This window comes from Pyxicephalus adspersus, chromosome 6 (assembly GCF_032062135.1).
Source record: "Pyxicephalus adspersus chromosome 6, UCB_Pads_2.0, whole genome shotgun sequence".
Lineage (NCBI taxonomy): Eukaryota > Metazoa > Chordata > Amphibia > Anura > Pyxicephalidae > Pyxicephalus > Pyxicephalus adspersus.
The window spans coordinates 97,247,702-97,374,471 of record NC_092863.1 but is presented as its reverse complement, the minus strand read 5'-3'; the positions used below and the strand labels follow the sequence as shown (position 1 = coordinate 97,374,471).

The following is a 126,770-nucleotide window of genomic DNA, read 5'->3' as shown; positions in this document are numbered from 1 at the left end:
ATTATTTTGGGTAATGATAATTGATAGGTTGTACTTACCTTTGGCTACTTTTGCTGCCTAATCTATCTCCAAGGCAGTGATTCTAGAAAAATAAGATATAAACTGATCGGATATACAGACAGTTAATCAACCAAGGGAAAGCAGGTTGATAATTTTTCAAATATACTTTTAAGTGAATTTCCACTAAAAATAGGATTGTACCATATGACTGGTACACCTCCACTTCTGATAATGAGAAGGTGGTTTCCTATGTTCCTTTCGATCTCCTTATACAAAATTGATTGATCATACCAATATATGGAGCTTGGGCCACTTCCGGCCAAAGGGTGGCAACATGGTGGTGTGACTATGGAAAGAAATGTCACCCCTCCTTCTTCATTGCCGATGTCAGACTACGGGAATGTATCATCACTTTTCCCCCATCACCACTTGTTCCCAGTGGGGTAGTCTCATTCCTATATTGGACGTTTCATGGTCAATCCCACCAGGTTTTTTTTTTGTATAGTTCTATTATAGGCTAGTAAGAAATGTCAGGAATTGTGGTCTATGGCACAGAAATTGACGCACCACCCCTGCTGAATGCCATCCTAGCTGCTGTATGGTGAAGAGTCATGATCACGTGACTGCCAAAAAAGGTAAATTTTGTCAACCATTTTTTTTAAATTGGCATAACAACATTATGTTTTGACTTTACTGTAAAGGCAGGTTCACACCTACCTCGGGATCAAGTGATCCTGTGCAATTTCCAATGGTAAGAACCTTGACAGCTTCTTGGTCACACGAAATGCAGATCTCCTTCTTAAAGAAAGAGTATTAGAAGTACAGTGCTAATCACTGTGGCCCCCATTCGTTCTCTAAAGGACTGACAACCCTTTTGTGTAAAGTAAAAATTCTGTTTGTTTGTTTTTTAAGTGCAACACCCTTTTTTTTATTGACAATCCCCTAGATGATCGAGAATGAATGGGAGTGCAAAGACTCCCGGTATACCTACGTCATGCATCCCAGGAGGCTCTTGGGTGCTTCTTCTGCGCATGCCCAAGCATCTCGGGCATGGGCAGAAGGAGCCTTTTCGTGCGAAGGGAAAAAATTGCCGATCTCACGCCTGCGCAATGAGATTGGTAAGTTTTTTTTCAACCTATGTCACCCAATCTCGCACCTGGGTTGGGTGACATAGGAAGACGAACCGGGAAGAAGAAGAGAAGATGGTGCCCAGCGCGCTGGTTCGGGGACGGATGCTGTGACGTCACGGGATGGAAGACACCTCCAGACTGCTGCTGCGGGATTGAAAGTAAGAGGATTTTTTTTGTTTTAGGCATTTTTGAGTTTAGTTCCTCTTTAAATGATACATTTTCATATTATAGGCTCATATATACTATAAATATTTACATCCTTCTTTCAATCCTTACAGAAAGGGAAACAGTTTTTCATTTTCCCTTATGATGTCCAAAATTTTTTTTTATTCTCTAACTATAAAATTAGCTTCCTGACATTGTTAAAATGTGTAGTGTACAATTCATGTATATATAATGTTCCGGGAGAATGTGTTTCCATTGTTAGTGACCACAGTTAAAGGGAAATTCTTGTGACAATAACAATGTTGTATTAATAGGGTGCCCACTGTGTTGCTGTTGGCAGTGGTCCTACAGAGATGACTCAGAAGTTTGGTGCTTTATCTATCAGTGACCCTGGCATACACTGAGGGCCTTTTGTCCTCCTCAAAACCTTCTAACTGGGGAAAAAGTTAACAAATGTGTAAATGTATTCTGTGATAGAAAAGAATGGCAAGACCAAATCCTAGAGATTTCAAAAACCACAAAAACAAAGAAACTTGGTTTGGTGCAAAAAAAAATGAGACCAAATTTACAAAATTTTATGGTTTGCATTAAACTATACAAATAACACTGTTGACTAAGAATTGCACAAACTTTACTCTGCCAGATCTAACTTTGCTTTAAATAATCTAAACCTAAATTGTGCACCAACCTTGGGAAATTGATGCATTTTGATAGTGGAATCCCAACCCACTTTAAAAGTGGGTTGGGATTCTTGTAAATTTGACAATCTTGACTAGGGATGAGGTTTAATCCCCTGATGGGATTTACTTGATATTCCACTGTTCCCAAGGAAATTAAGCTGGACTGTTAAGCTGGTTGTTATTGTAGAAATTGAGCAATGAAAAAGGTTTTACAATTTTAATGGGTTAGATTTCAGTGGGTTAGGCATATTTTTTGCCAAATTTGGAATGAACCCAAACCTCGGCACATTTGCCTTTCTTTAGTCTTCACAAAACCTTGATATTTTTTTTATGAAATCCTTATTTATCAGGTTATTCTTTTTACCCTGTGGAATAAAGCACCTAAGTAAGTGAATCTTTGAGTCACTTGGTCTTTGGGAATGTAATACATATGTTTGAAAGTTCCCAAAAAGTTTTCATTCTGGGAATATATTAAGAACTATTAAACATGTGAACAGTGGTTTAGTAATTTAAACTAATGAAATTAGAGAACTTAAATAAGCCAGATAATATTTTTAGTGAATCCTTTGACTTGAATGAAGCCATAACTTTAACAATATATATTGGGTATATTAACTTGTATGGTATATGGTATTCTCATACCCAATATTCTTAGGGAATAGAGACCTGCTTTCAAGTTTTGTTCACTACTCATTTACCTGAATACTGTTAAGGTTAAAGCATTATTGAGAATTTATATTTACTCTAGATCATGGAAATCAATGGTGACTCTACCAGTTTCCACTTGGGCTGCTACTTTAAATGACTTCATGCATATGGAAAAGCTAGTCATGGGTGACAATGATCACATGATTTCTTCCTTCTTACTCGGACAAGATGAATAATGTACTGTGTGTCTAATGCCTTAAAGTTCATACTTGGTTCTTAACTTCCAGAATCAATACTTGGTGCTCTTCTTGGGGGATCATTCATCTCTAGCTCTGACATCTGCAGTTAAGTCAATGCCTGCTGTCTTGATAAAATCTGGGGCATGCTTTGATTTAACTTCAGAACTTCTTTCATCATTGGTTTCTAGTGGAAAGAATACCCCCACTACCATACATCAGATGTGTCAAGGCAGGTAAAAGGTCTATGAAGACTGCCAGGCACCATTTTATGGGAGATCAGTCAGCCATGGCCCATGGAACCCCTGGCAACACCTGGAAGAACCCTAGGTTCCACAGAACCCTGTTTGAGAACGGCTGTCCTAGAATCAGCTGATACACCGTGGTTTGGCTGCTTTGTACTTTTTTTGCTATATTGTAGTGATGGATTTTGCTCTGATTTGTCTTAAGGTGAACCCCCTCCCCCCATCATTTGAAGCTATGTAAGCACTATAAATCATGTTTGCTATTCTTTGGTCTGTTGCATATATTATTTAAACTGGTGTACCTGTTTTATAAGTACATACGAATACTTGATAAATATGTCAGAAACTCAGAGCTGCTTTGTGTAACCTCCATGTTCTGTCTCAAAAAGCCCAAGTAGCCTTTCAAGTTGTTATCTTGGAAATACCGAATAATTAGTGCCTAAGGGAGGGTTTGTGTAGTTTAATAGGAGACTGATAAGTGCTGACACCACTCAGTCCCCATAAATGTTGTGTGTTGTCAGATCACAGCTGAAAGAGCTGAAGATATTTCTGGTAGATAAGTGGATATGCTTTTGGACTTAAAAGGTCTTAATGAGAAATGTATATTTTACATATATTACACACAACTATCCTACAAACGCTGCTGCTCAGAGTTATTTTAACCGTGATATACTTTATTGTGCAAAGCCCCATCTCCATACACACAACACATGAAATACTATCTAAGCAACAACATTTCTAACTATTTCATCTTACAAGAAAACTGATTATGTATTTCCTCATAATTATTAAAGGTGAATTCTTATTATATGTACAGTGAACACTCAGGTCAGTCTCCTTTACAACCAGCACAAACAATCCACAATGCACATGGAGGTTACTGTTACAAATGATCATTGTAACCACATAACACATTCTCACAGTGTGAGCTGGTAATTAAATATTAACAACTTTTATAGCTGACCAAATACACATAGCTGCATTTTAAAGATTGCCAGTCCAGCAAACAAAGATAACTGAAAGAATGGAGCTGTACTGGTTAGGGGATATATTTAAAGTGCATGTATGTATAATTAAGATTTTATATGATTGGGATAGACCAGAGGAGGATTAGAACCTATGGGAAGTATATATTGATATCTTACATCTCTGGTTGGTGGATTCTCCCTTCATTTGTTCCTGGTGACCACCTTGTTCAAGATGATTTAGCTTATACAAAAGCAGAGTGTACCACAAGATCTTACACAGGGTTTGCATAGCCGTGAAGCTTCATTAAACCTCCACATTGCATTGATTGTCCACTTTACTGTCTGATCAATGTGAGTTATTTATAAAAGATCCAATGGTACTTGACGTTACAAATGCCACATCCCAGACTGGCGCTTTCTAGCCATGGAAACAAACCCGAATTTGGTCAGCTGTTCCACAAATATCTTAGAGGCTGCTAAACTCTGTGCATAATTTTTTATTAACTTGGAAGGATGATATAATTCTAAATATACCATTTAGGTTCCTTGACATTGCCATTTCGAGGTGCATTAATCCATGACTGCAAAGGTACCCCAGACAGGACTCCACAGCCGGTATTCTTTTGTCTAGAACGGTGTTTTTCAACCAGGGTTTCCCCAGAGTTTGCTAGAGCCTATTCCATAAGCAATGAGCAATTTGGACCTCTCAGGTCAGTTTAGGTGGCTGCAATGATCTTTTTGTCTATCTGTAAAGACATCATTCTTCCCAATAGCCAGCAAAGTAATAGACATTCTTCCTACTGACCTCCAAGCTAATATACTGTGAGATGTGCATATAAAAATTATAGTTGAAATCCCTGGAAGACCTAAATGTTATTTCAAGGGGTTACATCTTGTTAAAAAGCTTGAAAAACGCTTGAAAAACACTGATAACTCTTGGATCCATGGATTCCGTTGTCTTGGGCTTTCTTTACGGTGCAATTATGGGGCAAGTGTAGAGGTTGGTTTATATGCTTTATTGTTGAAGTGTAATTTTATAGTTTATTTATCTATATATACTGTATATATATCCGTAAAATGAGTACAGCAGAGCTCCCTTGGATATGTATGTCACGAATCCCAGGAGGCTCCGGGCTGCTCCTTCTGAAAAGGAAGAAAATGGCGGTGCCCAGCGCTTCCTTCGTGCTGGGATAAAGTATGAAACCAGGACGACACAGGACCGTATGGCAGACAGCTCCAGGGAGATCGGTGGATCTATGCAAGTAAAGCTAAGTCTCAATTGTTTTAATTTCACTTTATTTCCACTTTAGGATCCAGAGAACAGTCTGCAGACCATGGTATTGGTGCTAAGGGACTGTGAGGTATGGTAGGGCATGGACACTTGATAAATCATCAACCCTCAAAATGGCAATGTCAAGCTACATGGACAGTGGATGTGGATGACTATATTATGCTTCACAAGTTAAAGAAAAAGCATGCAACATGGTTTAGAACTGACTTTAGCAGGCTGTAAGATATTTGTGAAGCAGCTGACCAAGTTTCATGTTAATTTTTAACTTGGATATCCTGGAGGAATTCCTATGTTGATGTATTTAAAAGATTTATTGACTACAGTTTCTATGCAACAATTTAGCAACGCCCCAGAAACTTTGAATTTTCCCCTTAAACAGTTCTGTCCATAATGCTGCAGAATTACAGCTCCCTAATTATTATTCTTCCATGAGAGCAGAAATGAAGTCACTTTGTCAGGCAGCAGACACTAGGTGCATTATATGTGTATTAATAGACCATCACAAAGACGGCATAGCTGTCTTATAATGTCACAAGAATTCACAGACAACTTCCTTTTCACTCAGCTCTCGATGACCGATGTCAATCTACATTGTTCAGTGTACAGGAAAATATGTCTTCATGTGTGTTTATTAAAGTACTTTTAAGTTAAAAATTGACAAGCAGTTTATCGTCACATTGACACAGAAGTCGAATAATAAGTGAACATCATTATTTATTTATTGTCATTATATATATATATATATTTTTTTTTTTTTGGCGCAAAATAATATATTTAATGTCTATATTTTTTTTGGTATTTGTAAAAATATTTTTGTAATATTCACTGATTGAAATCTACAAAATTGTAGGTCTCTTTACTCCTGAAGAAGCTGGCTAATATCCGCGAAACGTGTTGTTGGACATTTTTTGGAATAATGGTTTTAAAAAGTTGTTTTATATAAGATTGTATTTTAAGATGTATGTATTATGTTGTGTATTTGGCCATTTAAAATAAAGATATTTTTGATATTTTGAAATTATGTTAAGTAGAGCTATATCTGCCTGAAAAGTCTCAAAAATTGTATAGGGGTTGGTTTTTCGTGGTAAAATATTCCTAATTAGAGGGGGACGTGGCACATGTATAATGTTGGGAAACATACTAAATTGAGGTCTTTATAGTAGAGTCAGACGATGTTTCTTCAATAAGCATTCTTACCTGCCTGATCTCTCCGGAAACATGTCAGAAAAGCTGAGTTGGGCATGCGATTCTGGCTTCCCCTATACTTGCCAGGACGGAATGAACTCCAGTGCAGGCGCAGGAGTTATGTCATCCCAGCCCAGCCAATCAAGATTGCCAAAGATTGCAATGAAGAAGATGTTGGCACCCTATGTCTCTTTGTTTCTCTGATATCTTCACCCATTCCTTTTCTGAAGTTGGGGTCTGTCAGCCATCTCTATTGGTCAGCTAGAATGACATAACACCTGCACAAACACATTAAACTTCATTCATTCCTGACAGCTAACTATGCCAGGTTTGTACACCAAGCTAAGCATGCGCAATTCAGTGTACATTATAGAGAAGATTGCAAACAGGCAAGTAAATAGGTTTTATTGCAGAATACATTGGCTTCCATTTCATCGCCTGTCTACCAGTTGTAAAGTTAGGTTCCAGTAAAATATACATTGGCCATATATTGTCTTGTTCTCTTTCACTCCGTGTCATCTTTTGTGACCACTGTAGCCACTGACCAAGTCGATCTTCCGCCACACTTCCTTTCTCGCTTATTTAGAAGCTAAACTATACTGCAGTTCTCTTTCATGTGATGAAGATAATGAGGCTCCTGTCACCCTGTTAGCTAAACCATGCAAAAAGAAATACAGTTTATACAGTGTCATCATGTCCTTTTGCAGTAGACAAAATAACCGAATTAACAACAGCGGTTGTACAAAATGCAGCAATAAAAGAAAAATGGTTCTGTGCTTGTTAAAAGTGAGACTGCACGACTGCCATCTAGTGATGTGAAATGTACTTTGCTTTCTTATGTTATAATGAGTTATGCAGACTTTAGTTCTTTGTTGTTGTTATTATTAATAAACTGTATTTATATAGGACCAACATATTACGCAGCGCTGTATATTAAATAGGGGTTGCAAATGACAGACAGATACAGACAGTGACACAGGAGGAGAGGACCCTGCCCCGAAGTGCTAACAGTCCAGGAGGTGGGAGAATTAACACACGATAGGAGGGATGACATTCATCTCTTGTATGGTAATGCTCCGCACATTGAAGCTCAATTATAAAACTGGTGATACAGAACCATTACAAATACTATTGCCTCATTCATAAGAATGCCAATCAGCTGTAACGCTCCTCAATTTATTTTAATGATTTCCACATTACCATTATTTGTGTTGTTTTTTTAAATTGCATATACTTTTTAGAAAATTACAGATTTGAAAGAAAGGGTTATACACATAAATGGAAAATAATATAACAGGATACGGTCTATCAAATTTGAAGCTGAACTCTAGGCAGATAACTTTTGGAATAAAAACCAATATATTAGATGAAGATTAAAAAAGTTGTGAAAGCTGACTTTGTCATTCCATGTGCATGGGAAACAACAGAGGGAATGGCAGTTCTGTATGCAGTGTGTATCTAACACAACACAACTAATAGGATGGAGGAGCAAAATGAAGATATTATTAGTGGGCTGATGATCCTTTATTGTCCACACATTTTTGTGCAGGTCTTTGACTGAATCTGCAAAAAGGTCTAAACCAGGGCAAGGTGTCCAAAAAGAGCAAATAATTTGGATCCAGCTTATATAGAAGAAAAAGGCTTTATTCAGATTGGGGGCCAATGGACTCTATCCATGGATGGACTTATCCATCTTTCCACCGCTCCTTTTCTGCTGCTTCTCTTTGTAGTTCCCTTCATTGGCTTCCATTTCACCTTAGAATCAAATACAAGCTCCTGTGCTTTGCCTTCAAATCCTCCCACAGCTCCTGTCCCATTTACCTTTCTGACCTGGTAAAAAAATACTACTCCAGACGCTCTCTGATGATGTGTTTATTGAATCTAACATGGGATTTTGAGCAAGTGTTTACTGAATCAAATTGAATTTCAGCTGATTCAACCATCTCTAGGAGATCCACATCTTTTTGTTCTGTGTCTAGAGTTCATTTTGCAAGAAAAAAATACATTTAGAAAGACGGAGGTGACCCTGGATTATGCATTAAACATCTAATGCACATCGCGGCTTTTTGTATATCATTCTCAAGAGTTGGAGTTCCGCTTTTACTCTTCGAAATCTCATCATTTACATTTGTATTCAAACCTCAACCACTATAGACTGAGATGTTATGCATGTGTAAGTGTCTCATTAAACATTAACAATTTCTAGGAAATACATTGGAAGTGTTTCAGCAAATAATTCAATTAGTTATACAAATGCCTGCTCAGTCTTTTTCAGAAATTATTAGAAGTTTGCAAAAAGGTGTAAGATGAAACCAGATTGTTGTAAATGAAATCAGTACATCTTAAAAATTGTCTTATAATAAAGTGGAACTTTCAAAAAAAAAAGTAACACCTTTACTTATGAAGAGCCCTCAATCTCTCCACAATCTGGGTCCAGTCAGTCTCGCGCCAACATGGTTTCTTTCTTTTCGGCGCAATGAGAGGACATTGGGTGCAAACATATTCTTTCTTCTTCTGGCACATCGTCCGATCTTGTACTGTGCAGGCACGGTATCAGGTGAAGTCTTCTGCATGCAAGAGATCGGTACTTTTTTTTTTACATTCCAGGAAAGCCCCATGATGCCCCTTATGAGCACCCCACAGCCTACTGGGTTATGTGATGTAAGTATCCCGGGAGGGTGCAGGTTTCCCTTCAGTCTTTACTGACATGGTGGTAAGGATGGAATAGGATGGGTCCTCCCAAAAAATGTAAAAAAAAACACATTTATATTATATATTAGGCTTAGCCACTCTTTTATATGATGTTAAAAATGTGCTTATAGGTCCGCTTTGAATTGATCTGCTTATGCTTATTCCAAATTGTGGTTGGTGCATGTCAAGAACAACACATCATTATATGTATTGTAAACAAAAAATGAAGCCTCTGCACACCTGTAAATATTTTTGCACATTGTTCTGTATGTAGTTCTCCTCCAGCTGTTTGTATTTTACCCATACAGGCACTAGAGATCCATTAAGTATGATAAAATCAAGTATGAATTTTTGGCATTTTGCACAGTGGAGTAGAGACTGGTCGGAGAAGGATCACTTTGATGCAATGGGTCTGATTTATTAAAGCTCTCCAAGGCTGGAGAGGATACACTTTCACCAGTAAAGCTGGGTGATCTGGCAAACCTCAAATGGATCTGGTCCAGGATTGAAAACATTTATTAAGAAATAGCAAATCTATTCCAGGTTTGCCAGATCACTCAGCTTCACTGATGAAATTGAATCATCTCCAGACTTGGAGAGTTTTATTAAATCAGGCCTATTGGGTCAACATTACATATTGAACATATTCTGTCAATATCACTATACCATCTTTCTACAAGTGGATGTATTCTAAGAAATATTTACAAAGGTATGTGGACTAGGACAAAACCATGATGGCAAACTACAAACTATAAATATTGTTAATGATTCAAAAACACACACCTAATGTGATCATTTTAGACCATTAAGAAACCCTATTTTTTGTTTAAAGCCCCTTAAGGTGTAGATCTGTTGTAAAAGAGCCTCACAAAGATTGCCTTGTGATTGCCCCAGCCATTGGGGTCTTTTTAGTCCAATCACATAATGAGGATTAAAGCTCACAAAGAGCGAAGGATAGGCAATATCAATGCCCCCATTGTTGACCATCACAGTGGAAAATAGAACAAGGTTGGTTCACAGTTGGATCCTATTACAACATTTGCAGTAGCTAGTGGTTTGTTTTGCTTTTGTGATGGCGTGGTGGTACAGTGGCTCAGTGACCGCACTCTTGCTATTGCAGCACTGGGGTCTCAGGTTTGGATCCCAGGCAAGATGTTATCTGCATGGAGCTACCTTCTTCTCCCTGTGTATGCATGGATTTCCTATTATATCCCACAAACTTTAGTTATGTTATGTGGCTACCACCAAAATATTGGCTATAGACTGTGTTAATGACAAATGACTATAGTACAGACATTGGAGTCTGAGCCCCTCTGGGGGACAGTTAGTGAAATGACTATGGAATTTGCACAATGCTATATTGGCACTAAATAAATGCAAGATGATAATATGTTTATTATAATAATAAAATGTATTGGACAATAGTGTAGTTCATGCCTAATGCTGTTTTAAAGCTGCAAGAGTAATCTGACCCACCATGATCTATTGTTTGTCTCCTTCATTGCCATAGTTTAGCACCATTTGATATTGCTGGTCCTATATTACCTTTGTTTTCTATAGCCACATGTACACTGTTCCCTGAAATCTAAAAGAATCAGTTTATCACTTTTCTTAGCAATTCTCCTATTTTTGCATGCTAATAGTTATATTTTTAGAAAAAAATATGAGATGTATTTAAGTAGGTGTAGTAGGTACCATTCTCTTTGCTTTCCCAAGAAAAGTTACAAGTACATACACAGTGGGAAACGTTCAGGACAGATAATCATGCCATCACCTATGAGTGTAGCACATTTTACAGTGTACCAACTCAGTATTCTATTAAATACAATTATGTGTTTACTATAGTTCTTATATCATGTAAACCGTTTCATTATTCATTATTGTAGAAGCCAGTCCCTAGCTCAACTCTCTATCTGCCCTTAGCTGAACTCTTGCAATATGAAAGTGTTAAATGGTAAATGTTTGTGTAAAATAATTTGACAATACTCAAATTTGTAAAATTGTGTAATGCATTAAATACGACTCCACCTTGTTCCTGCAATATTTTGTCAAGTGATGTCATGAGTTCTCCATGACATCAGCTGAAGGGGGTCCCTTCCTGGATAGCTTGGCTTTCCAGTGATGTGGAACATCACGCTATCCAGAAATACTGTCCTTGATGACATATTGGGGTTGATTTATTAAAGGAATATAAGCTGTTCACCTAGCAAAGTGAGGGATTTTTCATTTAACTTTGTAAATGAGAAGAAGCTCTGATGACTTCATGACTTTGACCATTCAAACATTGAAACATTTCCTTGCACATGACGGGGTATTTACAAAATGAACATTTAAACATTCACAAGTTTACAAGTAAATTAAAACTTACCACATTTTAAACTCACCTGTCCCCAGTCCATTGCAAGGCACTATCGTCCTCTTTGTTCTCCTTATCTTTGGCAATTTTAATTGGCCAGGCCGGGATAAAGTAACTCCCTTGCAGGTTCCCCGGAGTTCATCCAGTCCTGGTAGCCATAGCTCAGAAAATGTGACAATTGAAGGTGATAATTCAGCTTGGTAAGTGAACCGCTTAAATTCCTTTAATAAATCAGCCCCAATTGCTTTATAATGGCACAGACGTACAAAAGTGGGTTGAGTATCATTCATCCCAGAAGAGTATTGCTATCTTAATCAATGGAAGGGGAGGTGTTGGTTTTGGAGAGGTGGTTATTGTAGAGGTGGTAAGCATTGCAGCCAGAGATTTTCTTTTTTGATTTCTATAGCAAAACTCATGTCTGCAGACTGAAAAGATCTAGGTTTGGCTCAGCATACTTTTGCAAGGAGAGTGTTATTTCCACATAGACAGCAAAGGCTCTTCTTTAGAGTATACTGGCAACGGACAGACATTGACAAGGTGTGGCCCCTTTTTAAGGAAAAACAACTGTAACCCTTTTTTATGCCCTTGGAATGTGTTTAGCTGTTTTAAACTTGAAATTTAAGTTGGACCTTCAATTGATCCTTTTCACCTCTCATGGTAACCCAATTTACTTACTTCATCACAAAATGTTTTTTTTCTTTTCTCTGCCCCTTCTTTTCTTTTGCTTCTGCAATTTTGAGTGATAAGAAGGATCCTGTAGCCTCCTGGGATATCAAGGCTGTCAAAGTTATTATCATTGCCATGCCTTGGATGTAAATGTCAAGGTTGCCGAAATGCTTGACCTCTCTTGTATGGAGCTCATCTCTCAAATGGCCCTTGTCATAGACGATCCCCTGACAACTACACATCTAGATAGATGTATAGAAAGGTTTAGTTTCCTTTTAGGGACAGCCCCCGCAGAACAATGATTGTTAAACAGTTTTGTAGACATTGGCATAACTTTCAAACAATCACTTTATTAGATTTAAGACATGATGCACACAGACTGGAATTATCACATTTCAACTATATATTTCTAAAACAACAAAAATGTGTCCAAAACTTTTTTTTTTAATTTTTTTGAAAAAAAACATTAGTTTACAAGAAGAACGAAAAGGGTTCTGTTTATCAAACAGGGAATCAGATATCCCCTGAAACATGAAGAATCTTCCAGGTTGATGTGTTACAATGACAGTAATTGATTTTCCACCAGGAAAGTTTGAGGGATTGTCAGATTCACTGCTTTATAAATAGAACCCTAAGAATATGTTAAACTAACCAATATCCAATTCAAAATAATTTAATATTTATTTTATCTAATTATCTTATTGGACTGTTGACCTGTTCATGAAGGCTCCATTAGAACGTGTACAATATTTATATCTGTTTGCATTAGTATATTTAACATATGATAAAAAAAACATTCTACATATAACAGTATAGTAGGTTAACAACATAAAGTGCTTGAAAGTGGCACAACAAATCTAATATATAATATATACAGCAAGAAAAGTCCCATGACAAGCGAGTGTTTGTACAGTGTATCAGACCAACAAATAATGCTAAATGAACAATATGCTTAAATGTTAAAGCCTAATGATGTGTATTAAGGAAGCGTTGTACCATTTATTGTGAGGACGTCATGCAATGCAATGCTTGATGTGTACGCCACAAGACAAAGCCCGTAACATTGTGCAAATACAACACTCTAAATATATTTTGTTGTTAAAGTTTCTTACAATATGTACATGGCTTGGTTTGTATTTTAAATTAGGTTTGGTAGAACAAAGTTCATTTAAGAAACAGTTCCTCTTTCTCTATATTTTTCATTAAGTTGATAGTGCAAGGCTGTAATCTATTCTTGATTGTAGCACTTGTTTCATTATGTCTGTACAAATTGTACCCAATTTTAAGGTTTTACAGGAAGCCATGTTGTATTGGCGATCTCCGGGGTCACAAATGGTCACAATTTGATTTTGTAATTTACTAAAAGCCCAATTCCAGGCTCTGCCCCAGGGTCGTCATGAGGCAGAGACAGCAAGATGCCCATTTGGACAACCTGACTGCTCCCCTTTACTTCTCTTTAACTCACATTTATTCAAAAACTTCAATATACACAGATTTTTGTATGGATGGTTATATGAAACTTGTATTTCTATAGCAGTGTCCTTTGTCATTAAATGTCCAATAGTCCTTTGTCATCTGAACAGTGTAGACTACTATAAGTAAACACCATGGGTACCAACAATATGCCTTAGCTGGGTACCATAGATACTGTTACAAGACAATAATTTATACAAATTATTTTGTCACCTTTCTTCCTTGGAATAACATATTTTTTAAGAAAGTGAAACAGATTTCCATTACAATTGCATTTAATAACAATTGGGAAAAATGAATGTTCTTTGGCCAGCCAGAGCAAATCAACAGTACTTCGGCCTATAGGAGTAAAATACCCAATACTAGTGTTGGGTAGGCTCTTCTGGGTCCAGCCCCTAACAAGCATCAACCAATAGAAAAGCTGCCTACTGTGTATGTAAGCAACCAGCAGCACTGCTACTAGCTGGGGTCTACCGATATCCCCCATTCAGAAAATAGGTTTGCAAGGTAAACAGCCAGCAGGAAGGAAGTATCATGGCAACCAGTTTGTAGTTTGCAGTTTGGTATATGAAGTTAGCTATCAGCAAATATTCAGCGGTCTATTTGTAAAGCAGTGAATCTGACATTAATGTAAACATTCTCTGGTGAAGAATCCTCCAGGTTCTTGTGTTGCAATAGCAGGAATTGATTTCCCACTAGGTAATGTTTAGGGAATTTCAGATTTATTGCTTTATTAATAGTCCCCTTGGAGTAGTGGAACGCTAGGGTGCCTCCAGAGGTTGTGAGGAGTTCCTTGAGCAATGACAAATTTAATCAATTTAATTGATGCCAATGATCTTATTGGTTATCTGAAAGGGTGACATACTTCCCATAAGCCAACAATGTAGGAGGTATTCTTTCCACTGACCATTACAGTAGCATAACAAGTTGTGGATATACTCAATATAGCAGGTTTCCTGCTATTTTTGGGTGAATTTTAACCAATATCTCCTCTTCCACCAATGTGACATATTTTAGGTGATTAAGCATACCGGGGTGCAGGGAGAATTAGTGGCTGATGTAGCCAGCAGTGGGCCCCTGTGCATAACTGACTTGGAGCCCCACCAGCCAAACTATCTTGGTGCCTCCGTGAAATCACTGCAACATTATCATGGTTTCTGCTCATGTAGATGCTTAGATGTTGGCTCAGTTCATAGACCTTGGGTTCATAGACTGGTGATCACCTTCACTCACAGCCCTTTGGATTGATAGCTCCTTGCTCAATCTTCAGAAGGTTATGAAAATGATGTAAAAGCACTACTCAGTCTTTCACAACCCCATCAACATGGACTAATAGGAAGTAGAGAAAATCCATGTTCCCATTTGCATTTACTCTTAAAAGAGGTAAGGTATAATTTTTGAAGACCTTTTTGACTAACATTATTTATTAAAAAAGACTATTTTTCACATGGACAATTGAAGAACACATTATTACCACCATCCAGTTGTGCTTCATGAGTCTTACTATAGGTTCTAAGGCCGCAGGACCATTCATGGTCAGAATCTGGTGAAGCCTTACAGAATAGCTTGTGCCATTTTCTACTTTTTGTCCCTAACAGTAAAATTGCAATTTAACTTTTCATGCAGATGATGACTAGGATCCCATGTGAAGATGCTGCATACGTTGCTGTTTTCAATAGTAAGGACAATAAGCAGGATACATTGAAGTTCCCATTCACAGCACGTTGAGCTTAAATCCCTTCTTAGGATCGTTGAGAGGAACTTTTGCACTTTTCATGTTTAGGTCTCCAAGAAAAATGTGCCGATAATGTACAAATAAATGAGTCCCGTAGTCAATAAAGCTATCTATAAATCTTTTCAATTCAATATTCCAATACAAATAAGCCTGAGTCAATTGTTTTTCAAGTATTCACAGAATGGTTAAAAGAAAGTTTCTCATTTTTCCATTTTCTCCTTCAACGGTCTTTTGAAAAAGCCACACTGTAATGAAAAATATAAGGACAGGTTACTTTGTCTCACTAAGATTATTTAAAGTAAGGTTAATTTCTCAATATTTTCAGTTCACTGGTTCCTTCTATCCCCCACCCCATTACAATGCTATTGATAATTAAAAAAAAAAAACATTCAAACTTCATTATTACTTTATTTCTGTGTCTCTCTTTGCAAGGCAAGAAGATAATATCTGATGGGAAGGCTGCACAAAGCTTCCTGAAATGTGACAGCACCATGCCTCATGTAGAATGCCTTAGGTCACATCTGCATGTAATTCTGAGCCTCAATGATTGAAAGAACTGATATCCAATAAATGAAAGAAATAAGCCCTATGCCCTATGCTTAGGGCTAGTTCACACAGATGGTAATGTTGCTGGTACGACTTCCTCACACCAATGAACTATACCCATGGGAAGCTGCATGAAGTTTCCCACCCCCTGTCGCTCATAAGGAATGAATTGGAGGTAGTAATGAGCTGTTCTATCCCTCCTGCTTTAAAATGTTCAAACATTGGTTCATTAAGAACCATGCCACCTGGGAATCAGCTGTTTCCACCGCTTGTCGGAAAAAAAACAACTATGGTCCTCATGGATCACTAACAGACCAAGGTTTTTATTACACAGTGTGACAGAGTGTCCCAAAAATGGCAAGGAAAGTGCATTAAAGGCTTTGGGGAAAGAGTATGTTCTATAGGTTTTTAGGAAGAAACCAGGTTCTATAGGGTCCTGGAGCCGACCAAGGGAGTAAAAGGGTGGGTTCCTTGGCCCAACCCAATCCTGACTGGGATAAATGCACCTGTACTCGGGTGCAATTTAAGGAGGGAATGGATCAGCAAGAGGCTGAGGGAATTGATCAACAAGAGAGAGAGGGGAATTCGATCAACAAGAGGCTGAAGGGAATTTTATCAGCAAGAGGCTGAGAGGGAGCCAGAGTGGATTCCAGGCTGAGAAAGAGCCAGAGGGTTCCAGGCTGAGAGAGAGCCAGAGTGTTCCAGGCTGAGAGAGAGCCAGAGTGTTCCAGGCTGAGAGAGAGCCAGAGTGTTTAAGGCTGAGAGAGAGCCAGAGTGTTCCAGGCTGAGAGAGAGCCAGAGTGTTCCAGGAAAGCCAGCGGCCAAACAGTATTAAAAAACTAAGTGCAACAGTACTGACATAGTGTATGTGTTAGTAAGAAAGGGCACCTAAATGAGGTAACCGGGCTACTGTTTATTGTTTTGTTGTGAAGTGCTAGAGAGTGTGCTGTAACACTTGCCTAAGCAAATAAAACTGCTTTTTTTGGAATTTTGGAGTCTGCTGCCTCTAATCTGCCCTGTAAGCATCCCGTTACCATGAGTGATCCCCCTGTGCTATGCCACTCCAGGTATTTTTTTGTAAGCTGTAATTTTAAAAATATATTCAGATCCTGGACCTTGAGGACTGGAATTGTATAGACCTGAGCTAGACCATAGGTATCTCTTAACTTTAGGGGACACCCAGTTGCTTAAATCTCATAAACCTCAGCATGGTCATGTCATGGTCGTTTCAATGGTCAATCATTCTCAAATATGTAATCTATTTAAAGTATTGCCTGGTGAACCTGCCATGAAGGTCCTTGTTCAGGCATTTCTGAAGTTAACAGTTGTCTATTCCTGACTCTCAGTTGTGTTCTCACATTGCCCATAAGCTTCCAATGGAGACAATTGACTTTTCTTCAACACGCGTTACGCAGACATGGCTCACTGATGTCAGCATTAAGAATTTTGTTATGACACCATATGTAAAGAGCATACATGTAGACAGAAGGTGGCTACAAAGAGGGTGAACATCATCAGCACTGAGATGCAACAAAAGATACAAAATGTAATAGTCAGGTAATAAGAGTAGCAAAATGTTTTAATATATATATAACTCCAGCATAATACATTGCTTTCTACCTTAAAATGTAACCAAAGAGGGAGAATACCGGCATACGTACCTTCCACATTGCAAAAATGATGAGCGCTAATAAAAGTAACCCTATAATGATGCCTAGTGGTATGACCCAGATGGGCACCTTGCCATGTTCCAACTCCTTGGACAGTTTAATCATCGTCTGTCAATGAAAAAAAGAAAACAGTGTAAACCTTTAGTTTCTGGATGCTATACATGAGATTTTGACTATAAGGAGAACAATCAGTAAGCATTTGTCTTTTAGGATAAAACACTTTACAGTGATTGATGACCAGGTTCTTCTTACTAGAAAAGACCACCATGAAACGTATGTTGGTCCAGAATGGCTTTTCCTCCAACATGTCTTCCCAATATGTACATTTTGCTTTTACTAAGCCCAGGGATATTTTTCTCATGATGACTTCTGAGAAAAATTGGACTCACCTCATAATTTTCACTTTCACTTCTTAAGATGAGAACTTCATTCTCACTCTTCAGTGCAGCATTTAAAACTAAATTCAGGCTGTGGATACTGGCCTGTAGAATAGACATAGACAGACCTATAGGTTAATCTGTATTAATTGTTTAAAACATATCCTTTCTAAAGATTCCACCTACATTCTCCCTGAAGAAGTAAACAGAAACTATGAAATGTGTTGGATTTACATCAGGTACATAAATAATGGCAACATTTATTTATTAAAAAAAGAGCTGGAGTACATTTTTTATAAGATTGCAGGGTACAGGTTGAATTCTAATATTCTCTTTGTACTGAATGCTATTAAGCATAATGTGCCTTTTCATATGAAATATGCATACTTAATATTAAACTTATTAAGATATGTTAACTCATTAATATAAACTTATTAAGATATGTTAAATTTTATTCATATATGTTTGCTAATAAATACAAGGTTTTCATCTGATACATATATTTGTAAATGCCTTTTATTCGGTTTGAGGCCAGTTTAAAGTTCACCTCTCTTCTTTTTGTGCTTTTGCAACCTCATTTATCTTCTTTTCAAGTCTTATAAATCTGGGATGTGACCTTTTAAGTTACATCAATTCACAGTTTTATCTTATCGCTGATGACAGGAAGAGTGTGATATATCATACAGCTTGGGGAGTCTGTATCTGCAAATGATTTTAATTAGGAAAGAGGTCAATTAGAAACTTCAGTATAAACATAAAGGGGGTAACCTCGGTCTAAAAAAGGATTTTTATTTTAAATTACATCTGTGATCATTGAGAGGACAACGTGCCAAAGTCTGCTTTTCAGAATCTTGGATCTCTGTCTGTCATACTGTTATGAATTTTGCTCCCTAGCAGGTGACATGGGGTTACGTCAGGCACAGAGCACTTCACAAGCGATGGGCCAATAACCCTAGTGGCCACCAGACTACTTTGCTGCAAGGATGTCACTAGGTCATAGTCCCCACACTCTCTCCACCAGGGGTGAGCAGGATTGGACAGCATGGAGGATGTAAGGACATTTAGGTGGGCAGGTACAAGGCAGGGTGGGGTCACAGTAGAATACAGAGTATTTGACAGACCAATACTAGGACAGACAGATAGCACTATACCATGCTGGGATCAGGGCAGAATCTAGCTAAGACAGGGTATGGTCAGGATAGGTGGCATGGGAGAATTGGGGCCAGGAGAGACAAAGACAAGAAGCATTAACAATGTTTAAAGGGAATGGAATGGCCCTAGAGTCCTCTGATAAGACTGAAAATGTCTGAATTGTACAGTAACCATGCTTAATTTATGGAAAGTTCCAATAGGCCAATCAATTATTATCCAGAAAAAGGCAATGGACAAGGACGGAATTACCTTTATGAAAGTTGCCTTCCATATTCTTAAAGACACATTGATGTGTGTGGTGTCAGATGGCTCAACAGTGCAATTAAATGAGGAGCACTTCATTCTCTTGCAGTCCTGTATTATATTGAAACATTGTTTATGTCACAAGAAAATATATAAAGCATATGAAATAATGGTCAATAAATGGGAGCTTAGCATTTAGGGCTAAGTGTATATATAGCCCAGATGAAAAAGTGCAGGACAAGCCATTGGACTGTTCCTAGGTGTCCTTGTCTTGACCATTGTTAACCACTACCAGTTCCAGTTGTTCCTGCCCCTCCTTACATTATATATGATAGTATAAAGCTTCCTCTTGCTGTCTAAGACACAGCAAGAAGTTTACAATAGACAGGGCAGAAAGTACTATCTTGGAATTCTTCTTCGCACCGGCGTGGAGGAAACCCCGAATGCCCCCATCTTTGGTCCACTTCTTTCCTTGTTCTGGGTACGTCACCCATACACCGCGCTGGTGTGAAATTGGGTGACGTAGCCCGCTGTAAAACGGGAAAGAATGAGAGCGGATCTCCTTGCACATGCATGTGATTGGCATCTCTTTCCCCTCAGTGAAGGAAAATGCCAGTGAAGGAGCAGCAAAGAGCCTCCCGGTGACGAGGGTATCCTGAGAGGCTCTGCACTCCCAATCAGAAAAGGAGAGGTGCTGTTACACTTGGCAAACAAAAAAAGAACAATATTTACGTAAAAAGTAAAAAGTTTGAGCTTAGGTCTGCTTTAAAGACTAAAGTTGTTTGTAAGGGATTTACAAGGCACCCAAGCCATCCTATAGCTCCAATGGAATTCTCCATAAGTGCATAAATAACCACCATTCTACTCCCACTTGTTCACAGACCCCCTCATTGTGTCACAAAAATCAAGTCTGCCAGTTAACAGGAATATGTCATCTTGACCACTGAGCCAATCAAACGCTGCAAGTTACATATTTTGGCTCAGTTTCAAGCCAGTGAAATCTGCATGACATTTGCATGTGATTAGCCAAAAGTAGAATTTTCTGCATCTCAAGGATCATCTCTACCGGTAACCCTAAAGATGAATATATTTTTTATTTTGGAACAGCATAAAGTTATATCAGATAGGGAACAAGCTTAGTAATTTTCCAACATATTTCCTAATTGTGGGAGGAATATGATGTATCCAGAGGAAACTCATTCAACCTTCTCGCAGTCAATGTTATCAGAAGCAATAAAACTCGGGATTTCAGTACTGCAAGACAAGGTTACAATCCTATTTAGCAGCCACACCCTATGTCTTTCCTAAAACAATGGTGAAACAAAACTAAATAAAGAAATAAAACTAAAATAATTTGGTGTTGTAACAACCTGAGAGGAGCAAACTGCTCATTGCTTAAGGGACCCCTAGCAATCTCTGGAGGAACCCTAGGGATGCATGAGACTCAGGTTAGGAAACACTGTGCTAGAGCATCAGCAATATACATTGCTCCCCGTCCACGTGCTCTTACTCACTGAGCATTTGCAAACCTACATGTAAGGTAGCAACACTTGATGAATAATATACTAGGTAAGTTGCTGCCATGGTTCATCTTTTTTGCCTAGGACAAGCATAGCGTACATTCATCAGAATTCCAGACAATTCACCATGAATACTTATATCTGCCCCAACAAAAGAAGTAGCAAAAATACAACCTTACCATTATTGTGTCTTTTGTGTTTTCTTCAAATTTCTGCAGCTCATAATTAGCTCCTGAATTTATATTTAATGGATCCAAAAGATGATCAGCATTGCAAACCACATTCTAGAAAAAGCAAATAGCGCTGGTTTAGGTCATTCCAAACAATTATTGTACAAGTCATGTATTCTTTGTGACACAGGTATGATCTCTCAATAGATTTGATAGAAAAAAATTTAACTAATCAAAAAAAAAAAAAAAAAAAAAAAAAAGTTGGTGCACTATACCAGCCTGTCAGGAAAACTGCAGATCCCTATGTCGCCTGTTGGTGGCACTGTGATTTAGCACTCCTTGCATGTGCTTCCAGCAGGTGACTCTGCAGAAAGACACCTGCTGGTTGCCTGTGGAAGCATATTCAAGGAGTGCTAAACCACAGCGCCACCAGCAGACGACATAGGGAGCTGCAGGTTTTCTGACACAGCCTGTAATACATACAGAAGATGAAACGTGTCCTCAAGGTGATACATTCTATGTTCCTGTTTTGGGTAATATATTTTATTGAATTATTATGTTTAAATAAACATGGATAAACACCTATCCAGTCCAAGACAACAGGTTGGCTTTACCATTCCCCAGCTCAGCAGCAGAAACCTTTCCTGAATCCTCCCCCTGATTTTTTTAGCCACCAGAAATAAAGAAGATACCTGGCCCCCCTGACCTATAACTCAGATCTGTTTCTACCAAATCACAACCCTGGTGTTTGTTTCAGCCAGCTGGATATCACGCAGGGCTTTTTTTCCATGCCTCTGGCTAAATGAAATAGCTGGGAAAAAAATAAACGGTGAACATGTGTTGCTGGGGAAAAGGGAATTAAAGCAAACCTGTTGCTTTGCTCTGCAAAGAATAAGATTCACTTTAAGCAAAAAAAACTTTCCATTAAATCAGGTATAATGAAATGCTGTAGTGAATATATATAATTTATCATTCATGCAGCAGGTGGCGCTCCATGCAAGGGCAAGTCATAGCAAAGAAAAATACTAAAGTATTAAAGTGTAAAAATCAAAACAAAAACATAATTCTTCATATTTGACCTTGTCAATATTATCCCTAAATACTAACTATATTATTATAATATATTCCAAATATAAATATATAATCCAAGACATGTTTTTCTTATATCTGATCACTAAGGGCAAAACAATATGCATGATAAAACTAAAGAAAATACAATTGATTTGACATTATTGCAATTTTCCCTTAATTAATTTACTAAATTAATACATTAATTAATACGCATTAATACAAATCAAGGCGGAATAAACAGTAATAAAAGTGAACGTACATCGGAGAATGACATATTGGTCAGATAGAGGAGAATGTTGCCATCTGGAGTTGTAAATGGGAATGAAAGATGAAACGAAACCCTTGGCATTGGAATGTAGTCGTCCTTCTTAATCTAAAAAAAAAAATACAATCACTTGACAATTAGACATAACTTTAAGAGCTTCATTTAAATATCTAGCAAAACAAATTCAAAAATAATAATCAGATGTCCAGCCAAGGCTTTTTTTTTTGGACAAATAAGTAAAAGATTACAAGACAGAGTTCTCCCTTGTATTGAACCGTATGTGCGGCCCATACGATACTTGACAATGATAGGTTTAGTATGGCTAAGTCAATCTTACCACTGGAATGCCACCAATAAAAGAGTCACCTACATGACCCCGATGATCTTCTGAGGTGTCTAAAAAGATTGTATTCTGACCACCGTTGTATGGGAGTATTATTCCAAGCCCCAAGCGTTATTGAACCCCAACAAAATATTTTATTCTGTGGTTCCCTGAGACCTAATGAATATTTAAAGGGTTCCTCTGGGGTAAAAAATTGGAGAAAGGCTGCTATAGTGAACCCATCCCAGATAGCCATTGACTGGCACTAATAAGAATTTATGTAATAAGGTGAGATCATCAACTTCATCTCAGCAGTTCTTGTGTTCCCAGATCAGTTGTTCAAATCTGCAAGTCTACCCATTATCCTCATATCAATTTTTCAATCATAATCAAAAATTCCTTTAAGTAAATCAGGCCTATTCTTCTGTATCTCTGTTTTTGTGCACCCCAAGCTATCAGACATGTCTGCTAAATGTATAAATGAGCATATCAAAGTCTTACCAAATAATTCAGATTGACTTCAGGCCCGATGGCATGCGTAGAATTGATCTGAGCAGGTATGGTGTCATTGGCAGCAACAATAATGTGGAATTCTTTTGAAGAACTTTGGAGATGAAAAGAGAAACCAATCAATGCAAATACAATACAATAAACATATAACTAATACAAATAATATAATATTGATATGAAGGGGGCTTCCCTGCTCATTTCTGTGCAGAATGGAAGCTTAAAGGGGCCGGTTTGCATGACTTGCAGAAGAAATCTTTTGCTAAACACAGCTTAGGTTGTTGGTGATGTTAAGGACTGAGCTCTTCTGTAACATCTTGTAACTCTTTAATGACCAAGATAAATTCTGCAGTTGTTTTTTTTACATATCAAAACATAGCTTGCTCCAGAAGTTAATGAATGTCTAGGCTCCAAAAAGATTTATTTATTTTTTGCTTTGTTTGTGATTAGCTCACAGTGAGGATATTATACAGTAACTGACACCACGCGGCCTAATAATATGTTAAAACAAACGTCTGTCCTAATTGCATTTAATAAAATAATGTACCTGATTCGACTTACATACAAATTCAATTTAAGAACACACCTACAGTCTCCTAGGTAACCTGAGGACTACCTGTATATAATAACAATATATAATATATATAATAATATTATTACAATGTATAATATATATAACTAATAACAATATACCAATATATAATATATATAAATAATAGCAATATAACAATACAAATAACTAATAACAATATAACAATGTATATTATGAATAACTAATAACAATATTACAAAATATATAATGTATATAACTAATAACAAAAACAATATACAATGCATAGAAAAATATATAATATATATAACTAATAACAATATAACAATAACAATAAATAATACATATACTGTAGGTAACACATAATACAATGGACACAGGTTATGGGTGAAAATATTTACCCTGTAAAAGTCAGTCCAGATTCATATCTCACTGAAAAGGTAAGGTCTCTTCTGTTGTCATGTAAGGTATTGATCTTCTCATCACTGTCACTGGAAATACAAAAAAATAAATAATTTGTTTCAAATTTTTTTTTTTTTTAAACTTTTTTGGCAATTATCAGGAAACACTACTATGCAACCTCCCTGGGCTCCAATCACATGGCCAGGGCAGGGCTAGTTGATATGTAATTATCAGTACAAGGAGATAAGGGCTGGGCATTTCTATTATTGGGATGCGGTGCATTTTTCCTAATAAACATATGTGTCGTAGACACATTGCAATGCATTCATTAAAATGAGTGGCTGAACCCAGGACGTGGCATGATAATGTAGTGCATGCTGCATTTTTAGTACAACATACAACCACGTACTGCTTTGTGTTGCTCTGCTTTGCATTACATTGTGGTTTTAAGGTCTATCTGAGATGACATTAACAATGAATAACAACCTAGCACACTAATGCATTCTTAGTATGGTGCATTAAAGCACACAAATCCGCATAGAAAAACACACATTAAACACACATTAAACGCATATTAAACTAACCAACTAGTGCAAAGTGGAGAAACATACTTAAAACGTAACAAATTCATTCACTTAGTCTCTGATAGAGGATGAATACTGATTGGCTGATGGGGTTCCCACACTTGCACTGGATTTATAAATGTGTAAATGATTCCCCTGTCATTTTGTTCTATATTTGCTCACAATTTTCCTTTATACAGATAGCATTTCCTATTGTGACAGTTTTATTTTCGAGATTAACCACTAGGTGGCAGGATGAGACATTGTTTTATTAACTGAAATGAGAAGTGTCCAATGAGAAGACCATTTGTCAGAAAATTTCAGAGGAATTGACAGGGTAGTAATTTATTCAATATTACAACTGACACATAAATCAATCATGTGTGTTCAACTACAAGTTTTAAATATACCATGAGATCAATAATTGATTGTAGTAAAAAAATTAATATTGGACAATTTTTAAGGAAATGTATATATCATTTGAAAATAACCAAAATGAGTTTTTGATCAATTTGACATTTTTATCTAATTGATTGAAACGCTGCATGGCTAATGTGATTTTTGCATTGGATCCTGCTGCTTCAGCCATAATATACCTTGTCATTAAACATACATCTTATTAAGATATTATCTCCAGGAATATATATTTTATTGTGAGCTTACACTTACAGGAATTAATTATGTTTAATCAGCTTTGTAAAAAAAAAAATCCTAGAGTCACACGTGATTTGAGAGCTCTTGTTCTAATTAATCAGGAAGTGTGCAGAGAGACCACTGCTTCCATGTAGAGTCTTTAAGTCTAACTCTCCTGCATCATGCAGGCTTTTCTACACATGCCATGGCTGAATAGCTATGAAGCTAAAAGTTAATTTGGGCTTTTATCTGTCAAATCAAAAATCAATCAACAATAATCAAAGATATGATGTACCTTGTTGCATTAATGAATATGGACGTTTTATCCAGAAGGTGTGAAACATTGAATTGGAAAGTTACTGTGAACATAATCTAAAACAAACAAATAAAAATGATATAAATGATAACAGTAATGTATAAAACTCAATTGGCGCATATATAATACTATAGAAATGACCAGGTCAAGAAAATAAAGCAGAACTCCAGGCAGAACAAAGTTACTTCATTTGAATTAGCTCCACCTCCCCCTCCCATTAAAAAAACATTGCCGACAAATGTATAATCACAAGTTCACAGAGACTGAGAGATTCAAGCTTTTTTCTTATTACTTTCCAATACACAAGAATCTTGGCAGGCTGGCAGCTTTCTCCTGCAACCAATCAGATGTTAAATACAAACTGAAATCTGACTTTAGATTTGTAGCTGTGTTTTTGAGAATGAATTACTTCATAGTACAGTTGGTTAGAGAGGTCACGAGAGGATTGTTTTAAAAATCTTTTATTGCTTAGTCAGCGTTACAAGAGCTTTATGATTGCTTGCCCCTGATTATTCCACGTTACAGATATCACCATCGGTCACACTTATGATTATGATCATTTTAGGTGTTAGTTCACAAAACGGCATACCTTCTCATTCTTCCTTAAAAAGGGGTATCCGACCTTACATACAAAGTCCTCACCAGCTTCATCACAGCTTACTCCTGGCTTATCCTGTGCAGTAAAAAATAAACTTTTTCAGCAACTTTCATCGCCAACTAAAACTGTCCAATAATGATAAACACAACACTGATTGTCTGCTTATGTAAACTGAACCAATCAGATAGAAGGGGTTATTAATATTAATATTATTATGTTTATTATTATTACCAGTATTTATATAGCACCAACATAATACATTTTAAATATTCCTAAATACTCTGTTTAGTATGGAGATGATGTCTGCTTGGATCCTACGCGTTTTGCCAGATACGTGGATACCCTGGAGGCTACCACAAGGGAGATAGTAACATCAGTGGGTGTATTAAAAAGTGCTTATCTTTGCAGAAATCAAATCAAACTGATCTTTGTGCTTTTTTTATATATTTGCATCAGTTTGCAGAGTCATGGCATCAATTTCTTCTGAGAAAGCCTATCTGGTGAAACGCGTATGAAAATACTTATGTTTATAATATATTTGGGACAGCCATTTTTCGTGATGAAAATGTTATTAGCCTTGCACTATAGTGCACAGCACTGTTTTATTTAGATTATGTTTTCATATATATATATTTATATATATCTATGTTTTGTATGCATTTTTTCTTGTACTCACCTCTGTTTTAGCCCGTATAATATTGGGGGTATATCTCATCACTATCCTGGAGTTATAAGCGCTGTCACCATTATTGCCCAGAGTGATAGTGACATTGAATCTGTCTTTTCCGTGCTGTACAATCATCTCATCAAAGCTGTGAAATATATAATGAAACTATAAATACATAAAGCACACAAGTTTACTGTTTTTTAAATTGAATTCCATTGCAAAAAATGTACCTAAATTATTTTGTGTTAATGATAAATTATTCTTTTTTAATATCTTTTTTGCTTTTCTCTATACATCTGTTACATTCAGTTAAGCGGAACTAAATTTGAGCGACTCCGGAGCGATTAGGCAAGGGACATCGCCTGTCTCCTTCTGCAGTAACCACCTGCCTGATCTTTTATTTGACAAAGTTGGACTTTAGTGTCACTTTAAAGGTTTACTAAACTTTTTGGTGTGGGCTTTTTTTTTCTTTATTATGGCACAATTTATTTTATGCCCTACCCATCTTCCCACCAACTCTTCCGGGTCCACCATGATTCTCTTCACCCATTGGACGGTCACTGATGATAATTCTTATTAGTATGCAGAAGTTACATTGTTTCAAGCATGAGAACAGACGCGGGCTCTACACTGCATAGCAATGAGCAAATTGCGACTGTCAGGTCAGTGACACCAATGATCTTTTTGGCTATCTGTAAGGGTGACATTCTTTTCACAGGCCAGCAATGTAAGAGACATTTTTCCTACTGACCCCCATACTAATACACTGCAAGCTGGGGATATAGTAAATATAGAAGGGGTTCCCTGAAGACTTAAAAGTAATTTCAAGGGTTCCCCCATGTTTAAAGAGGTTTGAGAAAGGCTGGATTTCAGTGAGTCATAGAAGGATAGGTTCCGTTACAGACCAGTAGTAGGTATGACCAGAGGTATCTCTACTGTAGCTCTGCCATTTCTCATGGTCATTGGTCTTCTTCTGTCTCCATTTCTCCTTTAATAATGGCATTATTAAAAAAATGCATTAAATCCAAATATTTCATACTTTGTATTCCTTAAAATAGAATTTTACCTTTTCTCATCCACACTTAATTGAGCTTTTAGAACAAGGTCACTGATGCATCTTTGATGAGTACCACAGTCCATGGTAAATGGGATCTGCAAAATTAAAAAGCAAGTGGCATTACCACTACATTGAAACAAACAATATTCTGCCAAAAATTATAAATTAAACACATAGTAGGGGTATAGTATTTTAGTAAAAAAATCCTTACTGTAGTTCATTAAGTCAGTCAATTCTGGTACTCTGTGCTGGTATATATTAGGGCATACAAGTTTTAGTTCACTAATGATCAGTAAGGGTGACATTCTTCCCACTGATCACCCACCTAATATACTATGGATACTACTATATATACTATGAGTTGTTGATTTAGTATTATTAGAAGGGGTTCCCAAAGACCTGAAAATTTTTCCAAGGGATCCCCGACGTTAAAAAAAAAAGAAAGAAACATTAATTGAATGAAAATACTGCATGGTGTACGGCCATCTTTATGCCTCCACTGTATTTTTGAGTGGAAGATTTTGTGACTTTAGTTCCACGTTCTTGTACTTACATAAGCATTTACAAGTCTTGGATGCTCATTGCTGAGAACTGGGCCTTCTTCCGGATCTTTAAAATTGAACTCAACAGAAATATTCACAGAATTCAAAAAATCTGGCTTTTCCTGTAAATGAGTAGAGAGAACACATACATGAGACAAAAAGAGGAACCGGACAGGCTTCTGAACAATAGGAAACATATGTTTCAATAAGGGGATTCCATCCTTTCATATGGCTGAATTGCTTTAATGGGTTGAGGTTAATGGGGTTTTAAAGGGAAACCACTCAGGCCTGCTCATTCCTACTCACATGTGTTACCATAACAAATGCATAGGAGCTGGTGGACCTTAACGTTGATGGACTTTCCAAAGATTACAATAGGGGTCCATTCATCAGCCGCAGATCATTCAGCACTTGAAATTCTGTGCTACATATTGTACATTTTGTTCCTGATTTAATAACACTTTCCAAGACTAGAGGATTGACTTTCATGGGTGGATCAGGTTGACCCTGGCTCTGGTTTGTCTTTACATTTGGATATCTCGCCTGGTGGACTGATTACATGTGTATGGCCTCTGTATTCTGGATTTGATTCTACTGGACATTCCTATACTATTTTATCTGTGGGCTCCTGGTGATCTATTAGTCTTTCCCTAGACCCCATCCTTTGCCAAAAGAAGTTCCTAGGACCATTGGGTGCTGGGAAGGCTCAAGTGTCCTCCCGGCTTGCTATAGGTGAAGTGTGTGGAGCTAGAATGGGGGCCTGGTGTCTGGTGAGCACTGGCATTGGACTTCCATCACATAGTTTTAAATAAAGTATTACTTACCACCATATAAAAATTGTGCTTTACACAATCGCCACTTTTACTGACTATCCCTAGTACATCCCTTGTGTTGGTGTTTTCGAAAAGGCTTCGGGATAGAAAACGATGTGAGTCAAGTGTGATTTTGTACTCCAGATCTACAATGGAATGAATTTAAAAAATATTTTAAAAATGGCTTACTCAATGGTTTACTCAAAAAGTATTTTTTTAATTACAGACATACCAAAGTTTTCCTGCTTGCTATTGCCAGATTTAAGGTTGATATTGAAGCAATACCATGCCTGGATGCACACCGTGTCTCTGTTGTTGATCACACAATTCTTTTGTTCCATGTTGATGGTGTGCGGGCTGAAACGCATTGTTACCGTCACTTCCACAACATCTCGAGACCTAGAATAAAAAATACTAAACTAATTTACTGTGTAAAGACATATTACTATATGTGGATTTAAATTTGACCTAATCAAAGTACAGTATGAACTTGGGTATAAACTGAGACCTTTAGTAAAAGAATATTCTCGGGTCAGGCCAGTAGATGGTGCTGTGTCTTCATGTAAAGTCTTACCATTAGAGACCCTTTGCAGTTGTTTTGTTACATATTGTACTTGAGGAGACAGCACCATCTACTGGTGGTAAACAACTATACACAAAGGATCATTTATGAGCAACTGACTTATTGATCATAACCAACTCAAAAGTACAAAATACTTTAATGTGTGAAAATTGGAAAACAGATAGAAAACAGACTGAACCTGTTTGATTTTTTTTTCCTTTTATAAATAAAAGTTACCCCTTTGACTTTGTATAAACCAGCTATTCTCATTCAGGATTCTGTGGAACTCTAAGGCTCCTCCAGAGTTTTCCAGGGTTTCTCAAATTAAGCCACATACAGTTTAATGAAACAGAAACAGCTCCATGATTGGAGGAGAGCCTGGTTACTTGACCTGTCAAAGTCACATGACTATTTCCCTTCCAAAAAATAGAACTCTTTGCTTTATCTATCATAAAAAGCTCTGTAGCACTAGGCTTAATAAACACCAAGGCAAGATTTTCACAAATGGGCACAAAGCAAACTGAAGAGTAATGGAGAATGGAATATAACATACACACTCCTCCACAAATAGGCCTCTTAGTTTCCCTTTGATACTGATGCCTGATTGTCCCTGACTTCATATCTAACCCTTACTAACTGGTATTCCACTGTCCAATGAGCCTACAGCTGGGAAAAAGATGGCACATTCATTGAAAAGAGGGTTTGTGATTAGAAGAGCTTGGTATTAAATTCATAAACTAAATCAGAGAGGAGCACAAAGTAGGCTTTCCTGGTTAGTAAAGTCTATGGACTATAGGTTTCCTTTACGTGAAAGGAACCAAAACAAGCAAATTAGTATATCCATGATAGCAGAACATTCTATTGAAAATACCAAATCCAATATCATATACAGTCATGTGAAGTATGGAAGTCATGAAAATTGCCTACTAAACATTTGAACAGGCAAACATTAGATCCTTATCAATACAGTGCTTGCAGATATTATTACACAGTATTTATATAGTGCTGACATATTATGCAGCGCTGTACAAAGTCCATAGTCATGTCACTAGCTGTACCTCACATTCTAATGTCCATACCATAGTCATATGTCTTTAATACAGGCTAAGGTCAATTTTAGGGGGAAGCCAATTAACCTAGCTGCATGTTTTTGGAATGTGGGAGGAAACTGGAGTATTTGGAGGAAAACCAATGCAAACAACGGGGAGAAGCAGTGTCCATGCAGTGTCCTGGCTGAGATTCGATCCTGGGACCCAGCGCTGCAAAGGCCAGAGTGCTAACCACTGAACCACCATGTTGCCTGTGGCATGCCTGAAATACTTTATGGGTTGTTCCTCATTTTTTATTTTAAAACTTCAAACTTTACTACATACTCAAACTTCATTCCTTACTACATTTCTTGCAGAACCAACAGGTAAAACAAAATGGTGTAACGGTTTCAATGGCATATTTTACAAACCAAAAGGAAGTGAATGTAAGAGTTTCATTTTCTGGGTTTTATTATACACTTTAGCTTCATCTATGTTTCTTCATACATACTTAAACAGAGAAGCTCCTCCAAGACCTCCAATTGTTACATCTGTCAGACCATCCCCATCCAAATCCATTTTACCGTCAATAGATTGACCAAAAAATTTAACTTTCTTCCCATCTCCGCCTGATGGAATGCGCTGTGATGAATCATAGAAAAGATGTTATGATGTTTAAATTTAAAAAGAGAACTTCAAAGCAGATTTTTCTTCTCCTGTCTCCATTATTAGAATCTACTTGCTAATTGTACAGTCAATGTATCTGCAAAACTCCACACTGGTTTCAATTCCACCTAAAATTCAAGCTTAAAGATCAATTCATAGTTCTCATCCCACCTGCATTTCCAACCTGATACACAAATACACCCCTAACCGCCCTTTCTGTTCCTCCAGTGACCCATCAGTGACTACCTTGCTCATAACCCCTTCCCATGCCCAGTTCCAAGACTTCCTTAGACCTGTCCCCCCCACTCTATTGAACTCAATTTCTCACCCTATTCAAACATTTAAAAATTGCCTAGCCATTTTATCTCTCTCTTAACCCAAAACTAATTACCAACATTCTATACATCCCTGGTTTTCTACACTACTCTCCTCTTCCCCTTAGATTGCAAGCTCTAGCAGACATGGTCCTCTCCTCCCGTGCCATTGTTTGTACTTGTTAAGTATGAAGGTTTGTAATTGGCAAACCTATTTATTGTACAGTGTTGTGTAGTATGTTGGCATTTTACAAATTAAGATTAATAAATATAATAGGATTATTAATAATTGTCTCCAGTAATAAGTATTGAGGGCCCATATGGAATTTAAGATTTGCTTTGAAAATTTGGCCATTTTATGGTATAAAGACTTCATTGTATCCTTTGTTGGTCCTTGAGTTGCCATTGAGAACATCTGACAGGCCTGTGTAGGCTAACCAAAGTTACGGTCCCTCACCACCACTACTTTCCCATTGGCAATGAAAATGACTTGCATTTTACAGTATATGGTTGTTGGTCATCAGGAGGTGGACCAGGCAATGAGAACACTCATTATACAAACAGCTAAATCTGAACATTTGCCTCTTGTTGGCTAATTGATACTTGAAAAGGACAAATGCGTGCTTGAGCAATACTTTGCCGTGTACCCATTGCTTGATTTCAAGGGATTCTATATCTCTTGGGACAAGAATGCCCTTGAGGTTTTACAGTGCCACTGTTATCCCGCCATTTGAGGATAACCCCTCCACGTGGTTCATTAAAAAATTGTAGTAAATAGATAACAAATATGTGAAATTATAGGGAAACCAAGTCAAGAAAATAAATATTCATAAATAACACCAAACTAAAACCAAATTAACCTTAAAACAACTGCCAAAATGGCTTTTATAGGGAATAGTTTTAACATGTACCTGAGCATAGTCCTTCTTTATTGTTTTTCCACTTCCATGATAAATATACACAGCTCCTCTGTGATCTCCTTCCAGAGGAGCACCTATGGCTATGTCATTGTAGCCATCCAGGTTAAGATCTGTCACTGCTGCAATAGCCGTTCCAAAACGAGCTCCACAGGGTTCATTCTCTGCTTCTTCATGTTTGCAGGTTTGGTTTATAGGCTCCAAACTCATCTCATGCTTAAATGTTTCCTGTAAAGACATGGTATGTGTGAGTATGACTTTTACTGGTGAAAACAACATGAATCTCAGGATATCTCAGCATTCTGTTTATACAGAAATAGTTGCAACAACCATTCTCATTATACTGTAATTAGTAATATTGTGTTAATATATATACTTATACTATATATTATATATATTATATACTTAGTATTTTATATAGTATATTATTTACTTATATGGTGCCCTGCTACTAGGTGATAATATATTTTTAATACTTGTATGTAATATTTTTTATCTGTGTTTATTTCCAATAAACAAGAAGAGCTCAGATATATACTCAGCAATATCATGACTGGTAAAAGTCACATCTGCTGCAGTTTTCCAGAAGCAACCCATCACTTTAATTTGTAGTTCCTAGTTTTCATAGGAGTGGATATCCTTTATTGCTGTCCATGAGAAAAAAGATCTCTACACAACCCTAGCACACCCATGACAGCTGTTGAACTAAACTTCCTGCTTCCCTTCTCAGCATGAAGTCTCTTTTATTTAAGAATTGGCTATAAGGCCATTGACACAGAATTGTAGAGGAATGCTAATATCCTTTTCATGTTTTCCACCCTGTAGTGCTTTATGCACAGAAATATAGAAGAGTCTTTGATCGGGACTGTGTAAGTCTGTAAAGCTTCTCATTTATCTAGGTCATTTGTATATCTAGTAGTAGTTAGTTACATTCGCCTGGACTTGTTCTTGTAATGTTAAAGATGTTTCATACCTTTCCAAACTCCTTTATCAGTTCATACTGCAGAGCGCACAGAGTGCAGGGGTCAGGCAATGTAAATTAAATTGGGTTTAATTTAAATAGGATTGATAGTGTAGCAGTGACTGTGTAACATACAACATGTTAACACTTTAGTATTTCAAGCAATATATGTATATGGTAGAGGTTGCCAACCGGTGGTCCGCGAGAAGAATTTGGTGGTCCGCGGCTCTGGTCAGTGCACCCCAAAGCGGGGTCAGCACTGGTCAGAGCCACGGACCACGTCCCCGGAGCAGTTCCCAGGCTCAGGAAGGTGGGCGGGCTGTGTCCTTGCACAGAACCCGCCTACTCTCCCATCACAGGCTCAGATCTGCGATGGAAGAGTGGGCGGGGTTATGGCATTATGACGTCACTATGGGGACAACCGGCTACCTGTCAGGCATGCACGGTCAGGAGCCAGTAATTTTAGTGGTCCGCAGGACTAAAAAGGTTGGCGACCGCTGGTATATGGGACTTTAAAGGCATATAAATTCACCAATTTTCAGTGTCCGCATTTATTTTTGTGTACATTATTTGATTCATTATAAACAACACCCCTACGCCAAGATGTCCCGAATTTCCAACTGCACACCTAGTTTTTTTTGTTTTGTAATGGAAAGTGGTTTTGGATACAATACAGTGAAAAAGGCTGTACAACTAAGGCGATTTTGGATGCGCATGATAATTTACATGGAAATAAGGTAGATCTGCAATTTAATTATGGTTTTATCCCTCACATTGTCTGTGTCTGCCCTTTCTGCCTGCTAGCTGTCCAATGAAGGAAACCCTGGTTTCATGGTTCAATTCTGTTCTATCCACCTGAAGAAGTGAACGCATTCCACGAAACGCGTCGAGGATAGTATGTTAGTGGCATGCTAAAGAGAGCATACATGTTTGTGTACATGCTGTTGTGTTTTTATTAAAAGATAAAAAGGTTTTGAGAACATTTGGGTCACATCAAATTATTTATATATATACCAAAATCAAAAAATGTACACAAAAATGAATATGGACAATGAGAATTGTTGAATTTATATGCCTTTAAAGTTCCATATATACATATATTGCTTGAAATACTAAAGTGTTAATTCACGTTGGGGTGTGGCATGATGGTGGTGTTGATAAATTGCATGTAGGGAATTTTTATAAATTAAATATTTAACATCCAACATGTTGTGAAGATTGCAGTGGTCAAACCCATGTATCATTGTGTCTCTACATTGTTGGTGGCAGAAAAAAATATCCCACATGATAAATGGTCATTGGCAATAAATAATCCCCTATCCTTCTATCATTGTTCGTCAGCGCCAGTAAATAATTTCCACCTCTCCCTTTAATCATTGGTGGTCAGTGCCAGTAAAAATACCCAGGATATATTTATATGTCATGTGCAATGGGGTTGATTGATGGTTGGAAGTTATGTCTACTCGAAAGTCTTTGTCTTATATTCCAGAAGCGTATGAAGAATGAGGTGCATTGGAGCCCACTGACTTTACTGATTGCACTTCCCTTGAATACACATCCAGCCAACATTGCATCTGCCATATAGACTGAGACATAAGACTGAGTAAAAGGACCATCCTACATCTTTCTCACATCACATAAATAGCTGAGAATGCTAACCTCCTCAATGCTATAGACGTATACTTTTCCTTGTTCCTGTTTCTCAGCTCCCATATACATTGGTGCCCCAACCAGAAGAATGTCACTGATTGCATCTCCATCTATATCTACTGTTGTGAGGACACTTCCAAAATAAGATCCAATCTAAAAGAAACGAAAAACAATAAAAAAGAAAGCAATACAAAAGTGGCATTAGTAAAACAAAGATTTATGTTATTTCATTACAAAGTATTTACACCAGATCATACAATATCCATAAAACTTTCATTATACATTCACATTGGAGTTAGTTTCAGTGGAAGCTGTTTGCTCTACTAGTTTTCACAATTTTATAGATCTGTTTCTGAATGCTTTTGTTATGTTTAGATAATCTACTGAATATGTCATGTAATAATAATTTGAAGACTTGGTCATGGAGCAATCACTAGAATATTTTACAGCCACTGAAAGTATTAGTGGTAAACCACTGCCTCATTGGGGAGAAGGGTTAACATTATTTCAATGATGCAAAATATATAAAAGTTCCAAAGCACTTTGCCTGACATCAAAGCAACCTTGTTGCCAAAAGGTGTGAAAAAAACTGTAACATAGTTAGAAGAAAGGTAATACTTTTCTCAACTGCCCATGTTACTGAAAGGGAATCGTCCCCTGAAGTCTGCTGGGAAAGCAAACCAGCTTTAAAAACATGAATTCCCACCCATATTTTCACTTTTATTTGTGGCATGACCAAATGTTTTAACCATCCAGTCATGTTAACATTTGGTGGTGGTAGACTTCACTGCATTCTGTTGAAATTTTCACATTGTCCAATTTTCATAAAAATATTCTGTTTTTCAGTTTCGCTCATTATCAGGTGGTATGTACAGGACAGGAGTGTGGATGGTAAAATGGGAAAGCAGAATGTGCAGCAGAATAATTGGGGGAGGAACAATAGGGGGTATAGGTGCAGGAAGGGAGTGCAGAGGGTATAACAGCAGCAGTACATGCACCAGAGAAATGCAAAGGACATGACAGTGGGCAATATGTATAGGAGAGATGAGGGGATTGTACGTAATGCGGTAAAATGTTCAGGGAAGGAATGTGAACGTTATGATGGTGGGCAGTATGGGGAGGAGGAAAGTGAAAAGGACATGACAGCAGGAAGTATGTGCAGCAGAATAGTGCAGAATGCATGACAGCTGTCATTATATATGGTGGAGCAGTGCGGAGGGTATGTAGATGGGCAGTATGTACAGGGGAGCAGTGTGAAGGGTATGTAGATGGGCAGTATGTACAGGGGAGCAGTGTGTGTGGAGGGTATGTAGATGGGCAGTATGTACAGGGGAGCAGTGTGGAGGGTATGTAGATGGGCAGTATGTACAGGGGAGCAGTGTGGAGGGTATGATATGCTGGCATTGTGTGCAGGGGAAGGGTGTTGAATATGTGACAATGGGCAGTGTGTGTAGAATAGTGTAGGCAGTTGGCAGATTATGCAGGAGAATAGTTCAGTGGACCTGACAGTGAGTAGTATGTGCGGGAGAGCAATGGAGAGGGAATTACAGTGGGCAGTATGTGTTGAGGAATAGTGCAGAAAACAAGACAGTGGGCAGTATGTGCAGGGAGCAGTTTGGAGGGTATGACTATGGGCAGTAAGTGCAAGGGAGGGGCATGACAGGACAGTGGGATGAATGTGCAACAGGATAGCTCAGAGAACATGACAGTGGGCAAGATGTACCGGAGAGGCGTTTAAAGGGTATTACAGTGAGCAATGAGTGCTGGAGAGGGGTTCAGGGGGTATAACAGTGGGCAATATGTATAAGAGAAAGGAATAGAGTACATGACAGCAGACATTATGTACAGGAGAGGAATGTAGAAGGTATGATGGTGTGCTATACTGTTTAGTATAGTACACCAATCAAACCAATATCCCAAGGGATCAGCTTATTATATAATCTTAGTAATGAAGACTCACCTGATCTCCTTTTAAAGTGTCAATGATATTGATGTCTCTTCCATTCATTTTATAGATGATAACCTGACCAGTGTGGTTGTATCGAGGCTGCCCAGCAATGTAGATTTCTCCTCCCTTCACAGAAGCAGAAATTACAGAGTATCCTAAAAATACAAGCATGTGAACATTATCAGCAAAGTGCTCATAAATGACAGCAGAATAAAACAGGTGCTTATTTGTTTTTCAGTGGGCACAGAATGTATTTTTATGATATTTTATAATCATAGGTTGTATCTGTGCTACGAACCAGCTGTTCTGGGTAAAGAGTTGGCCGCCAAGAATATTTACATGGCTCCAGCTACCATCCTAAAATGATTAATAATACTCAAATTTTTGGGAAGTGTTGCACAAATTAGTTTTTTTTTTAAGTTCAAGTGACATTTGGCCAAACAACTGCAAACCCGAAATAAACCAACGTTAGGCTGTGAGTCTTTGAACTGTTCACAGTGTTAGCTGATGTCCACTGTGCTGTACCAAGCTCACAGGGCACTGCCCAGGAATACAGCCCAAAACTTGCATTAGTTACAAGCTCAGAACTAATGAAATGTTAGGCATGTGAACCCAATTACAGGTAAGTAGGGATCATGCCCAAAAACAACCAGCCATTGGTGACGGTCATCATTATTATGCTTCTAAACCCGTTGTGTTAATTAGTTGGCCACTGTGTACATTGAATGCCTTGACTTTGGATAGGTTGATTCACAGGTTTAGTATATTAACTTCTATCAGAATGAAACTGAATATTGGATGAATAGATCAATTTTAGATCAATTCAGCTTTAATCTGAACCAAATTGGCACAATGGAATAAGACATGCAATGGAAAGAGTTCTGGTTTTGTATCTTTTTCTCTTACCATAACTGTCCAGGTTTTTTTAATCTCCCTGAAAGAGACTGTTAGTTTTTTCTACATAGTGGTGGCACTCCAAACCCTGTTTTCAAAGAATATGACCAATCGGAGAACTGTCTTGCCCTGCTTGTAGAGATGTCAACCCATTTAACTTGTTTCCTATGCTATAAATTAGAATTATTGGTCTACCCCAGTGTTTTTTTTTTAACCAGAGTTCCTCCAGAGGTTGATAGCAATTGAGTTCCTTGAGCAATTTTTGTCTCTTAGGTCAGTTTAATAGATACCAATAATGTTTTTGGCTATCTGTAAGGGTGACATTCTTCCCAATGGCCAGCAATGTAAGAGACATTCTTCCTTCTGACCACCACACTAATATATTTTAAGCTGTGGCTATAGTAATTATAGGAGGGGTTCTCTAAAGACCTGAATTTAAGGGTCCCCCAAGGGTCGAGGAGCTCCGGCCTACTCCTACCATTGTGGATTACAAGCCATATTGGTAGCCATAAATCAAGGAAATTACACTATTTTTAGGAAGGAAATCCAAGCAGTGTGAGTATCTATATTTGGCTTGGTATAAGCCTCTTGCAGTCTACTGTACGTCTCAGCTTGCAGAAAAAGAAGCAGCACAGTAGCAAAGTCTATTGCGTTGATGTGCCAAGGTAAGAATGAAAGGATGGCTCATCAATCTCTTGCACTTTCATGATTTGTTAAAGCTCTCCAAGGCTGGAGAGGATACAATTTTGATCAGTGAAGTTTGGTGATCCAGCAATCTTGGGATTGATTTCTTCAAAGGCATTTCCTATTTGCTATGAAAATGTTTTGAATCCTGGACTAGATCCATTTCAGGTTTACTGGATTACCCAGCTTCACTGATGAAAGCATATCCTCTCCAGCCTTGGAGACCTTTAATAAATCAGGCCCTTTGTCAAGTCACAAGCTGGTAGGCAGCATAAGGCTTGATTGGGTAATTTTACTGCGCCTAATAAACATTAGGTCTCCAGTCCTATAGGGGCATGGCTTTGCTGTAGTAGAGCTCAGAATCTCAGGACTTAATGGGCAAAAACAGCTCTGTTATTTGTATTTGATCTGAGTATTTAGTTGTTCAGCTTTGCCATACTACAACCCTGGTGTCTTGGTACTTTGTCTTATTCGAAAGCTAAATGTAGGATGGGACTTTTGTTTCAGTTTAGAAAATACATGGCCATCAATGTGTTTCAGACTTCAAACTTTAACTTCAAATCTGGGGTCTATTGGCAACTTCCCTTTGAGCTTAATGAACGAGCCAAAAATGTTCTAAATGTCCTTTTACTGGAAATGAGACCACCCAAAATATGTTTTCTTGAATTGTTTGGTCTTGACACTTATAGGAAATACCTCCTATTGACCTGTAATTCAGAGCGCATCCTGTCACTGTCTGAATGTATAAGTGGTCATGGCCATCAGGAAATGCAAAACACTATTTGTTAAGAGCATCCATTCAAATGTGAAGACAAAACATCAAAAAATCAGTTCAGACACACCGCTATTCATATTTCCGGCCAAGAAGCCGTATTTATGTTTCATTGATGTACACCAAGACATGGGCGTGCAGGGTGTTGCAGGGTGTTGCAGCCCTAGCTCAGTATTTCTCATTCAGGGTTCCTCCGGAGTTTGCTGGGTGTTCCTTGAGCAATCAACAGTTTGTGCTTCTCAGGTCAGTTTAGGTGACACCAATGATCTTTTTGGCTATCTGTAAGGGTGACATTCTTCCCAATGGCCAGCAATGTAAGAGGAATTCTTCCCAAACCACAATGCTAATATACTAGGAGCTGTGGAAACAGTAATTATAGCAAGGGGTCCCTGAAAATTATTTTAAGGCTTCCCCAATGTTAAAACGGTTGAGAAACACTGGTCTACAATGTCATGTTATTTATTAGTTTATTTTCCCTGTAAAGTTTTAAAGTTTAGATTAGTAGATTAGTGTAGAGAATGTCTCTGTATGCAGCAGTGCCACCCACATACATAACCAGCCATGGGGGACATTGTAACCCCTGTGCTTGGTTGGACAGAATCAATCGGGAGTCAATGCCAAGATGGCGGCTTCCTGGGAAGTGGAAGGATCCAGGACCGGTCATTACTGCAGGACACCTGTGAATGGGTAACAGGTGATAATCCTCTATTTCTGACTTCAAATTGCTGCTCTGTCACCCTATAACATGTTTTCCTGTGGCTGCCGCATAATTATTCTGCTGATGCTGGGGTAAATTCATTTATATAGTACACAGAGGCTGAAAGATGTCAGCAACACTGAGATGGGAAAATGGAAAATAGTGGGACAGAAATATGTGGGAAAAATGTTAATTGTGTATAATCCATACTAACACCATAAACAAAGTGTCATCAAGCTAGGGTTTACATTTGCTTTAATACCTTCCGGGTTCATTCTCCCTTTGGTTATCATCAGTATAAATTACATTAGATGTACATAGGGTATTATTGTGAAGCAACAGCTTGATAAGAGTTTACAACTGACCTAAGTAGGCTGCCAAAGGCTCATTTCTATCTTCTTTTCCTGTGTCAAATGAATTATTCCCTGGGGTGACAACCTCATCTGACTTCATCATGACAACTGTCCCATTCCAGTCGTAGGCTCCAACGGCACCAAGCATCACCCAATCCTAAATCATGGAAAAAGATGTATATGTTATAGCAAATGTGTATTTTCCTTAAAAAAAAACAAATACTACTCCTGAAACACACTGAGAGAAGATCTACTTTTAGGAAAAATTCCATATATGCCATAAATAAATCCCATAAAACTGATTGATTATTAATCGAAATTGAAATTACCTTTATATTCTATTCTACAGTTGGTTACATTTTGTAAAATTGTCAAATTAAAACTTAATATAGTAAAAAAGTCTACTAATCCATAAAAAAAGCCAACACATTTCAGAGGTATGTGGGACACTTCATCAGGGTTTCAAACATTTAGGAAAAAAAAATACTGCAAACTGTGGAGACCTTAGGCCTAATTTATTAAAGCTCTTCAAGGCTGTAGAGAATACCTGATTGTTTTATGATTGAACCTAAGTGATCCAGCTAACTAATAATTTGTCCTTTATTAGTAAATGTTTTCAATCCTGGACCTCATCCATTCCATGATTTTTGGTTCACCCAGGTTTACTGATAAAAGTGTATCCTCTCCAGCCTTGGAGAGCTTTAATACATCAGGACCTTTTTATTTGATGCCAGATCTAAGAGATGGTGGGTGTCCTCCAGCAGATGGACTGGTAAATAAAATGTTGTCCCTATACAATATGGGAACCCCTCACATTTATGCAGTTTAGAATGCACCTAGATATCTAACTTCTTGCTCACATGCTGTTCCTGGTGTGTTCATTGAGCTACAGATCACATTGCTTTGATCCCCAGCAAAAGGAGTTTTAATTTTTGTGGGAAATCTTTATAGGCTTAATCACAGAGTAGATACTGAAGCTTTTCCTTGCATCAAACTGAAATAGTTGAGCTGGTTACAATTAATGTAGATCCTGAGTTTAACAAATGTACATGAGAAGCCAAGCATAAAGTTTCTTTCATTTCATATATTTTTGGCCATGATGCCGAAGAGAAGGATTTCCATCATTTTCTGTTTCTTGGATATCCATAATTCACCCCTGGACAGCAATAAAACATTGCTAACCCTTCGTCGTTTTAGTAAAATACAGGTAGTCCCCGAGTTAAGGACATCCAACGTACGTACGACTCCTAGATATAAACGGGGCTTCCCTAATCATTCATGTGCAGGACGGAGGCTTGAAGGGGGGTGGAGGGGGCGATTTGCTGTCCTGGAGAGGAAATCTTTTGCTAAACACAGCTGAGACTGAGCTCCTCTGCAAGCTCTTGTAACTCCTTAATGACCAAAACAAATTCTGCAGTTGTTTCTTTTTGCATATTAAAGCACAGCTTGCTGCAAAAGTTAATGGATGCCTAGGCTCCATAAAGTTTTTTCTTTTTCTTGCTTTGTTTGTAAATAACTCACAGTGAGGATTTTATACAGTACCTGACACCACGCTGCCTAATAATATGTTGAGACAAGCATCTGTCCTAATTGCATTTATTAAAATAATGTAGCAGTTCCGACTTACATACAAATTCAACTTAAGAACAAACCTACAGTCCCTATTTCATATGTAACCCGGGGACTACCTGTATGTTTTTATACCCAATCAAAGGATTTCACATAAGTGTCTACAGGGAACCAGACAGATGTAAAACCCAAAGAATGGATAAGACTGTCACACAAATGATTTCATGAGTCCAATAATGTATTTCTTCTTAAATGTCCAAGCCAAAAATTCAACACATATCTAACACACAACCAATGCCTAAAATGATGGTAGAAGACACGGGGCTTAATTCATTAAAGCCCCCCAAGATTGGATAAGATGGTCTATCATGGGAGAACCTGTGTGATCCAGATTAAAAAAAATCTTTTACTTACCGTGTTTCCCCCAAAATAAGACCTACCCCAAAAGTAAGCCCTAGCATGCTAATCATGCAAGGGTGAAATATAAGCCCTCCCCCAAAAGTAAGCCCTATTGGCTTCTTCGGAGGGTGTGCTCATGTGGTACACGGAGGGATACCAAGAGGAAGGAGGGAGCAGAGAGAGAACAGGAGGAGGGGAGAGAGCAGTACTCTGGTGTGACACTAGCAATAGGGTTGGTGGATTCTCTTTTCAAAAGGTCCTTGCTAGTATTTCATTCATTAGCAGCAATGCATATTTATTAATTGATTTTTTTTTTTGCTTTTACTCAGATTTAACATGAAACTCTATGAGTCACATGTTAATTGTCAGCACATTTTCTTGTTATGTTGCCCTTGTTTGCTTATGAAGCATTACTCATTACTCATTTATGTCAGTTCTTATTCATGACTTCTTGTATATAACAGAAGAAATCTGTGATTTTGAAAGACAGGGACCAGGAGGAGCCTAAATATTGAATTTTGCAGTCTTTTGCAAAATGCCAAAAAAAAAACCCATTGTTTACCTTAGAATAGTGAGCACTGAATCCAGACTGGGACATTTCCATTTCAAATGACACTGCTTGTTGTTCTGTTGTAGCTTTAAAAGAGGAAAAAACACATGTTTATACATTATGGTTTTGAATGTATGTATGTTATTTATCATGATCAAGGTTTATTGAAAAAATGTAACACATTTAATTTATTAGTATTAGTATTAGTAAATATAAAATATTGAGCCTGATTTATTAAAGTTCTCCAAGACTTGAGAAGCAAGACTAACATGGGTGATCCAGCAAACCTGAAATAATAATTCTGGTCCATAATTGATAACGTGCCAACTAATAGTAAATGATTTTTACTAAATCAGTTCCAGGTTTGCTGGATCACCCAGGTTCCTCCATGCTGGCCCATCTTCTCCAGTTGCTAGACTAAACTCTAGTCTCCTTTTGAAAAAATATTTTGTTTTCACCTGTGCTGAAAAAGCCCATTGAGTTGGTTGTAAGGCTCATTTTTCACATTTCTGACTCCAAACAAAAAATTTAACGCTTCTATTTAATTTGAATCTTGTTTGAAGAGCTCCTCGGGGCCCTTCTGTATCTATGAGCCGAATCATGCAAAGACGCAAAGAGAAGATAGACTATCATGGGGTAACGTGGGTGATCAAGCAGATCTGGTCATCTGAGCTCTGACACATTCATGGCTTAGTGTGAGGTTTTAGTTTTAGTGTGGCCTACTTATAGTGATTTGGCAATCAAATAATAAAGTGTATTTCTTTGGAAAAATAAAGCAAAGTAAAAACGAAAGCCAAAATGTTATTGTTGTCTTAAATAAAATCAAAAAAGTTTTCAAACATTTACAAATACATCTTTAGGGCTGGAGGAATACTGGCTTTAGGTGTTTGACCACAGCTAAGTCAAGGATGAGGTTAGGGAGCCATTCGCCCATTTCATATGGATTGTACAAGAACTGATCCATGTTTCCTGGCCCAATATAGACACCATCATTCATGTTACTTTTACACTCTGTGGGATCCACAGACGTGTTATCCCAGGCAATATTGCCCATTACAATGCACTACATCAATTTGTTTTTAACCAGCTACCAGTGAATTACAATGGACAGCTTGTGAGTTTTGCATTGCATTGCTTGGTGGTGCGGTAATATTGTGTTTGGGTGCCATTCATATTAACTACTGTGCAGACTACTAATTGAGAGAAAATAGAAGATGGTTTCATATATCTTGTGCCTTCTAACACCTCCTATATCCCCAAATCACCATTCCCTTTGTATTCTTTTGCTGAATTTAACTCAAATCAATGGTATGGTTGGGTTTTTTCATAATTGACAAGTATGCCTTTACCAATTATAGCACAGACCATTACCACTTTCTGAAGCACTCAGCAGGACTAGGAACCTGTCACCACTGCCCACTGAAGCTTCAGACTTCCATCCACCATGATTTTCTTGGGCCATTGGGCGGCCACTGATAATGTTACATTGTCCCCAGCATCTAGGTTATTTCATGGCAGTGCTGGGAATAGAACCAGTCTCTACTTTATTTAAAAAACATTTCTGGAAGCTGCATGTGAATACAACTGGTAGATGCAAATTGTATACAAAAGTATTACAATATAATTATATACAGTAAAAGTTGAGTTTGTCTTTTGGTCCTCCACCTCCTAAGCTCCCCTATTGGTCAATAGGGCCCCCTATCACTAAATGAGCAGCATGAACTTTCCGTTTATGATGGGTTTACTTTATTTTCACAAAAATAAACCCCTTGAGAAGAATGAAGCAGACTCTCTGAGTTATTCCTGTGGGAATAAATGCTTGTCTACCAGGGGAATGACTACTGAATTAAACAAGGCTTTAGTCCCACAATTTTGTCTTTACATAGGGGATGGGAAAAAAACCTGAATACATCTGGGATGCAAATTGGTTGTATGCACAGATGTTTATGTGTATCATTATGTCCATTATTCCCATTCATTCTCTGCCTACAAATACTGCCATAAAATATTGTGCATGGATACTATATTCTCATATAATGCACTACAATAAAACAAAGATATATTCATGTTTTAGTTTATTTGAAGTCGTATTTCAGAGTGACCTCAAGACACTAATATATATATGTGTATATATAAATATAAATATATATATATAGCAAGACAATGAGGCGAGAAGGGTGTTTTTTTCAGGCAAACAAATATTGAAATACAAAAGCATAAACAGCCTAAGTAGTAGTAATGATAACAATAATACAATATAAATTGGTATAATCTCTTTTAAGTACATAATCCCCATATAGGGGTTACAATGCATAGAACACTTTTAAGAAGGATATAGGTCTTGAATCCAGAGCATGGGACTGTATTGAAAGTTGTTTATATATATATATATATATATATATATTTATATATATATATATATATATATATATATATATATATATATATAGGTAAAAGTATATGGTTGCAGATGAAAAGTGAGATAATGAAAAACGTTTTTGCTTTCTAAATGCTGTGCTCTGATGAGTAATCATCCGTGGTTTTGGCACCTTTATTTTTATCTCCAACACTTTTGCTGAAAGCTTGGATCCACTCTTAAATTGTTCTAATATAATAGGACAAACCATCCTGAAACTGCCAACTGCTGCAGGTTCTGTTATATCATCACCGGTTCCTTTTTAAGTTATCCTATCACTAAGTATCACATTTAAAAATAGACACATGTAAAAAAGAAGAAAATAAATTCTTACCCTTGCTGATGTCTATTCTATATGTACAATATATATATATAGATACCATGCTTTCTATATACCAGAAAGTCTTCAGTGATCCCTTCCTCTGACCTCCATATCACTACTAAAAACTGTAATAAAATCCTCTCTTAAATTAATGATCTTCAGTTTATGAGTGAATTGGTGATCACTATTTAATAATAATATTATTATTAGTATTATTATTAAACAGGATTTATATAGTGCCAACATATTACGCAGAGCTGTACATGAAATAGAGGTTGCAAACGACAGACTAATACAGACAGTGATACGGGAGGAGAGGACCCTGCCCTGAAGAGCTTACAATCTATCATTTATTGGTTCTTTTACTCCTGCCACAAAATCTATGGGCAGCATGATTGGCTCAGTGGTTAGCAGTCAGGCTTTTGCAGCGCTAGTTCCAAGGTTTGAATCTCAGCCAGGACTGCATGGATTTTTTATGCTCTCATCATTTTGCTTGGGTTTCCTTCCACATTTTTAAAACATTTAGCTAGAATTTTTGGTTTATTCCAAAAAATGGCCTTAAATTGTATTAATGACATATGAGTATGGTAGGAACATTAGGTTGTGAGCCCATCCGAGGGACAGATAATGACATGACTATGGACCCTATACAGCGATGCGTAACATGTTGGTGGGATATAAATACAAGTTAACAACAAAAACAATATTCGATATTTTGGTGATCAGCAAAATTGTTATACAGATAGCATTAAAAACATAGTAGTAAAAATGTAAAAATGGAGAACAAAGAAAGTGGCAATCTGTTTTCTTGATAAATAAAGGTTTAGTGGATTTGCCATGTAATGGCATTTGATGAACAATTAAATATTTGTTTTTAGTGGACTTAATCTTTTTCTGGAGCAAAGGTTATTTCTTATTTTTTATCCTCATGTTGTCCTCAATATTATATCATTTTTCCCCGGCACTTTGAGTGGCAAGTCTGCCATAATGCACAAACACGCTTTCATGCTTGAACATTACAGCCGAACCCTGGGCATTGGCGGTGGAGGTCAATTTACCTATAATCATCAGCAAATTAAAAAATAAAAGCTTATTTTTAATAATATTATTTTATCTATTTACCAAACTAGACTTGGGAATCTAGAAATTGATCTCTGGTTATGATTCCTTACAGAATATAGATTGCTTGGTGATATGTTTGCTCCGGTACATGTCTTCCCCATGTCTGACATTTATTTACCATCTGTAACACTTTCCCAAGACCTTCAGCCTGTCTCTTCCTTCTCAGATCTATACATGAAAATTACATAAACCTCCAGAGACCTGCATAGCATAAAACATTGTTTTATCTTCCTCCTAAACACTCCTCTGGCCTTTTCTTATGATGTAACCACAGGAAATACATTCACTGACTTTTGTTTAAAATAACATGTTTTACGCTGTTGCAGAACACTTGATTTTTGTTGTTGCTCTCTCTGGAAATACTCAACTTCCTATTCAGAGCAAAATAGAATGAGGTCAAAAATCCTCTGGATGTCGGTTCACAATGGGAAAGATGAGATCCACAACATATCCTTGTAATGAAAGCGTAGTTATAATGTAAACACATCAATAACTTTTCACTATACAATTCTGGTAAAGAAAGGTCAGGTCCAAGGTTGTTTTTGGATGAGATTTAACCGTGGGTGAATGTGGGTGAGGCCATATTATTCGCATTGTTCGCACCTTTTGGAAGTACCTGGCTGCATGCCCATGAATGTTAATGGAAAGTTAATAGTAAGACATTTGGTGATACAGATATGGGAAAGTGATTAACATTAAAAATATATAATATGTGTATCTAATAAAGTCATGATATTCTGGGGCCACCAATGCATGGGAGATTAGCCATCCTAAAAGCAGCTGTTTAGCTTGGTTGGCAGGGCACCATGATCAGGGAAATGGTAGGAACAACAGGTAAGGAAGAACTATACATAACAACATATTTGGACTTTTTATTCATTATGCCAAACATATAAAAGACATTTTAGAAAACACTATAAGCCAGTGTTCCTCAACCATTGTTTCATGGTACCATAGGGTTCCTCCAGAGGCTGCTAAGGCTTCATTGAGCCTTGAACAATTTGCACCTCTTATGTTAGTTTAACAGACACCAATGAACTTTTTGGCTATCTGTAAGGGTGACATTCTTCACAATGGCCAGCAATGTAAATGGCATTCTTCCTCCTGAGCACCACACTAATATACTGTGAGCTGTGGATATAATATTCATAGCAGGGGTTCCCTGAAGACCAAAAAGTTGTTTCAAGGTTTCCCCATGTTAAAAGGGTCAAGAAAGTCTGGCCTAAGGGCTTGGCCAGGTAAGGTGGGGGGTGGTCTAGGGCCTGCTTCCCAGGTAGGTAAATCAGTGCAACCATGGGGTTCCTCCAAAGGTTGCTAGGAGTTTGTTGAGCAATTTGTTGAGCAATGAGCAATTATTCCCAGCATTTTTTCCCAAAGACCACCACACAAATGTACTGTGAACTGAACTGTGAATATAGTAAATATGGAAGGGGTTCCCCAAAGACATGAAAGTTATATCCAAGGTCTCTTTGTTCAAAAGGTCAAGAAGGTCTGTTTTAGACATTTGGAACACGTACATGAACTTCCTATGTTTCACTAGCTGGAAAAACAAAAGTGTTTATGTTTTGCATGCTTGTCTAAGTAGATTGAATTCTAAACTGTGACAACGAACATATCTTTTACTTTTGATTTCCTTACCTTCAAGAGCAAATATCCGTTCTCCAATTGACTCGGCAATTGTTGAAAGAAACAGCTCATCGGACACATTAAAGAAATGCTTTTCTTTTGGTTCACTTGCAATGGAGAGAATCTCATTGATCAGTTTCTCTGTGCTGATATTTCCTCTGTTGTAGTACCCGAGAATCTAAAATGATAATACATTACATTTATACATGCAAAAAGAACATTTTTCCACTTTTGGACTTTTTTGGAAATCTTATACTGTTGTAAGGCAATTTCTCATTCATTTTTACCAAGATGGAAAAAACTCAGGAGAAACTATTTTGTAAATAACTTTAAATGAATTTACAAAAACATTGCTCTATTTCTCGTTTAATATTTTTCAGGCTCATAAGAGTCTATCTATAAAGTAGTGAATCTGACATTAACAACATTACCTGCAATAAATTGTTTTTTTTATAAGATGAATAAGTATATATGACATGGTGAAAATGTATTTATACATAGACATAAAAATGATATACTTACAGCAACACCATATCTTTCAATGCCATCCTCTTCACATTCACCAATGACATCAGGTAATCGATACCCATCATGAGATTCACCATCTGTAACCACCAGCATAACTTTCTTCACTCCTTTCCTTGCTCCTCTTTCTTCGCTGAAAGCTTCTGCTCTGAAATATATGAAGAACAAAAGGTAGGAAGGTGAGAGTGTAAGCATCATTTGATGTTCTTTATATAACACTGATAACATTTCATGAGTAAAACTAAAATACGATGGGCTGTACAATAAGCCAGTATGTTCGACCACTGTGTATGTAAAGTCATGACTTTCTTTTAGTTTTGGACTGGTTGAGAATGGGTTTGTGGATGAGGTTTCTATTGCTATGTATGAAATTTAAAGCGTACCTAAAATCAGAAATTTCACTTTACATAAAAGGGAAGATGTTGAGTAAAAATTCTTTTTTTTTTAAGTGCAACACTCAAGTGCAACACTTAAGTGCAAAAAAAAAAAAAAAAAAGGGGCAGCACCACCCCTTAAGGTGACTGAGAATGAAAAAGCACGCAAAGCCTCTTGGGCGCTCTTTCTGCGCATGCCCCAGCAACTTTAACCTTTTTGTGGAAAAAAAAATTTGCTGATCTCGCGCATGTGCAGTGAGATTGGCAAGTTTTTTTTCCAACCTACATCACCCGATCTCGCGCCTGGGTCAGGTGACATTGGAAAAAGGACAGGACGAAGCGACGAAAATGGTGGCGCACCGGCTTGTGGAAGAATGCCAGGATTAGGCGGGGCGCGACGGAAGAGATCCGGATGGATCGGACTGCCGTGCAGGATTGAAGGTAAGTGTATTTTTTTGTTTTAGGCACTTTTGGGTTTAGTTCCTCTTTCAGATATATTTATATTTATTTATGTACTGCCATTATATGCTGTCCCTGAAAACCTAAATGTACAGCTTTTAACTATCCCCAAACTGCGATTTATTGTCTTCCAAAGCCATGTGTAAGGGTTCCATTTGTTGGCTGTATCCAATTGCTTTTAATTTCCTGCATTACCCCTACAACTTTTAGTGCTTCCCATGCATTTTAGGGGATTAGTTTGACCAGAAATGGTCCCTAATAGACCTAAATGCAATTTAATATTCAGATCTATGAAACCTCTGGAGGGATTAACGAATGCTCGAAAGCAAAGGTGAGTGAGGTTTTTGCCTTTTTGCAACAGATTGACCTTCATATTTTTTCAAAGGGCCAACAGGGCTCAAACTGAAATCCCAGCTCCTAATTTTTATGGCCACACCCCAAAAGTTTCATCAATATAATGTGAACTTTTATCTAGTAGTAATTAGTCACACTAAGTGGACTTGTTCTTGATTGATAATGTAAAGTAATGATAGTGTTCCATGACAATGTTAAAGATGTTTCACAGATTTCCAAGCTGCTTCTTCTGAAGCTAAAAAATGTCTCCAACATTACAAGAACAAGCCCAGTTTATGTGACTAACTAGTACTATGATCTAGACACATGGGAAACCTTTACAATGTGAGCCTTTGAAAGCCTTTGTCCAGGAAGGAAAACCAAGAGTTTCTCTGTGTTATTGAACTGATGAGGTCCTATTTCTATCCATAGCACATTTATTTAGATATGTAGGCAGGGGGAATAAAACAATGAAATGAACATACTTTACAGTATAGGTCTGGCCAAAATAATAACAATACAATACAATACAAAAGTACAGCATTTTTTTGGTATGCAAGAAATTCAATGAGCCTGAATTATTAAAGCTCTCCAAGACTGTGGAAGATAGAAAATCATGGGAGAACTTGGGTGATCCAGCACAGGATACTTTGAAAACCTTTTGCTATTAGTTGGCAAATATTTTCAGTGCTGGACCAGGTCTATTCCATGACGGATCACCCAGGTTCTCCCATGATGGTCTATCTTCTCCAGTCTTGGAGAACTTTAATAAATTAGGCTCAATGACTTCAGAACTTTCATTAGTGGGATGACAACACAATATCAACACAATAACAAAAGGTGCCCTATGTAGGCTACCTAATGTCTCCTTCGGTGGAAGGGAGAAGGGGTGACACACTTGCTTGGGATTCAGTGCACACAAGTTGTTGTCATCTCAGTACAGGAATTATTTACTGTTTCAGAAGCCTTGTTTTCAGCTTTAAAAGTACATGGGATGGTCACAGTTGCATGTGCATGCTGGGCTTCCTGTTTAGTAACACAGCCCAGCTGTTGTGGTGCTTTAGTCCTATGTTCTTTTTCAGCTTGTGAGGGATTAACTTCAAACACACTCTCAGTAGCGAGGTATTTTAGACAGCTCCAATTTCAGGGCACTCGGCCCACTTTTATTCAGAAACCAAAACTAAATCACCGAAGTTTTTTTTTCTCAGGGAATCAAAGTCATCACAGTATTACAGGAAAAAAAACTTACAAACTTACTAACAAATTTACCCTCCTGGCTTACTCTCTGACACTTTTCAGAGCTATTGGTTCTGCAGACTTAAACCTTGGGAGACCTTCTGGGCTTTTCCAGCATACAGGCTGTGGAGAGCCTGACCCACCTGGCCTCAGGGTGCAACTCCCCCAGTCTTAAAGACTTGCTCCTTTTTATGAATGGCCAGGTACTCCAGAGCCATCCTCACTTTCTGTTCTGGGAAAGAGAAGAGTGCCTGGCCCTCCCTTTCCCTCTAGGACACTCCAGGCATGGATCCAAAAAATAAAGTCTGCAAACCTGCAGCAACCCAATGTCCCTATTCACCTTTCCAGGTGAGACTGAGGTAGATGATGCTAAATATCCCCCACATTTTGCAGCACATATTTCATTCTACTTCAAGCTATATAAAATGTTATAGCTATTCACACAAACAATACATTCCCTAGGTGGCTTATGCTGACATTGGCTTTCTCACAGTTGTTTCTCACAACAAAGATGTAATTCTAGAGCCAGTTCCAGACAAATCCATGCAAACAATAAAACCATAAAAAAAGGACAATAGGCAAACGATGTAAAGAATCTCATTTTCAGTTTCAGGAAATCTTTAGATGACATGTGATACTCACTAAAAGTCATTTTAAAGTCCTGCGGCATAATCTCAAAGTTTCCAGTTGGTGGTAACTATAAAAAGGAAATATTGTATACTGTATATTGTCGAAGAATGTAAATATACCATGCATCTGTCTGGAATCAGTCATTCCATGAAGTGAAATCCAATTAGCTGTCTTTGCATTCCAGGATGACAAGCCATATAGCACACATCATAATTCAGCGGGAACTGTTAAGTTTCCATATTCGGCTATGTGCTCGTTACAAGATCCACTATGCTATATTTAGTTTACTTTGCTTCTGTTCTAGACTTTTTGTGTTTATCTGAAATACAAAGTTTAAGTGGATATATGGTTTTCCATGCAGTTACAGAGCTTAGGAGCAGCATTCAGTGAATTCACAAAGTGGTGCCAAAAGACTTTTGGCTTTTAGGCCATGCTCCTCAATATAAAGAGTCATTGTCCAACAATCACATTTTAGACATAATGCTCTGTGTGGGAAAATGTAGGGTTTTGTAAATCTATGTTTTTCTTTTAGGGATATCCTAGACTTGTAGTGAGCTGCAGAGTCCCCCAGTGAACAGGAGCAGATGGGAACCATTTTTTTGCACACAGCTACAGCAGAAAATGTTTTGGTACCCAAAAGCAACAAGTCTGTATATTAGACAGCAACAGTCAGTTCCTGAAGGTCATACTGGGAAGCCTAAAGATCTGAATGATTTTGCCAAAGGCCAAATTTTGATAGCTAGTGGACTAGGTCATGCATCTCAAAGTGGCAGGTCTTCTATTCTGTTCTTGGTAAGCAATGGTTAGAATCTATCAAAACTGTCCCAAGGAAGGACAATTGGTAAACCAGCAAGACTAATTGATAAATGTGAATGGGAGGCTAGTCCATCTGGGCCAATCCCACAGGAGATTTACCAAGTTACTGTAGCACGCTCAATGCATAGCTAGTTAATCTGAGTGCCCATATTGACCATAATTTGCATTTGATAGAGCTTACAATGGGTACATGAGCATAAGAACTAATTTAAAGAACAAGATGATGACCTGGTCCAATGAATCTATTATATGGTATTATTGGTATATGGTATTATTGTTTTGACTAATTAGTATATTAAGCACAGCCCTTGCTACGATGTCCTGTTCTATCATCCAGCACCCATTCTTCTAGGCTGAATAGCACACAACAATATTCATACCACTTATTCCATTCTTCGTGTCCCACTTTTGAATGATACACCACCTGAGGGTGTGTCATTGTGCAGCCTGGGCCTACAATGGAAAGCCACATGGACCCAAACTCACACATCATAATTCCAGCAAAGGCCTATGCTGGAAAAAGGTCCAACCTTAACTATCACTAAAGAAAATGAAAATGAACTCTGGGTTGTTATTGGAGCAATTTGAGGTTTCAACCATGTCAATTTTGATTTTTTTTAAAAATAAGTTTGGAGAGAAGGGGTTGGGTGGTGGTTGGGGGATAAGCAGACACTGGGGAGGTGAGGGACTGGAGTTTACAAATGCAGCCAAACTTTTTTCCTTAAGTTTGTATTTCTGACTCTATGCCAGAAGATTTCTCTCCACTTCTGTCTGAATCCTATTACCTGGAGAAAAATATAAGTAAACCTGCCTGATGACATTTTTCTCTTATGACATGTATAATATTGGGCATTATTCTAAATTAGAACAAAGAAATTCAAAGAAATCTATTTTTCACATTTGCCATTTTTTCATGATAAAAACATTCTAGGATTAGTTCCATTCCAATTACATTACAAGGAAAACCAAATAGTCATAGTTTATATTTGGCTCGAAGTGCTGCCATGAGAATTAATTCTTAAAATCACAGGGTTAGACATACAGTAATATTTTTTTTTTCTAGAGTACTAATGCAATAAATTCTGCTTCTATTCTGCAGATACTTATGTAGACCTTACTGCCACTAAAATAAATTACTGCTAAGTGAAAGAGTCTGAAATTCTTCGGATTTAAATTACCTTCAGCATCCCTTTACACTGGGTTAAGCAATTGTAAGAAACTAAACATACCATAAAAAATGGGTTACGACATTAATTTGATTTAAATCTTGCATACAAAACTGCAAGAAAAAAAATGAGAAACAAGATTTCTAGAAGTTGTATTTTAGAGAAGGTCTCGATTGTTTCCATGAGTGTGAGGAAGTAGTTTCGGGAAACTATGGTAAAGGGTTGTCGTGGTACAGAAAGTAGTACTGATATCATCATGTGAGCACCACTCTCTGTATAAGTAGGGTCCTCTCATTTCCTAGAAGAAATAAAGAGGAGGACTCCCTCATGTGATTGGCCTGAGGATGTCCTAAGTCATACAGTATGCAGCATCAATCGACCAAGAAGACTAAGGACTCGGATGTGAGACAATGATGCAGGGATCTCAGATAAAGCAGGGTGCCATAGATCAATCCTCAATGAGAGTGTCCTTATTACCAATAAATGTCCATGTTAATTGGCATCCCCTTCAGAAATCTTATTTTTTGCATTTATAGTTGGTCAACTGGTTTCTCCAGTTGTCTATACAGAGCCTACAACAAAATACCAAGTACCCCTACATTGGCCCTGTCCGTTACATTTTTTAGGATATTGTACATCTATAGGGATATTATATGATAGGCTTTCTCTTTATACAAACCAATGATTAAACTGTATAGGGTTTTATTGATCAAACCTGTTTGATGAACATGACTGCAATGGCTTAGAGTGTAAACCTCTTTTCCACAAAAGTGGACTTCACATTAACTGTCAAGGTTGACGGCTATTTAAAAGTGTCATAAAAGTGACCCTTCCTAATTTCCTTAGTGATGTGGCAAACGTCCTTAGGATGTTAAAAGTGGAATTTTAGAGTGAATTTAAAATATGGTGATATTGTTTCAGAATTCGAGGGGTATGTTGAGGTCTGGCTTTAAAGGCATCTGAGGCTGTAGGACACTCCAATGTACATTATATGGAGGAGGGTATTTCTTAACTATGGATGTTGCCACGGGTTCCCTAAGCAATGAGTAATTTGTAACTCTTAGGTCAGTTACTACTGACACCAATGATCTTTTTGGCTATCTGCAGGGGTGACATTTTTTCCACTGGCCCGTAATGTAAAAGGCATTCATCCCATTGACCAGCATACTAATATACTGTGAGCTGTGGCTATAGTATTTATGGCAGGGGTCCCACAAAAAACCTGAAAGTTACTTCAAGGGTTCTCCTGCGGTCAAAAGGTTAGGAAACACTAACCTAAGATAATACATTTATGTATGTGAGGGTGGGTAATGTGTGATATGGGTGTCGGATAATGTAAGTGGAACAATGGGTAAATAATGCAGACGTCGGGTCCAAAATAAGGTGCAGACTGGTATGAGGGACCTGGCGCATTGGACTAGAGCAGCCTCTCTCAACTTTTTTACCCTTGAGGAACTCTTTGAAGTAAATTTAGGATCTCAAATTGTTAAAAAAAAACTTTTTATTGGGGTCAATGGGAAAAAAGCCTTGTTAGTGGCGGCCAATGGAATGTCTCCTTACAATAGTGGCTATATTAACATCTCTATAAAACTTAAAAAAATGTTTAATGATGTAACTGGCTCTACCAAGTGGTGTTGAACCTATAACTATGAAGACATCATCAAATGAGATGTCAGTTAGTCACAGTTTGAGGAACTCCTCAGAGTATCTGGACCAGTGTTTCCCAACCAGGGTTCCTCCAGAGGTTGCTAGGGGTTCCTTGAGCAATTAGCAGTTTGTGACTCTCTGGACAGTTTAGGTGACACCAGTGGTCTTTTTGGCTATCTGTAAGGGTGACATTCTTCTACTGGCCAGAAACATAGGAGGCATTCTTCCTATTAACCACCACACTAATATACTGTTATATACTGGATATAGTAAATATTGCAGGGGTTCCCTGAGACCTTTTTTAATGGATTCCCTGAGATTTTTTTAATGGATTCCCCTATGTTAAAAAGTTTAAAAAACCTGTAGAAACGCTGGGGTCCCACAGAACCCTGCTTAAGAATGGCTGGGCTAGATGGTTGTAGGCACTTGGGTTGTTGAATGTGTGATGGAACTGAGGTGTATGTGATTTTTAAGATTACTGATTGCACCAGTGTCCTGCATTCATGATTTTCTATTACTGTTGTAAGAAAACAACATTTTCAGTGTTTTGACCTTTGGATCCAACTATTTTTAGAACCAACAAATGAAAGATGTTTTTCTTAACATACCTTGCTCTTTCAATACCAAGAGCTGTAAGCGTCAAATTGCCTTTTAGTTGTCTTATCTTGCTGGCTGCCTCCAGTGCACTCTCTGTGGAAGAGTGTGTGTTCAGATTGAATTCATGAGTCACACGTTCTCCATACTGAACAATGCCAACCTTGAAAAATAAAACACTCAAAAAATTATCTCATCAAAATAGGTCGGTCCTTAAACTCTACCTAAGTTTTGGATAAATAATGGCAGGTTCAGATACCTACTAAAAAAACATATCTCTCTGAGAATCTAGTCGCCATATTAAACAACAAAAAGCTAGTTTTTTTTTTTTGCAAAAAATATCTAAAAAATTAGAGAAAACACATCTCAGTATTTCATGTTAATTACATAATAACATAGTAGGTTAGGTTGAAAAAAAGACATAAGTCCATTAAGTTCAACCACTAGGGAAAAAAACATATCCCAGATATAAAAGCCTATAGGACATAGTTGGTCCAGAGGAAGGCAAAAAAAAAACCCTGGTACAATTTGCTTCAACAAGGGAAAAAAATCCAGCTTTATATTAAAGCAATCTATAGTAGTTGCTGAAACTCCTTCCTGAGGGAGCCGATTCCACATTTTCACAGACCTTACAGTGAAGAATACCTTCCTTATCCGGAGCTTAAACTTCTTTTCCTCCAGACGCAAAGAGTGCCCTCTTGTTCTTTGTAATGATCTCAAAGTGAATAATGGGGAAGAGAGTTCTCTATATGAGATATTTATATACTTATACAGGGTGATCATATCCCCCTTATACGTCTCTTCTCAAGGGAGAATAGATTCAGTTCAGCTAATCTTTCCTCATAGCTGAGCTCCCCCATTCATTTTATTAATTTAGTTGCCCTTCCTTAATATTATTAATATTATTATAATTATTATTATTAATATTAATAAACAGGATTTATATAGCGCCAACATATTACGCAGCGCTGTACATTAAATAGGGATTGCAAATGACCGACTAATACAGACAGTGATACAGGAGGAGAGCTTTGTACAGGGGCAGGATAATGTCTCCATCTCTGCAGTCTATTCCTCTTTTATTACAAGAAAGTACTTTACTAGCTTTAGATATTGCAGCTTGGCATTGCATGCTGTTAATAAGTCTCCAGTTCTGAACCAGATCCATTCTAGATTTGCTGGAACACCCAGGTTCTCCCATGATTGTCTTTCTTCAGTTTGGAGAACTTTAATGAATCCTGTCCGTTGTGAATGTAAGTATTTAGCCTCCACATTCTAAAAGAAGACCTTATGGCAAGGAGATGATAGAGCGAGGCTGAAGGATAAAAAATGAAATTGGACTAAACAGAATTCATCGACAACTATCATTATCAATTATTTTTACATAGCAAGTCTGCAGTTGATTTCTACATTGCCTGGGGAAACAATTACGTTTTAGGTTTATATTAAAGGCAATCAACTATATATTTAATGAAGGTCGGTACAGTGCTATATTTTCTGCACACAAATATCCATGGACCACTAACCCCAATGCTAATCTTTTTGAATATTATAATGCCCACCTGCCATATTGGTATACCCATATAATAAAGCATGTTTACCTGAGTTTGTGTTGGGGAAATGACCATTTTGCTCAATAATTTTGTTAAAAAAGTGTTCACGCCATGCCAAGGGAACACACTGTTAGAACCATCAAGAACTATCACCAGATCCAACTGAGTGTTACATTCTGTAAAGGAATAACAGGAGGTTAAATCATTACACATATATATAGAGAGAGAGAGAGATAGGGAGAGATCAAAGATAATGTGCACCCAAGGCAATAATTTTACTGTTAGGTAGATACTAATGCATTAGACCTGTTTTATTAAAGCTCTCCAAGGCTGAGGAAAAAGAGTGGATCCTGGACCAGATCCATTCCAGGTTTGCTGGATCATCCATTCCAGCTTCAACGATGAAAGTGTATCCTATCCAGCCTTGGAGAGCTTTGTTAAATCAGGCCCATTGCATCCCCCTGTAGCTTCCTCTCCATTAGAGATTCCAGGGGACAGATCTTTTTACCCATCTCATTAGTTTTATATTCTGTAGTGAGCTGATCAAGACTCCCATGTCTGGCTTTATGATACAAATTTGGGAACCTTGGTAGGCAAAATGCCTTGCCTTCAAAGTATTTTTGACAAAGTTGAATAAACCTACCTAACCCTATTTTAACAAATCTCCAAAGGTGGATCAAAAATTTCTTTAAATTTTTATATATTCTCAATGTAAGCGGCATGAAAAAAAGCTAAGATGTAACCATCACCTTCGTTATCCCAATGTGGAAGCATGACAGTGGCAGTATCATGCTTTATAGTTGCTATTCTTTAGCTGGAACTGGGGCTTTAGTCAAGGTGGAGGAGGAATTATGAATAGTTCCATATACTGTTCACTTTTGGTCCAAAACTTTCAGGCGTTTGCAAGAAAGTTGAAGATGAGGAATTTCACCTTTCAACAACATTGACGCCAAGCATACATCCAAATCAACAAACGAATGACTTCATCTAAAGAAAATTTAAATTTTGGAATGGCCCAGCCAGGGTCTAAACCTAAATCCAATAGAAAATGTGTGGGGTGACCTGAAGAGTGCTGAGAACTTGAAATGCCCCCACAATTGCAAGTTAGAGTGGGCAAATAATGCCAAGTCAACATATGCCATGCTGATAGACTCCAGCCCAAGAAGATTGAACACAGTGATTAAATCAAAAGCTGCTATAAACAATTAGTTTAATGGTGTGCAAACTTATGCAACTGGCTTATTGAAAGTTTTTTAAATTTTTTTTTTCCCAGCAGATTTGTTTTTCAATTGAATTGTACAGGCTATATAGGTCACATTCAAGGTGGAAAAAGTTTTAAAATGATTTATTGTGGTCCCATTTTTACTATTGGTTTTCCATGGCACTGTACATAGTAAGCACCAAACAAAGGTGTCAAATCTAAGCTGACTACATAACAGTGATAGGAAATATATTATTAAACTTATAATATTCTTCCTCTATGCAGATAGGATAAAGTTGTTCAGAAATCTATAAATCACCATTTGTTAGGCGTTTTTCTTCTGTAAGACTCAAAGGACATAGTATATTTCATTCTTCCCATTGGCCACAACCTCAGGATCAATGTGATGCCTTTGCTAGATGTGCCGGATTTAAGATTTTAAGTATATATATATATGTATAGTAGACTTTGGACAATCCGGGTTTAGTAATGGCATTTTGAAACATGGATTGCTCAATTTCCAAGTTAGGATCTGATTTTAGAATCAGTTCTGATTGGAACTATCCCACCACCACTAATGTAAACATAGACGTTCCCCAAAAATACCTGAGGACTATTTTTTTACCCACAGACAAGGAAAACATACAAACTCCATGTAGATAAGGACCTGCCCAGGCAGTTTTGGCAAGCTCAGTAGATTATTTTAAAAACAGCTAGATGTATTCCTAAATACAGTCAGAATAAATCTGATCTGAATCTAGATTTTGTAGTATATCAGACACGGAATATCCAACTGGGGATCAGGAGGGAATATTTTTACTATCTTGGAGTAGGTTGGCTCATTAGTTATAGAGTTTTCTGCCTTCCTCTGGATCAATTGTGAATGTTTTCTAAATGGAATATGCAGGATGTCCAATATATGTGGATCGTATTTATGTATTTTTTTCTGAATAAACTTGTGTCCTTTGACAACCTAATTATATAACTCAGACCTGTGCTACCTAACATGTTAAAAAATGCCCAAATTTTAAAACAGGAATATACTGTACCTTGCACTCCTGGGGCGATAGAGTTTATAACTTGAAATTTAGAACTGACGTTTGAACAAATTCCAGTTGTGTAGTGGAGACTCCCACACCTGTATGCATACAGAGGTCCACAGGCCTTCAAGAACAGAGAAATTGACTTAGTGTTCCATCAAATTATATATTCCATACATGCATTAGGTGTTGGATGATTATCAACTAGGTGCTATTTTTATTTCTTAGTTTTGGATAAAGAAAAGAAAGGTTCAAATCCCTATGCCAGGAATGACAAGTAAGAGTAAGCAGAGCATAGGTGTGCTAAGACAGACTCAGAACAAACTTCTAGGGCTAATTGCATTACTAATGGCCCATTGCTATAATGAGACCCCAATGGCCTATAGGAATATGCAGGAGGCAAGAAGGGACGGCCAAAATGTCCTGGTGATTGGCAGCAGTTTTTGTATAATTTTTAATAATATTTCCCATGACAGCATTTTTACAATACACTTATTTCTATATGAATGCTGCTTGCAGAACTTTTAAGTGTCATTCACCTTTAATTGGTATCAATAGCACAATAAAGATAATTCTTGGAAACCACAGCAAACAGAGACTGGTCATAGAAATCAATCAATGGGCTGAAGTGCAATATTGGCACCATAACCTGCAGGTATTTCATGGCAACCTATTTTTTTTGTCCATAGGTATAATGTGATGCATTTTGCTACCATACTCTATATGTCATCAATTGGCTGGTTCTAAAAGTCAAAAAGAGGAAGAAGACAGCCACTGATGACATAAATAAAAAATCATGGAGTGAACAGAACTATGGGGTGTACTGTTTCTGTACTGCTGGGTATCGTAATAAGTCTATATGGTTTTGGTAATTTTACCCGCGAGTCTATACCAAGTACTAACAGATTTTTAGTACATTGCGCTGATGCATTGCACCCTTGTAGGGTTTCTCATGTGATAAGCAAGTCCTTCCTATGTTCATACCTAGCCCTATCTATCTATTAAGCCAGTTCTTTTGCTTTGGTATGAACTTTAGAAATTAATAAAAGATGAGTCAAAATAATGCCAACATTAGTCTTACCATAAATCCACCCTTAGGATTTGTGACCAATGTAGACCCCATGGTCATATTTTCTTTCACCTCTGTAACATTGGCAATGGTGGTATATCCTAAAAGGAAGAACTTAAGTTGAAGTATTGCTGGTATTATGTCATATAACTCTTATTTATCTAATAATAAAGTGGTTCAGCTTACTTGGCAAGTCGATCTTCTTGCATTTTGATTCCCCTGCGATGTTCACTGGACATTTATACACATCACCTGTTTTGCGAGCTGGTTGTCCTTCCAATGGTGAACCAATTAGCACCCTGAAAATCAAAATATTGCCACTATAAACAATAGAAAACCCTTTCATACTCAATACATCAACCCATAGTTCCACAGCATCGTGGTATAGTAAATAATTGTAAGTGTAGATGATTTTTTCTATTTTTATGATAGTACATTAAAGTTATTATCAAAGACAAACTGAGTGTAGCTTTGTATTTATAACTCATAGTGTATCGATACATTATTAGTATTTTTTTTAATTGTGATCAATGTAAGTACCTGAATTTGACTTGGTTTTAGCCTCTAATCAGCAGCACTCCATGAAGATGGCAGGACCAAAGATTTTTACACACGTCAGCTGATTCTTGCCCAACAGGAATGATTGGGCTCGTCTTAGGAGAGAATATGACATGTGTACAGAGGTCACCCGACGTTGTTCATGGATCTGTCCTGACAACCTCAAAGCAAGTCAATGAAGAAGAGCACTACTCGCTTGTTCTCTTCCCCTTCATATAATACAATGGCGCTGTGTATGCAACACTCCCTCGTTCATCTGTTACTCTTTTGTTGCTGGAAGCAATCAGGAAAGATTGTTTTGGGCAACACATATTGAATATTTGTATGTTGCTAGTCATGTGTGATGCAATGCTAATGTGATAACAAGAAACAAGCCCAAACAAGGAGAAAGTAGAGAGAAAAGAGCTGAACTCATTAGTCTGCTGCTTCTCCTTTTACTATCCAGTCACACCCTAGGCACACAACAGGACATGAAAGTGTTACTTAAATGCAGGGGTAATAATAGGGTCTTGCAGAGTTGTGTGGAAGAGCAGTGTAATCCTTAGGTAAGGACAGACATATAAATACAAAGCCTTTGGCAGATAAAAGCCTATATATATATGTAATTGATTTGTTCCTTTCGCTGTTTGCTTGGAATTCACCTAAAAGTATTAGAGCTTATAGTATACAAATATGGTGCAGACATCAAAATGCTAGTTGCCTTACCAGCATGCTGGTACCTTGGTTTTAATACTGTGTTACTAATCTGGATTAAATATGGAGTTCAGGAAAGTCACAAAAAAACTGGTAAAATGTATGTAAACCCAAAATCAAACAAGATGCTTTCCAATATTGGTTGGACAAAACCTATGGAGGTCTATCCATAAAACAATGAATCAGCCATTCACCAAAGATTCCTAGTGGAAAATCCAGTAGGTCCAAATGACCTAGAAGAAGAAGCCAGCCACTGATGATGTGTTCAGTATAATGGCAGTATGGGATCCTAACACATGGCGCCTGATTTAATAAATCAGGCGCCATGTGTTAGGATCCCATACTGCCATTACAAGGCTCTCCAAGGCTGGAGAGAATACACTTTCACCAGTGAAGCTAGGTGATCAAGCAAACCTGGAATGGATTTCTTCAATGTCATTTGCTTTTTGCTAGCAAATGCTTTGAATCCTGGACCAGATCCATCCCAGGTTTGTTGGATTACCCAGCTTCACTGCTGAAAGTGTATCCACTCCAGCCTTGGAGAGTTTTAATAAATCAGGGCCATGGAGTAGACATAGCAATGAGAGGTGAAATTTTACTACTGGAAATGGTAGAAAGATTTTTTTTTTAATTTTTGGAAAATTACAATTTAGTTATACACTACTTAAATAACAGGTGAAAAGGAGGAGGTCTACATAGGTGTTTTACAACTTTCTAATAATGTATTGTACCATTGCGGGGCTTCCGGTGTGGAAGGCAAGTCTTCCTTATATTAGGTATTTGTTCATATCTGGATTTATCTATCTGGTAATCCAGTTTTTTTTTGCTTTGGTGCATACTATAGAAATGAATAAAGGGTGATGGATTAGCTGGCAATTGATCCTTTACCAAAGAATGTGGTGTGAACATCAGATTCACTGCTTTATAAATTGATCCCTTTGAGAAGATTTTCGGACATCTTCTGCTGATTCCAACCAATAACAATGTCTATGATAAACCCAGGCAGTATGATGACACAAATGACTGCAGCCCTAGGCTATGACTTCTTGAGACCACAAGAAATAGTTGGGTGTTATCCAACCAGGGTGCCTTAAGCAGGACATGAGGAAGAAAAAAGCAGCATGGAAAATAAATGTTCATTTCCAAGATAATTACCGGTAGATTACATCAAGTTAAAAACATATACAGGAGTTGGGCTTTATGCCCTTTATTATCATGAGATATTAAAGAATCCTCCACCTCATCACGGTCATTGAGAACACAGTTCTGTACAATATAATAAGCATTAGTTAAATATTTCCAACAAAATGTGCAAGCTTAGCACTTATCATTGTGGCCCGACCATGAGAAATTTATATAGGTTGTTTATCAAGTTCTATCTTTGCCTATGGTCCATTGACCCACAGCAGTGGTCTACTTGGGAAATTGTCTTCTATTTTTTAGCATAAACCATGCGTTAGTCAAATGCTGCTTAGATGTTAAAAGGGAATGAATAAACTGAAAGATCACATTCAGGGAAGGTCTACCCCAGAGTCTGTGTGTATGTCCATAAATGCAATGGTTGGTATAGTAAATCTGGAGAAAATAAAGTAAAAACATTGTTCTGGGTTACTAGGTAGGAAGTAGTTGTGGTCAGATCATTCTGACTCAGTAAAGAAAAACCATGACAACGCATCCGTCTACTTTACCATTTTCCTTCCTCGTTTTCGAACTGCTGAACGGTATAACCGAACATGTCATCCACAGAGCCGCTGAATGATAGTCCATTCTTCACATCCACATTGAAAGAATCTCCGCTCCTAAAAATAGCTGGAATTCCAAAAATACAGAACTTTCCGTTAATAATAATCATTACAATCTGATTTTTTTTTTATCAGGGTCATTTTTTAAAACAATCTGAAAGTTAAAATAATTGAAAATCTGTAAAATAATGGCATTGTTAGTTAGTTAAATTTTCTTCATTTTCTGCTAATCAGTTGAAAGGTTAACAATATTATTATTACACAGTATTTATATAGTGCCATCATATTACGCAGCACTGTACAAAGTCCATAGTCATGTCACTAACTGTCCCTCAAAGGAGCTCACAATCTAATGTCCCTACCATAGACATATGTCATTAATGTAGTCTAAGGTCAATTTTGAGGGAAAACCAATTACCCTTTCTGCATGTTTTTGGGATGTGGGAAGAAACCCACGCAGACAGGGGGAGAACCTGCAAACTCCATGCAGCTAGTGTCCTGGCCAAGATTTGAACCTGGGACCTAACACTGCAAAGGCCACCGTGCTGCTCTTAATTAAAATGTATGCAATGCCAGTGATGTCAAAACTTTTGATTTAGTTTTGGATAAAGCATGGAAGATAGAAAAACCTCTTCAGGTGTATTGTTGGTTATGTGTCCTCATGGTAAATTCACCCTCTTTATTGTTCCCGGAGACCTTTGTCTTCTGAAGAGAAAGTAATGACACCTCCAACATTTTCCAATTGTTACAAGGATTAAATGTAGAGGAAAATTCTTCAATAGGGACATTTATTCTGATGGCAGCTGTCTAACAAGGACATTCACTTGGTTTGCAAAAATTTTCACTTAACTGTTTGGGACTGAGAAATAAAATGACAAGGGGCTCTCAACCTTAAATTCTTTACATATTCTTTAAAAACAAACTTTGCTAAATCACATTATTTGAGCTTTGGGTGGTCATCAATACCCTGTTTCTTCTGAAACTCTATAAATTACATTTTCCATGTAGTAGGTTGTCTCCATCTATTTCACAATGGAAGCATTCTTGTTTACTACAATCTTGTGCTCTCTGGCATTATTATTTACTTTACATTATTATTCACACCAAATTCAGTGTACTTGTTGAAGATTAGATGTGACTTTTTAATTTGGATCCAGCACCTCCTACACTCCATTTCTTTTCCTATAGAGGCAAAGTCAGGCACTGACTATCCCTTATAGTTCACAATAACCATTGATATAAACCTATCTACAGGTAGTCCCCGGGTTACACACAAGATAGGGACTGTAGGTTTATTCTTAAGTTGAATTAAGTTCTAAAGCAAAAGCAAAAAACTTCATGGAGCCTAGACATTCATTGACTGGAGCAAGCCGTGCTTTGATATGCAAAAATAAACAACTGCAGAGTTTGTCTTGATCATTAGTTACGAGAGGTTACAGAAGGAGCTCACCACTGTAAGATCACCCACAACCTCAGCTGTGTTTAGCAAAAGATTTCTTCTGCAAGTCATGCAAACCACCCCCCCCCCCCCCATCAAGCCACCATCCTGTACACGAGCGAGCAGGGAAGCCCCATTCGTATCTAGGATTCATCCATATGTCGGACTATCTATATCTCTGAATAATTAAGTATTACTTTAAGAAATTAAGATTGTATTTATACCAATCACCATGAAAGTCAACCAAAACAACACTAGGCAGTAGTGTTGATGTTGGAATTCGGGTTGTCTCTATATTCGACCCGAATATGGCTGTTCGAATTCGGGTAGACCCGACCCAAAAAGCACGGGATTCGACAGCAAAAATTCTGGAGGAAAAAAAAATTGTTTTTTTTTTTTTTTTCTTAAATTATTTATTACGTATGTGTTTTTTTATTTTAAACTTGTTCTTTTTTTATTTTTTACAGGTTATCCGACAATGACATTATGAATCATAATGTCATTGTGGGATTCCTGGACCATGGGAACTTTGCGGTCACAGCTAATTGAAAGCAGGTGCGTTCCGATTTTGCTTGATGAATCAGCCTCACTATCTCTATTCATACCTATTCCTCTATTCCTCAGCCAATCAGGGAGCAGAGCAATTAGCGGAGCTTTACTATGCTGACAGCTCTGCTCCCCTGATTACTCCCGCAGTGCTAGAGGAGCTGTGACATGTATTCTGTATGTGTAATACATGTCACAGCTCCTCTAGCGCTGCAGGAGCGATCAAGGGAGCAGAGCTGTCAGCATAGTAAAGTTCTGCTGATTGCTCTGCTCCCTGATTGGCTGAGGAAAAGGAAATCCTGATGATGCTTGAGCTCTCATCAGGATTTCCTATTTCTCAGCCAATCACAGAGCACTAGGGATGAATGGGCACAAGTCTCCCCATTCATCTCTAGTGCTGAATGGCTGAGAAATATAAAACCTCAGCCAGAGCACTGGGGGTGAATGGAGAGGCTTGTCCTCATTTAACCCCTAGTGCCCTGCAATCCCTCACTGTCATCAGGATTTCCAGGGCTCTGTTCATTGCAACCCTGGAAATCCTCCTGTCATTGGGATAACCTGTAAAAAAAAAAAAAAAAAAAAGTTAAATTACACAAACACACACACATTTATAAAATAATTTTAAATTAAAGCCTTGTCCTATTTTTTACTTATATTTTAACCCTTTCAGGGAATGAGTAAGGGGATTTATGTACCCCTGTACTCATTCCCCAGGGTGGGGCGGTGGAGATCTGGGAGTCTCCTTATTAAAGGGGGCTTCCAGATTCCAAAGTCCTGCTAAAAATATTTATAAAGGCCCCCATTGTTTCAATAAAAGCTTTCATAAAAGCTTAAAAACGCTTGAAAAAGCCTTTATTGAGTTCAATGGAAGCGTTTTTCCGCGTTTATCCAGCGTTTTAATTTTTTAAATGTTGCAAGCAACGTTTAAGATAACGCCCAAAAGCGTGCCTGAAGGAAACGTCCTGGTGTAGATTAGCCCATGGGAATGCATGGGGACTTCAAACATGGGCTTTAAAAAGCCTCAGGTTAAACGCTGGGGAAACAGTCCGTGTAGACTAAAGCTGCATACACAGGTCCAATAATTATCGTTAGAAACGACTGACGAACGACCGCTGAACAACCGATTGGCCAAAAAAAAGTGACCAAGGATGCTGACGAACGAGGATTGTCGTTGGAAATGAACGACCACCACAGTGGATCTGATTGGCCGACGATCTTTCACTATCTATCGTGTGTACAGTATGGTGTTGTTCAGTCATTGTGCATGTTTCTGCGGTACACTTTCTCCTTTACATGTCCCTCCCTGCATCGTTCAAACGATTGTATCTAGCGTGTGGACGCTGTTGGTGGATTATATATGAACAATCATATTGTTCCAGCATGTACAGAATTGTGCACAATATGATTGTTCAAGTATAATCGTGCATATTCGTTGATCGGACGTAATCGTTCATTTTCTAACAATAATTATCGGAAGTGTGTACCTAGCTTTAGCCTAAAATAGATTTGACAGGTGCTCTTTAATCTTCATGTGAAGTACAGGGGTATGTATTAGTGTTATGTATCTTTTTATATTGTATCTTTTTATGTATCCTTTTACAATGTATCTTTTTACAATGTATCATTTATGTATCCTTTTATAATGTATCTTTTTACATCTGTTTGGAGGCTGTAGAAGCTCTACACAGTGTTTAAAAAATTTCGAATTTTTCCTCCCATTGACTTTAATGGTGTTCGAATTCGATGTTCGACCACCCGAATTCTTTTGCTATATTCGAGCGAATAGCTGCCGAATCGAATAGTGAGCTATTCGACCAACACTACCAGGCAGTCAGGAAGAAACACATATGTTTCCATAGCTGATCTCTTTTTAAAACTTCTTTTCCTTTAGATCTGAATGCAGATCAGAAGTTCTGATTTTTGATCAACTTCCTATGCTGCATGTTTGTTGAGAGTCAGTGACTCGTAAAATCTGTCAGTTAATTATTAAATATTATCCTTATATATCTAATTAATTCCAATAACATATGTGTTACTCTGAAAGCCCAACTCCAGTATCAGTGAAAACCCCCATTCTGGCTCCCCTTATGCCCCACACGGCACCCATATTTAGAATTTTATTTGTGGTCATTTATTTACCCCTGTCCTTTCCTCCTAGTACATAGCTGTGAGTTGGCTTCAAAGGTGTTTGCATGTTAGAATGAACTGGTATTGGAAAATGAAAGTTTATATCTACCAATGCTTTTTTAATACAGATAGGGACGGTGAATAAAATGGGTGCGCATTCATCATTCATCCAAAAAATAGTCCTGGAATCATCCAATAGAACATCTTCTGCTGATTCCAACCAACAACAATGTCTATGATAAACCCAGGCAGTATGATGACACAACTGACTATAGCCCTGGGCCACAGTCTATGACTTCTTGAGGCCACAAGAAATAGTTGGGTGTCATCCAACCAAAAGAAAAAAAGAAACCAACACAAGAAAATAGCAGCATGGAAAATAAATGGTAATTTGCAAGCTTCTATTTAGATTACATCAAGATAAAAACATATACAGGAGTTGGGCTGTATGCTTCCTTCTACGGACATCATGACATAATAAAGAATCCTCCACCTCATCAAGGACATTAAGAAGACAGTTCTGTACAATATAATAAGCATTAGTAAAACATTTCCAACAAAATGTGCAAGGTTAGCACTTATCATGGTGGCCCGACCACGAGAAATATATATAGGTTGTTTCTATCTTTGCCTATGGTCTATTGACCCACAGCCGTGGTCTACTTGAGAACGTGTCTTCTATTTTTTTTCAGTAGGAATTTAGTCCAAAGTAATTTTACATTTATAAGCTCGGGATTTGGGAATACATCCTCTGCCAGTCTTGTATATCTTTATCCCAATTTACTATAAATAGATGCTGCCTATTATGCATCTTCCACTCAAGACAGCACTGAAAATTCACATTCTAGGAATTCCACCCGGACGTTCTCAGTGCTTGTTCATGGAAAAACTTTTCTGTGACGCTAAACGAAGATCTGAGGAATACACAATGTTTCATTTTATTTACTATGAAGTCCCAAAACCCATATTTTGTTATGCCCTCCAATATGCAGAATTAAATTATAATAATATGGTGCATTTTAGGAAATTGTTTTTAAATACTAATTCTTGTATTTTACTAGGGAAGAACAACAAAGAGATGCAATGCTATTACTGATGCTAATACAGTGGCTCTTGCACACTGCATCTGAGTATCTGATAATATAAGATATAATTAATTCAACAAAAATTAAATGTTTATTATAAATACTTTTTTAATTATATCATAAGATTTACACTTAAAATAAAAAATACATTGATGTTCTCTTCATTTACCCCCAGCCTATTGATCAGACAAAAAGGAAAGGAGCTGACTGGTGGGCCCACCATGTATTCAGGTCAGATGTTTTTTGCCAGGGCATTTGTAAGCATCAAGAGCTAATTGGCCCTTGATACTACCTATCCCTTGGTACTATTTAATTGGCCCTTGGCTACCTCTACCTATCCTAGTGTCGGTGCTGCCATAACGAGGATCATCAAAGGCTGATGCCAAGTCATATTCAGTTACTTGCATTAAAAAAATCTTTCAATTAATTATTAAATACCTACCTTAAATACCTATGGGATCCACAAAACACAGGGCACACAATTATGCTAATACTGACTTATAGTAAGAGCTTTGGAAAGATGTTTTCTAGGTTCTGTATGTTCAATGAAATCTTCTTGGGACCTGTGATCTCAACTAAGTACAGGAATATGACTGAAACCCCCATAACTTTAATGCTGTCTGGCACAGGTGATTAAAAATCTATTTTCTGCATTGGTATTCCTATAGGTCCCCCACCTACTAGATTGTAAGCTCTTCGGGCAGGGTCCTCTCCTCCTATATCATTGTCTAGTCTATCATTTGCAATCCCTATTTAATGTACAGTGCTTCGTAATATGTTGGCGCTATATAAATCCTGTTTAATAATATAATATTAATAATAGGTCAGGTCAAGGATGAAAACATTTGCTAACAAATAGAAAGTTACTTTTAAAAACTTCATTCCAGGTTTGCTGGATCACCCAGCTTCACTGATGAATGTATATATATAAATATAGATAATGTATATATATATATATATATATATATATATATATATATATATATTTATATATATACATATTGGTATTACAGGTAGTCCCCTAGTTAAGGACATCTGACATACGGGCAACTCCTAGATACGAATGGGGTTTCCCTGCTCGCTCGTGTGCAGGACGGAGGCTTGATAGGGAGCGGGGGCGGTGTGCATGACTTGCAAAAGGAATCTTTTGCTAAACACAACTGAGGTTGTGGGTGATCTTAAGAGCTGAGCTCTTCTGCAACCGCTTGAAACTCTTTAATGACCATTACAAACTCTGCAGTTGTTTCTTTTTGCATATCAAAGCACAGCTTGCTCCAGAAGTTAATCAATGTCTAGGCTTTGACTTTTCAAAGGTTACAGGTATGTATGGGTAAGTATTTGAAAAGGTGACTAGATTCCCACCTGTTAGCTAGATATTAAATATAAACAGTCATATGCTTTTTTATATTATTTACCTGTCTCAATAATTAAAAACTTTTAAATTATAATGATTAGGTATAACAATACATATCTAGTCTTGTTCATTAAGTTAAAATTTATAGTTGAACATAAATTCCCTGATATAATAACACACATAATGTCTTGTGTTCAAAATAGCCCTCATTTTGACTATGAATTAAAAGCATCAGAACACATTTCTGGAATGTTTCATAGCAGCTCTGCTTTGTTACCAAAAGGTTAAAAGTCTCAGAAAAAGTCAATGAATGAACTTGGTCACAAAAGTCATCTTATTCTCCAGAAGAAACAGCTAATTGACCAGAACTCTGGGATGACTCAAAGACGATCATATTTAAAATGATTTTTTTACAACGTCCAACAAACAAATGTTTATTGTGTGGCCCAACTCTATGGAAAATTTGGAATATATTATTGCATGTAATGGATGTAGCTTAGTAGATTTGAACATTATGGTGCCTTTATGATTTATGTTATGTTATGTTATGATTAACATTAGGTGCCTTTTTAAAGTGGTGATCTGATGACCAAAATTGAAATTTGCTATCTTTATAATTCTTATTCCTAATTTTACAAAGACATATTTATAAAAGTAGAACCTGGTAGAGCACTCCTGGGTCAATCAAATTAGAAACTCTAATAACTTGAATGGTGTAACTGATAGAGATATTTGGAAGTAGAATACAGGGCTCATTCACTTCCACAATGACCATGTATACTACTCTTGTTTAATAATAATAATATATTTTCTTGTCATAAACTTGTCATATAGTAGCAGCCAGACGATGACAGATGTCATCATTTGAAGGCCACATTACCTGATTCCAAACTTACGTAACTTCGAAGGGTAAAGTAGGCCACTGGACAATACCTGCTGTCATTTTTCGGTGGCTGGTTTGGCTGAGCCCTAAAATGTCTATCATTGACAGGTAGGCTGCTGGACAATGACAGCTATCATTGTTTGAAGGCCAAATTGCCTGAGGCCTACTTTACTTATCATTGACAGATATAGTAGGCCACCAAACAATGATGGTTGTCTTTGTCTGTTGGCCGGATTGGCTGAGCCCTATTATACCTAACATTGACAGTAGGCTGTCATCTTTTGAAGACCACATTGCCTGAGCTCCACTTTACTTATCATTGACAGGTATAGTAGGCCTCCAAACAATGATGGTTGTCATTGGCGGCTGGCCAGATTGGCTTAGCCTACTATACCGGTCATTGATGCATAATAGAATCATAAGCAACCTTAAAGTCCTGGTAGTGATGGTGTAGCTAGCCCTGGTAGTTGTCAATGTCCAAATACCACCTAGTCCTGTTAGGTTTCGATGTCCTGTTATCAGCCAGTCCTGGTAGCTGTCATTGTCCGGTGGTATAGTAGGTCACTGGATTATAACAACGGTCATAGGCTGAGCCCTACTATGCCTATTATTGCCAAGTTTAGTAAGCTGCTGGTAGATGACATTTTTCATCATTCGGTGGCCACATTGGCTGACCCCTACTATACCTATCATTGACAGGTATAGTAAGCCACCAGACGAAGACAAACGTTGGACTGGCTGAGCCTACTATGCCTGTCATTATATTCACAAGCAACCCTCAAATCCTGGTATTGCCTTCTTCAATCAAGGCTGATGTAACTTCCATTGCAAAATCTATGGTGCACACCAAAATATCTTTATCAGAATCATATAAACTGATTTAACATATTGAGATGGCTTCAAGGTGTTCCCACAGCCATGCTTTGCACTTAAATTGAAAAACATCTTGCTTTCTCTTAAAACTAACCTAGATATGTGGACCATAACCATATAGAATGGATTTTTTGTCTATTCCTCATCCTCAGTATACAGGAAGATATTAGCTTAGTCACCCAAATTATAACTAAGACATATAAGTTTAGGGTGGACTGACCCCATAACGGATGAAAAAAAAAGCTGAGGCATCTAAAATGCCTAAAATGTATTAAGATATCCTCCAGCCTAAAGCTGAATTTGGTCTTTACCAAAGCTGACATATGTTTATATAAACAGATCAATAGCGGATTCGGTGACACAGCCTCTGTGTATGTTATTATTATCCACAGCGTCCTTAATGCTAAAAAGAAAACAACCAAATTGGTTTCAAGAATTTTATCTGTTTTATATCCATGAATTTCAAGAATGTACGCTGCTCACAAACTGAAGCTGTTATCCTAATTTTTTTTGGGCCATGAAGAATTCCCTTTTTTTTCTTGTCCTGTTTATGTGGAAATGTTCATTCCAAGCCCCACTTCTGTATAACTGACAGTCTAGCCATTGTCACAGTTTTTTAATTGCCAGTGCAGAGTAGCAGTAAGTATTTGCTTATATTTCCATTTCACACCACCGAGCTGTCCCCAATTAAGCTCCTAGAAGCCTACCTTCTGCATCTCTTCTCATAATTTGCTACCTTGAGTGCTGAAACTCCATCTTGTTGCAATTATGATTACTTAACCCCAAACCATTGTCTGGGTGCCTAACCTTAACCCGACTTTTTCTGGTTCGTGCTCCTAAAGTGGAAGTAAAGATCCACTTTCAGGAATCTATGATCAGACAGGTCATTATTGCAAATACATCATCCGGGCCAGGCCAGGAGATCATCATTCACAAAAAGAAGAATAGAGTTGGTGGTGCCTTGCAAGGGTAGGGGGACAGGTGAGTATCACCGGTTTAGTTCTGCTTTAGGCTCTCCTGCATATTGCCTTATCTAAACCCTTTCCAACCTGTTGTCTAGTCATACCATGTTTGCCTAATCATAACCCTGCCTAGTGCCTAACCTTAGCCCCCTGTCCAGTGCCTAAATATAACCTCCCTCCTAGTGCCCAAGGTCAACCCCACTGCTTGGTGCCTTATAGAACCACGTCCAACCTGGTGCCTAACCCTGCTTAGTGTCTAAACCTAACCTTCTGCCTAGTGCCAAAATTTGTCCTTTCACCTTGTGTTTTAGCTCAACCATCCTTCCTGGAGCTTAACTATAACCACTTCCATCCTGACGCCTAAACCTAACCGCCCCCCTGTTAAGTTCCAAACCATAAACTTGTGCCCAGTGCCTACATTTACCTCATCACTTAGTGTGTAAGGTCCTAACCATAATGACTTCCTACCCGATGCCACATCAACCTAGGGTCTAAATTTGACCCCCTCCCCCCGGCTAATGCCTGACCTCAACCCCCCTACATAGTGTTCAAGCTTAACCCCCTCCACCGGCTTAGTGCTTGACCTAACACTAAAAAAACCTAACACTAATCTATTCGAACTAACCTAACACTCAATAAATGATCCTCTCAGTCACTAACAATTATATGAATTTACCTTCCGTTGTCAGAATGACTTCAAATAAAATGATTCCCAGGCATTATCTATTGGATTGGTTTTTTACTGGACTACTTTTGCTTTGTACAGGAAGCTAGCGATTTCCCTTTGGCAAGGTGCTCAGTTTTTTGTTTCGTTTATTTAGTTATCAGTTCCTGCTTGCTGAACAAAAATAATACGATGGAGAAAATGTGTAGGGAATTGTTTCCACGAACTCTAGCAAAAGGCAATCTACAATGCCAGTCATGGGGATAATTTCAATTGATGTTTATAAATCTTTTAATCATTGAGCAAAAAGGGATGCACCAGATTTTTTGTAAAGGGGATCTACTCAACACTTATATATGATATATGAAAGTACAATTGACATTCAAAAATCCGGCAACCTTCGGAGCTGAGGAGTGTCGGATTTTTGAAAATTCCGGATTTTTGAAGGTTATATACGAGTATGCTGTATATATTAAAATGAAATAACACTAAATGAAATGACACTAAATGAAAAGCAAATTAAATTTTAATGTTCACCAACAAAATACAACAGTATTTACAGAATTTTAGTTCAAATAAAAACAGTAGTGCCTTAGAATTGTAATCATTACTGTACCCTCGAAAAGAAGCTAAATAGCAGATGGGCTCTCAGGATGATCATCTTTATAATTGACAATAACATCATTCTTAGCATCAGGAACAGCTTCATTTTTTGACGGAAAAATATAAAGACCTAACAGCTGATTCTGGAGTACTGCATCATCAAAACATAAACATTAAAGTTTAAATTTGAAAATGCGCATCAAAATCCATGCGGGAAAACGGAAAGATCTGAATTATCGATGGCCGGATTTTTGAATGTCAACTTGTAAACTGGTATGGAGTTCCAAGGATATATTGTACTAAGGCCCCTGAATGTACTGCTTGGGGTAGATTTATTCATGAAATATAAGTTGTAACAAAATATAAGAAATTTAAGTGAACTGAATTACACCCTTGCATGATATTTTTCACTTAGTGTTTTGAATTTATTTTAGATTACCTTGCACGTGATTGGGTGTTCTATGCAAAGTAAGATTCATCTACAGTGCAAATCACCTCCTTAAACATTCCTCCAATTGTTGATCATTTCACATACTGAGCAACAAAATGTAAAACTTTGTGATATTTATTTTGTGGCCATTGAACTCAAGTAGACAGTAAAAGGATTGAGAGCATTGATTTTTGAAAAGGGGCTGGAATGGTTGTGGTCTCTTGCAGTCTCTTATAACAAATCCCCAGTCTCAAACTGTCTTCAACCATCTATTGCAATCCATGTGTCTATGTCTGCAGTCTCTGACAATTCCTGTAGTATGTCTGCAGTCTCTAACCATCTACTGGGGTATGCCTGTAGTCCCTGACCATCTCCTACAGTATGTGTAATTAACCTCCAGTGCCCCGGGATCGCAGTGGATTCTCAAGGCTGCATTCATTCTTGCAGCCCTGGGAATCCTCCTGTTTGTGATCCCGGGCGCTAGATGTTAAACAACCTCTAGTGCCCGGGGATCGCAGTGGAACTGCAGATGAACTCTCAATAGAGTTTCTCCATTGAGAGTTAATCTGCAGTTCTGTTCCCACGGTCACCGAGCTGATAAATGCAGCCCAGTGACCGTGGGAACTTTGCGGTCACAGCTGATTGGGGAAACGCGAGTGCCTCCAATTAGCTGTGATTGCAGGCTAACTCTTAATGGAGTTTCTCCAAGAAATTTTATCTGCAGTTCAGTTCTCACGGTCACCGGGCTGTACTTATCAGCCCAGTGACCGTGGGAACTTAACTGCAGATGAACTCTCAATGGAGAAACTCCATTGAGAGTTCATCTGCAGTTCCACTACGATCCCCGGGCGCTAGAGGTTAATACACCTTTAGTGCCGGGGACTGCAAACAGGAGGATTCCCTGGGCTGCAAGAATGAATACAGCCCTGAGAATCCACTGCGATCCAGGGGCACTAGAGGTTAACTAACCTCTAGTGCCGGGGATCGTAATGATTTCCTCGATCTTCAGATGGTTTCGCGAAATCAGTTCGCCGAAATTTCGCAGACCCATCAGAAGTTCAAGGAAATTTGTGCGGGAATGCCAGAGGCACTCTCACTTATCCCTAGCCCGTAGTCCCTAACCAACTCCTGTAGTATGTACACAGTCTCTGACTGTCTCTTGCAGTATGTTCGCAGTCTCTGACCATTTCCTGTAGTAAATCTGCATTCTCTGACCATCTACTGCGGTATGCCTGTAGTCCCTGACCATCTTCTGTAGTATGTGCACAGTCTCTGACTGTCTCTTGTAATATGTTTGCATATTCTCTGACCCTCTCCTGTAGTACATTCAGTCCCTGACCATCTCCTGTAGTATGCACACAGTCTCTGACCAACCCTTGTAAAATACCTGTAGTCTCTTACCACGTCCTGTAGTGAGTCTGCATTCTCCCACAATCTCCTTCAGTATGTGCACAGTCTAGGGCCGTCTCTTGTAGTATGTCTGCAGTCTCTGACCATCCCTTATTAGTTTTTTGTAGGATGACCCTACATTTAAACTGTCTGCTGTAGCATGTCCACAGCCTCTGGCCATCTACTGCAGCATGTCTGCAATCTCTGACCGTCTCTTGTAGTATGTGCACAGTCCCTTGTATTATGTTTGCAGTCTCTGACCAATTCCTGTAGTAAGTCTGCATTCTCTGACAGTCACCTGTAGCACATTAACATCCTCCGACCATATCCTGCAGTCTTCAAAATATTTTTCACAGGTATATGTACAGTATATTGTGATTGTGTATGTTAGTGACGTTCTAGTGATGTCAAGGTCCACTGCCATAGTCATTATACCTAATATATTGACCACCACTACTCTATATTATTCATCATTCTTTGTGTATTGATGACTAATCCAATAAACGTTGCCACAACTGAAGTGCTTTACATACATCCATGAACAACTTCAATCCTCCATTTCTCAAGGTATTCCTCCTAATAAACGGCCCAAATCACTGTAATATAAATCTGTATTTTCTTACACATATGTTTATTTTTAAAAAATGTTAAAATAAAAGAAGTTTCCCTTCTATTTTTGACATATTATTTTCAGAAATAACAGAATTCTCTCTAATCTATTGATGTAACAAAGCAGGATGTTGAGTGTCATTCTTTGAGATAAAACATTGACGTTTTAAACTTTTCACCTCCGGCTCAGTGTGCAGGATACAGAGCCGTGTAAGCTGTACGGCCATATCTCAGAGAGGATTTGGGCCTGTTAAATGTGACATAGAAATGGTAAAAGTTTATGGCAGTCCTGCAGGTATTCAGAAAATTAGAAGTTGCATGCCTTAAAATGGTAATTTGTGCCTTTTAGTCTGTTGCTTCCTGGTATTAGTCTGTGAATACAGACGTGTGATAACATTCACCTATATATAGACTATGGATAAGATGTGTCACCTTCTAGAGATGACGTGCACAGCATCACAGCCTAACCACTGTGCAAGCTGCCAGGCTGCCCACCAGCCTTCCCTTCAGTTTTGCACATTTTTACCCACTCCTCTTAGCCTGAAATTGCTTTTTCTGATTTTAATGCACATTATGAGCATCCTAAAATTTGCATTAGAAGCTGCAGATAAAGCCTCATGTCCTTGGTGGAGGATGTCCATGCTAGCAAGCCTTTTCTTTCCTAGCAAACTGTTCCTGACCTTTCCTTTCATTCATTGGATTTTTGTTCTTTCAATCATAGAAGCTCAGCCTGCAATGTGGGTTTTGCATAGGATTATCTGTGTGCAAATACAATCTGAGTAGAACACACTCTCATCCAGACTGATAGCCACTCAAGGCATTTATTATTTGCAATATTTCTTCCAAAACCCAGCCTACTGCTAGGATATCTGAGGGGACTTGAATGAATGAGAGTGCTGTGACATTCTCTAAAGAGCTATGTATGACCCATTCCATCAGCTATGATCTGCTTGCAGTGCATGGAGAATCAGAGAAACCTAGTGATAATAGTGACAACCCCAATGAGTCTAAAGCAGGGGTGTCCAAACTTTTTGCAAAGAGGGCCAGATTTGGTGAGGTGAAAATGTGTGGGGGCCGACCATTCTGCACGTACCCAGGGTTAGTGTGGGCGTGGTCTGTGCGGGTCCTGCACAGCACACGCCCACTAGGGTGACCTGAGGAATTCCCTTTGCAAGGAGTCCGGTGTCCGGTTCAGAACACGTTCTTGGAATCAGAGTGGGCGTGGTCCGTGCTGGTCCCGCACAGCACACGCCCACTATAATGACATTTGTGAACACATGGGGACTCCCGTCCCACCGAATATGCCTGCCGAGTAGCTGCAAGGTATACAAGTGCGTTGTATACTGTGGTCAACAGTGCTGGTGGGCCGGTGGAAATATTATTGATTTTAGGACAGAGGCTGTGGGCCGGTGGAAATCTGAACATGGGTCAAAATTGGCCCCCGGGCCGGACTTTGGACATGTCTGGTCTAAAGTAACTTATGTCATGAAAAAAAACAAAAACACACACATATATATATATATATTGTACACAAGAGTTGGGTTATGAACTGAGAAAGGCAAAAATCATATTAATCTTTAACTTTGGGGGGATTTCCTGTGCAGCAAATGTGATGAACATTCTTTATGTATGAGACACTAGGGCAAACACCTATATGTGTTTTAGGGAACTTTTTAGATCTTTGAAGGTGAACTTCATTGTATATACAAGATGAGTTAGGGTTGTGAATTGTGGGTGCTAACCACTTTGCCTTTGTACCTTCTGGTAACTAAATAATATAGATAATGCTCTTGTTTTAGTCTTCCTGCAGTGTGTTGTATATGCTGCAGCTTGGAGATCAGAAAAAAAAAAAACAGAAGAATTTGGAAGATTTACTGGCACAGATTATTCTGCCATATTTATAGACCAGAAATTTGGAGACGTTAAATAAACTTTGATGGACTAGACACATCATAGCTCTCTGCTAATCTACAATTTTTACTCTGTGATCCCATCATTTTTTAAATATCTGGATTAAGGATCAGCAGAATAATAATAAATTCATGTTACTGCAGAAGAACAGATTATACTAATCCAAGGCTATTGAAAAAATGATCATTTTTGGTACAAGAACAGGTTTTCTATAAATGTTTTTTTATATTTTTATATAAATGTGACCCAAAACATTTTAAAACTAAAAGTAGGTAAAGTAATAGTCCTAAAATTAGATAAAGAACATTGATAATGTAAACCTTATGAAACAAAAGAAACGCAATGAATATATTTGTCCATAAACTATTTTAAGCCCACTGCACCTTAAAACAGAAATGAAACCTCCCAATTTTGCTGATAACTAGTCTGAACTGAAAAAGCTCAGCATGCTATTGCCGTGGCAGTCTTCTCACAAATCTGGTTGTCTTGTAAAAAAAACAGCAGGTCTTGCTGCAATGTATACTTTTTCTTGGACATTTTTCCCACTGGTAAGGGCTTGGTAATATGAAGTATATGCATTGACATTTGAATGGGCTTCCAAATACAACGCGTTTCACACAAATATAGAGCATGTTGCTGTTTTTAAAGCTCACAACATGGCAGCTGCAGTGCATGGTATGATGTTCCTATGCTGCATTTAAGATGGTGGTCACAATAAATAGCAACCAATGCAGCAACTCTTGTGCTGTACATTGCTTTTTTACAATACAGCGGTGTGAATGAGCCCTAGTTTATATTACTACAAGGTGTCCTTTGACAGGGCTTTCCAATGATGACCTATTCTGACAGTATAAAGATACATGGAGAATCAATAGGGACGACCCATCACCCGCTAAAGATCCAAAGAGGGCTCTGCACATGACTTAACTGGGGACCTCTTGAAAAGTAAAGTATATAAAAAAGTCCTAAGGGAGAAAAGCTGGGCCAGTGTTGGGCTGTAATCGTTATGCATTACATTTTACATCATAGAAGAACAGCCAGTATTCTTCATCAATAAGGAACCAAATATCAGTCCTATGCATCCTTTGGAGCATTTGTTACCCAAGATGCCTCCAGAGGTTGCGGGGGTTCCTTGAGCAATTTGTTCCTCCCAGGTCAGTTTAAGTGACACCAATGATCTTTTTGGCTATTTGTAAGGTTGACATTAGTCCAAAAGGCCAGTGACATAAGAGGAATTCTGACCATCAAATTATTATACTGTGAGCTGTGATATAGTAATTATTACAGGGGTTCCTTGAAGACATAAAAGTTAATTAAAAGGGTTTCCCTATATTAAAAAATGTTGGGAAACACTGCTTTAGAGAGATCATAGTCATATCAGTTACTCTGTCCCTCTGCGGAGCTCACACTCAGATGTCTCTACCATTGTCATATGTCCCTTTAAAGTCCTAGACTAATTTTGGGAAGGAGATAAATAACTTACAAGTATGTTTGTGGCATGTGAAAGGAAACCCACCCAGACTCCATGCAGATAGGGTCCTGGCCAGGAATCAAACCCTGAGCTCTTTTATTTCAGTAACCCAACTGGACTTCTGACATATCTTAGTCTTGAAATAGCTTTATCATAGGTGGAGATAGGAAGGAAGGAGGTTTGTATGTTTCTATGTCTGTCAGACGTATATGCATCTAAATGTTATCAAATTGATTTTTATTCAATCTGTATTCAAAACAAGTGCATGCCAGCTTGGGTTCTTTCTATTCTGTGGGCAAACCAGCATAGAAGTCCCACTATGTGCAAAGCTTGCACGCTTCTTTGGAAACAGCTCACAATACAAGTCCACATAAGTTGCAGACTGGATGCAGGGATTACTCCCTAGAAGGTTCAATTAAACTCAAGAGCCTCCATCACTTTCAAACAGCACTAATTAAATAAAAAGCGTTGATGGTTTGGGCTTGTCACATTTTTTGTTAAAGTGTATACATTAGTAAATTGATGTTTTATGTCTGTCAGTCTGTGGTTACTTCCAACAACTCCAACATTACTACAGGACTTGGGGCTGGCAGGAGAAACGACACAATATGATGGGGAAACGGGCGTTTGATATACCCAAAGGTGTAAAGATCCAAGCAATGTCCATGATAGGAATGTACTCCTTACGGCAAACAGATCTTTTAATAAAGGAAGGGTGACAACTATAAATGGTGCCATGTAAAACTAATAGAGACAAAATACAAAGTCACCAGAACTCCAAAGTACAGGATTCTTGCCTTTTTAAAAAAACAAAAAACACGTTTCAGGACATGCAGATTCTCTTCCTCAAGGAAACTTAGTAACAATGGGGAAGGGACCCTGTGTGGCCTCATAACATTGTGCTTTTATAATTAGGCAAGAATCCCGTAATCTGGAGTGCTGATGACTTTGTCTTCTGTTTTGATGAAATGTTAAGATCCTTCAAGTGGCTCATTGATGAATCAAAGGTTCCATGTGCCAGGACAGGAGTTTTTTTTTCCTTTTTCTTCTAAGTAACCTATTTATTATACTGCTATAAGGAATATAGATACAGATTTTTTGCTTCTGCTGTTTCTAAAACCAGGAGGTCCGCTGTCCAGACAGGCAGTTGACAAATGCACAGTTACCTGCTCTAAGATGCTCAATTTCAGCTGCCGTGCACCCAGGAGGGCGTTCGCTGAATATACTTAGATTGTACTTCTCTTGCCATGTATCATAAAGGGTCATCTGCTGTCCTTCAGCTTGCAAATGCTTGCTACTACAATTCTTAGATTGTAAGCTCTTCGGGGCAGGGTCCTCTCCTCCTCCTGTGTCACTGTCTGAATCTGTATGTCATTTGCAACCCCTATTTAATGTACAACACTGCATTATATGTTGGCGCTATATAAATACTGTTTATTAATAATAAAATAATAATATTAATAAGAAGAATAATAATTAGAAACTGCTCCCATTCAGGAATTTCAGCATCCAACATCTCCAATACATCATAAGTTTTTGAATAGCTGCAAATGTTTCAAAAGCCTATGATATAAAAACTTGCACCTCTCTCTTTTGTTTCAATAATATTCAGGATTTTTAGTGGTTCAGTACTGGGTCCAAGTGATCATTTGTGCATGTCTGAACATAGCCTTAGGGCCATTTCAGACCGGCTGAGAGCCATAGCATTCTGCCATGGATGAACCCTGGTCCCAACCTCTCCCATTTAAGTGAATTGACTTCAATATTAACTTACCAGCATTTAAAAATCCAATTTCTATTTATGTATTTCATCTACACATAATCAAGTAAATTGTTACACAGTTTATTGAGTGAAAGAATATTTTAATAAATCAGACTGGATATCTTTCCAAAAATAAAACACAAATTGCAAGAATGCCAGGAATCTGACTGGCAGTACAGTGCAAAAAAAAAAACACAAAATGAGATATCTATAGGCATGGAAGTCGAGTTAGCCACAGAACTTCTATTTTTTACATTTTCCTTGAACATATTTGGGTTCTATTTGCAATATGAATGTTATTTGGCATCACCCAATCCACTAGGCTACGTGAAAATTAATTTAACACAGTTAACATCCTGTACTCCTTTAGTAAATCAATGTTAGTAAACCTCGCCATGTTTTCTCTGCTGGTAATATTTATCATAACATTTATTGTTTTTCAAACTACTTTATCAAACAACAAAGGAAGCAACTGAGATGCTTAAGTTATTAAATAAAATTAAAAGTTACAGCTGTCAGGAAAGTTTATTCTTAAGTTATGGTTTGTGGTCTGCATCACACTTATCTGCCTCATGCGGTAAAGGGTCTGAAAAAAGTTTCAGTTTTGAAAATATACAGATGTATCATTTGGAGAAGTCCAACCAGTTGCATTCCTTAAAAATAGAGAGGAGTTTTGCAATGTTGATTATTCAACGACACATGTTAACCGTAAGTATGTTCTTAAACCCAAAAATGTAGCCGGAGATAACCTCAACTGCAAACCCCATAGACCGAGACAATTATCCACCGTGCTTAAATCAAGCTGGTATGTGTTAACATATTGTCACACAAGTTGTCATATATCACTGCATTCATGCACTGCAGTCATGGCACAATAAGAACAAACCACAAATACAACAAAAAAAAACTTCCAAACAAGGCGCATTAAACGGGTTGCATTAAAACCCTGGGGTAGCCCTGAGTACTGCAAGAAACAAATGAGGCTGTGGTTGTAGCATGCCATTGTAAAACTATGAGTGTGGGCACACTGAACTCATGGGCATAAAAGGGGCATCATGGAATACAACTTAAAGCTACATGCTGTGTATACCGCTCCTACAAAAACTCCTCAACAGTCTCCCGTACACCTCACCCTCACCTAACCTCGCACCATAAAACCTCATCATTAAAAGTTTACATACCCTAATAGCATTTGTGAAAAAATGGCCATCGTTTGGAAAAAATGACTGATCAAGCAGAAAACTTTTATTCAGAGAATGTACTCAAACTTTTGCTATTACATAATTGTGCGTGCCTTTCCTAAATCATAATGATAACTTAAATCGAACTTATCATCACATTTTTTACTTTTTATGAAAGGAAATTTTTTCTAACCTTTCTGAGCATACCTGATCTTGGTCATACGCACAAGGGGCTATCACAAAAAAAAGTGCCGATCTTACTATTTTTTTACACATTTTCTGGAAGCATGTCATTCAATCTGTTCCTGAGCAGTGCGAGATTAGGTGATGTCACCAAAAGAACCAGGAACAAGAAGATGGCTGCGTCCGGTGTCCAGCCTGTACCAGGAAGAAGAAGGGGCAGCGTGGGACTGACTTGACTAGGATAATGGAGGGATTGATGGCGTAAAGGTAAGTAAACTTTTGATTTTATTTTTGCATGATAGTTGCGCTTTAGTCACCCAGATGGGCTTGCATAAAAGTGTTTGTATCCTTGAATGCTGGGGCTGATAATAAACTCCTTGACACACATTGCGACCAATTAAGAGTAATTAAAGCGGAAAAAAACTTAAAAAAAAAACACTCACTCTTCGTTCCTTTGAGCCCTTCCGAGGTTTCCTGGATTGGGTCCCATGTTGTTCTGGCATCCTTCTTCGTCTTGGTGTGGAGTAAGTGCCCCATGCTGCCATCTTTGTTCCTCTTCTTCCGTCTTCTTCCTATGTCACCTGATCTCGCACTGCACAGTTACCAATTGGGTGACGTAGATGGCAAAAAAAGAGTGCAGATCTCATTGAGAATGCGTGAGATCTGTATTTTTGTACCCGTTATCGTTTCTTTTTTTAATATATACATTACATCAGTATTCAGGAATAACAAAACAAATACATTAACAACAAAATGGCAGGGCTGAGCAAACAATTCGATAGTGTAAAAATGTAAGGTTTTGGTCCACTTTAAGATGACATCCAGACCTGTAATATCTATGTTTGTAATACATATCTGTGTATATAATCAGTATAAGGTAATTCAGATTTGCTTTGACTTTGCAGGATACCAAGCCATGGGGAAAGCAGAAGAACAGTCAATGGATCTGCCAGAAATAGTTGTTAAATTGTACAAATAACGAAATAAAGTTTTGTAAATGGCTGTCAATACTTTTCAAATGATAGTAAAAAAAGTATGGGTTCTGTTGTTACCGAGCCAAAGTCAGGTACACCAACAAAGGTTTCAGCCACAACTGCCAGGAAAATGTGTCAAGATAAAAAAAGAAAAAACCACAAGACCTTTTATCTGAAATACAGGCTTCTCTGCTTACAGAGGTGTTGCTGCTTCAAGATGCACAATAAGGAGGGACTTGAACAAAAATGAGCTGCTCAGTTGAGTTACAAGTAAAAAGTTTTAGCTGTGCCAAGGCCACAAATCAACCCAAATATAAAATGCTTACAACAACACCTACACAAGCTTTAAAACTTTTGGAACAAAGTCCTTTGGAGTGGTTAGACCAAAGTTGAACTTTATAGTCACAACCATGAATTATTTGCTTGGAGAGGTTCCAATAAGACCAATGATGAAAAGTACATCATCCCTACTGTGAAGAATGGAGGTGAATCTCTGACGTTCTGAGGGTGTGTGAGCTACAGTGGCAGAGAGGATTTTGTTGGCAAGATGAATGCAACATGCTACCAGACGTTATCAGGAGGACAAATTAAATTCATTGGTCCACAAGCTGCACATGGGATGTATTTTAATCTTCTAACATGAGTTTTATCTAAACACAAGGCAAAGTCAACCCTACAGCAGAAAAAAGTGAATGTGCTGGAGTGGTCATCACAGTCTCCAGACCTCAATATCATTCAACTACTTTCGAGAGAACTCAAATGTGAGGTTATTGCAATTCACAGGATATGGTGGCTTTTTGCTAAGAAGAATGGACTGCTTTACCAAGGGCCTCATCCTCAACTATTACAAACGACTACAGGTATAATTACGAAGGATATTCAAACTTTTAAACATGGGCTATCCCATTATTTTCCGTATTCCGATGTTTTGTTTAATGGTTGTGCTATTCCGTAATGCTTTATAGTTTATTTGGATCCCAATAAATGTAAATTAAATGTTTTGCCTGATCAGTCATGTTTTCATTAAAGAACAGTGCACATCCTACAAATTCTGCCTGGGTATGTAAACTGATGAGCACAACTGTATACATACATTGGTTTAGAGGACAAAGGGTGGGCAACAGCAAGCACTGAGTCAGTACAGAGAGAACATAAACACATTATCTTTACAGGAAGTTGTGTGTACCTTACAGATACAAACAGATAGTGGAAGTATGATACAGATCCAAAAAGTTTGTTTTCCTAAAATCAAAGTTACAATATTGTCCAAAAATACATTTGTATGGAGGAACAACATGCTGATAAAATAAAGGCTAAGCCATCCTGTCCCACTAGACACAGAACTGCCCACTCAGAACATTTTGAATGCAAGATATAGGTTCTATGGAACTGAATAAATCAGTGGTCGCCAAACTTTTCAGACCTATGGACCACTAAATGCATGGACTCCAAAGTGAGCATGAGCGGGTAGCTGCATGTCACTCAAAAGGGAAACTACCCCCAGAGTGACGTCATGATGCCAGAAGAGAATGGGTGGGTTGCGTCCAACGCGCCCTTAGCCCTGAGCCTACATTGCGTAGGGGAGACATGGTCCAAAGCTCTGTCTGGCGCGCCCTCCCCCCAGCGTGGTTCCTTTTCCTGACCCTGCTGGGGGTCGCACCGGGCAGAGCCGTGGAATACCAAAATTTTCAGGTTGGGGACCGCTGGACTAAATAACATTTCCTTTGTATTGGGGTGATGGTATTTTTTCTTTCTAGGAAAACTTGGAAGTAGTTAAATAGTAGCTAAATGTGAGAAATGTAACCACATGGATAATACAAATGAGCATTAGGAGTAACCTATTTTCAGTGAAGGGTTTAGTTGGTTGAAAATACCTTGGAACTGGTTTGGGGCATTGGTTGTTTTGTAAATGGACTGGGTTTGAAATGTAACATGGATTTTAAATTTGTTTTGTACTGAGTAAATTTTCCTTGTGGATACATTGCCTAGTTTGGGTATATATGTAGGATCTTTAGAATGCCGGGTTTGGAAGTTGACCTGTAGCATATGAGTAAATCTACTCTTCATCCAAAATTGACCTCCTTACTTGTACTCCTTATCCCAAATTGAACTCTTTACGCTTACTCACCACTTACCTCTGCACCCCTTTTTCATGGCTTTTCTCTGTGTCAGTTTTCCCCTTCTGTACTGTACTTATTCCAAATTTAGTCTCTGAATTGACAATCTTGTTAACCCCCTCCTTATCCTCCAGAACCATGATGGGGTCCAAATGATATATGGAAGCCTCATCATTCACGTGAAGAGGATCTGAAAACTTTCTGAAGTCGCTATATATTGTGTGTCTCAAATGTAAAATGTAAAGTGTTTAGGCTTGTATCCATTTGGTTGCTTTATATCCTTCTATACATTCAGGTACACTTTAAATATGTTTTTTATAAATCTGCAGTCTGTATTCCACCATTCTTTCTGAAAATGCTTTAAACAGCAGAGTACATACAGAGTCTCATTCCCTACTTCTGTTTTACAGATATGAGAATTTATTGTCTCTGGCATCCAATTATATTGTCTGAACAGCAGCCACAATGATGAAATATCATCTCCCATGTATGGTAAATAAGTGAGATGGATCTGATCAAACAGATGTCCAATGACTGATTATACAAGTGCTCAGTAAATGTAATCGTGGGAATGTAAGCCTGATATAAACACACATTTATGCTTCATTTATACATCATTGAAGGTTTTCTGTTTAATGCTATTGACTTCCAGTAATCCTCTTTACAACTGTGCTCAGGGCTGGAAACACAGAAACAACACAAGGAGCCAATCAGCACGGTGGCTCAGTGGTTAGCACTCTGGCCTTTGCAGTGCTAGGTTCGAATCCCAGCCAGGACACTATCTGCATGGAGTTTGCGGGTTCTCCCCATGTCTGCAGGTACTCCGGTTTCCTCCCACATCCCAAAAGCATGCAATTAGGTTAATTGGCTTCTCCTTAAATTGACCTTAGACTACATTAACCACATATGACTATAGTAGGGACATTAGATTGTGAGCTCCTTTGAGAGACAGTTAGTGACACGACTATGGACTTTGTACAGTGCTATGTATTATGATGGTGCTATATAAATACTGTATAATAATAATAATCAGCTGTTCCCATGTAATAACAAGGAACTGGATAATAGGAAAAGGGAACATGCTTAGAAGGTTTAAAGGCTGGGAAAAGAATTAGACCTGTAAGCGTTACCTCCAGCCCACCGTTCACTTTGGCACAGTTTCAGGCTCCTTTGTATTGTAATTGCTTAATCTGATTTAACTGCACACTATCAGCGTCTGACAAAATACTTTCCTACTACTTCAGACTGACAATCACCCATAAAGTCATTTTCATATTTGTATTTCACTTTTAGAACCAGCCTATTGCTTGTATTAGGATTAAGGGGTACTGAGATATACAGCATCCTGCAAACCTACCTATCAGTCATGATCTCCCTGCATTGTATAGAGAGCGGTGGAGACCCAATGGGTTAAAAAAAGAACCAGAAAAGGCAAAATATAAACGGAATAAACTTCAGCTTTAAAGAAAAGAGAAATTGGATTCACACTTACTCCAACAAGGTATGCTATCAGTATACCTCTGCACCAATAAATGAGCAATGACATCTAAAACATGCTCACAATCTGATCATCATCATTAAATCGGATAAAAGAAATAAAAAAACTAATATGCTTTTTACAACTATCGCCATCTTATTCCTCCAATTCATCCTTTGCTAGACTAGACAAAAAAAAGTTTCTAATCTGCTGCCTGTGATGTCATCAATCAATTAAACATCAACTTTTAATATTTCAAAGTCCAGAAACCGATAAAAGGTGAATGATATTTAATTTATGAATGCATCAAATATCACAAAAGTTATGCATGAATAAATCAGGTGATATCAGCATGAATAACTGAATACAAGAAGTAATTGGAAGTGTTTATTGCTTTTACTGTAAATTACTACTTTTTTAATGTAATGAGCTCTCATTGTGCTATAAACTTGTCAATAACCAATTAACAGACCAATCACTGATCAGTTATCAATAGTTAGATTTCGGTAAACTTTTTAAACAAGGGACAATCTTTAAAAAGAAAGGGGGTAAATGTTAGGTAGTTTTGGATCAAGTAGGTTAGGTGGAACAGGTGTCTCTATTTACTTTTACCCTTCATTGGGGTAGTTTTCCACTTCCAATCACAATGATCTCCAAGACAAATCAGAAAATACAAGAAATAAGTTAAGCAATACAATCAGGACAGAGGTCTCTATTTTACATACTATACAAAATGTAAAACAAAGTTGGCTGAGCATACATTTTATGTACCCATTCAATACCTACAAATAAATTTGTACACTTACCTGCCAGCAGACAGAAGTACACATAAGTCCAGCAGTACATTGCAAAGTTGTCGCCTTTAATTCCTAAAATAATTAAAATAAAGTCTCCTGTGTGCTCCAACAGCCAGAGAGAAAGTGATTAGCTGCAAGTAGTGCAAGATTTCCTAAAGCAATACATCAGAACACTGCAGAGAATGATCATGTGCAGAGATCTCCAGCAGATCCCACACTATGTAATATCCAAACATCTTCTGTGGGAAACTCAGCCTGGGATTGCACTGACTGTTCTCCAAGGACCAATAAGTCAGTGGAGATGAGCTCAAGTCACTGTGAACACTTTCCAAGTGAAATCAGACTGATAATTTGGCTTTTTTGTGTTTCTTTGCGTTTCCTGGTGTCGTAGAGGAAATAAAATTTCACTGCAAGTTTAAAGCGCAGCTGGGTAAAATATATATATATACTTCTTCGCGAGAACAGACGATTGTGGTGGATCAAGGAATTATCACAGATCCAGACCCTCAACATTTCCTGTTTGCTAATGTTGGCATTTCCTTGCTGTCAGACCCCCACCTAATTTTTTTTTCAATTTCTTTAGCTTTATCATGTAATGTAGACGTGTAGGACCTCTGCTCTTATTATAAAGGAGGGTATTGTTTTCAAATGGCCAGCTGTTGAAATCAGCAACTATAACCCATTAACTTGTCCTGGAATTCTGTAAACAAGAGAATTGATGGCAAAGGGCAAATGATTAAGTTTGATATTGATGTTCTATCATTTTTTTTTACATTTTTGAATTTTAACTTAATGTTTGCTTGGAACGAGTAATATTTTTAAAAATTAAATATCATTACTGTTGCAAAGTTTCGACCTAAGGTGTTATGCAAATGAAAATGTATTCCAAAACACCCTTTTAACTTGAAAGAAAATAATATTTTTTATGGTGTGTTTTGTGGTAGTCATTTGACTGTTTTGTCGCGTTTCTCTTGGGCGACTGGGCGGGTTGGGGGTGGCATTGAAGATCCAAGAGAAAGTGATAAGGGAAAGAGAGAGAGGGAGAGTGTGGGGAAAGAGAGGGAGGAGAGGTGGAAGGTGGAAATAGAAGAGAGAAGAGAGGGCAGAGTGGAGAGAGAAAAGAAAGAAAGAAAGAAAGAAAAAGAACGAAAGAAAGAAAGAAAGAAAGAAAGAAAGAAAGAAAGAAAGAAAGAAAGAAAGAAAGAAAGAAAGGGGAGAGAAAATGACAGAAAGAGGGAGTGAGACAGAGAAAAAGAAAAGAAAAGGGAGCAAAAAGGAAGAGTGGGGAGATGGAAAGCGTGACGGGGAGATGGAGAGTGAGCGAGAGAAGGGAGAGAGAGGGAGATGGGAGCAAGAGAAGGGAGAGAGGGAGAAGGGAGAGAGAAGGAAGAGAGAGGGATAAGAGAGCAAGAGAAGGGAGAGATAGAAGGAAAAGAGAGGGAGAAGGGGGAGAGAGGGAGAGAGAGAAGGAAGAGAGAGGGAGAAGGGATAGAGAGAGAAGGAAGAGGGAGGGAGATGGGAGCAAGAGAATGAAGAGAGAGGAAGATGGGAGCAAGTGAAGGGAGAGAGAGGGAGAGAGAAGGAAGAGAGAGGGAGAAGAGAGAGAGAAGGGAGAGAGAGAGAGAAGAAAAAGAGAGGGAGAAGGGAGAGAAAGAAGGAAGAGAGAGGGAGAAGAGAGTGAGAGAAGGGAGAGAGAGAAGGAAAAGAGAGGGAGAGAGAGGGAGAAGGGAGAGAGAGGGAGATGGAAGTGAGAGGGAGAAAGGAGAGAGAGGGAGAAGAGAGCGAGAGAAGGGAGAGAGAGAAGGAAAAGAGAGGGAGAAAGGAGAGAGAGGGAGAAGGAAGAGAGAGGGAAAAGGGAGAGAGAGGGAGAAGGAAGAGAGAGGGTGAAGGGAGAGAGAGTGAGAGGAAAGAGGGAGAAGGGAAAGAAAGAGGGGGGAAAGAGAGACACAAGAGAGGGGGGTGGAAGAAGAGGGGGTAGAGAAAAAGGGTTTGAGAAAAGGAGGGAGAGGGGAGAGATTAAGGGAGGGATAGTGTGGGGGAGAGAGAAATAGGGAGGGGGGAGAGAAGGGGGAGGACAGGACAGAGAGATAATGTGAGGGGGAGATAGAAGGGGAGGAACAGGGAAGAGAGGAAGGAAGGAGGAAGATAATGGGAGCATCCAACTGAGAGAAAAGAGTGATACCTTAAATACAATTGTCACCCTGCACAGATCTCTGTACTAAATGGCAGGAGTCCCCAAGCCCCAGGGTCAGAAGAAGGACCCTGCTTGGGGGGGGACACCGGCCAGAGATGCAAACCATGTCCAGTTTCCCATGGTCATGGTGCCCTAGACCATGGCCTAGGTAGCCTTGTGAGAAATCCTTCCCTGCTTACAGTGTGTTACCTTTGGAATGCTAGCACAGGCATATCATGCAATACACTACACATACATTAGACATGTTGTTTATGTCAGAAGAGATGCAAAGAGACCACACTATGACAGGTCTGCTTCTGTGCCCAGCCTGGTCAGTTACGAAAACAAAAGTAGCCAGTTGCTAATGTACATAGAAGGCACCATGTCCATTAGCTGGTGGTGGTAGTGTGGTACCTTCTCCAACAACCTCCTGCCCTCTATGTACATTAGAAACTGGCTCACTTCCTGTTTGTAGTTGACTGCCCCTAGCAATAACCAGCCAATAGGAATGCTCCTTTCCGTGTACATATCGAACTAGCTGAGAGCTGGTTAAGGCAACGTTCACCTATCACAAATACCTTTCTACCTAAAAAAATGGTTATAATTTAAAGGGGTTTAACTATTCCATAATCTATCCGACATTAGAAACTAAAAGTTAAAACCGCTTAAGAGAAACAGAAAATAGGTTATTTGCAATCTTGGCCACGGTTCCCTAGAATCCTAGGGTTCCTACAAAGGATTCTAAACCTTTAGATGTGGCTTATTGACCTATCTGTTATTGCCGGTATAGTTTCAGGGCCAACTCCACTTGGAAAAAACCTGCAGTGTGACATTAATTATCCTTTAGCTGTCTGTATGAGTGGCTTTCTAAACATTACTATAAGGGGTCCATATTGTCTACTGACCACCAATGCCAAAGGCATTTTTCCTATTTATACCAATTCAATCATTTTAGGAAGGGCTCCTTGAAACCTAATATTTATTTTAGGGGATTTCCAAGAGGATAATGGCTGATAACTGTCCTAGTTCAAAATCTTTGCCCCTTCTAAGGCTACAATCTGGGACTGTTTACTATGTGTGCCTTCATGCCCTCAACTGCACTAAACTGGAGGCTGAGGTTCCCCTGGCTGACCCTGACATCAGTAGAGTTTCCTGGTATGAGGTCCAGGTCAACCAAGTGAATTGCAGCCAAATACAATAATGGGTACATCTAGAGATGGTGCACATAGCACTGGCTGTTGTAGCTCTTAATGAGTACAAAGTTTTAACCATATATGTCAGTACCAGTGGTGCTTGGAGAACTGTTTAGCCAATCCAGCAAGGTGAAGGCCAGGGACAGGTGTCCACAGTTGCACCCTTGCTGGATTGGCTGATCACAATGACAGAAGCTCTACCCAGCTGTCAATGGCAAGTATTGGTATGTCGGAACAGGACGCAGATTGCTTAAATTTTGTATTCCGATCCAAAGTCAGAAAAGAAATCTGGGTCAGAACTGGCTAGATTTTTCTGAGCAACTCTAGTCGGTATTCTCATTTTTTTCCTTTACTTTTAATTCCCCTATATGGCAATAAGGCACTGTAAAGTTGTGATGTGTTTAAAATGGCTTTTAAAGTATGGGAACAGCAAGTGGGGCTGATATGGTGGCTCAGTGGTTAGCTCTCTGGCCTTTGCAGTGCTGGGTCCCAGGTTCCAATCTTGGTCAGGACACTAGCTTCATGGAGTTTGTGGGGGTTTCCTACCACATTCCAAACACATGCATTTAGGATACTTGGCTTCCCCCCACAAATTGACCTTGGACTGTGTTAAACACATATGACTATGCTAGGGACATTAGATTGCGAGCCACTTTGAGGGACAGCTGGTGACATGACTATGTTGTGGCTATATAAGTACTAGTTGTTAATAATATGAACGCTTCTTTCAATTATTCTAAACATGATCTGATTCCAATAAGCCCCTCAGTAAATGCATTATTGTAATTTTTTGCATAGAAATATAGCACAAAAAAAGCATAGTAAAAATAAAAAAGTGTCTCAAAAAATGAAATTGGAAACTTCAACTTTTTGGCAATGTTTGGTATAGTTATGCTAAAATTGAATTCAGTGCTACCAATTTCACTCTAATGCTTAACATGCCAGGGGGGATGGATCTCAGAGGTCCTCTGCTGTTTGTTCACAGTGTTATCATCAAAGAAACAACTTATCATTGCTAAACATTGGAACCTTCTGCCCCCCCTTACATAATTAGCCCAATTAGTGAACTTCTGCATGTCTAGGGGCTCTTTTCCTAGGGAGATGTTCAATTTAAGAGAGTAGACTACATAGCCCTATACAAAGATGTACAAATATAGTAAGATCCACAGACCACAGTGTTTACAGTGAAGTCTGTGGAAAGGATAAACTATCCAGGACATCTGCACTTTATATAATAGATGATGTAGCTATACCGAGCAATAAACACACACAATTTCTGAGGCTGGAGGAGAAGGTCGCTGGATCTGGCACGCTACATAGTTTGACGGATTTGGTTTATAGGTCTTTTTGCAATTTATGTCACTGTGTTGAGCTTTATGGTTTATAATTTGGAAAAGAGCCGACAACGGCAAGCTTATTGATAGGGAACGTAGAACAAGTATATGCTTAAGGTTAGATTTTAGGAATAGGAGTAGGTGGGAAATTTTCACCTAGTTTGTTGTAATCTGGAAATTGGGATAACTTTTGTAAATTTTCAAATATTTAAAACAAAAAGTTCTCACATTTTCCCACAAGCTACCTGTTTGTCTTTTGAGTTTATTACAAAGCCCTTCAATATAGTACTGTCACTAAAATCTTTGAGGCAGAGGATGGGTTATTTGGTCAAGGGTGACACGTAAAAAGTGTTTAAAGAAAGTTTTATCATAAATCAAAGTTAAAATATGTTCAGGAAACATATTTATATGAAAAAAGGTACTATGCTATGTACTTAGGTAGGTTCATGACCAGGGTAGCTTGGACCTTTGCCCATTTCTCCCCCCACTCTCACCACCCCCTCCCACAACTTGTCAGCCTTTACCCCTACAAAAGCACACTGACAAATAAATGGACTTAAAATGGCTGGCAAGCAGTTGTTTATTTAACACAAATGAAATAATCATTTTCAACAATAAATAAATAACAAGTAAATATAAACTCTTTTGCAAATTTACAACTTAGCATAAATTACCATACACGAATTAACATACATTAACATAACAAATTCCTCAACAATTTAACCCCCAATATTTACCACCATAATAACAACAATGTTCCATTTGTACTAAGAACAACCTTGTTCTAAACCCAAACAACTAGGTTGCAGGTCTTGGAAGGTAAAGTCTGTATCCAACAACAAATAAAATTAGAACATTATCATCACCACCACACCGGCCCCTAGCTGCCCAGCACCGCCTCAGGGGCCTACACCGTACCACACTTAAAGGGGCACCCTGCCAGCTTGGTTGTCCTTCCAGAAATTACCACCAGGACTCTCCTAGACCTCAACCGCTCCCCCTATAACTAACCCATAATCCTATCAACAGGCAAGAAATTAATTTTTCTCTGGCAAAAACTGTCCCTAACTTCCATTCATCCCCTAATTTAACCCTTTTTTTCCTCCCACCTTAACTTCCCACCTAACCCTCAAACTAACCCCTCCTTAACCACTCTTCTCACCCATTAACTAACTCAAACTATACTCAAAATTTAAAAAAAAACAAAAAACCTTCAATTCCCCAAGGCAGACCGATCACTCCGGGTGTGTTTGGCATCGGGTCCTGCGTTGTCTCGGCATCCATCCCGGAGCTGGCACTTCCTGGAGCTGACACCATTTTCGTTTTCACTTCCAGGTTCTTCGTCCTATGTCACCCGATGTTGCGCCTGGGTCGGGTGACGTAGGTTGAAAAAAAAAATTGCCAATCTCACTGTGCATGCATGAGATCGGCAAATTTTTCTCTTTGAGCAAAAAGGCTCCTTCCGCTCATGTCCGAGATGCTCCGGCATGCAAAGAAGGAGCGCCAAGAGCCAAGAATTAGGGGACGGTGCTGCACCTTTTAAAAAAAAATAAAAAAAGGGTGTTGCACCTAAAAAAACAAAACCAGAATTATTACCTTACATAAAAGAAAAAAACTCAGCAAAATTCTGAGTTTAGGTACGCTTTAACCCTTTCTTCCCCTTATTGGGCAGCCCCTACACCCTGTCATGCAGGCCCTAGGCCTAGTTCCCAGCTGCGGCCACTCTTTATTGCAGAAGGGACAAGTGGTGTCTCTTCTGCAATAAAGTAAACTTACCTAGCTAATTGTAATCTTTTTTTCAATGTACACGGAACTGAACATTATTCTGGTTGCAGAGAATGAATGAACTCTCATGTTCATGCGCAGGAGTTACATCATCTCAGCTCGGTCAATGAAGATGGCTAAGGATCCAGAACTCGGAGCGGCACCGGCATCCTGCTAGCCCTCAGCTATTCTGGAATGTGCAATGACATCATTGGTAGTACAACTTGACAGCTGTGCCTGCTCATAACATCATGCTACCCCTTAGATTTGTGGGTGTGTGGGGTGATGTCATTGGTAGTGCAATTTGACAGCTGTATCTACTCCTCATATCATAGAACCTAACAACTCCCTTCATTACGTCCCTCTTAACTCCTAAACCTAAAACATGAAAACAAACAAGGATCTCTTCCTAGTTAGGGGGAAACTATCTTTTTGAACTTGTGACCCATATCTTGAATCTTCCGAAAGATAAAGAGTTGAGTTGGGTGATAATTCCCAAAAGGGACCTCTGTGTAATGTAGTATAGGGAGAAGTATAAGGCGGGATTTGAAATTTATTTCCAGGTGTTTTCCTGAATTTTACCTGGAAAAGGGATTAAAAGGTCTGGATAAGGTCCTAAGTAAGGGTGGCACTGAATATTCGCAGGCAGGGCGTCTTTGAGGTTGGGGGTGGAGAAGATTTGGAGCCTGAGGCTGGGTGGTTCACGCAGAAAGGCTGAAGTCTATAAGAATGAAGAAAGGCTGTGTGAAGCTTGGGAGTATCCCCATTATCCCCATTCAAAACCTCTAGTGCTCCCTGATTGGCTGAGGAAAGGTTTTGAATGGGGAGACTTGTACCCATATATACTCTAGTGCCAGAGATTGCATGCTAAGCCTGCAATCTTTTTTTTTTTTTTTTTTTTTTAAATTCGAGCTCGATCTGCGAATTTACGCTGGCAATTCTGGCTTACAATTTCGGTAAGCGTGAACGACTGAATTTGCCGTGCGATCGAGTTTTAAAAACTCGGTTGGTCTTCCCTATTGCAGCAGAAACGTCACCTGTCCTTTCTAAAATAATTCACCTTCCTGCTCACAATTTTTTTACTAATCAAGTTTAGTTTCACTTTAACTCACAAAGCAGGAACCGTGATACTGCGAAATGCGTTGAGTAACAGTGATCTCTCCAACAAACTTTGCTAACATATACATTCTTTTCATCACATTCTGATATTCAGAGTTGTTCCATACTTACCTTCTCCAGAACTGTGCATTCATGAGGTTGGAAGGCACCTATAGAAGTCTAATATCAGCAAATAATTCAGCTATGTTACAAATTATCATGCACATTCTATGTATCCAGCAGAGAAACAAGTGTGTGATTATGTATTTTAAAATTTGTTTTAAAATTTTTTATTTGTCAAATAAAAAATATTTTTTTCTATCTATCTTCTTCTACTCATAATTTCTTATGAGTAGAAGAATATTTCTTCTTTCTCAGGAATGAGAAAAAGTATTCTTGTTGTATCAAATTGTTTGCTGGGATTGACACTTCTTTTTTTGACCTAAATGGGTTTTGAAGTACAATGTAAGAATGTATTTAGAAAAGATTTGATAAAAGTATAACGCATAGATTTATACACTCAGCACCGAGATTATCTGCATATGGTGGCTGCATTTGTTTTCTTTATTCAGACTAACAACATATATCCACAAATATAGCAAATACCCGCTGATCTTCCCAGGTATGCCAAATCCTTGTCTGTTCCTGTGAGCGGAACTGGAAGCACGAACAATGTTATCTTGTTTTATTTTACTACTACTCCCATTATGTAATGTAGAGGAATGTGAAGTGCAGTCTGGGTGACAAACATGGTAAAGAAATCTTCATAGTCACTCTGGGACAGAGTGTGCTATTCACAGAATGAAATATATAAAAAAAACCAGGAAAACAGCCTGAAAAATACACCAACGCAGCTCTCAATGTCAGTAACTGGTAAGATGAAATATTATACAATTTTATACTTTTTAAAGTTGTAATTCATTGCAAAGTTCGGCTTTTACAATAAAATGAACTATTCTGTGTTTATTGATCAGTACCACAATCAAGAATTAAATCCAGTCCAATTCAAAGTCCTAAGACAGGAAAGCATTGATGGAAGGGAGTGAATACTTATAATATATAATACTTATAATATAGGAGCCATAACTTTCTACTGAGATGTAATCACTCACTACCCTACAAGGCCGGCCATCCTCTGTATTCCCACATGTGTATAGGCCGTATGCTAATCTGTTACACATTGCAAACATTTCTCAAATGCTGGCAGCTGGTGTGTCATGTTATTTTATCTGAATGTGATTGTACTGTACGTGAGAAACTATTACTGTGATCTTGTGCTGTGCGTCTAACTTCAGATAAATCATGGCTGAGCTCATATGGGGCATAAAAAGCCAAAGATACCAATAACTGCACTTATGTTTTTATTAATAACTATTTTTTCTATGCACTTATGTTTTTATTAATAACTATGTTTTCCTATTGTCTACAGCAGCTGTCCCCAACCTGTGGTCCACAGCTCTGGCCGGTGCACCCCCAGTGGGGTCAGGAGAAGGACCCCGCTTGAGGGGGCGCACCAGCCAGAGCCGTGGACCATATCCCCCATATGCATCACAGGCTCAGGGCGGTGGGTGGGTTGTGTCTCTGGACCAGGCTCAGACCAGCAATGGTAGAGTGGAAGGGTTCTGGCATCATGACATCACTATGGGGGAGGTTTCTTCCGCTTTCAGTGACACATGGCTCCCCGCTCATGCTTTGTCTGGAGTCCGTACGTTTAGTAGTCCATGATGTCCAAAAGTTTGGGGACCACTGGCCTAAAGTATTTAACCGATACCTAATCAAGGTAAATCTGAGACTGTAAGCTTCGTGTGCAGTGTAAATTGCATGGGCACACTCTTGTGCACACCCCTACATATGATCCTGATGTGACCCTTCTAGCACAGAATCCAAGCATGTGTTTGCATCGACAATCAGTATGTTATATGACAACAAGAATATAAATGGCTTCAGTGTAATTAGTTTTTTATTGATATGTAGAATATTTGTATATTAGTGCACATGACATCACTTCGGTTCAGTTCACATCTATGTGCCCCCATGGGTATCCATTGTATAGTTTGCTGTTATGAGTAGACATTTAGCTGCCTGCTCTTTTGAACAGGATGTCCAATGACTGGCAGCACACCAAGAGGAAATCATGGCTCTTATTTTTATTAAAATCATGCCCCAATGTGCAGCAGTGTGTTCCAGTACATTGTAATGCAGGCTTGGCACATGAGGTGCATCAGGGTGCTATTTAGAATGGCAAGTCTCGTGTTACTGTGCGTCATCATAACATGCAATTGCACATGGACATGGCAGCCTAAATCTTGAAACCGCAACCATACATCCAAAAGCAACATGCCAATTTAAGGAACTTTGCTATGATCTGCTCCACCTGTGTACAAATAATGGTTCCCATACCCTCCTATTCACTGGAGTAAATAGGATAACAGATGAACCCATGTATTGCTCACCGCGGATCTGAAATGGCCATTGTATTTTTTTTTACCATCCCAAATTTAAAAAAAAACCCAAAAACATAATTTTAGTGTCATTTTATTGGGCCAGTTTACAGAATGTAATATACATTTTTTATTGACGATAAAACTATTTTTGAAAACATTTTCAAATATAAAAAATTGCTCTGGTCCATATGAGATATAGAGATAAAGAAGCTGAAGTAGATGAAAATTACTAAATGTATTTTAAATGCAACAAATGCAGTACCTGATTTTGGCTTAGTGTCCGCCTCTTGTAACCCATTGCCTCATGGAATCAGGAAGGATTTTTTCCCCTGTTGCAGCAAATTGTATCAGAGTTTTTTTGCCTTCCTCTGGACCAACTATGTCCATTGGGTTTGTGGTTGAACTTGATTGACTTTTTTTTCAACTGTCTATGTAACTATGTAACTCCTGGAGGAGGGGAAGACAGCACCAGGGGACAATCAGCCTCTTCTGTGCTTACAAAGAATTCATTGACAGGAGAGAGGAGCCAGATCAGCTCATTAATCAACTTTACTATCCAGTCTGGGAGCAAGGCTAATCCTCTGATATTATTGGCCCATTTGGATCAATGTGTTTGGTGTCTTACTGTATCCATCACACCAACATATGATAAAACACATAACATGCTGTATTGCAATGACACCCCAATTCACTGCACCTCACCTGCTCTATTTCAATGCACCGCAGTGCACGCCATTTTGAGGTTAGGTCTTTTTTGCATTAGGGTTAAATAGTCTACTTTAATGAACACGTGTTGACCCACAAGTATTAATGCACTCCATAGATCTCAATGGCCCCCAAAACTTCTTTACAATCATGCAGAACAGAAAGTCAGTTAGGTGTCAGAACTCCCTATATGCATTCTTGCAAACTGCCAGCATGACAACCAAGTAATCAGGATATATAGAAGAAGGTCAGCAATGTCTGACTTGGTTTTTCGATTTTATTTCATCTATATTGAGAAAAATGTAAAATGATACCAATGCCAAACTCCTTCCAAGAGCACCATTTGCTTGGTTGTCCTGCTGATCCGATAACTTCCGCATTGTTAGGGCCAATGACCTGGAATAGGCACACAAAGCAGTCAGATGAACATGGTAGCCAAGCAGCAGCCCTTCAGAAAGTGATGTAAGCAGAAGCAGCTCCTGTACTCTTCCAGTGGAGGTTTCCTTTAAATATTAATTAGGAGTCACCAACTAATGGAAATTTAGATCGGTCTAGTTGCAGTGCATACTATCCATCATTACTTTCTGTGTTGGTTTTCTACATAATCTCATTGGCTGCAAAGGTACCAGGAGCCTACATGTTACTAAATATCTCTCAATGATTCTATAACTACACGGCTTGGAATAGAATGGCAGCCTGTGGCCCTATAGCCATCTAAAAGCACCTGCTGCTCCAGCTAATGGTACATTACCACTAGGATTCCATAAGATGTACTACAGATGGGAAGGAATTCTCAGCTTCCCTATTCACAGGAAATTAGAGGGGCCCTTATATTTTCTTCACTCTGTCTAGAATGGAAACTATTTCTTGTTTATAATGACATGGATTTGGATATATGCGCAAACAGTCCACAAAAAGTCAATGCATTAGGGATGTCTATCACTGGCAACTATTGCCTTCCATTTAGTAAAGTATATACAACCATTTCGCAGCTCCCTATTGCCCCTTATTTACAGGGCTGACTCTCTTTTGGAAAGAACACCCCCCCCCCCCCCACTCAAGCTCTCTTTCTTCCTCGAATGTCTTTCTTTAAGCTCCGGTGTGGAGGTCTGTGTAAATACACAAACTATTTCAAAACCAAAGTTGTTTATATTGGACTCAACTTTCCAACCATTCCTTTTGCACCGGTTAGTTTTAAATATTAATAGAAAAGAAGATCATAATGGAAAAAGAATAATGAAACAATGCAAGTCATGGTGAGCCTAAAGTATTTATCAGTGCAAAAAAAAAAAAGTATGCAGTATATACTGTATGTGCAATACATGCACATTTCTCTATGTTCTGTAACCAGAGAAGGCTTGGCAAGTGCAGAAAAAATACAAATTGATCTGTATTCAACTTCCGGTTAATGTTTTGGCCTGAAAACACATGTGGTTTTTTGTGGGGTGGGTGTTTTCATTCTTGCAGAACTGTATATTACTAAAATACTCAAACCCTCCCAATCGCTTTATTTTGTTATTTCAATATTTTTATTAAAAGTTTTCACAATGTATCATTGGGCAGCGCATGGCTCAAAGGTGGCCTTTGTAGCGCTAGGTCCCGGGTTCGAATCCTGGCCAGGACACTTGCAAGGAGTTTGTGTGGGTGTCCTCCAAGTTCTATGGTTTCCACCCACATCCCAAAATCATGCAGTTAGGTTAAATGAAGTCTGCCCAAAAAGTGACCTCAGATTGTGATAATGATTATAACAATATTAGGGGTTTAATAAGGCATCAGTAATAGAAAAACATGAGTCCAATGTGGTATCAACTCAGCTTCACATGGTGAGGGTGGTGTGAAATGAGGCGAATGGAGGCATGCAAAGGTAAGACATGGTTTTGAAGCAGAGGAAAGGTCTCACCCCAGAGTCCCACGCTCGATTGAAGGCATCATCATCATGTCTTTCATCATACTGGTGAGTCTGTCATTAGGCATTATCCACTTGAGTTTAGAGAAGATCACATCAAATGGGATGGTGGGGGATTTCCATGCTTTGGCTATAGCAATTTGAGCCAATAGCAAAATATATCCAGAAAACTTTTTAATTGGCTTAGGCGCACTATGGGGTCAAGGCTATGGGTACTTGTATAACTGTGAACAGCAAAAGACCTTGGGCCAGAACCTCTATACTACAGCCTAGACCAGACTTTAATAGACTGGACTCAAACTTTTCACTCCTCGCTTCAATAATTTTTAGGCATTAAGCAACCCTTGATAATATTAATCAATAGAAAAAAGCTATTTGCATTGGTCATGAGAAGAAGGTTACGCTGATGGACAGAATGTGAAGACAGTTAAAAAAAATCCTTGGTTTCATGCAGATGGCTTTGGTCTTGGTGAGGAACCTTAGGGTTTCATGCAACCCTGGTTGAGAATGGCTGACCTAGAGACTAAATATTTTTAATTTAAATGCCCATGAATAGGGATTAGATTCATGTTTGCAGCGTAAGTGGGTTTATAGAGAATACTGCAAGTTAGAGAATTTTGTTACCACCTTGTTTATGCCAAAATTACCAGAATAAATGTAAGAGAAATTCTTCTCCTGGAAGAACCTCAGCAAACTTGGGCTGTTGGTGACCACAAAATATTGTCCTCATAATGTTCAGCAGTTTTTATAAATTGAAGAACATACATTACTGAAGGAGCAGAACACTAAATTTGCGAAACGCATTGAGTTAAGTGAAAACTGATTCTTTGGAACTGTGAATCCTCATATGCTTTTAAGGGAAACGGCTATAATGTAACTAAAAACCCTGTATTGTTCCTATGGATTTTATATACCGTATTTTTTGCCATATAAGACGCACTTTTTCTTCCCCAAAACTGGGGGGGAAAAGTTAGTGCGTCCTATACGACGAATGTGTTAAAAAAAATAATTAAAATATTATACTCACCCGATCCCCGATACTGCGTGTGTGTCTGGCTGCAGCGTGTCTCTCTTCTCTCCTCTGCCAGCATCGTGTTTTCTCCTGTCTGTAAAGCAAAGCGAAAGAAGCCGGCACAGCGCCACCTGCTGTTCCCTGTCCTAACTGCCGTACAATAGAAAAAAAGGACAGAGTGATCAGAAGGGGAGTTTGAATGACACAGAGTGATCAGAAAGGGAATTGGAAAGGTAGAGAGTGATCAGAAAGGGAATTTGAATGGCACATGAGTGATCAGAAGGGGAATACCGGTATGAATGGCACATGAGTGATCAGAAGGGGAATAATCTTTCAGAATCTTTTTTTTCTAGATTTTCCTCCTTTAAAATTGGGTGCGTCTTATATTCCGGAGCGTCTTATACGGCGAAAAATACGGTACTTGTATCTACTTATAAAAGATATTTTGATTTATAGAATGAATCTTATTGTTAGTAAATAATGAATAAAGTTGATTTGTTTTCAAGACTATTAATCAAATAAATGATTTCTTTTAAAGAGTACTTGTTTGCTTCTTCATAAATCTTTACTCAAAAAAATATGTTAAAAAATGGGGGGAGGGTCAATGGGAAAAAAGCCTCCTGGTGGGTAATTGAAAGAATGACCCCCTATGGTGGAGGCTAGAGTAGCGCCTTTATCAATGCCTAAAATATCATTAGAATCATGCAGCTTGTCCTGCCAAGTCATGTTGGTTCCAGAAATATGGTGGCATCATCAAATGGGAGCTCAATCAGCCACAGTTTGGGGTACCCCTAGTTTAAAAGTAAGCTTGCTGGCATTACACAATCTGTTAGGAAGATAATATATAACAGGAACCCACAACTACCAGATGGGAAAAGATCCTACATTTTCAATATTAGGGAGGGGAGGAACAAAAGTAAACTCTGAGAAGGTCATACAACCCCATGTGATCTAGTTCTGTATACACTACATGCAAGTCATAACGATTTAGTCCAACCATGTGTTGACATCTTGGACCTGATTTATTGAAGCTGTCCATCCATGACTGGAGAGGATAGACTGTTAGGAGAACCTGGGTCATCAGGGAACCTGGAATGGATCTGGTCCAGGTTGAAAACAATTATGAACTAATAGCAATTTATTTTTAAGAATTCCATTCTGGGTTTACTGAATCAACCCAGGTTCTCCCATAATAGTTTATCGTCTCCACATGGTCAGACTCTCCAATTTTGATAAATTCATCCCTTTGTGTCTGATAACAAGAACGTCTTGACTGTTAACCTAAATTTCTCATGAAAACCTTGATTGCAGATTAAAAGTCAAAGATTGAAGCAACCTAATAACATAGAATGACGTCAGATTTGTACGAAGTTAATATGAATCTGCTGTCCCTGTGAAAAATTTCCTGGCTTCCAAGAAAGATAAAGTCAAGCACTTCCTGCACGTATAATACAATACATATTCATACAAATCAGTGGTGTTCATATCAGCAAACCAGAGTGAACAAGTGGGGGGGACATCAGAATCACAGGATGTTGGGTGGTTTTCGTATTACCTTTCTTATTTAATAGCTGTTAGATATACCAAGGAGCAAAGTTAAAGCTGAACCAATCACATGTTCAATGTTGCACAGTTGTACTGGCTTTTCTTCTGCACTGAAATAGCTTTCACTGCACACTGCAGGCTTCTGACAATGTGCATGTAAAGCTGCAGCAAACCAAATATAGCCGGTCTACTTTCCTGGCTGGAAGACATCATCAATTATCCCTAGATTTGCTCTAAGCCAGTGATTTTCAACCACTGTGCCGCGGCACACTAGTGTGCCATGAGAGATCTTTAGGTGTACCGTGGGAAATTATCTAATTACCATTGTGGAGTGTCTGTGCTGTAGTGACTGGCAGAGTAATGTAATACTCTTAGGTAACAGTTTTCTTGTTTATTCTTAGAGACGAAAGAATTAGCTACAGAGTGTCATTTTGTAACATTTTTGATTTGTGGTGTGCCACAGGATTTTTTCAATGTAAAAAAATGTGCCGTGGCTCAAAAAAAGTTGAAAAACACTGCTCTAAGCATTGTCCCTGGCAGGCAGTAGCAAAAATGGCACCTTAGCTAGCCATGCACCGTATTTATAGAGGGTGGCTCTAATATCAGACCTCTGTAGACAAAGACAGAAGTGTCAATGCAGCAGCCTGCCAATGGCTGGTCCTGAATGCCGGCACTTGTCCAAAGGCATCGGATATGCAAACTCTGAATTCTGAATTTAAGATTGAAATGGCTAAATTCCAAGTTCCAATCCAAAGTTGGAATCTGAGTTGGAATTGATTGAAACTATCGGACCATCATGCAGCTGGTTCTGCCAAGTCTGGTTGGCTCCAGAACCCAAATGGGGGGTCAATCAGCCACAGTATGGGGAACCCCTGGAGGAACCCTAGTTGAGAATGGCTGGTTTATGTGGACTGTCACTCCATTTTCTTAAGCCTGGATGCCCGGAGTTATGATCCGAGGTTGGAATCTGAGTTGGAACTCTCCAACAATCACCAACTAAAACATTTTCTGTAATATTGTTTCAGTCTCACACCATGTGTAATATTTCAATTTAAAACTTTACAGAAGAAGCTGTTATCATCCAAAAACCTAATATTTATTTTAATAAAAATAATTTATATTGTTGCCGTTATTATTATTATTATTATTATTATTATTAATAATACTTCAATTCTTCTTCTTAGGATTATTTTTTCAAGTGAAGCTAAGAATTTCCTTTTTATGCTTTACTACAGAAAGACATCCCCACACAACCTCACACTAATTCACTTATAATAACTTTAAATAAGTGGAATAATTATATGAAGTGATCTGGAGTGCAATGAACTTATACAGGAAGACCATCTTAAGTGCTGGGGTATTATCTGAGTTTATGTAGAAGAAACACAATCACACATAGACACACATAATAATATTTATAGTGTCCATTATTGTTTAAGTTTTTGCTCACATTTGGTTATGAATCCTGCATAGACACTATAGGATTGCAGCAGCACAAACTTTACAGGTTTACCTCTATGTGCCTCTCAAATGACTGCAGGGGGGGGGGGGGTTTTTAGATTAGAGAGGATCTAATCTCTGATGGATAATCAATCACTGCCATTGAAGACACTTGTGTTCTCCATCGGTAAGTGTTTGGTGAATTCCATGCTTTATAGGAAAAAATGCAAAGTACAAACTATACAACCCTTAAAGTGAATTGTCATCATTTATATAAAGAAATGATAAAATATAATAAAGAATGTGGATTAAACAGCTTCTGAGTCTTTGGGCCCTTAGATACCATGTTATGACAATGTGATATATCTTATTTTTGATAAGTGTTTAAAATATTTTATACCTTTTTATACATGTTTTTGCTTTTGTTTTGTTTGTTCTTGGAGGATGCAATAAACAAAAATATTCACACAGAATATTATATACAAGCTATATATACAGACATGTTAGATTTTCATTGATAAAAACGAGTGTTTCCAGTGACAGATGAATGAACGAGCGCTGCACACACAACATCGTTTTGTTCTATGGAGAATGGCGGGGACGGGTGAGCAGCCTCCCTTCTTGCATAGTAGTCATTCCCAAACTTTGTTTATGGATCTGCTGTAAGAAATCCATGAATGACTTGGGTGATCCCTGTACTCATGTCAGATCCGGATTCTGATTATCTGATGTGTGTATATAGCCCTAAGTTTTTGTGAACCCAAACAATGGAGTGCATTTAGTTTTTGCTCCCATTGATCTGTAAAACTATTTATTTTTTATTAAATTATTATATAAATTATTTCCCCTAAATTCTCTCTCTAACTCCCCCTGGATGTTTTTTATTCTCTTTTCCTTACTTTATGAAGCAAGATATACTCACCTAAATCCAGGGCTGCCATCAGGAGGGTACAAGGGGTACTTCTGGACCGGGTTTCATTCAAAAGAGCCTCACTTGGAACATTAACCAGGGGAGGGGGGCCCTTTACCTAGTATGGGGCCCATAAATTTCCGCTGGCGGTCCTGCTTAATATCACCATCCAGGTTCCTTGCCAGCTCTGTTTCCAGATGTGGGGGATTTCTAATCCAGTGCTGCAAATGTATCCCCATTGTCCCCTTTCATTGATGGTGCTGCTGCCTCTTTTTTAGATCCTTAGAAGATCCCACCTCCTGACAGCCGATAGAACACCCCAAGAAGAAGAACCCCCTCTTATAAACAAAAGAAGAAGAATTAGGTATAATAAGAATGAGGTCACATGACTGCAGTTTATGGTAAGAGAATTTGGCACTTGATTTTTTCTTATCATGCCAGCATTCCTGTAGAGGGGTGAATTATTATTACAGAGTATTTATATGGTGCCATCATATTACACAGCGCTGTACAAAGTCCATAGTCATGTCACTATCTGTCCCTCAAAGGGGCTCACAATCTAATGTCCCTACCATAGTCATATGTCTGTAATACATGCTAAGGACAATTTGGGGGAAAAGTTAATTAACCTAACTGCATGTTTTTGGGATGTGGGAGGAAACCCATGCAAACACGGGGCATAGGCCAGAGCACTTACCTCTGAACCACCTTGCTGCCCAATGTATGTGGGTGAATGTATGTGGTTTAGAATTGGTGGTAGACCAACCTTAAAGCTCCTGCTGTACAATTGACCTCTGAAGCCCCCTCCCCTATACAAATTGTACAATTAAATGTTGGTTTTCTATGGGGCATGATGAACAGAATGAATTATTTTTCCCAGAAACCTCTCATGGATTTTCTTTGCATTTCAAGTATAAAGGACATTAAGTAAGTATTAAAAGACAATACCACCAGAAAAATAAAGTATTTTAGTTCCAAAAAACATTTGTTTATTGGTAAAACTTCTTTATCATTAGTAATGATAAGTTATTGAATGAATACTTTCTATAACTGAAGGACTATAATGTTTTACTAGTTGCATTCATTCGTATATAACAGAAGACTGATCCAGTTTATTAATCTCATATAAAAAATACAACAGTGTGGTAATGATTTTTGGATACTTTATTAGAAAATATATTGACATTAGGGATTTAGAATGATACATATGCACTTGGGAGCTAACAACATGCACGCTTCATACTGTCTAGGGGGAATACATTTGGGGGAAATCAGAAATGGAAAAGGATCTGGGGGTTCTAGTAGATCATAGACTTAATACCAGCATGCAATGCCAAGCTGTAATATCTAAAGCTAGCAAAGTACTTTCTTGTATTAAAAGAGGAATAGACTGCAGAAATGGAGACATTATCTTGCCCCTGTACAAAGCATTGGTCAGACCACATCTGGAATATGCAGTCCAGTTTTGGGCAACAAATCACAAAAAGGATATTGTGGAACTGGAGAGAGTGCAAGGGCAACTAAACTAATAAAAGGATTGGAAGAACTTGGCTATGAGGAGAGATTAGCTGAACTGAATCTATTTTCCCTTGAGAAGAGATGTTTAAGGGGGGATGTGATCACCCTGTATAAATATATAAATGTTCCATATAGAGAACTCTCTTCCCAACTAGTCACTTTAAGATCATTACAAAGAACAAGTGGCACTCTTTGTGTCTGGAGGAAAAGAAGTTTAAGCTCTGGATAAGAAAGTGATTCTTCACTGTAAGGTCTGTGAAAATGTGAAACCGGTTCCCTCAGGAAGTAGTTAAGCAAGTTCTAAAGATTGAAAAGAATGGATGTTTTTTCCAGAAGTACAGAATATAACTGGGTATTAAAGATTTAGAGTAAAGATAAAAGACTGTTGATCCAGGGAACATCCAATTGCCTCATCAGGAAGGAATTTTTTACCCTTGTTGGAGCAAATTGTACCAGGGTTTTCTTTTTGCCTTCCTCTGGATCAACTATGTCCATAGGGTTTTATATCTGGGATTTGTTTATTTCCCTAGTGGTTGAACTTAATAGACTTATGAGATTAGGAGCAACCTCTGCAAAGTGGAGTGGGACAAAATCCCTCCTGAGATGTGTGAAAACCTGGTGGCCAACTACAAGAAATGTCTGACAAGGGGTTTGCCACCAAGTACTAAGTTATCTTTTGCGAAGAGATCAAATACTTTTTTCACTCTTTACAATGCACATCAAGCTCTGCCTTTGAGCACTGGGTTTTTGAGGGTTCTTTTGTTGTTATTCTGTCACTCACAGCTACAATAAACCAATTATGGGCTGTTCATTTCTTTGTTAGAGGGAAAACTTACAAAATCAGCAGGGGATAAAATAGTTGTTTTGTATATAAACATTTAATACGTGATCAGTGATTCCCAAGGCACACAAAGCACTAGACTACACAGCAAGGGATCACTGATCTCTAAACCATGGAGGTGGTAATCTCAAAAGGCCCCAATAAAGTGTCAAAAAGATTTGCCCTGACAAACACTTCAATAATTTGTCTTTTTTTTAATTTGCTGTTTTATTGTTTCATGATAGTCACAATGGTAAACTGTGCAAGCTTGTGTACAATGTTCAAATTGAAATCTGTAAATGTTGCTTTAATGTAGACAAACCTATGTGCTGTCCAAGATTTCTTATTTTTCACATTTACTGGTGCTTTTTTCTTATTTTTTAGGATGTATTCTATTTATTTTAACTAATGACAATATATAGATACAAGAAAAAAAAACATGTTATGTATGAAGGTAATCCAAAGAATTTTTCCTGTAACCAAATGCTTCCATTTGTTTTCAAACCCACACTGGGAAAAAAAAACATTCTCAAACATTTTGTCATATGAAATGACAACAATGAGTTCTCTAAGTAGTTGTACTGTATCATTTTATTATTTATATTATATTTTAAAATGTAGGAAAAATTGTTTGTTTTTCTGATAATTGTAATGTGACACTGAAAAAAACAAATAGGAAAAAATATAAATGTTAAAAAAGATAAAAAAAGAGCAAAAACATACAGTAATAGCTATGGAAATGGAGGAAAGAGGTAACGTGAATCTTTAATTTACAGATGATGTAAGCTGACATTTTTGCCCTGGTTCTAAGACATACAGCTTTCCTGAATGGTATTTGGATCCTCCTGGCTTTTTATACCTCCTGAATCACTGATATAGAATGAGTATACAGCTCAGATACTTGTCTCAAGTGGATAATTGAAACTACAACATTAAGATTGGCAATCTTTAGCATGAATTCAGCAAAGGCATCATCTGTATGTTGTGGGTTTGCTTTATTGGGGTTTATTTGAGATAACCTAATATCATTTACTTGCAAGGTTTTGTTCAATGATGTAAAATGTAGATCAAAGGTCACATCATCACACGTAAAAATTGGTAACTACAATTATTTTCTGTCACTGTTGTACTGTGTCACTCAGAGAGTCATTTTAGACAGGTGGGGCTCCATTTTAACAATTTGACATCATCACTAAAGCTTTATGCTTTTATTAAAAAGCAAGCAGATCATGGATAGTGGAAGGGGTATGCTGAGTGTTGTACATTGCTTCATGAAAAATGAAAGATGTGGCAATGCCCACATGCTATACTGAGCCCAATGAGGAACTAAACTCCAAATAATGTAAGGCGTGGACCAGGGACCGTAAGGCTGAAGAATAAAGGGATGGTGTTGGGAGTCCACCAGCAAAGACATGAATCAGGTTCTGAATTGTTGAAGCTTACAATATACAATAAAGCAATGTCAATACAGGGGAGGAGCTTAGAAAGTGTATGGCTGGACTTTAGTTTTAGACTTTCATGTATTATCCTTCTCAGGTTTATAACACGGTACATATATGACACAAATGAGCAGTGTCTCGGTCTTAAATTTGGCAGAGATGAAAATGTATTTTTTGACATGCTGTCAGTTTTTAATGCTATTTTTTATTGTTGGTTTTAAAACAAATGGAAGCATCTGTTTACTATGGACAGAAAAATTGTTTAGATTTCATTTATACATGAGGACCTATAAACATGTTTCCCCTTTTATCATTTCAGTCTTGTGTTAAAAAAAAAAAAAACATCATGAAAGTAAGAGGGGAAAGGTACTAGTAAATGTTTCCAGTGTGTAGCCTTAGGTATACAGTGTATAACCTGTATACCTAAGGCTATGAAGACAGGCATGAAAGGTTGGCAACAATAAAATAAGATTTTCTGAATTAAAATGAAAGCTGCACTAACTACCTATACTTGCAGGGTTTATTATTCTGACCATATTGAGTGCATGGAGAAATAGAATTGCAAATCATGGAAACAAATTACTAATTTAAAGTATATGTCGGGGAAAAAAAAATCTGTAATGCATACACATTGGCCAATGCGTTGTCTTTTACCTGCCTGATTGCTACCAAGCTGTCAAATTTACCTGAGCTGCCCATGTGCTGGAGTTTCTTCATCCCGACCCATGCAAACAAGATGGCTGAAGAACAGAATGTGGAAAGGAAAGGAAAAAGATGGTGGTACTCCACAACAGAACAGGGACAGATGAGTATCAATTAGGTTTAGTTCTGCTTTTAAGTGCTGTTGTGGTGTGGCAACACACAACATTCTTGTGAACTAAATGCTAAGCTTAAATGTCAGTTTAGCCTAGTTGGCTTTTGTTATATTACTCAAACCTTTCCACTAGCCTAGTACCCCCATGATAGGACATGTTTATTTTTAAGCCAGTCTCCAGACCTTATTCCCATAGAAAATCTGTGGAGAGAGCTGAAGGTTAGAGTTGCCAAACATCAGCCTCGAAACCTTACTGACATGGAGAGGATCTGCAAAATCCCTCCTGAGATGTGTGCAAACCTGGTGGCCAAATACAAGAAATGTCTGATACGTCTGATCTTTGTGATTGCCAACAAGGGGTTTGCCACCAAGTACTAAGTCATTTTTTGCGAAGGGATCAAATACTTATTTCACTCATCACATAGCACATCAAGCTCTGACTTTTGAGCACTGGGTTTTTGAGGGTTCTTTTGTTGTTATTCTGTCTCTCACATCCGATCCGTCGGTTCGGTCGTTCGTTTCCAGCGACTTTCCTCGTTCGTCGGCGTCGTTGGTTACTTTTTTACCAACGATTTTTTGCCCAATCGATCGTTCGTCGTTCGATTGGAACGATAAAAATTGGAAGTGTGTACGCACCTTTAGACTTCCTGGACCTCGGCTTAACCCTGGCTTTGATTATTGTTTCCCGCTTGCCCTGACCTTGGACCGTCCTACTGGTTGTCTGGACCTTGGTCGGGTGACTTCAACACCTCCTGCTGATACAAATGCTAACCTGTTACCGGCTGCCCTTACACCAAAGCCATCTATTTCTTCTCTCCCCTAATGAGGAGAACCTGGGGGCCGTGACCTCCTGATCTCCCTGCAGCAATGCAGTCCAATGGCCACTAGGGTCATCACCAGCCAATCACCCTTTGTGGGGTGCTCTGCTGAAGACCAGGAGTCACTAAGATTCTGCCCCCTGGGTATTCAAGTATCACCAGCTAGGGGATGTACCCCTAATAGCCAATAGACCACAGATTTATAAAAATTATTTTTTGTAACTGTAATATTCCAGCATAGCTATAGCAATAGTTTGAGTTTGTTTCCATTGTTGCTGTGACTTGCTGACTTTTTTTTTTTTTGTAGAAGCATTTCAGGCAGCTGTAAAGCCAATCAATCCTTAGTACATAGTGCTGCTCACCATCTGACATATCCCTCCACCACCCTCCCGACCTAGGTGTCCAGGATTCCATAGTAGGGTGTCATGATGGAAAACAGTGTGGGATTAGCATACACAATAAGCATGAACCAGCATTATTCTTTTCTGAGCACTTCTCAACCCCCCCCCCCCCACTAGTGAAAGGAATGCAGTTTATTTAAAAAGAGATTACAGTTTGATGTCACTTTTCTCCCAAAAAAAATGTTTAAAGCTACCTGTGCATCAAAAAAAGTTCTAATAAATTTTGTTTCTAGAAGCAGAAATGATCACATGCAGATGAAAGTGGATATTGGTGCTGTTGTACACTATGGGACTTGGGCGCCACCTTGTGGCCAAATTCAGCATTAGATACTTTGGTGATTTTGCAGTAGTGTTATTTATTATTATTATTATTATTATTATTAATAATATTATTATTTTTAATAAATAGGATTTATATAGCGCCAACATATTACCCAGCGCTGTACATTAAGAGTTTAAAATCTGGTGATTTTGGTGAATGGTGATTTTATATGCAAATATTTTCTATTATTTTTTCTTATCATTGTAAATGAATCCTGAAATTGTTTTAGAATATCAGGCACAACCCTTCTTAGGGCAAGGGGCGTCACTGGGAATGGAACAGAGCCGCGGGGCTATGATTTTTTAAATTGCCTCTTGAAAAATACTGAAAACTTAATAATACAGAAATTACTAAAGTAACCTGCAAGCTCTCGTATCACCTTTACTCAATATACTCTCATGACATTTTTGCTAACCAAAAAAAAAAAAAAAAACATGATTGTAGTGACTTGGCTCCTCCCCTGTCATCCTTACTGCCACAGAAGTGGAAGGAGCAGGGAGCTTTGAAATCTGTGGTCTGATCACCTAACTTGTTATCATTCTGCAGGGAATTACACAGCAGGGAGTGTACAACCATTAGCCACTGGGAGCACTCCTTACTGGGTTTGTCAACAACAGAGCTTAATGATTGGTAATGAACACAACATGGAGCTTTACTATTGGCTGATAGTTGTTAGGGGCGGGAACACTCCCTGCTGCGTAACTTCTAACTAGCTTGGCACTGTATTTTGCTGGCAGAAGACCCAAAGATGCCAGATGTTGGAAAGTGATGGGTTGGAGGTAAGAAAAGCAGAATTCAGCTACTGCTGACTATTATAGAATAGTAACTGTGTGTTTTACATTTGTTTTATTTTTTTTTTTTACCATCTTTTACCAAACCAAGTGTATATAAACCCCAACACTGAACAGAGAAACAAATATCTAATCCTGCCAGAACTCTGGTGAGATTTTAGCTTTGAAAGCACATTGACTTTTGTAGAAGTCGGAGCATTAAACTAACTAGTCATCTCTTATTTTTTAAGGAATATATCAATGATAATGTTTTGCTTTAGTAAAGCAAATCACAGTAGACACTATTTGAAACAGGGATTAAAAATAAAAAATAAAATAATCTTTAATTGGGCTGCTGAGCCTGGTGGTTGGATGTCTGCAACTGTTATCCTGATAGGGAATTCTAGAAATATCAGCCCCACCTTGTGGTTTATTTTGGTAGTGCATACATTGGTGCATACATTGGTATTCTTTATTTTACACTAAAGCTGTATCCAGTCTCTAAATTTTTCTATTTGCTAGTAATATAAAGTAATAAACAGAAAATTATAAATAAAAACAATTATTGGTTTAACTAAACATTCTTTGCAAATTAGGTTTTCATAGCCCCTTAAATGAGGGTGTGACTGTCATTTTCCCACATACTTTGAACTAAAAGTGTTTATATCCCCAAAAGTTGGGGGTGTGAGTTTTTGGTTAATCTGAACCTTTAACCTTTATTGCAACTCTTAGTGGTATATTTATAAATGATTCCCCTATCAATTTGGCATTAGGTTTGCTCACAGCCAATTGAATTCCTATGCATTGCTTGAACCAATTCATATTAAAAGACACATTCTGCCACCTAGTGGCCAATTATTAAAAGTGCACAGCAGTGACAATAGTAAATGTACCTGCTAACAAAACCAAGGATGAATTGGTTGGAGAATAATTTATAAATACTTTCCTTAAAGTGTACCTGAGATAACATTTATTGTATTGTATTGTGCATACGTAGCAAGCGTGTCGGAGTTTATGCACACGCAAGGGAAGCCAGGATTGTCAGGTTTCCCAGCTTTGCATTCTCAGCTCATATTTGATTCTAAAAAACCCAAAGTGATCAGGCAGGTAAGTCAGATTATTGCAGAATGGACATCACCTGTTTTTTCTACAATACTGACCTACCTGATGGAAATTTAGTTTCATTACCTTTGCAGAGGACCTGACAGGAGACTAAGGAAGACTGGAGCACAGCGGAAAGCTGGAACAACATCTAATAGGCATTTCTCTATGAAAGGAAATCAGTACAATGAGTAACCTGTCCTGTTCTCAGTTCCCTAATTTTAATGAAAGAGCACTAATATGAATAAAGTAGTACTCTAGCCAAACACATATTCATGCAAATGAAGGAGGGTAAAGAACACATTAATATTGTAAATATCAGGTTGCAGTCTAACATTCAGAAAAATGTGATTTACCACTGACAACCTCAACCTTACAAAAAGTCTGGCTATCATTGTAATGTATTGGAGCTTTTTTGCAGTATGCCATTGCATAATTTGAAAACGATAAAAACAAAACAAAGAGGTATTTACAAATCTAACTTAAATTGCCCCCATTGTAACACTCACTGATTCCCCTACTGAAACTCCCATCCTAACAGATACAAAAAAAATTATACATACCACTCAGACCTATTATCTGTAGATGCAACTGTCCTGCAGTTTGCCAATTTTCCACTGTTGTATCCTCACCAGTGTCTTACTTCTTGTAGTAAAACCAGACAGTATTCAATGTCTCTAGGAAATTTAGGGCTAGTCCTTCCATCAGTTTGCTTCACTTTTTCTTTCAATAATTAATTCTTAAAATAAATTTCCTGCCTGTACATTTTAGTAATTAGTTTCTGGAAATTACCCCTAAAAAAGCAACTATTGGACAATTTTACATGGTTGTACCTATTGCAGTATCTTAATTCTTGCAGCAAAGTCTCAATCTGTGTTCCTCGTCTCTAATACATTTTTAAATAACCTTGTCTTTGTCCTGCCACTGGTCAGTTTTACACTGCTTTAACATCTGCAGTCTCCTTTTTATAGAAAAAGTGCTGGCTGTTTTCTTTTACTCTAAAATATCTTTTGAACAATTCTATCTCATTACAAGCTATCCCACCGCTGTACAATTTTACAATGCTGTATCAGGGCTGATGGATGCAGAAAGAAGTAGAAAGGAAGGGAGCCATAATGTTTTCAGGAATACCCTGCTGGATCTGCCCCTCAGTCATGATCTGCCTGCATAGAGAGACACATACACCTAGTAATGACATATCTGAATATATAATGAAAATAGAAAGACTTTATTTAACCATGAGCAACTAGCATGTTGGCAAGAGGGCAAGAAAGACCCAGTTGGTGCAAAAAATAAACAAATTAACCTCCTGCTTCAAAATAAAGGCATATTAGTATTTCACATATATACTGCATAGCATTACTAGCAAACTTGCCACGAAAACTGGTATCTAAAATTTAGTTATGTATCAGCCTCATGTTCAAGAAATAACATAAAAAACTGTCATTTGGGCTGAAGTGCTTAACAGATTGCATGCTGATAGGGGAGAGAGCAGAGTGACCAAAAGATTAGCTCAGCAGTCTCTTTTTGCTTCTCCTTAAGCCTCTTACAGATGTCCAATAGATATCAGAGGATTGACATCCAATGAAAGACCTTTTCTAGTAACAGATAGATGAACAAGTTATGTACACAGGCCGGTTTGTTCTAAATAGAGGGGAGGGGGGCAACAAGCGAGCAGCACCCCACTGTGCTCTCCTCCCTAGGAGTGAACAGCACTCTGTTGTTCATCGATAAACCCTGGTAGATTAATGAACACATTTGGTGGATTTCAGTACACTTGTCAGAGTTTTTCTTTAAACCGTGAATCTCAGGTTGCCATTATCTTACATGTTTTTGTAGCTTTACTGTCCATTCACAAGCTGGAGGAGGGATCTGTAACTTAGTTGCATTAAAAAAAAATCTATGTCTCTTCGCCCTTACTTAACATGGTTGCTTGGGTGGCAGAGCTGTGCAAATCTCAGGGTTGGGTGGAAATATATATCCACTGACATGTAAAATAATATATATATATTTATATTTCATTGTATAATTGTTTTATTGTGTATTTTGCCATTGTGTGGCTTAAATACTTGTTACTGTATCACGCAGCAATTCATATCTTTCTATTTGCAGGTAAAACAATGTAAAAGGATTATTGTCACATCTAAATTAATATGTTTATTAAATCCAATATTATGATACCGTATCATATAGCCGTACATACTAAACACACACATATACATATTACTTTATCTACTACAATACTATATTTATATATAAAACCATCAAAGTAAAGAAAAAAAAAGTAAAAAAAGTCTCATTCCTTTATTCCCTTTCATGTTTGTACTGAATGCAGTATACAGAATATTAAAGACTTGTTTGCTCTTTTATAAAAATAGAATTTCAGTTTTGGTTTTTCTATTTATTATCCATTTGCTGTTCCTGCTTGCATCTGTGCACTTTGTCCCATGTCTGCTTCCATTAGCAGAGATACTTCTGATGTCCATTGAGAGCGAAAGATGTAGCTACATGTTATAAAATCCTTGTAGTGGCACAACAAGGCTATGTTTTAGGGGGCTCTTGACTTTGTTCTATTGTATATCATGCCATTATAATGGCTGCCTCCAGCTCTGCCAAGGTGAAAGGTTTCAAAATATCCCAGCTGGGATTTTTCTCCATTTGCAGTGAAATTCTAGATAATGGAGTACTCGGTTGTTGCAGACAACCACCACATTGCGCTGAACATCATGACTTGCCAAACACAAGACACTTTACAGCATCAAAGTAAGAGTTCATGTGTAACATCATCTACATTCAGCTCATAATGGACTACAAAGAAGGCGGCTTCCTTTTTTTTTTTTAAAGAGGTAGTGAATATGAAATAAAAGGAACAGCAGAAATCATAATGCAAAGAATCTGAAGTGTATGGAAGATCATCATGACGAGCATGCACCATCTGGGGACAGCATCAACTTTTTATACCATCTCATTGCACTCTTTTCACTAGTACCAGTTTAGGATTTAGGATTTTGGAAAGAACGTTCATAATGACAGAACACTTTCAAACATTGATTTTTTATTGGCACGCATGCTAAAAAGTACATTTTAGCTCTAAAGGTCGCCTTTAAGATATATATTTTCTGAAAGTAGAGACAATGTAGAAAAAAATGTTGGGACCTCCAGTTTTTTTTTTTTTGCATAAAATGATATTTGTGCCGCTGTTAAAAAGAATACTTTCACTCACTTTGATTAATTCTTGTATACATCTCTGATTAAAAGTCTGATTATTAAGTTTAAAACAAGCAGCCATCAGTTTCCCCTATCATTTACAGTCAAAGGGTAAAACCTTCAAGCCCAGAAGTGTAAAAACGTATGACCTGGAGCTACTTGCATCCTAAACTGAACTCAGCAAGTTTGTATATCATATAACTTGTTAGACCTGTCTGGCTGGCACTGCTTCTGTTCCATCCAATTTATAGGCTGGCCCCCGACATCATAATTTACATTGATTCTGCATATTCGGGAAAGGCATTGAGTGCCTGGAAATGTCACTCAGAGTGCCTTTGGTAGATAAGTGGCATGGAGGAGTATCTGCAGGAGTAAATGAACAAAACTCCTTACTTTCCATCATAGACCTTAACAAGTATTTCACCCATGCAGTGCAAGAGTAGCCTCAATACAAGGGAAGCTTTTAGATTTTCACCCAAGGTGATCATTAGTAGGGATGAGCGAGAATGCCTCTGACATTCTCCTGGAACTTTTGATTCTTTCGATGGTTCGCCAAAATTTCGCGGACCCATTAGAAGATCAAGGATTACAGGATGATTCCCACAGCTGCATTCATAAATGCAGCCATGGGAATCCTCCTGTGTGCGATCCCCGGGCACTAGAGGTTAAATGAGGGCGAGCCTCTTGCAGGTCCCAAAAAAATCGATCTTGACGGCCGAATTTACACAGGCCGTTCTCGCTTACATGATTGGTAAGCAAGAACGGCCTGATTCGCCGCAAGGTAGAATTTTAAACATCATCCCTAATAACAGGAATTTCATTGAAAATCTAGCATCTATACAAAGTATTAGCCTTGTTTAAGACAGTATACTTATTTCCAAATACTCCTAAACAAGAACAAAACTTCAGCTGGTGAGTTATTGGAAATACTCAATGCTTTTGTGTGTAAGTATCTCCCCTATTCCCCTATTCTCTCTTCCTTCACTCTCCATTCTTCTCTTTCTCTTTTTTTTCCCTTCTCTCTCCTTCTTTCTCTCTCTCTCTCTCCTTCTTTCTTTCTCTCTCTCTCTCTCTCTCCTTCTTTCTTTCCTTCTCCCTCTATTCTTCTCTATCACTCTATCTTTCTTTCTATTCTCTCCTACTCTCTTTCCTTCTCTCTTTTCTATTTCTATGTGTTCTTTTCTCCCCACTCCCCCCACTCTCTCCCATCTCTTTCTCTCTCTTTTTCTATTACCTTTGCTCTCTCTGTCTCTCTTTTTCTTTTACCTTCGCTCTCTCTTTTTATCTGTCGTAATCTTGTTTCATCTTTTTTTCTATCCTTTTATTTTCTCATTCTTATTCTTTCTCCCTATATTCTTTTCCCTCTCTCTCTCCCCCTTTTTATTTTCCTCTCTCTTCTTCTTCTTCTCTCCTTTTTTTCTCCCTTTATTTTTTTTCACTCTCCCCATCCTTATTTTTCTCTCCTTCTTATAATACTCCTTTTTACTCTCCTCTTTTTCCTTCCATGATTTCCTCCATATCTTCTGTCTTTTTCCCCCTCTCGTCCTCTTCTTCTCTTTGATATCCCCACCTTTCCTTCTCTCTTACTCTCTTTTCATCTTTTTCCCTTTCACTTCTTTTTCTCATTCTCTCTTGCTTTCTCTCCTTATCTTTTTCTATTCTTTTCTCTCTCCTTCTTTTTTTGCCCTCTCTTTTCCTCTCCTTCATCTTTCTCTCTTTATTCTTTTTGCTCGACTCTGTCCTCCTTCTCTCTTCTTTTTCTATCTCTCTCTTTTTCACTCTGCTCTCTCTATTCTCTCTTTTTCCCCTCTTTCACTCTGCTTCTCTCTTCCTATCTTTCCTTCTCACTCCTATTCAGTCTCTCTCTTTTCCCATTCTTCTCTCTCTTCAACATTCTACCACATTCTCAACTTCGCCAGTTGCAAACATCTAAAATAGTCTGTGGACTTGGTGAGTGGCAAACTTTAAGAGTTAGCCCAAGTTTCTGCAAAGTGAGACACCAATTAACATCAACTCTAAGTATAAACTATGATGCAAAGAATCTCTGTACTGATTTATTGGAACACTTGTAGTTTTAGTAAGGATTGTGGGCAGCATACCCAGCATAACCCTGCATAAGAGCAGCAGTGTCACTGGGACCTAATACAGAAATAATAACTTGGTAATTGGCATTAGTTTTGGTTTTTGCACCTGTAAGAACATCTTAGCACAACTTTATCTGATGCTATAAATAAAGAGATACAGCTAAATGGCACAGCAGGCTGGACTTGTTATTGCAGGTTTTTAATTTTTACAAAATATCTCTGTAGAAAACATTTCTGCCAGTCTTTCCTTTATCACAGTAACACACTAATGGCATGGTGACTCACGGGTTAGCACTTTGCCCTTTTCAGCACTTGGTCCCAAGTTCGTATCATGGCCAGGGCACTATCTGCAAGAAGTTTGTATGTTTTCTCTGTGTGGGTTTTTTCCTAACATGCAGTTAGGTTAGTTGACTTCCCCCCAAAAAATTGACCTTAAACTGTATTAAAGACATATGACTATGGTAGGGACAATAGATTGTGAGCTCCTTTGAGGGACAGCTAGTGACGTGACTATGGACTTTGTACAACGCTGCGTAATATGTCGGCGCTATATAAATACTGTGCATTAATAATAACATCACCATTACCACTGAATGTGTTTTAGGCCTTTCTTCCAATTGCACAATAAGCGATCGTTCATGAGTCAATTAATCTTTCTTCATTCAACTGTTGCAATTACATTTTTACAACAGCAGTATAGGCAACTAAATAAAAGCCCAGGCAGTACAATGAACACATATTGCAGAGATAGGTAACATAGAATCAAAGGTGTATTTTTTTGTAACCATTGTTCTGAAATGGCATCAACCACATAAAATGTGCAAGTAGCAAAGTAAAGAAAGAGTCTTCCCAAGAAAATTTACTTTGACAGTGCCTGCTCAATTATTAGAAGAGAAAAAAAGTACTCTTGGCATTATTCAGATACATTTGCCACTGTTTGTTAGGCAGTTATTTCAGCAAATGGGCAAGCATGAATATAGATGGACAAGGAGTCACTTGTTTGGATTCCATGGAGGCCAAGAGTAATCAAGGCTGATTGCCGAGTGGGGATACTGAGCATAGAATAGATCATTGTGGTCAATATGCAACTTTGGTGTTGTATTGAAACAAAGCAAACAAAAAAAATTCTCTGCTAAGCAGAAAAGAAAAATACATACTTAAGAATATGCTCAAATGACACTTTTCCACTCTTTCGATGCTATTAGTGTGTTCAGGTAAAATAAAATGCGCAACCAGTTTGTATTGAAAAGACTTTTGTTGCCTTGGCAGGTAAAGATTTCTTTTTAGCATTAAAAAGAATAGAGATTGTTGTTGAAGCTTCATGTTTGAAAAGCTTGTTGCACTTCAGATGGAGACGTTGGTATAAATGAAACAATCAGTAGGGAATTTCACGTGAACCTGTTAGCATGCTGGTTTGAATTATTAATGGACTCGGCATATTGATTTTCATTAACTCGGTCATGGCCAGCTTATGTTATGTTAGGTTGGAGCTCAAACAAATAATTTAGTTTATATAACCTGCTGATAGTGGGGGCAGCTATTTTTATCTTTGAGCACTCTTTTCGTGCAGCAGAAGAGGCTCTGCAAAGCCACTCATGCTTTTCCATTGCAATGGATTACCATTGGCATAAGGTGACCTAATAAAGTGGTAGGGGCACCTAGTACAAGGCCAACAGACAGCTAGTAATATATGGATTAGCCAGCATTAAAGCTGCTCATTAAACAGTGACTGCACATGCATGCATAATCTATTAGAAATAGATATAGGTATAGGTGTCGGTACAAAAAGAATGGAGCATGTGCACTTGCAAAGTGAATTTTCTCATTGCAATGTATATTTACTTCATGTGTTGATACCTAAGATGATCTGAACACTAAGTAAAAGACATCTGCTGACTTCAACCATCCAATTATGTGTCACTCATGAAAAATCTTGTTTTTTTAACATTTTGTTGAACATTATTGGGTATTGTTTGCAAATTGGACTATCACTACATTCACTAACCTAAGTGAATTATTCTTTTTAAGGAGATAATTCACCTTGATAAGTGAACAGCTTAAATTCCGCTACTAATTCACCCCCAGTATGGTAAAGTGAGTGATGGGATCTAAATAATCTCCTTCTGCTGAACTTCCACCTAATGGAATCACAAAGCATCTCACTAAATCATGCAATATTGGGGTTATGAGAATGTTGACACAGATGATAGTACAAAGTGCCTGCACGACAGGGATGGTAGTACAATGTGTCAGCTTAGCATTTTGTGAGTTATGGAGAAAGGTTTAGGTTTGCTGAGGGTTTGGTGGCAAAATAAGAGGGAAGGTTGTGCTGATTATGAGAATCTTTATCTTTAAAACAACTGACAGCTGTAGGGTGATCCCTCACTAACATGCCCCCTACCTCTGATTGATCACTGGTCACAGAGACTGGCACAGATTTTGGACGCCTCCTTTTCGGTCTTATGGATAGATGTTTTGCAATCCCTGTAATCATTACCAGTATAAAGCCAATGTAATTATAAAAAAGTATTACAGGACACTACATAGAGGGTAATTTAGGGTACCTACTACAGCATTAAAGTCCGCACAACTTCACTTCATTCATACTATAGCAATGCTTTGAGCCGATAACCCCAGCCTCAACATTACCTGAAGCTAAAATTAGTATTGACAGGGAAACACTAACATAGAATTAAATAAAACCTGTTATTTTGCTATAAATAACAGCACACGTATCTCTGAAAAGTAAGAATACAATATTATCTTTCCTAAATAAACTCATAAAACTCAAAAAAATCTCCAAACATTCACAAAACTGGTAACTCACTTTCTCATGGCAGCCAAAAAATTGCTATATCATAATTGTCCTCCACCTACCCCCTATAGCACCCAGTACCCCATAACAAAATAAAGTTAAATATAAAACATAGACTTGCAGTAGTAAAAAAAAAAGTTAAAGTTTAACTTCAGACAAAACTTATAACTATATAGCATGTCTATATAGATAGTTGGGAATCTGGCAATAGGGAGATTATAGGATGGCCCTAACTATAAAGTATACCATTAGTAATGGCTGGAGTACTGGGAAGAGGGAGATTTTAGGATGACTCTGACTCTGTATCATGTCTTTTGTGATTGCTGGAGAGTTTAGGATGACCTAAACTATATAGTATGCCATTAGTGATGGATGGAGAGTGAGGAATGGGGAGATCATAGGATGACCTTAACTATTTAGCATGTCTTACGTGATGGCTTGAGAGCTGGGAATGGGGAGATCATAGGGTGACCCCTAATTGTATAGCAGGCAATTAGTGATGGCTGGAGAGTTGGAAATGGGGAGATCATAAAATGACCCAAACTATATAGTATGCCATTGGTGATGGATGGATATCTGGGAGGGGGAGCTCAAAGGATGACCCTAACTATATGGCATGCCATTTGTAATGACTGGGGAGCTGGGAAGAGGGAGATCTTAGGATGACCCCAAACTATAGAATGTCATTTGGATTATTTGGATTAGATGGACAGGGAGCTGGCAATGGAGAGATCATAGGATGACCTTGACTATATGGCATGTCATTTATGATGGCTGGAGAGCTGGTAAGGTGTGGGGATCATAGCATGACCCTAACTATATGTCATGGTATCAGTGAATGATTGACATAGAATGACACCTAACTATGTGGCATGTCTTATGTGATAGCTAGAGAGCTGGAAGAGGGTAGCTAATAGGATGATCCTGAATATATAAAAAAGGCAATTTGTGATACTAGATAGCTTTAAAGAGGTAGATCACTGAATGACTCTAACTATTTAGCAGGGCATTTGGATTGTTTGACTTGGATGATTGGGGAGATGGGAATGTGGAGTAGGGATGAGTGAGAATTCCTCTGACATTCTCGCAAAAACTTCCCTGAACTTCTGATGAGTCTTTGAAATTTGACAAACCGATTGCTCGAATTCCATTGAAGTGACTGCCTCCAATCAGCTGTGACTGCAGGCAAACTCCAGATGAACTCTCAATGGAGTTTCTCCATTGAGAGTTCATCTGAGTTCAGTTCCCACGGTGACCGTGCGAACCTGCGGTCACAGTTGATTGGAGGCATGTGGGTGCCTCCAATCAGCTGTGACTGCAGGTGAACTCCAGATAAACTCTCAAAGGATTCTTCTTCGAGAGATCATCTGAGTTCGGCGAGAACACAACCTTATGGTGAATCACAAAGCCGTACTCTCTTACATGTTCTGTAAGCGAGATAGGCTTGATTCGCCACTAAGTCGAAATTAAAAATTTTGCTCACTAATACCTAATCGGGAGATTGTAGGATGGCCTTGACTATATAACATGTAATTTGTGATAGCTGGAAAGCTGGGAAGGTAGGGAGATCATGGGATGACCCTAACTATATAGTATAAAATCAGTAATTACTATAGAGCTGGGAATGGGGAGATTATAGGATGACTCGAACTATATACCATCCCATTTGGGATGACTGAAGAGCTGGGAAGAGGATTGTTTTGGCATGACCCCTAACTATATAGCATGTCATTTGGATGGTTTAAATTTGGATGATTGAGGGAGATGGGAATGGGGACCCTGATCACATAGCATGAAATGAAAAATGATGGTTTGAGACCTGTCATGGGGAGATCATTGAATGAACCCTACTAATAAAGCATGTCATTTGTGATGGGTGGAAAGTTGGGATTGGGTGACATTATAGAATGACCCTATTTATATAATATGCCATGCTGGAGAGATGGGAGGGGGAGTACATAGGATGACCCTGCTTATGTACCATGTAATTTGGGATGACAGGAAAGCTGGGAAAAGGGCGACATTAGCATAACCTCTACCTATATAGCATGCAATTAGTTTTTTTGGATTTGGATGGATAGGGAGCTGGGAATTGGGGGATCATAGGTTGATCTTGATGATATAGCATGAAATTAGTGATGGCTGGGTAGCTGAAAAGAAGAAAGATCATAGGATGATCTCTAGTTTTGTATATAGCAGGAGATCATAGAATGACCCAAACTATATGGTATGCCATTTGGATGGTTGGAGAGCTGGGAAAGATGAGAACATAGGATGACCCCTAATCATATAGAATGTCATTTGTTTATGTACTTATAGTTGGATAGCTAGAAAAGAAGATCAGATGATAAACCCATAGCAAATATGAAAAATATAAATTTTACCATTAATTACCATCAAATCTTGATAACTAGTATATCTGAACCTGTATTGAAGTAAAAAATGCAAGGAAAACTGAAATCAAAAGCTTTTTTGGTTTGTTTTTTGGGCAGAGAATGTTTAATGAAGACGCCACTGAAATATTTATAACTTCCGAAGCACTGTGGATAAATAGCAGCAGTTCTTCTGGAGTAGAGGCATCCTGTATTGATTGATTAATTATTCTACCAACAAACTAACAAATATTGACCTCATGCAGTTGAAAAACATTTAGCCAAACATCAGTAATCTGCATTGATCACTTAATGGAACATCAAAGCTCAACAAGCCTGACAGCTGTGTGTCTTTCTACAGTGTCTGCCTAATGAGCTGATGAGACTATAACCTTTTCTCATCATAGACTTTACAAGGCAGATAACCAGCTAGAGGGAAATTCATAATAGACTGTGTAGCCCACAGTGAATTGGAAATAGTACAACATAATACATACAATTTTAATAAATAAACAAGCATATAAAATAACATTGTTTCAATATGTAATGCATATCATAGTTTATTAAATGTTCCAATCAAAGACTTTTATTTTTTTGCTATGGATAGAATAGGATGAATTTGAACCTTTTTTAGTCTTTTATTGCTGTCGGTGTCTTTACTAGGGTGATTCACTTGTCTTGTCTGTTTCCAATGTCACTGGGTCTAGAGTGAGGAAACATTTGGGAGTTGTCTCCATGATAGGGATAAAATCTTCCATTGGGGACAATTTTTCTCAAGCCATTGTTCCCACCAATAGGTTCAACTCAAAATTCTGTTATTTACTAGAAAAAAATCGTGTCTAACCCTTTAAGGGTCAATTTTTCCATATTATTTGGTTGCTTACTGAAGGAATTAAGACTGAACACTCAGCAAGAAAAGAAAAATAACTACATCCCATAAGAGATTAGGGCACTAGCCCATTGGCCAACCTCAGGTAAGTTTTTCGCAGGCTATTTTTCCCATTCTTATGTGTTTTTTTATAGTGGTCTTCATCCTCACCTTCTGAAAATTGCATCCATTGATTTACGGCCCCTGGCCAATGGGCAACCTTAGGTAGATTGAATCCCAAGCTTTTGTCCATTCAGACATGGGTCCCAATGTGGATGAACACAATGGTTATAATATGTTTGGCTTGCACAATTAGTGTAGGGACCTCTGAGGGACCCATGAGGTTGGTCTTGATGTTGGGTTTGTGGCTTATATCTATGGATATGTGGGTCTAAGAGATCTCAATGGTTTATTTAATGTGTTTGTGTAATATAATGTGTAATGTGTTTATTTAGGTTTAATCTCTAGTAAAAAATTAAGGGTGCTTGTATCTTCTGCTCTTTGTCTAGCAAGGGGAGTTGTC

General features: G+C 38.1%; 1 protein-coding gene across 1 annotated transcript; it reads right to left on the bottom strand.

Moving 5' to 3' along the window:
* Positions 1-12,591: 12,591 nt before the first annotated feature.
* Positions 12,592-89,897, bottom strand: ITGA1 (integrin subunit alpha 1). The gene is made up of 30 exons (XM_072416688.1): positions 89,384-89,897; positions 64,485-64,605; positions 61,732-61,844; positions 61,558-61,646; positions 60,486-60,600; positions 58,284-58,411; positions 56,697-56,845; positions 49,425-49,575; positions 48,915-49,080; positions 43,429-43,502; positions 40,911-41,055; positions 37,511-37,653; positions 35,560-35,703; positions 32,934-33,167; positions 31,554-31,684; positions 29,685-29,851; positions 29,465-29,598; positions 28,652-28,762; positions 28,108-28,193; positions 27,051-27,186; positions 26,366-26,449; positions 25,756-25,832; positions 24,264-24,353; positions 23,307-23,409; positions 22,478-22,591; positions 21,157-21,261; positions 19,464-19,568; positions 18,075-18,167; positions 17,677-17,793; positions 12,592-15,714 (listed from the first exon to the last, which is right to left on the bottom strand). Exons 1-30 carry the CDS (start codon positions 89,421-89,423, stop codon positions 15,670-15,672), a joined length of 3,510 nt encoding a protein of 1,169 aa, XP_072272789.1. The 5' UTR covers positions 89,424-89,897; the 3' UTR covers positions 12,592-15,669.
* Between the last annotated feature and the right edge of the window lie 36,873 nt (positions 89,898-126,770).

Bases quoted from the DNA above. Each gene is read 5' to 3' on its own strand.
- ITGA1 (XM_072416688.1), bottom strand. From the start codon at position 89,423: ATGTACTGCTGGACTTATGTGTACTTCTGTCTGCTGGCAG. The intron at 41,056-43,428 runs GTAAACAATGGG...TCCATGATTTAG, and splicing joins TCAGTGCTCACTATTCTAAG to GATTGGGTGATGCTTGGTGC. The intron at 25,833-26,365 runs GTATGCCGTTTT...TGTTTGTTTTAG, and splicing joins TTTTAAGGAAGAATGAGAAG to ATTATGTTCACAGTAACTTT.